The sequence below is a fragment of the Electrophorus electricus genome, chromosome 5, assembly GCF_041902795.1.
Source record: "Electrophorus electricus isolate QZ-2024a chromosome 5, ASM4190279v1, whole genome shotgun sequence".
NCBI classification, from domain to species: Eukaryota; Metazoa; Chordata; class Actinopteri; order Gymnotiformes; family Gymnotidae; genus Electrophorus; species Electrophorus electricus.
The window spans coordinates 4,823,106-4,967,284 of record NC_137501.1 but is presented as its reverse complement, the minus strand read 5'-3'; the positions used below and the strand labels follow the sequence as shown (position 1 = coordinate 4,967,284).

The 144,179-nt window shown below is 42.4% G+C and overlaps 5 protein-coding genes across 21 annotated transcripts in view; 2 read left to right on the top strand and 3 right to left on the bottom strand.

The window, feature by feature from the left end:
• Positions 1–5,947, top strand: part of nsmfb (NMDA receptor synaptonuclear signaling and neuronal migration factor b) — a 26,806-nt gene extending 20,859 nt beyond the window's left edge. For all 3 annotated transcript variants that reach the window (XM_081715154.1, XM_081715157.1, XM_081715153.1), the window contains 8 exons: positions 1,022–1,149; positions 2,016–2,099; positions 2,441–2,474; positions 2,750–2,820; positions 2,937–3,016; positions 3,123–3,225; positions 4,148–4,223; positions 4,853–5,947. In XM_081715154.1, the coding sequence (XP_081571280.1) occupies positions 1,022–1,149; positions 2,016–2,099; positions 2,441–2,474; positions 2,750–2,820; positions 2,937–3,016; positions 3,123–3,225; positions 4,148–4,223; positions 4,853–4,950 (674 nt within the window). In that variant the 3' untranslated portion in view covers positions 4,951–5,947. The remainder of the gene's footprint in view (positions 1–1,021; positions 1,150–2,015; positions 2,100–2,440; positions 2,475–2,749; positions 2,821–2,936; positions 3,017–3,122; positions 3,226–4,147; positions 4,224–4,852) is intronic.
• A 27,183-nt stretch (positions 5,948–33,130) lies between these two features.
• zgc:162952 (PKc_LIMK_like_unk domain-containing protein) lies at positions 33,131–50,706 on the bottom strand. 12 transcript variants are annotated; one of them, XM_081715152.1, is made up of 11 exons: positions 48,131–49,451; positions 47,491–47,649; positions 43,013–43,126; positions 40,561–40,754; positions 39,435–39,556; positions 38,625–38,673; positions 38,220–38,369; positions 35,984–36,151; positions 35,705–35,788; positions 35,401–35,487; positions 33,131–34,966 (listed from the first exon to the last, which is right to left on the bottom strand). In XM_081715152.1, exons 4-11 carry the CDS (start codon positions 40,738–40,740, stop codon positions 34,862–34,864), a joined length of 945 nt encoding a protein of 314 aa, XP_081571278.1. In that variant the 5' UTR covers positions 40,741–40,754; positions 43,013–43,126; positions 47,491–47,649; positions 48,131–49,451; the 3' UTR covers positions 33,131–34,861. The 12 variants fall into 12 exon arrangements, 7 of the variants coding, with proteins under 7 accessions (XP_081571278.1, XP_035386033.1, XP_026866679.2 ...); XM_035530140.2 differs by lacking the exon at positions 43,013–43,126; XM_027010878.3 differs by lacking the exon at positions 43,013–43,126 and having other exon boundaries at positions 47,491–47,596.
• A 204-nt stretch (positions 50,707–50,910) lies between these two features.
• tncb (tenascin Cb) lies at positions 50,911–84,546 on the bottom strand. 3 transcript variants are annotated; one of them, XM_027010842.3, is made up of 23 exons: positions 84,156–84,545; positions 72,568–73,126; positions 70,501–72,372; positions 70,130–70,393; positions 69,900–70,015; positions 68,662–68,815; positions 66,672–66,941; positions 66,314–66,499; positions 64,874–64,963; positions 64,436–64,699; positions 61,104–61,379; positions 58,048–58,320; positions 56,941–57,063; positions 56,180–56,323; positions 55,694–55,813; positions 55,217–55,360; positions 54,690–54,820; positions 54,302–54,434; positions 53,678–53,829; positions 53,468–53,564; positions 53,109–53,270; positions 52,611–52,774; positions 50,911–52,494 (listed from the first exon to the last, which is right to left on the bottom strand). In XM_027010842.3, the coding sequence occupies exons 2-23, from the start codon at positions 73,037–73,039 to the stop codon at positions 52,384–52,386; spliced, it is 5,718 nt and encodes a 1,905-aa protein (XP_026866643.2). In that variant the 5' UTR covers positions 73,040–73,126; positions 84,156–84,545; the 3' UTR covers positions 50,911–52,383. The 3 variants fall into 3 exon arrangements, with proteins under 3 accessions (XP_026866643.2, XP_026866644.2, XP_026866645.2); XM_027010843.3 differs by lacking the exon at positions 58,048–58,320 and having other exon boundaries at positions 84,156–84,546; XM_027010844.3 differs by lacking the exons at positions 58,048–58,320; positions 61,104–61,379.
• Positions 84,547–131,058: 46,512 nt separating this feature from the next.
• On the bottom strand, positions 131,059–138,117 carry traf2a (Tnf receptor-associated factor 2a). Of its 2 annotated transcripts, XM_027010872.3 has the most exons (11): positions 137,978–138,117; positions 137,445–137,658; positions 136,959–137,037; positions 136,654–136,752; positions 136,385–136,546; positions 136,169–136,243; positions 135,931–136,005; positions 135,360–135,854; positions 135,038–135,215; positions 134,804–134,952; positions 131,059–134,608 (listed from the first exon to the last, which is right to left on the bottom strand). In XM_027010872.3, exons 2-11 carry the CDS (start codon positions 137,630–137,632, stop codon positions 134,390–134,392), a joined length of 1,719 nt encoding a protein of 572 aa, XP_026866673.1. In that variant the 5' UTR covers positions 137,633–137,658; positions 137,978–138,117; the 3' UTR covers positions 131,059–134,389. The 2 variants fall into 2 exon arrangements, with proteins under 2 accessions (XP_026866673.1, XP_081571276.1); XM_081715150.1 differs by lacking the exon at positions 137,978–138,117 and having other exon boundaries at positions 137,445–137,677.
• A 438-nt stretch (positions 138,118–138,555) lies between these two features.
• Positions 138,556–144,179, top strand: part of trafd1 (TRAF-type zinc finger domain containing 1) — a 6,225-nt gene continuing 601 nt past the window's right edge. The window contains exons 1-10 of the mRNA XM_027010894.3: positions 138,556–139,095; positions 139,423–139,459; positions 139,598–139,733; positions 140,292–140,345; positions 140,440–140,854; positions 141,041–141,411; positions 142,452–142,688; positions 143,198–143,327; positions 143,574–143,784; positions 144,026–144,086. Coding sequence (XP_026866695.2) covers positions 139,425–139,459; positions 139,598–139,733; positions 140,292–140,345; positions 140,440–140,854; positions 141,041–141,411; positions 142,452–142,688; positions 143,198–143,327; positions 143,574–143,784; positions 144,026–144,086 — 1,650 coding nt within the window. The 5' untranslated portion in view covers positions 138,556–139,095; positions 139,423–139,424. The remainder of the gene's footprint in view (positions 139,096–139,422; positions 139,460–139,597; positions 139,734–140,291; positions 140,346–140,439; positions 140,855–141,040; positions 141,412–142,451; positions 142,689–143,197; positions 143,328–143,573; positions 143,785–144,025; positions 144,087–144,179) is intronic.

The following is a 144,179-nucleotide window of genomic DNA, read 5'->3' as shown; positions in this document are numbered from 1 at the left end:
TTCACACACACACACACAAACACACACACACACACACACGCACACACACAAATGTACAGGCAGTGGTGACAGGCTCTGTGTGGTCTGAACGGGCTCTGTGTGGTCCCACTGGCATGTGTATCACTGTGACAGCTCGTCCTCCTGTTAATGCTCACTGCTTCTGTCTTTGTGTGTGTAATTCCATGTGTCTGCTTATGCAGTTCATCTGCATACTCTGTGTCTGTCTGTGTGTGCACTAGCTATGCTTACTACCCTTATCATCATGACGGCTTCTCTGTTTCTAAAAGCTTCTCTGTTTAAACCGCAGGACCCAGCAGGCCAGAGTTCTTCATGTGCACCTCTTTCCTTTTCTTGCCTCTTTCTGGTTTCTCTCTCTCTCTCTCTCTCTCTCTCTCTCTCTCTCTCTCTCTCTCTATCTGGCTGTCTCTCTCTCTCTCTCTCTCTATCTGGCTGTCTCTCTCTCTCTCTCTCTCTCTCTCTCTCTATCTGGCTGTCTCTCTCTCTCTCTCTCTCTCTCTCTCTCTCTCTCTCTCTCTCTCTCTCTCTCTCTCTATCTGGCTGTCTCTCTCTCTCTCTCTCTCTCTCTCTCTATCTGGCTGTCTCTCTCTCTCTCTCTCTCTATCTGGCTGTCTCTCTCTCTCTCTCTCTCTCTCTCTCTCTATCTGGCTGTCTCTCTCTCTCTCTCTCTCTCTCTCTCTCTCTCTCTCTCTATCTGGCTGTCTCTCTCTCTCTCTCTCTCTCTCTATCTGGCTGTCTCTCTCTCTCTCTCTCTCTATCTGGCTGTCTCTCTCTCTCTCTCTCTCTCTCTCTCTATCTGGCTGTCTCTCTCTCTCTCTCTCTCTCTCTCTATCTGGCTGTCTCTCTTTATCTCTCACTCTCTCTCTCTCTCTCTCTCTCTCTCTATCTGGCTGTCTCTCTCTCTCTCTCTCTCTCTCTCTCTATCTGGCTGTCTCTCTCTCTCTCTCTCTCTCTCTCTATCTGGCTGTCTCTCTCTCTCTCTCTCTCTCCATCCCTCTCTCAGGTGGGGAACTGCAGGCTTCCTCGGGTACTCTAGATGAGGGAGAGTACGATGATGTGGACTGGGAGGAGCAGAAAGAACTGGAGCGTTTGGCGTGCGAGGGTGATGATTTCATCCCTCCTAAAATAATGGTGAATGAACACATCATCAGACTCCACGCACACTCTACATGACATGCCAATATATACCAGAGTTAAAGATTCAGTAAATAATTGCTAATATCAACCTATCCAAGTAAAACTGTTGAGAAGCAAAAATCGGATGTTAGACCTTGTACAATTATCTTATTAGATTTTTCCTTCTGTTCTTTCTCAAGCAATTTAAATGTCCAAATATTGTGCCGACAGCTTTGCATATCTTTTTGTAAAATGTGGCACTGCTGTCTTGCTGGTATATTGTGTATCTGTTCCACTTTGTTAACAAACCTCAGGGAAAATAAACATCCTGGATTGTGTGTTGTGAAAAAGTTTTCAAGTATTGTGATTTTTTCAATATCGCCTATCTGTACAACAGAGGTCACTTGTGGTCGGATTTCACCACAGTTATACAGATCTTCCATCTAACAAAACTAACAAAACAGTATGACAAAATAGCAATCCAGCACTGAGAGCTGTTTAGAAAGCAGCTCTAGAAAGATCTGCCCAAAGGCAATAATGCTATGACTACCAATGCTTCAGCTCTAGACTGTTAGAGCTCTAAAAAGACCTGGCCAATCACCATGCAAAGGTGTTATAAAAGTAGCTATAGAGAGATCTGGCCAGACACCATGCGAGGTTTTTATGACCACAGCTCTAGAAAGATCTCACATGGTGATCTCTGCAGTGATGTGCCGACACCGTGCGTGGGTGTTATGACGCCAGTTCTAGAAAGCGCTGGCATGATGCTACGCAAAGGCGCATTTCCCCCTGAACTGAATCCGCTTCCACCTGCACCCCGTGTCCTGGCCCACAGCCGAACTCATTAACCGGCGTCCTGTTCGCTCTGGTCCTTTGTGCAGCTGATTTCATCCAAGGTTCCGAAGGCGGAGTATGTGCCCAACATCATACGCAGGAACGACCCCTCCATTATCCCCATCCTCTACGTGAGTCTTTCAACCCACCACGTTATTCATGTGCATCAAAGAGCCTTTGTTGGGCGCTTTGCAAATGCTTCTTGGTGATGCAAATGTTCGTCTGATGCTCATCCTCCTTTCTGCAGTGCTTCGTAATGCAAATGATCTGCTTGTGCAGCTCTGGGTGACTGTGCTTGATAACTACAGGTGAACTGTGGACATTTAGGGACTTTGGTTTTTCTGCTGTTTCGAAAATGTCGTTACCGCTAACTATTCTCCAGTCTGAAAAGAAAAAGAGAAAATACCGTGTGGTGGTGCATTTCCACTGGTGAGTGTTCCTTATAAACACCTTGTTCTGTTCTTCTCTGCAGGACCATGAGCATGCTACCTTTGACGACATACTGGGTGAGTGTGACTGGCTGTGACCCACTTTTTTGGGCACACGTGACCAATATGGTCTGTTTACTATGAGAAACTCACAGTTACAAACAGTTCATCTAATGTGGGTGTTTAACATGCACTTGTCGGCTGACTCATTACCTCTGTCTCTCTCTCTCTCTCTTTCCCTCTTTTGGTTTCTTTTGGTGTTGTGTTCTCAATGTCTCTCTTTCTTTTCCTCATTCTCACTCTGCCTCTCTTCCTGTCTCGATCTGTTCTCATCTCTCTTCCTGTATACCCAGAGGAGATTGAGAAGAAACTCACCGCCTACAGAAAAGGCTGCAAAATCTGGAACATGCTCATCTACTGTCAGGTGAGAAATATCTGTGTGTGTGTGTGTGTGTGTGTGTGTGTGTGTTTGTGTATTGTGCACACTTGAAGTGTGTGTGTACTGTGCCTAACTAAATCACTCTTCTCTAAACTCCCCAGGGAGGGCCTGGACACCTCTATCTGCTAAAGAACAAAGTGGCCACATTTGCTAAAGTGGAGAAAGAGGAGGACATGATTCAGTGAGTCACAGCTGAAGTCTCCCATTCCCACTGCTCCTCTGGCAGTCTCGTCCAGCCTGGGCTGCAGTCCTGGGGCCAATTTCTAAACTCTCCTCCGTGTGTGCAGGTTCTGGAAGAAGCTGGGCCGTCTCATGAGTTTGCTCAACCCTCAACCAAATCTCATTCACATCATGGGCTGTTATGTGCTGGGCAATGCCAATGGAGAAAAGGTATCTGCCAACCAAGTCTATCACGTTGCAGCTTGTGTTTTTGGCTTCTGTGAGAGAATTTTATTTCAGCTATCACCAGCAGTACCCATAGCTGGAATAGAGACTTTGGGACAAAATTGATCTAAAATCACTGTGCTATTTCATTTGTTCCACCTTATAGGCACCCAGGCAATAGAACAACAAGCAATAAAATGCACCTGCCCCAAATCTATAATGTGAACTAGACAACACGTAGCAGCCAGCTGTCAGTGTTGCCGTTTGCCAGTCCAACAAACAGGTGTTCAGCCCTCATCCATCTAACCCTTCACTGCCAGCTTCTTCCTTTAGGTCTCTGATCCTTCTGTCCACATGGATGTCTTTCAGCCTGTGTCTCTTCATCTGCAGCCTCACTCCATTAGAGCAACTATTCACATACACATTCACACTTATTTTTTTATACCTATTTAGGACATGAACTTACACATTGCAAATGTCACATGTCTATATGTATTTAAAAGCTTTCCGGCAAAGGTCAGAAAAGGTCAGCCGTAATTTGATTAAAACAAGCGGCACTGCACGATAACTCTCAGGCCAGAGGCAACAAGGCAACCTCGGCTACCAGACAGTTCACTTCAAACTGGTTGCCAGACATTTGAGCACCTTGGCATTTGGAAATATCTGTTTGTGGTGAGATAGAAGGAAGGAGTACAGCATTTTGCAACTTACAATTATGGCTGAATTGAGGGTTAAGGACCTTGCTCACGGGCCTAACAGTGGAAACCTTACAGTGGTGTGACTTGAACAGACAATCTTCTGATTACTAGTTGAATACCTTAACCACTGAGCTACCACTGCTCTAGACTAGAACATTCTCTCTGTGCGGTGTTTTTTATGAAGTACCTTGTTTCAAAATAAGTAAATTTATTTATTTTTTGCTCTAAAGCTATTTCAGAACCTCAAGCGGCTGATGAGACCATATTCCATTGAGTTTAAGAGTCCTCTGGAGCTGTCTGCACAGGGTGAGTCCACTCACATGCACTCACATAAACACACATATTGATTATGCGCTCATGAATGCATGTTCTGGTACTCAGTCACATGTTTCCCAATATCTCTCCTGAGCTTTGGAAAAGTGGCAATATATGACGAGCATCCACCATACCGCAGCAAACAGGCAGAGGCACACACACCCCACACACACACACACACACACACACACACACACACACACACACACACACACACGGTGGCCCACCGGATAAATATGCACCTTTGACCTTAATGCACAGTTCTCTTTTCCACTATTGATTTGTTGGAAATTAAATTTCAATTATAATCTTATGTTCCCATGTCAAGTTACTGAACTGAGGAGAGCTCCTTTGCCCTCCTTTCTTCCCTCCCTCCTGCTCTTTCTCTGTCTTTTCTCTCCATATCTCCATTAAACTCCTACACAGTTTGGAGAGCTCCTTTCCTACAGAGCTGTAATTAGCTGTGTTGGAACCATGCTCAGAAATGCTAGAAACCAGTCACTACATTGCATTTCATGGCTTTCGTGAAGAGCAGCAGACATGCTTTTAGTCTAGACTTTCATTCATTAAGTCGAGCTGGAAAACCCATTTCCCTGGCCCTCCTGTTTTTTTTGGTGTAGGGAAGGAGATGATCGAGCTGTACTTCGACTTCCGTTTGTTCCGCCTGTGGAAGAGCCGGCAGCACTCCAAACTGCTGGACTACGATGACCTTTTGTGACGCCAAGTCCTCTTTTTAGGGAGCCCCGAAAGAGGCATGTGTCGATCTATTTAGGGCCTGTCTGTGCCCTCGTTCCCATCTGGAGCCTGGATCTGAGAGCTCGGAGCTACAGGAGGGGAAGAAGTCGGCGAGGAGGACGATGGCGCCTGATGTTGTGTGGCTGTTGGAATTCTCCACTGTCCCTAACTACTGAAGAGGCGAGGAGATTCAGCCAAGGTGCTGCTTACGTACCCCTGCCCCAACCTTTTGAACTCTTTGTAGCTGAGAGTGAGAGATAAAGAGGTATCATTTATCTGTGTGAAGGGAAAGCTGGAATGCAGGAACACAACTATCTATCTATCTATCTATCTATCTATCTATCTATCTATCTATCTATCTATCTATCTATCTATCTATCTATATATATATATATATATATATATATATATATGTATGTCAGAACTCTAAAAAGTTGTGGTCTAATATAAATACATTTTTGAAGGGAATCTCGTAAAAGAAGAAACCAACAGTAACGTTTTTTATGAGTAGCTGTGTTTGTAGTGAGATAAAAAGGACCATTTTTGGTCTTTCGAAGTCAGGCATCAGGTCTTCTTCAGAAATTCAATACTTACATATACTTGATCAGGAGAGACAGTACAACAACACACACCTAACTCATTAACATATCTCCCAGAAATATGTAGAGTACTGTAGTAGAGAGTGCTCTGTGCCCTTCCATGTATCTATATCGCACATTTTTTCAGTTTGTAAGTACGGACATTTTTTGGACCGTTACGGGAAAACTCAGGTTTCATATGCTTCACTGACCTCCTTCTGCACTAAGACAGACAAAAAAAGAAAGAGAGAAAGAGAGAGGGGGGTAGAAAGACAGGTAGACAAGGTGTAGAGAGGGGTAGAGAGAGGTAGAGAAGGGTAGAGAGAGGTAGAGAAGGGTAGAGAGAGGTAGAGAAGGGTAGAGAGAGGTAGAGAAGGGTAGAGAGAGGTAGAGAGAGGTAGAGAGAGGTAGAGAAGGGTAGAGAGGGGTAGAGAGAGGTAGAGAGAGGTAGAGAAGGGTAGAGAGGGGTAGAGAGAGGTAGAGAGAGGTAGAGAGAGGTAGAGAGAGGTAGAGAGAGGTAGAGAAGGGTAGAGAGGGGTAGAGAAGGGTAGAGAGAGGTAGAGAAGGGTAGAGAGAGGTAGAGAAGGGTAGAGAGAGGTAGAGAAGGGTAGAGAGAGGTAGAGAGAGGTAGAGAGAGGTAGAGAGAGGTAGAGAAGGGTAGAGAGGGGTAGAGAGAGGTAGAGAGAGGTAGAGAGAGGTAGAGAGAGGTAGAGAAGGGTAGAGAGGGGTAGAGAGAGGTAGAGAGAGGTAGAGAGGGGTAGAGAGGGGTAGAGAGAGGTAGAGAGAGGTAGAGAAGGGTAGAGAGAGGTAGAGAGAGGTAGAGAAGGGTAGAGAGGGGTAGAGAAGGGTAGAGAGGGGTAGAGAGAGGTAGAGAGAGGTAGAGAAGGGTAGAGAGGGGTAGAGAGAGGTAGAGAGAGGTAGAGAAGGGTAGAGAGGGGTAGAGAGAGGTAGAGAGAGGTAGAGAGAGGTAGAGAGAGGTAGAGAGAGGTAGAGAAGGGTAGAGAGGGGTAGAGAAGGGTAGAGAGAGGTAGAGAAGGGTAGAGAGAGGTAGAGAAGGGTAGAGAGAGGTAGAGAAGGGTAGAGAGGGGTAGAGAGAGGTAGAGAGAGGTAGAGAGAGGTAGAGAAGGGTAGAGAGAGGTAGAGAAGGGTAGAGAGGGGTAGAGAGAGGTAGAGAGAGGTAGAGAGAGGTAGAGAGAGGTAGAGAAGGGTAGAGAGAGGTAGAGAAGGGTAGAGAAGGGTAGAGAGAGGTAGAGAGGTAGAGAGAGGTAGAGAGAGGTAGAGAGGGGTAGAGAGGTAGAGAAGGGTAGAGAGAGGTAGAGAGAGGTAGAGAAGGGTAGAGAGAGGTAGAGAAGGGTAGAGAGAGGTAGAGAGAGGTAGAGAGAGGTAGAGAGAGGTAGAGAGAGGTAGAGAAGGGTAGAGAGAGGTAGAGAAGGGTAGAGAAGGGTAGAGAGAGGTAGAGAGGTAGAGAGAGGTAGAGAGAGGTAGAGAGGGGTAGAGAGGTAGAGAAGGGTAGAGAGAGGTAGAGAGAGGTAGAGAAGGGTAGAGAGAGGTAGAGAAGGGTAGAGAGAGGTAGAGAGGTAGAGAGAGGTAGAGAGAGGTAGAGAGGTATGTCACAGAGGATTAGTAGTGCTGAAATGCCTAAAGAGGACAGACAAAATAAAAGTTTTAACAGATGTATTGTGTATGTTATATTTCAAAAGAGTTAGACGTTAGTACTTCATAATGTAGAATTACAGGTCTAACATTATTGCTTGTGTAGTTAGAACTTGGTGTTATGAACTTGCTGGGCAGATGCCAAATTTAAAACTGTGGTTTCTGTCGGCTCTTAATAATAGCTGAAACTGTTTCATATTTTTTGTTATAGTTGTCATTTCAATATATTGATAATATAAAGTTGAACCAGACTGTAGAATATACATTTGGCTTCCTCAGACTGTACTGTAGATCACTGTAACACTGCTCATATATTTGTCTGCACATGGTTACTTGTTGAGGAAGTATTGATGTGAAATACCTTTTGTTATCCTGTAAGGCTGAATTTCTGTAATGTAGCTGAGAGAAAACTGAGGCCTTTCATGTTTAACATAGGTCATGTTTAACATAGGTGTTACTGTCTTTGCAGTAGTTGTTTTAAGATAATAAGCATTACCAAATGGTACTGTGATAGCTTTTAGGAGATCAACATTGCCTTTTACCTTTTTCTGTACTTTTTAAGATTTCCAAAGCATTTTTAGAACTGGAAAATATTCTGAAATGTGTGTGTGGGGTGTGTGTGTGTGTGTATGATGAACATTGAGACAAGCAGAGACATTGAACTATGAGAGTTTTTGTTGGATTACTGCATCTGCCCATATGGCATTCTGACAAACTTTCTCCTAAGTAAACACACCCCTCCCACACACACACACACACACACACACACACACACACACACACACACATACCTGAACTCTAACTTTCTCATTCTGAGAGAACCCTCCCCCCACACACACCTAAACTCAAACTCTCTCCTTCTAAGAGAACCCCACTCCCACACACAAACACACACACCCCTAAACTCAACTGAAACAATAACACAGCCTTCTCTATTTGCCTTGCCACCGAGGCCATATAGGTGGTTTTTGCTTCTTTTTATAACAGCCATGTAGAGTAAAACAGTTAATGGATTTAATAGATTGCATGTTATTTAATTTATACTTGGTTTCCACTTTGCCTTTGTAGCCGATTTACCCATGTACAGAGGTTTTTAGTGTGTCAGCACCCTATGATTCCAGCTTGAAACACCAGTATATGAATTTATGTGAGAGCTATGTCTAAGTGTACTAAGAAGAACAAAAGCACTCACCGTAATGAGCTTATATCAGTGTGTTGGTGATGTTGGAGGCTTGGGCTGGGAGCCAGTCACACAAGAGGACCGTAAGAACTCAGTGGGGGAAACAGAACCATCTTGCTGGGCACAAAGGTCTCAGGGCAGGCCTACCACGTGACTCACCGTAACCCACAGATTGCAGTATCATCAGAGCTGATGCCACATGGGCCTAATGTAATAGGATCGCTGGAACACAGGAGATGAAGAACATTGGACTGGAGTTTTGTTTATCACATCGAGCTGAATAACGTCTACCCAGTGTTCAGACTGGACTTAGAGAGACAGAAGACATCAATTTAAAATGTGTACATCTTGTATTTCATTTGGAGCAATAGACATTGTGACACTACTGTACCAAAATATTGCATACCTAAGGATGTTGTTCATTGTTTAATTGTTTAATTTTGTACTGTTATTTAATTGTTCATGCCAGCTTTGCAACAGAGTGAGAAACAAACTCATTTAGGTTCACTAGGCTCAGGGCCACAATGCTTTTCACACTGTTGCTATCATCTGGTAACTATATTAGGAAAATAGTATTCATATTTATTATGTATTGATACAGGGCCACTATTTATTGTTCTGGAAAGTCTATGTGACTGTGATAAGAGATTTATGACTTCATTATTATGTAGTTAAGGAAGTACGTCCAAAATGGTGCAGTGTTACTGAAGCCTGGCTTTACTGGTGTGATGAGTGAAGAAGAGAGTTGAAGACAGATGAAAGGACAAAAATGTCCACAGAAAGAGGTTCACACTAATAATGTTCAGACGGATCTGAAGTAGTATGGTACCAGCTGGAGTGGGAAAAAAAAATCACACTTGCAGTACTTTTGACCAGCAGATTTTGCTTCTGGAAAAAAGTACACTGTCGTGATTAATATGAAATCATTTCTCATAGCTGCTTCATATATTTTTTTATAATGATGGGTTTTAAATTGACACATTTTGCTAGAGGTCTGTTAAAGGAAGCCTTTGTATGGCCCATGGCCACCTCAGTTTCACTAAATGATACCGTGGAGATTTATCCGGGGATGCTGATTGGACTAAATTCTGTCTGATTGACATCATTGTGATTGCGCTGCTGGTTGTCCTCTCATGCAGAGAAATGCTATGTGAAGGGGTGGGGCTAGAGTCTGCAAGACTACAATGTGTGTGTGGACATTGTGCGAAAACTGGCGTGTGCAACTAGACATTTTTAGACCCATTTTCTGTAGCCCTAAAGACTTTCAGAACATATAGAGTCCTACCAGTTGAGAAGTTTATCGGCTTCTGTTAGGTAAATGTGTGATGTTTAACAAAATAGTATCTGTTGTAATGGTTGATCAAAAGCAGTTTGGCTAATTAGGTTACTCATCTGGTAATTTTAATACTTTAGAGAAATAGGAGCTAATTCATGGCTTCTGTATCTATTAGTTCAGTATATATTGCAAAAATTGTATTCAAAATAGTACTTTGCTGTAGAGCTGTACTTACAGAATCAAAATATATGTTTGATTTTGTCAAATGGTGGCACAGCACTGTGCACTGAAGTTGTTTGTATGACTGATTTTACAGTAAAAATAGTTTTAAGATTATTCCTGTCTTGTGTCTTTTCTATGACCTTTGTGTTAATCCCAAACGTAAATCAACTGGATGTGAACAGTATGTAATCATAAATAACAAAAATTGTTCTGGCTTTCATGATATATTCCAACGGCCATAATGAGATGATTAATATGAATGACATTTACCCGTTGGAATGTATGCTTTATCTCACTCCATGCCTTGTTTATCAGCAAGTGCTCAATGAGCAAACAAATACACACACACACACACACACACGCACACGCACGCGCACGCACGCGCACGCACGCGCACACACACACGCACACATACACGCACGCACGCACACACACACACACGCATACACACGCACGCACGCACGCACACACACACGCACGCACACACGCACGCACGCACACACACACGCACGCACACACGCACACACGCACGCACGCACACACGCACACACACACGCACGCGTGTCCGCATCCCTCATTCAGTCTTTTTACACCAGTAGTCCAGTAGATGTGCACAGCTCATAAACATATATGGTGTTGCTATGCGATTATTTGCAATATTTTCTAGCTTGCTGGCAGGGTTCACTAATTCTGTGCTCAGCTTTCAGCACAGATGAGAAGCTCATAGCATCTAAACCAGCATGGCCCTTGTAGTTTCAGATTTCTTGCTCTGAATCTTTTTAGCAGGTCTAATCCAAAGAACAGCAACACCAGGTAAATTTCTCTTTTTAAACATAGCAATCATGTAGCTGTGCAGTTCCAAGCTATAAGTCAAGGAGAAAGGGACATTGTGCCAGCAGGCTTGCACCAAAGAAAGAAACAAGGGCAGTAAGTGAGAATAATTGGAAGATGCTGTTGTAAAGGTTCCCAAGAGTAAACCGGACTAGGCACTAACTTTTGGGAAAGACGGCATTGTGTTGTCATTAATAACGGATGATCTGGGTCAATCTCTCTCTCTCTCTCGTTTCCTCTCTCTCTTTATCTCTCTCTCTGTCTCTTTCTCAGTCTTCCTACAGCCAGTTCAAGAACATCATTCCCAAAGGCCACCATCTCAATCTCTTGACATATTCCCGGAGTTTGCACATTTAATTGGTGTTGCAGCATTTGGGGTCCACAAAAAGTCTCTGAGGATTTCTGCCTTCATTAAAATAATGAGTCAGAGAACATTATGAACATAATGTTTTGTTGTCTAATCGGAATATGGCAGGGTCCATGTGTCAGCGTCAGCGAAAGTCTTGGTAACACTTCTGCACCAGAAAGACACTACACATGTGGCTTTGTTGTGTGAGTGAATCCAGAATTTGTGTGTGTGTGTGTGTGTATGTGCATGTATGTGCATGTGTGTGTATGTATGTGTGTGTGGAGCTGGATTATTGCACACACATCACTTTGCTGCCCACTCAGAAAAAACCTATATCGTCTGGGACCAAGTAATGTGGTTTGTGATGACAGACTCACATACAAGCGCAAGCTCTTCACACTCCATTTATCAAAAAACCCTGCAAGTGACCATTAGTCTATTAGTTCTGGTAAGGAGCAATAGTCCCTTGTGTCCTGTATTTTCCCAGAACACTTTGCACCCCTGCCTTTCAGAGGTTCCTAACAATCATAAATGTGCTAGAAAAAGCTTGTTCCTGGAATATACCTGTCAAAGTATTTCACTATATTGAGCACTACTGGAGGGTATTAGGGGTGAGCTCTGTTGTAACTCTAAAAACAGTGCAACTCTTTTTTTTTTTTTCCATCTTCTGGTAAGAAAGCATGATCAGTGAAATGTAGTCTAGGCACGACCTACACACTATTTGTAATTTCAAGTATTAATATACCTGTAAAAATGATGGGGTATTGAGGACAAGCCATACCTTTAGGGAGTCTGTAATTCTATCAGGTAAACATGCAGTGCATGTCTGGAAGCACATTTCATTGGCTTTCATGGACATTATGAGTCTCATTAAGAGCCTTATATAGCTGACTCAGTTTTTCTAATAAAGAACTGCTGTCAGGCCAATGGTTCATTGATCCCTGGTGACCTTTAGGGCTGGTTAAGTGGGGTGCTCTGAGCTCCACCTCCTAAATGTAGCTTCCCACCAGCAGCCCTGCCCCTTCCCTGGTCCTAGGGCTATCTGACACGTGTCAGGGTGCCACAAACCATGGAATAACGCAAGTTGGAATGGCAAGTCTGTCTGCTTCCCCCTGCCCACTTCCTTTTTGCTCTCAACAGGCATGATAAGGTTAATTGGACAGAGACCAGACACTCTGTGCAATGGCCCAATCACTCAGCTAGACCAGAGAGAAGTTCAAGTTCATGTGCGGGGAGAGGAGAGTATAACAGGATGGAGAGGCCCTGTACTGCTGTGTTTTAAAGTGAAATATTGCTCTACTGGGACAGTACTGTGGACTGATGGCCCTAATGCATGACTGCAATACACTCTTGCCTTTAGAGGATTGATAATATAAGGGTGATTAATATAAGGGTTCATGCTATATAGAGCAACTGCTCCAGGGCCCCACACACACACACACACATACACACACACGCACGAAAGGGAGAGAGGCTGAACCTGCTTGCTCACATTTTCTATTTCTGCTCACTTTATTAACTCTAATTGGTTTCAGCATCACGGTGTCTGATGTGATTAGAAGGAAGGTGGGTGGAGGCCTTGTCAGGAAAGTGGAGATATCAAATGTGTTTCCTCAATGCATCCATCAGTGTTATGAGGGACAGGGGAACGTGGCCACAGCTCCACACACATTAGGGCCATCATTTCACCACGATGACAGTGAAGAATAGAACATTTGTATAAGGGGATGATGGAATAATGTAGCAGGAGTGTTTGGCACACCTGTCTTTTGATCCTGTGCAAGTTATTTCTAATTACCTACTCTCAGTTTGTGAGCTCAAGGAAGTTTGTTTGCTTCCTTGATCTCACAAAGAGCTTGATTATAAATAAGGTTAAGGGAAAATACAAAATTATACAAAGCACCAAGCGCGTTGGGATTTTAGGGCAACTGGGGCATGTTTCTGCAGTACAATAAAACCCTCTGTGAACACTGACGCTCTGGAATGTGTACATGCACTCCTGCATCTTCTTTTGGTAATTGTCCAAAATAGAATCTATTCACTGCAGTACAGTACATCAGCACAACTCCTTCTGAAGTGTTAGACAAAGGTCTACAGACAGCAGAACACGAGGTGATGTGGATGTCACTCGACAGTTTTCCTCCTACTGATGCTTTACGGCACCATGCTCAGGTTCACTTTCTCGCTACTGCTGGATTGAGAGATCCTGCTTTGGCACAGAACTGTGCTTTGGAGATGTACCAGCCAAAGAGAGCAGAGTTTGTGATAACAGTAATTACCTCATATATAGATGCAAGATACAAAAGGAAAGCTGTCCAAATTGATGTGCTACACTTTGAAGTTGTATTGGCTGTGGTTTTGCAGTTTGTCAGTACCAATTAGCCCCAAATAACTGCAAATAATTATGCAATTATTTAATGATTTATGTATTTAATTATAATTTTGTCTCAATAAATGATCATTAGGTTAATTAATAGAGCAATGATTAAAAAAAAGGATAATTAGGAGTAATTATAATTAAAAATAGATGACATTCTAAGAGACATTATTGGTTAGCAGTATTGTAAATGTTAAAGTCCATAGGATGAGTAAGGACAATGCTCCTTCTGCACACCAACATACTGGCACTGGGTTGTTTACTTTGATTCAATTTTCCTGCCACATCCAAACTGATTAATTATAATTCCAAGTGTTCATCACAGCAGGTGGTTGAATTAATATGATTCCGGGAATCCTAATGTAATCAGAACAGGTTCAGGTTGTGCATGGGCATTCTTATGCATGCACTACCATCTCTAATTGCTCTCCTCATTTGGCTAATCAGCACACCCTAAGCTTTTGGGCTAAACTGGCAACCGACTTCAGATAGAAAGTTTTTTTAATGCCTCATTCAATGCACACCCAAATGTCTGACATACATACAGAGATTAAAATTGTAGTTTCCAGAGAAACAGAAGGTATCAGACAAAGGTCCTTTATCAGCTGTGCAAACAAAGCGCTTCAAAGTGATATGTAATGGTGAACGGTGAGGAGGCGAACCCAGATGAGACACAGGAGCAGGAGCGGAACATGGGGCACGATGAGGAACAGGCACTGGAAAAGAAGACATAACAGAAGCAGACACAGAAACCGGGGCAACCGGAACAGAGAACAGGACAAGAACCAGGAGCAGGAGCAGGAACTGACACAGAAACCTGAGGGACACAAGGAGTAAACAAAGAAGTAGGGACAAGGGCAGGACTACAGAGAGGCATAGAAGTTGGAGCAGACCGAAGGACAGAAGCGAAGACCGAGGTAAGCATTTTCAGCACAACAGAGACAGGCAGAGGAACAAAAGACACCACGGGCATGGGTACAGGTAACGGAACACTGTTGCCTACAAGGCAAGGTAAAAGATCTCATGATGGTAACAAAAACAGGCATAGATGTATGGACAAGAACATGTAAAAAACCAGGAACAGACAACCACGGAGGCACAGGAGGCATACGGGGAACAGGAGACACAGGCCAAGGTGGGACGGGCAGGGAACATGAAGCCTGTGAATACGTAGGCAGATCTGTGGACACAGGAGTCTGGCAAAATGGCAGTGGCAGCCTTTTGAGGCACAGGAGAGCTTTAAGGAGCGACCGCAGGGACGGGTCTGGCACAAGGCACGGGCACTCGTGGAGTGGCTTCTTCTACTCCAGGAACAGGAACTGGCGGGTCTGGGGACACGGCTGCGGCAATGAGTGGCAGCGGGTCTGCAAGCACGGCTGCGGTGTCCAGCGATGGGTCCAACCAGTCCAGATTCTGAGCCACAGGAACAGAAGTGGGAACAGGACATACAGCATCTTCCATGCCAGGAACAGGCTAGGTGGCGTCCTTCACACCCGGAACAGGAACTGGTAGGGCAATAACCTCTGCACCAGAGACAGGGACAGGCAGAACAGCTTCCTCTACACTGAGAACAGAGCCTGGCTGGGGGTCCAGCAATGCAGCAGCTATGGCCCACAGCCATGAGTTCCGGAGTGATCAGCGGAGGCAGGCCTGACAGGTCCAGATGCTTAGCCATGGGATCAAGACGGGAGGCGTCCTCCACGCCGGGAACGGGAACTGGATCGGGATGGGCGGCGTCCTCCACGCCGGGAACGGGAACTGGATCGGGATGGGCGGCGTCCTCCACGCCGGGAACGGGAACTGGATCGGGATGGGCGGCGTCCTCCACGCCGGGAACGGGAACTGGATCGGGATGGGCGGCGTCCTCCACGCCGGGAACGGGAACTGGATCGGGATGGGCGGCGTCCTCCACGCCGGGAACGGGAACTGGATCGGGATGGGCGGCGTCCTCCACGCCGGGAACGGGAACTGGATCGGGATGGGCGGCGTCCTCCACGCCGGGAACGGGAACTGGATCGGGATGGGCGGCGTCCTCCACGCCGGGAACGGGAACTGGATCGGGATGGGCGGCGTCCTCCACGCCGGGAACAGGAACTGGATCAGGAAGGGCGGCGTCCTCCACGCCGGGAACGGGAACTAGATCAGACTGCGTGGCTTTCAGGATAGCCACAGGCACTGGTGGGGTGACCCTGGAGGAGCACACAGATACAAGGCGAACTACGGAGAACTCGCATTTGTGCTTGAGTGGCCCCCGAGTGACGTTAGACAGGTTAACTGTGCATTCACTCCACCTACTCACGTCTTGCGCTGCAGGCCAATCCCCCTTGCAGCGTTGGTCAAGATGGGCAGACTCTTGGCGCTTACCTGGGATCTCGTTATCATCAAAATAAATGTGATCCTGCTTTTTCCGGGAACGATGAGATGCCCGTGTACCCGCAGTGCCAGGAGATTTGCTGTCTCTGGTTTGGTGGCGCTGAGACGTAACAAACTCGGACTGTGTAGAAACAGCCGGAGTGTCATCCCAGCGGAACAACCACCTCCCAGAGTTTCTCTCTCGCTGCGTCCTTGTTAGGCTGTTCATTCTGTAACAGTGTGCGGTGAGAAAGCAGACACGTGCAGAGAAGAGCAAGATTTATTATGGGCAAATACAAAATCTGAGTCATTATAGTAGTCCAGGGTCATATTACCAACACAAAGAGCACGGGGATACATGATCAACCAAAGCACACAAAAGCCAACAGGGGAAACAGGCTATAACAGATACAAGGAAAACTCAGGGCTAAGAAACATAAAGGCTAGGACACATGGAGTACAAACTGACGGGGATACAGAGACGGGCTTTCAAAAATATACAGACATTAAACCAATGAAACACAATGAACCTAACACACACATTCAAACAAACAACAAACAGCCAAGACTCAGGGCACACAACAGGGCTTAAATACATGAACTTAACAAGGAAGGTATAAACGAGTGTCAGGTGTAAGCAATCAAACAAGAGGCGGAGAAAACGAAATTATGGCATGGAACTAAAATACACAATACATGGAGCACGGAAGATGGGAGGGACTAATCGTGACTATATATATATATATATATATATGAAATAGCTGCATTCCTCCTGCATCCTTTGGCTGTTGACAGCATTCAACCTTACCCTCAACCACTCTCCGACTCACAAAACGGGCAATGATCTAGACATGATTGCACCCGCACCACTACAACGTCGGACATTGCAGTCACCCCCCCCCCCACCTCCTTCTCTCCCTTCCTTCTCTTTCCATCCAGTCCTCGCAACGTGTTCCTCCTCCTTCCATTGCAATCTGCAGGCCATCACTCCCTCTTCCCATACTTCTACTGCTTTGTCCACCCTTCCTCACCCTGACTCTCTGTCTTCCCTCTCTTTGGATAGAGTTACTAATTCTTTCATTTCTACACTCTCCTCATCAATGAATCTTTTGTGCCCTCTCTCCTCTAGACCTGCTGAGTCCTCGCCACCTGCCCCCTGGCTAACAGAAACACTTTGCTACCGCGGGAGAGAACTAAGGACTGCAGAGAGGCGGTGGAGGAAATCTCCCCTAGATTCAGACCTCAGCTCATACCAGTCTCTCCTTTCCAAGTTCTCAATGGAAGTAACATCCGCAAAGACATCCAACTACAGAGAAAAATTTGAATCATCAGCATCCGATCCACGCAAGCTCTTCAGTATTTTTTTCTTCTTTCCTTAATCCTCCTCCGCCCCCTCCTTCCGCATCTCTTACTCCAGAGGATTTTATCAGCTTCTTTGAGGAGAAGGTTGCAGCAATCCGCCAGTCCTTTTCCTCTGTTCCCACTCCTCCAACCAGTGTGCATTCCCCAACGTCCAACTCTTTGACTTTCTCCTCTCTCTTCAGATGAAATTCTTCAACTTCTGACTTCCAGCAATCCAACTACATGTCCGCTGGATCCAATTCCTTCCGCTCTGTTCCAGACAATTGCAGGAGATCTGCATCCTTTCATCTCTGTCATCATCAACAACTCCTTATCTTCTGTATATGTGCCTACTTCATTCAAAACCACCAGGGTGGTATCAATCCTCAAAAAGGCCACACTTGACAGCTCCAGCATTACCAACTACAGACTGGTCTCACTTCTCTCTTTCCTCTCAAAAGCCCTTGAATGAGCAATTTATAATCAATTGTCTCTTTTTCTCTCAGAACCAGCTGCATGATCCCAATCAGTCTGGCTACAAACCGGCACATTCTACAGAAACAGCCCTCATAGCAGTGACTGAGAAACTTCATGCTGCTAAAGCTGCCAAACTGTCATCTGTTTTTGATTCTTCTAGACCTTTCAGCAGCCTTTGACACAGTGAACCACAACATTCTTCTCTCTGTTCTCTCCAAGCTTTGTATGACTGGCTCTGCTTGGAGATGGTTTCAGTCCTATCTGGAGGGATGGTCCTATTAGGTGACATGGAGAGGATTCACATCCACTGGTGTTCCACAACACCACTGATGTTCCACAACACTCAGTATTGGGCCCCCTTCTCTTCTCTTTGTATACTCATTCTCTTGGTGATGTAATATCTTCTCATGGTTTTTCCTACCACTGCTATGCTGATGACACTCAATTATTTCTTTCTTTTCCACACTCTAACCCACAGGTCTCCAGACATATTTCAGCATGCTTGACTGACATCGCATCATGGATGACAGACCACCACTTGAAGCTCAACCCCAGTAAAACCGAGCTTCTGTTCATCCCAGTTACTTCCAACCCTTACCATGACCTCACTGTTTACTTTGAGAATTCCTTGGTATCACCATCCGCCCGTAGCCTGGGCATAACTTTGGACAACCAGTTGTCTTTCTCAACTCGTGTTTCTAATCTATCCTGGTCTTGTAGATTTCTCCTTTGTAACGTATGGAGGATTTGGCCCTTTCTCTCCCAGGAAGCTACCCAGGTGTTTGTGCAGTCTCTTGTGATCTCAAAGCTAGATACTGCAACTTGCTACTTGTTGGTCTTCCTCTAGGAGCCATCAAACCTCTACAACTTTTCCAGAACACAGTAGCATGACTGGTCTTCAATTTTACGATGTTTACATGTTACTCCACTGCTGTGCTCCCTTCATTGGCTGCCAGTTGCTGCATGCATCAGATTTAAAACCTTGATGCTTGCCTACATAGCCAAAAATGGACTGGTCCCTTCATACATGAGGTCAATGGTCAAAGCCTGATCCATACCTCGAGTACATCAAACCTCAAGTACGGCTCGGCTTGAAATACCTTGCTTCTGGTCTCATGGACAACAAGCATTGAGACTATTTTCTGTCCTGGCTCCAAGGACAACTGACACTGCTCCCATATTGACTGACTAAATTAATACTTACTGTAGGGTATTGTTTATGTTGTTTTAGCACACTCTAGCACTTATTGTTTATTGCACATATCATTGTTTAAGCTAGACCTTATGTATTTTGTACTTCTATGTATCAGCATTGATCCCTGTATTCTACAGTATTCTTGTCATGGAATGCTCGCCTCCCGCAAGTCATGGGGTTTGGCCCGCCACGTGATTTGGGAGGATATGTTTGTGTGTGTGCGTCCTGCTCCACGCCCTTTGGCACTTGAGCCACACATGTTACAGAATGACCGACCACCACAGGACACCAGCTCTTGACTAAAACGGACTTCCTAGCAGGAGGTGTATCAGCACCCCTGGACTGCTGCCTGGATCCCAGGATATTGGGGCGATGACCACAACTGCTGTCCGTGTCCTTTCTGGAAGCGGAGGGGAACACTTCCAGGAATTTCTTGGGATGGGGGGGAGGGGTTGAGGCTGTTGAGCCTGGGCCGAGGAGGACCGAAGGGCACCACACCGACTAGAAAGAGGGTGGTTGGGTGGAGCAATTGGGCTCTCCAGAGAGTAGAGTGGAAGCTCGAATCCCTTCCTTTCAGCGGACTCGCCAGCGAGACTGGAGCGGCCTGCCCAAGGCCCCAGAGGCAAACTGCCTCTGGGATGCTCCTAGAGCGGCGGAAAAGAGGAGGACCATTGGGGGGAATAGCACGTCTGGAACCGTTGCGGACGCGCACCCCCGTGTGTCCGTTGAGGCCACGGACACATTTGAGGCGTCTGTACGGACGGCAGACGCCACGTCACGGCGCCTTATGTTTGTGTGTGGGCACTATTGTGTTTGTGTTTACGCCTTTTGTCTTTATAGAGTGTACCGGACTGCCCTGAGAGAGGCAGGGAAGCTGCCTTTCTCCCTCTCGCTGCGAGGTCTCCCTTGCTGGTGGCACCTGGCCCACCTGGTACTGGGTGGGCACCCAGCTTGGCCATGTTATGTGTTTTGTGGTTACATGTACACGGCACCCAAAGGTTCAGGTTCATTGGACGGATGTGTTGGAAGCCGCGCCCCTTGAAAGGGGGTTCTGTCACGGAACGCTTACCTCCTGCAAGTCACAGGGGTTGGCCCACCACGTGACTTGGGAGGATATGTTTGTGGCCACGCCTGTACCTCATCTTGTTTGTGTATTTAAACCCTTGTTAGTGTGTGCAGTATCGTTGGTCATTGTTGGTGTAGTGTGTGGATGTGAAGATTAGTCTCGTTATTGTAAACTTATTGATGTTCATCGTTCGTGTTATATGTGAGTGCCGTTATGTTGTATGTAATAAATGTTCGTTCATGTTGATTGAGTCTGTGTCCTGCTCTACACCCTTCGGCACTCAGGCCACCTCGTTACAGAATGACCAACCGCCACCAACCGCAAGCTTCTGCGGCAAAAGATGGACTTCCTAGCGGGAGGTGTGTAGGCACCTCCTACACTGCTGCTGGGATCCCAGGACACTGGGGAGAGGACCGCGACCGCTGTCCATGTCCTCTCCAGAGGTGGAGGGGAACACCCCCAGGAATTTCTTGGGGGGACCTAAGGCTATTGAGCCTGGGATGAGGAGGACTGTAGGACACCACACCGACCGGAAAGAGGGATCTCTGGAGGGTAGAGCTGAAGCCCGAGTCCCTTCACTTCAGCGGACTCACCAGCGAGACTGGAGGGGTCTGCCCAAAGTCCCGGTGGCAAGACGCGTCGGGAGCCGCGCCCCGCGGTAAGGAGTTCTGTCACGGAATGCTCGCCTCCTGCGAGTCATGGGATTTGGCCCGCCACGTGACTTTGAAGGATATGTTTGTGGCCACGCCTGAACACACCTGCACCTTGTCTTGTCTGTATATTTGATCCCTTGTTAGTGTGTGCACTATCATTCGTCAATGTTAATGTAGCATATTAATGTTAAATGTTAGCGTCTTCGTTATCGCATGTATTCCTGTTTATCGTGTCTGTTTATTGTTAACCGTTTCATGTTCGTTGTTTGTAATACGTGTGAGTACCATTGTGTTTATATGTTTCAATTAAATGTTCGCCCTTGTTGAGGAAGTCTGTGCGTCCTGCTCCACGCCCTTCGGTACTCGGGCCACACGCGTTACAATTCTAGTTTATTGATATGTTGGACTCTAACAGACTGTACTGTACTAGGATATTCTATGCGTAAATGACAAAGCACTTTTGTAAGTCGCTCTGGATAAGAACGTCTGATAAATTCTGTAAATGCAAATTCCAACCTTAATTAGATTACTCCCAGCATTTAACTATATGCCCATAAACATTTGTATCCTGTTTTTTGGTTTGTTTTGCAAATTTCTTCTTGCGTCTATGTTACAAGCTTTTTTTTGTTTGACACCTGGCTACTGGACTTTGGAAAAGTATTTTCAGCTTTGTGCAAAAATGTATGAATGCATGATGTTACAATGTACGAACATTTCAAATTATAGAAAATAGAGTATTTTTAAAAATACATATGTTGGTGAAAATTATTACATGAAAGTATGGTTATGGCTATATGTATGGTTGAAGTTTCTGGTCGAAAGTCTAGTGAGTTATATAAAATTAGATATAAATTAGCAACATTATAAAATTTGAATGTTTTTATTGAATTATGTACAAACGTTTCCAAATGAGACAAAGTAGAAATGTAAAACAATGTAGAAATACAATTTACTGCAAAGATTTGCAAAAATTGTTTGTGAAAAATATTACATGAAGGTAAAGTTACAGTCATATATATGGTCAGAGTTTCTGGTCAAAAGTGCAATATGATTTTCATTGTAAAATTGGAATGTTTTGTGTAATTAAAGCATGTACATTTTCAAATGAGAGAAATTGTTTTGAAATGTGACTATCGCCTTACATATTCAGAGCTTCTGGTCAAAAGTGCAGTGTGATTTTCATTGTAAAATTAGAATGTTTTTGCTTTTACTGTAGCATGTACAAGCATTTCCAATTGAGAGGAAGTAAAACTGAACATTTTTGTGAATATTAATTTCAGTGCATGTTGTTGAAAAGTCCCACATGGATGCAAGGCTATAGCATTGTATAATGTCAGAGTTTTGGCTCAAAAGTGTAATATGATAGTTGTTGTAAAACTGGCATGTTTTTGCTTTTATTGAGTCATGTACAAACATTTCCAGATGAGGGAAAGTATAAATAAACAATTAACAAATGTTTTTATTAAGGCATGTACCACCATTTTTATCCATTTTAAAATAAGATAGTTACTTATTTTTGGAAGATTCTTTTGAAGTTATGTGTTCCTTATGAAGGCATTTTTGAAGGCAAAAATCTGACATGAACATAAGCCTTATGTATGATCATTAAGAGTCCTTAGTATTGTCAGAATTTTGGGTTAAGTTTGATTTCATTGTAAAAATGGAATTGTGCAGCAGGTGCAAACATTTCCAAATTAGAGAAAATATAAATAAACAGTTTTTTGGAATATACATGTGTTGGTGAAAAATATTTTGTGAAAGTAAGACCTTTTTTTGTGCGTCAGTTTTGGGTCTGAAGAGCAATGGATTTTTATTGGAAATACTGTAAATATGCAATGTTTTTGCTTTATTAAAGCATGTATAAACATTTCTTTTACATTTCTTTTCTATTTATATCTTCATGAAAAAAACATGGGACAAGTCCACAGTCTATAGTCTGTACAATGTATGTCATTGTAAAATTGTAAAATGAGTTTGTTTTTGCATGTACAAACATTTTAAAAATAGAAATCAACTTTTTCCAGAGTGCCCAAAATCTCAGGCTGGGGAGAAGGCTTATATTTCGACAAAGTATACTGCCAATAAAACACTGTACTGTCTTTGGGAAAGCTCTCTGCAAGTGTTGGAGGTCCTGAACTCTGGAGAGACCTGAAAGTGGTTGTACACCAACACTACACATTCAACCTGGCTGAGTTTGAATGCTTTTGCCAAGAAGATTAAAAGAAACTTCCAAAAGAAAGCTGTGCCAAACTTGTAAGACCATTTACAAGAAGACCCAAGGCTGATATTGCTGCCAAATGTGCTTTATCTAAATACTAAGTAAATGATCTGAATATTTCACTTTCTCCTTTTTAATGAATATACATAAAACCATTCTAAAAACCTATTTTATCATTTATCATTGTGGCGTATTGTGTATAGATAGAAGAGTTAAAAAAAATTGTTCAATTGATTTTAAGATGAATCTGAAGCATGCAAAAATGTAGGAAACTTGAACAGCTATCAAAACTTTTAATATTCACTGTGTATAGTCTAATAGCTATCATGATTTAACAATGATTTGCATCTTGCTTATGATACGCACATTTTTCAAAATGTTCACACATCTCTGCTATTTTTACTAGATAGAAAACAAATCTAAGAATACATATTTAGAAAAAAATCAATACATTTTTTTTTTTTTTTTTTACACTGAAGCATAGGTGTACAACATTCTTGATACTTATAAACTGCTCTGAAACTTGTCGCCATTCCAACAACTGCTGGACATAGGTCCAAAAATCAACAAAAATCAGCATCTGTTGGGTTTTTTTAGCAATCAATGTGAAAGAAATAGCTTTTTCTCCAAAAATGTGCATCTCTGTATTTTCTAGTCTAGTACACATTAATGTGTCCAAGACACTGCTAATTTTATTTAATAACATAAGCAGCATAGTTACCCCAACCCAACTATATAATATATGTTACATGTGAGACGTATTTATGTTGTAATATCGCGCTAATGTACCAATACTGCCCCCTTTTGGTTCGTTTGTTCTGTGTTTTGTTTTTGTTTTTTTTCCCCTTGTCTCTGATTTGCTGTAGGTCGTGATTGTGTACCTGCTGACATACTACGTTGCATGCCGTGATTGGCTGAGGTAAGAGTGCGCTTCGATAAAGACCGATAGCGACGGTGAGCTGCCGGCCCAGAGCATTGGGGCCATGGGGCCCGTGGGATGTCATTGAAAAATTGACATTGTTTATGTTTGTGCTGTTTTTGTTCTAGAGCTCCAAAAGCTATTACAGGGCTATGACATGATTTAGTGATTGTTCAGGACCTATGACCCTATACTTCTTTATTGTAGCTTGGGTCACACATGGAATTGTAGGGCTGAGTGCCTTTTATTATGTGTCTTTGCTTCTTCCTACATGTTTTGGATGTAGGGAATTTAGCTAAGACTTTTGTATTTTGTTTGACTTGTTTCTTTTAGGGACGGTAGTTTTGTAAGTCTGTTCTGTTGTGTGTCTGGTAGCAAGAACCTCTGTTACATATAAGAAGGCTATGGAGGTCTTATGTAAGTGGTATTTGTATTAAATGGCACAGAATTCTGATTGCCTTTGGCTGTTCTGCTGTGTGTGCTCCCCATGAACCCAACAATCTAAGGAAAGATGAGTCACATGTCATTCGGTTTGTTCCCACCATTGCTAAATCAGGCATAATTATCATTGACATCCACTTCACAGGGAGTGACAGCTTGTACGACTCACATGGCTTGGGGAGGGAGTTTGGCAGCTAGGGAAGTGATGTTTTGCCATCACAAAGCCAAGCCTCAAGGTTTGTCTTCAGTTTGTCACACTCTTGCCCCCTGGTACACCATGGTGTGTCACATGCCTGCTGGACAGGGCTGGTGGAACCTTGCCCTGAGGTGGAACATCAGCAAAACCCACTGCAAATGAACATGCTCGCTGGTATGCTCCACACGATGCTGGAGCAGGGTGGACTATAAGCGTATGCAATATGCTTGTGGAATTACCACATAAGTGTTCCAGAACAGCTGACAACAGCTGTCATGCACAGTCATCTTGGAAGAATCACTTACAGTTCCCTACGAATTCTGTTTATGTAGACCTGTTCTCCCCATCCAGTTTTGAGTTCCATATAATCAAAATCTTTCCATTGGTCACTCTTGCTCTCCACTTGTCAGCACACTGTTAGTTGGCTGTGCAGAGTATTGATTTTGGGAGAACACCCTTGGAAATGCACTGTGTAGTTCAAGGCCTCATGTTCCCACATGATGGCTTTAAGTATAGGAATGTTTGTCCCTGGTGCTGCTGGCAGACACAGGGCAGCCTCCATGGTAAGAGATACTTTATCTCAGCCACTGAACATGCAGCAGAGAGCTACTGATCCTGATAATAAGAAGTCGAAGTCCAAGTGAACTCTGCTGCGCTCAAGTTCAGTTAACTTTTTAAAAAAGCTGTAAAACAGGAGGCCTTTTACATTGACCTGATTTGGCATTTGTGATAGACCGCTTCTGGCTGCATTAGAGTGATTGCCTGTATGTGCATGAAGCTGTGAGCAGTAAGTGACAGAGGTGTGATGAGGTCCCTTCAACGTCTGCTCACGGAAGAGGCTGGGTGAGAAGCCAAGCATTCAAGCCTTTTCACAACTCAGAGTTGAAGTCCATAGCCTCATGTTATCTGAAGCAATAGATTACAGGCCTGCCTGTTTGAACTTGATGTTTTACATAAACAGTGGTAATCAATGATGAGGTAATCAAGGAAGTGACAAAATATAAGATTGCAAGATCTGGTCTCTCATGTCTTTGCACAGATTAACCGTGGAGACTAAGGCAGATGTAATGCTATAGAAATAATAGCTTTCTGAAGCTGGAGTTCTCCTGCTTTTCTTAACAGGTCTGATGCAGTGGTGCTAAGTGCATGGTATGCCTCCACTCCTCTACTCTAGGCCAGGGTTGTGTGAATCAGTCTTCATTGACATGTTGCCTCTCTCTGCTTGGAGGCCTGAATGGGATTGCTGCCTTCCTGTTTTCCATTTTAGATGCTTCGCTTTGAAGAGCCCCAGGTTACCCCCCTCCGCCCCACCCCACCACCACAATATGATTTTCAAATGACGCTTTCACCAAAGAATATGATATTAGGGCATATGCGGTAGGTGTTGGATGGTACTCTGTTTCTATGTTGCATGTGCTCTCTTGCTCTCTCTTTTATCCTTGTTTTGATGTAGCAGTGAAGATGGGATTCTACACCGTATCTTATCGCTCGACCCACACACAGGCAAGGAAACGGGACAGCTGTTATTTTATCACACTATTTCCCCAATCCTAAAGCTCGTCACTCCATTAGCACATGAGCCAAAAGTGTATTCCAGCTGTTTGGATTTATCACCCGCGCTCTCTCGCTCCCTCCACCATTCTTCTCTCCCCACCTCTCTTTTTTTTTTTTTTGCCTCCTCTAATCTCCGTCTTTCGCCCCAGGATGTGGTGCCTTCATCACCGATGTTGTCATTTGAAGTTCCTTCCTGATGTTTTTCTCTTCCATTATGTATCCCCCCCCCTTTCTGCGTGTCTGCCGCAGAAAGAAGATATGAAAACATGCTGTGATTTAGTGCACGGCGTGCCTGTGCCACAGTTTTCATTACTTTAGTGCATTGCTTTTTTACTGGATAGGTTTTCTGTGAACACTAATAGTTCTCTTATCAGCAGTTCCTGCAAAGTTGTGGTACATATCTTTACTAACCAGGACTGGCCCACTGAGAATACAAAGCAATTTGCTACTGTCCAACATTGAACTTAATGTTGGGATTCAAGGTTTAAAAATGAATGTGTAATGTTATACATACGATTTGCAGCATCTGGCTGGAAGGATTTTTTAAAATCATTTTAGTGGGAAAAAGCAAAAGATACTGGGGGATCTGCAATATAGCTAATATCTATTTCAGCTTCAGTTAAAATGAAAATTAAACTATAATCACAGAAGCAGGTCTCACAAGGTGAACTACAAGATATTTGATATGCCTTAAGCTTTATATTCTTCATCTTTCATAGACCCTTTATTAGTCTCTAATAAATAAAAATGATCAAGAGAGTGGTAACTGGCTAACTTTCCTGTTCAGTTGGTTTTCTTTTAGCTAATACTTTACAGCCGCTGTCCCAGCTGGCCTCTGCCTTTTCCTCATATTGCTGCTTGTGTAAGTCTAGTTGTGTTGTTATAGCCTGTTTCCTGTTGTGTTTTAGAGTGTATTCCCATACACTTTGTGTTGGTAAACTGACCTTGGACCGTTCTAGCCACCTCGATTTAGGATTTGCCCCTAATAAGTCTCTCTCTTCTCAGTGAATGCGTCTGCCTTGTGATCGCGCCACGTTACAGCAACTTTGAAAGAGACCTTTTCAGTAGCCTCATTTATCACAAAGAGCAGAGTTTTAGCAGCAGGGGAAAAAAAAGTGCAAAAAGGGTTTAACCCAATAACAGGGCTTAAGTGTGCCTGGAGCCCTTGCAAACATGACAGAGGATCTGGCAGAAGCCCCTGCTCACTCTGGGGGGGCTTTCGGTACCAGGGTTGCTGGGACTGCAGCGTTAGCAGCGATTATTGTCTCAGGCCCTCTTCTGCTGCCTCCTGAGCTCATTTGGCAGCCTTCAGCCACAGGATCAGCATCCTAAATCCCAGGCCCACCCATTACAGCACCAGCAAAGCACCGGGCAGGAGACAGCACCGATCCACTTCCGCATCCTTCCTGCCCCTGTCTCTGTATCCATCTGACATCAATTTGGTCCTGAAAACCAGCGCACTCATTTACAGCATGTGTGCTCTTGCTTTGAATGTTTCCATTTGTTTAGCACAGACCTAGAACACTGCTCCAGCCATTCATTTTACCTTATGCCCTGCCTAGATTATTATCCAGCACAGAGATGTACTGGTCACCACAACTAAACGACCAGAGCATCTTCATTTACTGCTGCAATTGGCAAAAAGGCACATGAACTGAATTGTAAAGAGAGTGTACTGGTTTACTGTTTGTGAGTAGAGTCTGAATAGTACATTTTGTGTGAATAACATACCTGTTTTCCAGGCTGTACAACAAATTTCACCCACATGAAAAAAGCAAAGTTCTCTCAATCAACTCCACTGATGTTTTTTTTTTTTATTGGTTCAGCCCGCTCTCTCACAGAATAATTACCTCACCTGTACCAAGTACTCTTTCATCATGGTCTCGGTACTTTTTTACTCACATTTTACTTAAAACTACAATTGAGCACAGCCTTAAAGGACTTGGCCAGTGGTCATCACGTAACAAACGGCCCTGTCATCCAGTCTGGTGCAGTCTGCCAGCTCTGATCCATCCTCAAACACCTACTATTGGCAAAATCATAAATCCTTTGTCATCTCTGCACTTCAATTACTGAAAACAATAGTAACGTATGACCCCATTTACACCTACATAAAAGTGCAGAAGAACCTTTCCAGAAGGCCAGGAATGGAAAGTTATAAACCACTAGCTGCACGTTGTCGTCTCTGTTCTGTGCAGTATCTATTATCGCTAGTGCATTGCTTGTGTTGCGGCAGTCTAAATGGTTTGGAGGTCATCTCTGAGGCATAAAATGAATAAGCCTCATTCCCCAGGGGTTTGAGGATCCGTCCACGAAACACATCGCTGACTTGCTGAATGTATTTTTTTTTTAAGTTTCCTGGAAAGCGTGTGGTGAAATCAGTGCTGTTAATGGGTGGTCAAGGTCACACCGTCCAACTCTAAAAATCCCCATGAAATGTATCACTATCAGAGGACATGAAGTGAAGATTTGTTAGGGTAATTGGCTATTGTTTTCTTGTTCACTAACCTGATCATTTAATTTAATTTCCCATCAGCTCTGTGATGGAAGAAATGTATTTTTGTGCCTCGCCTTCTAAATGGCTTAAATCTGGGAAAAACAGGTCCATGTGTTTGAGCACACTGCCTCACCTTGACATCATCTCAGAAATCCAGAGCACCTCTCCTCCTCTGGCCTTTCGGTACTGACCATGACCTACTTTTTTCAAGCCGTTCCTCACACACTCCACTGTCCACATCATCCAGCTGAGCTACCAGCATATGAGCTGCTCCTCCAGACATCACACACAACCCTGATTTCTCTCTCCTCCCTCAAGCATTTAGAGTATTTCAAGTTATTGTCGTCATGCGCCTCTCATTCCACGTGTTCCTGCAACGGGATTCGTTCGGCATTATCATGTCTCCGGGCTGATCTTTTGCATCACTGGAATATATAAAGTTTCCTCATGAGTCTCCTGTGAGCCGGCGGACCCCCACAGAGGAGCCCCCGACCTTGACCAGTGGAGGGAAGGAGGGAGGGATGGTACAGAGAAAGTGAAAGAGGGACCAGAAGTAGGAGGAGAAAACCCAGTGAAGGTCGAGTACTGCCGCAGAGCCGAATGAAGGTCGGAGCATTATCACTCCTGCCGGACATGCTAAATTAAACCTGTGCAGGCTGCACACCCCTGGCAAGCTGATGTGCTAGCAGAGCACAGCTATCAGAGTGGTAGGGAAGCGCAGTTGTAAACTCTAGTCATCGACTTTTATATTCAGTCGCCTCAACGCTTGGCCACGCCCATCCTTGCGTGCATTTAAACTGCGCTGACATCAGAGAGGGCACAATACTCTGGATAGACTGTTCTCACACCTCTTACCACTGAATACAACATCATTACTCTCTCTTTGTTGGCATGATCATGCACTTGACGTTCTAGCACCATCCATGATCCAGCCAGGTAGCAGTTTTTCTTGCAATAAGTCCTGGACAAATGGCTGTCAGTGTTCAAAATGTGCTTTCGTATTGTAGCCATTTAAAATGCTGCAGCACTTTTCCTTTTGTTAAATTTATGTTAAGTAATATAAAAACAAAAAACAAAACAGAATGTGATGCTGTAAATATCAACCTCATAAAATGGAAACTGCTTGTTTATGTACCTCTTTTAGCTTTTAAAACAAACAAAATCTTACCTCCAGCAGTTCTGAAGACCACATGGACTGTCTCATCTGACTACTATTTAACTAGCTCAGAGAGTCAGAGTTCCACAGACACAAAGCTGTTGCTAAAACACAGATATTAACTCGGACATCAGTATGCTGCATACTACATCCCATTGTTGCGCAATTGATTGGATGGATTGCATAACCTCATCCAGCAAATACCCAAACCACTAATCCTCCTGATGTTCAGTGCGCAAACATATAGCACAGCCTCAGGCCTAAATGTGTACCCAAAGACCCTGCTTCACCAAAGCCTAGACTAGAGGTAAGCAAAATCACTCGGTCACTGATGTCTTTCTCAGTAATGGCTTGCCACAACATCCCTTCTACAACATCCACAACCTTTTGAATATCCGTGATACTAATATAAGAGAGCTTGTGTTTGGAGTGGCTCTGCGTGGGAGACAGAAAGACAACAATAGCTAGAATAGAAGGTTTTGTAAGATAATGGCGTAACAGTGGGAGCTTTCTTCCCGCCTCAGCTTCCTCTAGTAAAACCCCAAAGACGTAAATAACGCAGACCAATTGCCAACCCGTACACCCTGAGGTCATGCAGCTTCTCTCATTTTTCTGTTGTTTTCATGAGCCAAATATCTAATCATGATGAATTATTTCTTGATGCAGCGTGCCACTTTTAAACAGGTATAAACCCAAGAGGGGATGACTGTCAATTATCACAAGTGAGAATCATTGTCTGTCAAAGATCTTTTTCTTTCTGCTGTTAGGACTGGATGTTTTCAATGTTCTCCTGAGAGGGTAGCTAAAGGCACCATTCCCATAAGGCACTACACTGTGTTTTGGCTTCTCCATAAATGACCTGAACGTTACTTGGAGTAAATTCAAAATGGATTACAATTGAATGGAACAGATTAAATCTAATGGAATATCAAAATGTTGGTCTAGTTGGTCTTGAAGAGCTTTTGAAAAGCAGCATAAGAAGACGGCTTGCTAACGATACTCTTAAAAAACACTGCCATCTAGTGGAAAAGTACACAACACGCTTTTAGCGACGCCATACAGTTTAAGCCTGTAAACAATGTTTACCACTACTAACACAAAGCTTATATATGTTTAACACGATCAATGCCAATTATTGCTTGTAACTGATTTAAACTGATCTAGTTGTCTCTAGTTCAGTCTGCTTTAAAGATCCTTTTTCAGTAATTTGAGTCTCAGTATACTGAACAACATCCAGATTACATCCAGATTACTACTGTGTGTGCCCACAGTTCAGATGGGCTACCACAAAGTGCTGCTAATTAAACCTGCAGGGACTGAACAGGAGGGCCCGCACAGGGGCCCTTGATGCAGCGGGCCATGTTACAAAGGTCTACACACAGGAAGCTGATGAAGAAACGTTGCACCTGATGAATTATTCACCCCGTCTATTCAGTGTTTTAATAGCGGCTGAGAGGAAAGGAGATTGTGTAATCACCAAACGGACCTGCTGATTCCTTTATGAGCCTCCGTAGCCTTTTAATGTTCATCCCTGTCAGGTGGGGAGAGGGATGAGAGGTGTGTGGGAAGAGTTATTGATAGTGCTCGTCTGATGCAGGACCTGTAGCCACTAGCCAAATCCTAAACCAAATCATTACATGAACTATATTAGCTATTTACAGCAAAACAGGTCTCGGACCATCGAATAAAGGGGCACAGCAACACAGCAAGGACCCTTGAGGTCTCTACAGAATTTCTGTGATGGGAAAAAAATTAGTCTTGATGCTCCAAACAGGAATAAAGCCAATTTTTGTCTTATAATAAAAAAATGTCTTATGAGTATTGTCTGATTTTCCTTTACAAAGTTAATGAGATTGGCTCCTTATGACGAAACCTTGAAAGAGAAATAAAAAAAAAAAACCATGGACTTTTGTTATAAATGTATTATGTAATAGTCCATTTTATCACCAAAGAGATTACACTTCTGGTAATCTATATGATGATTCCACCAATTTGCCTTGAGTGGTCCAGACACACAAGCTTCAAAGAAATACAAGCTTAGATTAGTCAGCAATTAGCATGGCCAAGAGTCCACTTGGAGAAAGAAACTATACATGAAAGCAAGCAAGACTCTGTGTGTGTCCAAACATGAAAGGCATGTTAAATAGCTGTCATACTTCAAGATCACAGAGACACACTTAGGGAGAGAGAGAGCCTTATTCATATCTGCTGTACAACATTTATTCATCTTATAAATCATCTAGTCCAGCCACACATGACAGATGGAGCTGATTAACAGAAGAGCTAAACAACTGCTCGTACGTTTTCACAGGTTTTTTTTTTTTTTTTTTTTTTAATAAAGAAATGTGGAAAATTTATACATCAAGATTGTAGGGCTTGAACATTCAGAATCACTCTGTACCTTTTCTTTCGAAATTAAAAGTTAGAAATTAGACCAATTAGACCAAAGTTAGAAATTAGAACTGTATTGTTGTAAGACAATGTTGTAGTTATGGGGTTTACATTGAAATATACAATTAACTTCATATTTGTGTACTGAACAATACAAAAGTACACTGACCTCTCAGAAAGTTCAACAGAACTGAAACATAAGACAAAGGTGTTGGGCTCTCTAAATGAATGTCTAAAAACCAATTAGGCAGTAACGATAAACTGATTATATAAACATCAGGCTCTATATATGTCACTAATATTGCACAAAATTCCAGTGAGGCATCTTATAGATTAGGCTTAGACATGCTTAGACAAAGCCTTAATCATGCATGGAAAAGATTTAGTCTGTGTGTGGTTTGTTTTAGACAGATTACACAAGTCGAGATTTGACATTTAGCTATGAAGACACTTTTGCATCCTGTATTTTGCTAGGTGGTGGGACAAAGTCATGAAATTAGGTTGGGTAAATTAGAGGTTTAATGCTCCAAACATGCTTATGCAAGAACAACGCTAGAGTTGAACCTTGTCCTTTGACCTCTATTCTTATAGGCCTTTAGTCACTCTCTAAAGCCAAGACCATCATCAAGACACGTTTTACAAAAAGTACGTTTACTAAAATATGTTGCTGTTGCTGCAGAATACTTGTAATATTGTGTCATTTTTTGTGTGTAATGTTTTCAGTACATTATTTGATTCTGAAGGATACTAGTCCTAGTTGGAGAAGAGATAAGACATTCTGTTGCTTCCACAGTTCAGATGGTACTCATTTTTTCTAGAACATTTTGTGTACGCAGATTTTCATTAAGATGGACATGACTTCTGATCAATGACAGCAATTCTGGGGCATAAAGGTGTAAGTAACTTCGTTATAGATTGCTGTAGTTTCTCCCTTGTCTAGTAGGCTGTATAGTGTGAAGCATAAACAAAGCTTGGAATGCAGTAAAGCCAGATGCACACTACACTTCTCCAATCCTCCTGTGAGTTGTGCATAAGAGTAAAGTTGATCAGGTCACTACTGTTTTGTGTTCTTTGGGAGAGTGACACCTATGTCAGGTCAATGTGAGGCATTACCTTGCATTAGTTTGTTTGTCCAAAGTGCTCCTTTGAACATGTAACATGAGCCCATGACTTCACTGATTTATGACATTTTGTAGTTCAGGACTTTCTTAGAACTGAAGAAAGTGATGACACACTTTTAAAGGTGGCAATCTTTTATTAAGATAGTATATAACAAGTGGTATGATGTGGTAAGTGGTGTGCCATTACTAATAACCAGATATATCTTTATGAATGCACAGAATTTTTTGCACCACAGCTGAATTGTATTAAACACTTTCTATAATCATGAGGTTCCAGTGCAGTTCTATACTGACTCTGGCACTGTTTGTTTACAGCATTTTTTTCCAAACTGCAATTTATTCCTTAATTTAAAGTATGTTTGCATATGGTAAATAGGAGGAAAAAAACACAGCATGAGCAGCATTGATACTGAGTGTCCATAACAGGAAGTTTCAATTAAAGTTGTTCAGTCTCAGCGCAGTGGTGTGGTAGTTCCAGTACTAAACAAATGTGGCTTTGAACACACCCTGGGCACGTTCAATCTTCCAAATCCACAGAGACAATTTTCCTGTGGCTGTACATATCTGAAATATCTGAAATTCATTTATCATAAGAACTCTATAAGCAAGCAAAGACCACAGTTAAGCCATGTGCAGTATATTTAAGCATGAACCACTTAAAACAGGAGCTCAGATGATCTTAGCAATAAGCAAAATAAGAAAAAATGGAAAAAAGTCATGGAAAACCGGCTGTGCCTGTATCCCATCCGCACCAGCACACCCAAACACTGGTGATCATGGAAACAGGCGTTGAAGGCCTTCCCCTCAGGAAACAGGAGGCTTCCTGTGCCAGGTCAGTTTTCTTGAAGCCACACCCCAGGCCACAGCAAAGGACCCATTTCCACCTTGGACATTTTTATGACTTTGTATAAGTAGTAAAAGGAAAAGTAACCCTTCTGATCACCTATTACAACTCAACAACTACACTTGAAGAAAATGCAAGGACCATCTAAAAAGCAAGATACTAAAACTACATGGAGGTTTAGTACCAAAATACTTATCATATGTACATTACGTCTTTTATGCACAAAATATACAAAAATATTATATGTATTCACCTAAGGTTTTAGCCTTAAACTACTGTTATCAGATCATCATTATTTCTCTAGATAGTCTGCAGCCCTTTATGTTTGGATTAGATTTATAAAAAAAAAAAAAAAAATCAGGATACAAATCTATTCAGTACAACTGGTGCAGCCAAGTCTCAAAAATTGCGGCTGTTCAAGGCATGGGGTAAAAACACAATAAAAACCCTGACACACTGCAAAAGAGAAAGTTAGTACATACTGTCCATGAAGTATTTGCAGTTCTGAGCTCGGTAGAATAAAGCATCAACGAAGCTTTGGCTCCGCTATATCTATTTCTGCCTAACTGCATTTCTTAAGTTCTGAAGGCCAAAGACGCTGACTCTGACAAGTCACACACACAACTTGTAAATCAAATGTCCTGTAGAAATGTTTGTGCAAACCGGGAGCAGGAAGCAGATCACAATTCTCCCTTGAACAATCGATAGGTTCGCCCTTTGGCATCCTGGCTTAACATTCTATGTTATGCAGTTCCTACTACCCAAGCCTGACGGAAAGGTCAGGGAGGTCATCCAGGAGCATCTGCACTGCAGCCCTGAAAGATCTGTGGGTCGATCTGCAACGTCCCTGCCCATCCATCCTGCCCAGTTCTGGGAGAAGACTTTCTATAAAGTGAGCTGTAGGTGCCACCCATCATCCCCCACATTGCTCTCCACCCCTCTCCTCTAGGCCTATGTACAGAACCACACCCTGGGCTGATGGAACAGTGGCGAGGGCGTGACAGCGCTCAGCCATTGGTCAGCTCTGTCTGTGGGGGCGGCTCCAGAGTCTCTGCTACTTCTGACAGCTCATCCAGGAGCTCCACAAATGACGGCCTCCGGAACGCCTCCAACTGACAGAAGAAGAGGGAAGACCACGGCTATTAACTCAACAGGCCTACAGATCTACAGAGTGTATATATACACACACAAATATAGCACATACAAAATCAATGTTATTTATTTTAAACACACTGCAGATGTAAAGTTAGAGACTGGAGCCCATGTGACACCATGCACCAATCATGTAAGCCATCCTCCAACTCTTCACCAATAATCACTATCTGACTGATATGAGATATACCTGTAAGATCCATGTATACGACAGGTCTATGTAATAAAGTGGCCAGTTAGTTGTTCTGATCTTAATAACTGTCATCACATGTTTGTCAGTAGTGTCTGTTTTTCTTTTTTTGGAGTGGCATCATTAATCCATACACCATATCTATATATTGTCTATATAATATGGTATGTCCCATGGGGCTGGGGTTTGTTTTACAGTACCTACCAAACAACAGCTCGCTGCCAGGTCCAGCACACGTGCAGGACAACCGTTAACCATCTGCCTGAAGGCAGACACATCCAAACCATAGTCCTGATACACGCGCACACACACACACACACACACACACACACACACACACACCATAGACCCGTAGTTATCAAAACAAACTACTCTTCAGCACACCGAAACCTAAAAGAGATTAATATGTCTGTACTGAGCTATTCAAATCATGTTCTGTGTTCATATCATGTGAAATTTATGGCATCCCCATGCCATACTGATTCCAGTAGTCGTGTTATCAGGTTACCTGAGTTCTTGGAAGGATTTCTGGGTCTGCTGGGATTCTGGCCAGAATTTCACACAATACGATCCCGAAGGAGAATACATCGACCTACAATACCACAGAGAGTCAATTCAGCCAGCCATGCACAGCTCCTTAAGAACACCAAGTGAACTGAGAGTCAGACAGCGATCTCATTTTTCAAGGTGGTTTGTTTATCATGTTGTAAATGTGCCATTGGATGATGTAACATCTTGCTAAATAGATTAACTGAAGGCTATGCTGATGTGCTAGTGATGTCATAACCTTGCGGTCATATGGTTCACCACGCAGCATTTCTGGGGCCATCCAGAAGGCTGATCCAACCAGTGACAGCTTCCTGTCTTTGGCAGGAAGTTCCACCACCTCCCTGGCCAAGCCAAAGTCTGTTACTAAGGCCTCCCTTCCCCTGGCAGTCACCCTTATGAGGCAGTTCTGTGGAAACAGAGCAAAATAAGAGTAAGCACTATTTGTCAATACAATCTTAGTAATATTACTTTTAATATTTAGACATCATGTGACATGAGACAATTATTTCATGATAAAAGAAACAAGATCACTTTTACATGTACCTAACTGCATAATTTCCTTCATGATGTCAAGGAATCCCAAGTAACATATTAATTTAATTGTCTTGGAAATATCATCATTGGAAACTCTCTTTTTATAACTAGTTGAACACTTTTTCCTGCCAGAAGAGGGCAGTGTAACCCAGAAAGATTACTTCACAACGCACAACACTCGTTCTCACCCACATACAACGCTTACCCGAACACGATGATGAAACAAAAGCTTGCACAACTGGGACGTTACAGAAAAAAATACATTCTGATCATTAAAAACAGATCAAACAGGGGCACAAGTACTGGGACTTATCACTGTTTCCTAAAAAAAAAAAAAAAAAAAAACCTTAGTAAACCATAGAGATGTACTGGAAAGTTGGAGAGGTCTGGATAGCAGCCACAGACCTTTCACACAGGACCTCATCTCAATCTACAAAAATGAGAAGCAGTGAAGACAGGGGAGCTGTTCTAGCACACCAAGTCATCGTTTGCCTGCATGAAGCATTAAAAGCATGTCTAGACGCATCAAAGACTTTTTGGCACCCAGATCCTGATTTTTTTTAAAAAATTTGTAGTTCCAGTGCCACACCTTCAACATCAACATTAGCGTGTGAAACGAACTGACCTTAAATCTGCTCATACAGAAGCAAAATATCATTCACCCTCATGAGGTGGCACAGACGTTGGCAAGACCTAGAGGGGAACTCCAGTCCTGCCTGAGGCCTCTTACGTAAGAGCCAGTGGACCTTTTAGGGCCAAAAGTACTGATGGATGGAGCAAACTGTGACCTCAGCATCTGGTCCACATTAGAGGCCCCACTGCAAATTGCTACCTGTCCAGCTCCACAGGCTGGGGCTACAGCTTTGAGGCGTACATGGGGGAACACTCCATCCTGATCCCGGGGGCCTCGCAGATGCTACATTTAGCAAGAGACTTCGCACCTAAGCCAAGGTTTGCAATAGCTGTTTGTGACACAGGAACGGTGGTGTTAGGAATTGAAGAAGAGAGAGCCAACAGCTCAGTCGAAAAGACAAAGAAAGAAATGGAAAGTGATGAGTCGCCATACTGACCTTTGATTTCAGTAACAGGATCAAAAAGAGACTCAATAAATTTTAACATCACGGGCCAGAAAAGGTAGAAAAAAATGTCCATGGCTATTTGTAACTACGTAAAGACCTAATAAGAAATTAGAGAAGCTCAAAAATGATCATTTAAAGCTTTGAGGACAAGTTGAGGGATTTCACCAACATTCACAGGTTTCCCCAATTCAACACAATGGTGTGTGAGCACACAGACCTCTCTGTGAGACAGCCCTATTGGTGATGATGGAGAGCAGTGTGGCGGGTATGCTGAACTCTGTGTGTGGGCTGGGGTTAGCGCCGCTTCTGGGCATTGTTCACATCCACACGGCTGACAAACAGGTCACCGGGGTCAAACCAGAGCAGAGGAATCACAAAAACAGTGGGTGGGTGCATGAACCTGGCCTGTACACTCAGTACGTGCGTACGTGTTATGCATTTGCAGATGGTGTGGGAACTGGTGTGTGTGTATGTGTGTGTGAGTGAGAGAGAGACAGAGAGAGAGATGTGTGAAAAAGAGAGTCTATATATGTGTCAGAGATGGAGTTTGTGTATTAGCATCAGAATGGACTATCCTTGCTGCTTCTGCTCTGCTCAGCATCATCAGAGGCTTGGTGTACACTTGTGTGAATCCTGGCAACCAATGACCCTCCCACTCACACAGACTGTAATGTCACGTCTAGTTCTGTGCACTCAGAACAGCCATATACAGACATGCTTCCTCTTACCCAATGACCACTGGCTGTCATTTTATTGTTGTAATAAACTAAACAGTGCAATAATCGTCCAACGCTTGGCCTTAATTTAAGGCGCATGTCAGTGGAAGACAGAGAAGAGAAGGCTGCAGTCGCCCAGGCTTGCCTTGGAGTTCAGATCTCTGTGGTAGATGTTCTTGTAGTGGAGATAGATCATTCCTCTGGTGATGTCTGAGGCCAGATCCACCTTTTCCCTCCAGCAGAGAGGAACATCTTTCCGAGCTAGCAGCTCTTCCAGACACCCTCCGCTAACATACTAGAGAGGGAGGGGGGGAGAGAGAGAACAGTGGAAAAGGGAGACATGGGAAGACAAACACAGAGGCTGTGAACATGAATGCTGCACAGAATAAAGCTATTTTAATGAGACGCTGACCTAACGGTAATGGTTTACATCCCTATAAGACATTCCAGTAACAGGCATTTTTCTTGATTATGAAGGAAAGTGTTAAATCCACCCATACGACAGAGAAAGATAACAGAATGCAAATATATAGAGAGAAATGCACCTAACCTCCAGAATTGGGTACAGTTTGTCCTCCTTCACACAGATACCCAGATACCTAAAATAATGACAAAAGAAAAGAAAAAATGCAGTGCCTATATAAGTACCTTCAGCCAGACTCTCCCATTTTAAAACCTCTCTACCATTTTAAAGAATTTATGCTGCCTACTGACTACCCTTCTCATGCTTTGACCCTCATGAGTCTCCATTTGCAAAAGGCAACTTCACTCTACTAACTCTTACACCAGGCTGAGAGCACAATGCTCTTGTTCTTAAATGGTATACCGTAACAAAACAAGCATAGCAGATGAATGCTTGTTAAAAATTAAGAATGACCGCTAAGAATTTTCTTAAGCACAGTATAAAAAAACATCACTCTCTGACAGCTTGTCTGTTTGGGATATCAGGTAACTGTAGCAGTGGGTTATCTTATCTTTATATCTTTTTGACACAGAAAGCACTCTGATAAACACTTTGTCCTTCTGTACAGCACAGGAACAGGCTACCTTGAGATAGCTTAGACAAATAACCATGATTCCATGATGCAATGCTGCATTAGACTTCATACCCCGGCTGATGTAACATGTCTTTGTTACCGTATATCAAATAAACCCAAAGGCAACTGAACCTTTGAACGAAAAGAAGTCACTGCATATTGTGTTTTGAGATCTTGACCTGCCCTTCTGGCACCACAACCTGAGGCCTCGATGAAGTCTTATTACACCAGTTCCGTTGATGACCGCACATGAAACATTTAGACAGGGAGGGCTTAGCACTTTTGAAGAATGGTCAGCAGTTCATTGACGGAGTGAGAGGTACCGGACTATATTGGGGTGTGAGAGTTTCTGTAGGAGGCTGATTTCCCTCACGATGCTGTCCTGGTCCACGTCGTTCTTATAAATCTTTACCACCATCACCTTGCATGTGCTGTTGTGCATCACCTGAAAGACACAGCACACACACACCCGAGACATCTGCACTCAACAGCCTGGAACAGCAGAAAGTGCAAAGTGAAATTTACGTATCATAAAGAAGTATCTAAAACGTGCCATATATTAAATGCTGAGTTTTCTTTTGTAGCTACCTCTGCCCCACTTGTTAAATCTTGTCATATGTCACAAATGTATTATACAACTACCTATATGTAGAATAATTTAAGCCTAACCTCAACCTTAATCAAAACACACATTTAAAAAGCACTTTGCAGGTCCTGACATATTCCTTGATTTTCCCAGGTTTTCTTGAACAGACACACACACACACACACACACACACACACACACACACACACACACACACACTTAATTAATCCCCTAGAAAATAATAGAAATTTGGGTCACACTACTTCAGTATAGGTGTGTAGAATTCTGGTTTAACAGGGTTATGCAATCTGTACATTAGAGTATCCCAGAATAGCTCGCCCCTGGGATTGCCTCACATTGATCCAAATATGTTCTAATTAATAAGAATACAAAGCATCCAATGTTATGAAGCATCATAGCACACAATGCCCACCCACCCATACACAAACTCCGACCTACCCACCAGCCCACAAGAAGCACACATGGAAACACAGAAACTGGCTTTCATACCCATGATCACCCTCAGGCTGAGTCATGCTATCACACAATAGATCCATTAAGACCTGATTGCTCTCCTTCCCTTGATAAAGTAACAGCAAGATGAAGAAAGCTACAGAGAATCACAAGCCAGAAACAAGGGTTGTGATGTGATGTAGATCCCAACCAAGGTTACGGCATATTATGCTTGCAGAGTACATAAATAGAACTCAATTTAAGAACTGTAACAAATTAAATAGAAATAGACAGCATCACGGGGAATCGCTCTAGACACCTATCAGTTCTAACCAGTTTAATGAGGATGACTTTAAAACACAAGCCAAAAGCCAAAGGGAGATTCAGGAGCATTAGAACACGGCCGGTACCTTGTAGACACTGGAGAAGAATCCACTTCCGATGAGTTCATGGCTGAAGTTCTCCCAGAACTCCAGCTTACGCACGGCCGTGCGGAGCTTCTGCCAGCGGTCCACATGGTAGTACGCATCCGATGACTCGGCGTACAGAGTAGGGCTGGTAGGCTCAGACGATACGTCTACCTCGCACATCCTGGGGATCGGAGCTAGAGCACACACACACACACACACACACACACAGAGAACTTTGTAAACACCGGCCTAAACACATAACTAGCAGGGTATTATTACATTGCACCCATCATGTTTCAAAGTAACTTTCATTGTAGGATGCAGAAATACCTTTGTATAATATAAAGCCTCCATTTCCTGAATATAAATGGGTAGCATGAAGTACTTCTGAAATTTCACTACACCACCCACTGCAACACAAATGCTTCAGAAACATTTAACCTAAGAACATGAGCTGCAAGCAACCACACATTTAAAAAGCAACACTGGGCTCAACTATTTATTATATTCAACACGCCAGCAGGTCAATCGAGTACGTACACGTGTGTGCAGATGAAAGGATACGCACACAAAAGCCTGATTTCAATCTCAGGAGATTTCAATTAGCTCAATGAGGAGCCGAAGACGTCCACTAGGCCACACACAGAGCAATCATGCAGTTCTAGAATAGTAGTGACCAATGCTCAGAGCAGGACTGAGGATGGACACCTTCTCCCAGCATGTAACATTTCCGTCAATTGAGCAAATCAAAAGCAACCTTGTTAAATCCCAAATAAACGTACCAATGTCAACGACAAAAGGTTAAAGGGATGGGCGTGGAACTTGGATGGGCGTGGAACTTGGAAAGGGATGGGTGTGGAACTTGGATGGGCGTGGAACTTGGAAAGGGATGGGTGTGGCTGATTTAGACATGGCCTGCTTCAGCACAATCTCTGCAGCCTCACAGGAAGACCCCTGTGATGATGTATGAATGCCTGTATTTAACTGCAGCTGTATACCATTAATTCACTGCAGGCCAAAATCGCAATTTCAGTTACCATTACATGTGCAGGCCTGGTTAGTTATTGGAATGGTGGTTAAAATACTGACAAAAAACAACTAGGACTGCTGTTTTGTTTGACAAACAAACAAACAAACAAACAAAAACAGTCTGCCAATGGACAAATGGCAGCAGTTCAGTGGTATGAAGAGAGGTCCCCCTCAAACTGACAGTGCCCTACGTCTCAACTGCACTAGACTCCCCAGAAAAGCACTTCATCTAAAGGGCTTCAAGGGCATCTGTGCTAACAGTCAGCCAACGTGAGCCACTCTGCTAAAAAGTGTCAGCTATATGTCATTAAATAATATTGTGTGTCCATTTGTGTAATATAGCTGTCTGTATTTCAGTGTGGCCCTTAGGAAGCTATGAATTAAATCCACAATATACATCAGTTGCTATCAGAGCGGACCAGGATGACCCTGTTTAGTTTGTAGTTTTCTTAAGGTGCTTTATGGCAAGTGGTCACTTGCCTTCATTTTCAGGTTCATCCCGACAGCACGTGAACGTGCGGCCCCAGGATAGCACAGCCTGATCTCTCGAGGGCCCGAACGTGCACGCCCAGTGGAGGAGGGCCCTGACGTGCATGCCCGCGACACACTGAGTGGAGCAGCTGTGTGGAAGAGGGCAGGTGCATACCCGTGCTCACCAGAGAGGAAAGCACAGACTGGCACTCACATGATTCGTCCGTCGCAGCCGTTTAAGGGGGAAGTGACCAATGGCATGCATTACACCAGACAAACGCACACACACATGCATTGTTTCTCCAGCCCCAGAGAAACAATTACAGCTATACAACTCAGCCAGATTCTAGAAAATACTTACAGTACTTACAGCCATCTTCTGTGTGGCTGTCTGCCTCACTTGCTCTTCTATTCTATATTCTCTTTCACACGTGTATACACACACACACACACACACACACACACACACACACACACACTCTCTCTCTCTCCCCATCTCTGTCTCTGCCTCCCCCACGTGCACTCCCCCCTGAATGCCCTGACGTATAAAGGAACAAAAACCCTAATACGCATACAAGGAAACAAGGACTTCCTCTATGACCTTTACCACAAACATATTTGACTAGTTCCAAAACAAGTTATAAACAAGTTCACTTTTGAGAATGAAAGAAGCTCTCTGTGCATACACTTGGTAATGCCATGTTTTCTAATAAATCCAATCTTTCCTGATTTAAACACACTTACTAACTTGAAACACAAAGCTTAAATATCATAGAAGAGTAACTTCCTGTCAATGGCATGTTGTCACACCAAGGTGTGACTTCACATGTCATTCTAACACAGAACCAGCGCACTTGACACACTAGTTAAAGTGAAGCCACGCCAGTGGCTTACGTTTTAGCCCCCGTTCTCAGCAAAGAAGAGAATTGACACAGGGGCGAGTAAATTCCACCTGGGAGAAAATGCAGTCCCCATCACGTCTGAAACAGCAGGACGCTATCCAAAAGTCATCTTCAGTGCGGGAAAGAGCATGTGCAGAGCTGGAGCACTTCTGCAGCTCAGAGGCCTGCAAGCATAATATTTACAGGTTGAAGTCAAGAATGCAGACGATTGGCAGACTTCACAAGTACACAAAAGGCAGGGAAGCAGCCTTCCACCCAGGTCGTCCACACAGGCCTCTGGTGTGGTCCTGACGCCATGGCCTCCCAGCATCTCAGGCCGAAGGAAGACAACAGCAGCGTCATGTCCCCACCATGCTACGCTATGAATCAGGGAACATAATGTCTTATTTGTTTGTATCAACAGCCTGCACATGTGCAGACTCTCCATGAACAACGCAGATCCATTTCCCCTCCAGTTGGTGCGTCTGGTTCTGGTTATTTGGTGAATTGAGAGGCATAGCACAATGATACAGGGCAGTACCTCAGAGGCCAGAGGCACTAATGAACTCAACCACAGGCTCATCGTGCTCCTAGCACTTTACTGAGGGTGAATGCGGTAATGTAATTTCCTTTTAAAATGGAAAAACTAATTGCCTTTCTGATGGGCTCTTTGGTCTTGAATGTCAGTGATGTTGGAGAGACATCCTGGAGATTGGCTGGACAGTGCCCACTGCTACAAGACCTCTGATGCAGTCTGAACTTCCCCACACACGCACACGCGCACACACACAAATCAGTACTATTAGAAATGTATCTATTGGCTTTGAATTGTAGTATGGATCTTATATTTATTACTAGAGAAAACTAATTTTCAAGTTGTACAAAAGAAACAAAAATTAACAAAATTAATTCAACTGTAAAGTCTGCCACCTGAACCTTCAAATGTGACACCATCATCCATCCTGTTGTTTTTAAATGTTCTTTAGAAAAAGGCCCCATCAGCTTTGTTCACTTGCCAAATTTGGACCATCTGGCAGTAGTTTTGTAATATACAACTGCAAGTGCACAGTAAAAGAGGAAAGACCAATCAAGAGCATTCAGACAGTCGCCCACAAAAACAGCTTCAATCGATAACAATCAGAGCCACTGGGAAAATTACTTGTCTAGTCTTACATCATGCAATTCTAAAACACCTTACCATTTTCAACCTTTCACCTGAACAAAAACAGCCTTCTGGAACCTTTATCAGGGCAATAATTAACGTCCAGTTAAACTTGTGTTCTCCAACTTCATCATTAACCTGATCATTGTGAGCGCTCTGACTAAACATCAACATGAGGCTCAGATGAGGCGTCTGCTGCTCCAAAATGTAACCCAGCCTCCTAACAGTCTCCCATTCTGAGATGTGTGCTTAAGATACAGGACTGATAGTCAGATAGACCTATACCATCACAAGGACATCTGAGAAACCGTCACAAGGACATCTGACAAACACAATACATGTCCATGCCAAGATGTTTCTAGAAAAGCACCCCAGAAGTAGAGATTTCAGAATTTACCTTCTTCTCTGGAAGCTTCAGGTTATAAATTTGTGGATTTGATTATTGTATCATTTGTGCATTTATCACAGGTGGCGTTTCTGTCAAAATACCAGTGAAGAACCCTCTGTCTCTGAACCGGCGCTTTGTGCCTCTAAACAGCGCCAACAGTGGAAAGATGGGTTGATGTGGCGTGGTTCGGATGAGCTCTGTTCGAGAGTGCTTTGGCCCTGTGCCCAGACAGCTCCCCCACACATTCTCTCCCACTCCTATTCTGCACACAGCACACAAACCCGTGGGTAACATGGCATTCCTGTCAGCAGTGCCAAACTTGGACTGCCCCTCGTCTCCCACTGTGTGAGTCCCTCACTCTCTCTCTCCCTGCAGGTTTGTTTACATGCTTGTTTACTGCAAAACACTGCTCCTAGTTGAAGGCTAACTTCATTCTAAAGAGCATTATGGGCATTTCGACCACGCTGCATGCCCGACTGCTTCAGATTTTGTACGTCACCCTTATAACTGTAAAGTAATTAAGGTTTAATGAGTGCTCTTTAATGATAGTACACGCATGTATGTTTATTCATGCTGATATCTGAACAGAGCCAGCCTTGCGCCATAATACCCTGAAGTGACATAAGTATATGTGATATAACGGCAATGTAGCTTCTCCCTCAGTCAGCAAACATCTGCGGGAGCAGTCGGTACAGTTAAATGTGATTTTGCTATTCAGGTACCAATAGGCCAGAGAAGAACATAGCATTCTCTGTCTGTGAATAATAACCCTTGATTATTTGGCCTTAATGAGTCTCGAACTCCATCTGCTCTGCTCTTTTTGGACTGGACCAGGACTGGTCTGAAGTCCATAAAAGAGCTAGTCGATGTCATTAAGACACTTCCGCTTCAGTTCAAAAACCTTAAATCTGCCCTGCCACATATCAGATGCTTTTGTATATCTGCATATTTGAACAGTAAAATTTCTCATGGGCTGCACCCTTTGACATGATCAACACACACACACACACACACACACACACACACACACACATATATATATACACATACACATACACATACATATACACACACACACACTTACTTCTCTCCTGCCTACACAGAAGCCAGTCCCATCACTGTAAAAGCTCTTCCTCATCAGGGATCAATTTTGCTTTCCGTACTTTCTGTTGCTGTAATGACTTTAGGGAGAGGTTTTTTTTCCGCAGTGACGTACAATTGCAGTTCGTCTGCTCTCACAAACACTATGAGCTATTAATGCATTTTCAATGTGCTGCTAAAGCAAAACAGAAAAGGTGTACTGTTAGCAGAGCAGGAACTACAGGGACCTCCATGTTCCAGTTATATGAAGAAACAGCAGATCTGAAATCTCATATTGGGAACAAAGGTAGTCTTATCAAGGCTTCTAACTGATAATGGAAAGGGCATTTACAAAGTCCCTAGAAAAGGCAGTGAAGCGGCCATGAAAAACTGGCACAAAACAGTTCTCAGGTCAGTCCTTGAGTAAAAAGGTGACTTTGTCCTGTGCTGTGGTTGGTTTTGGCCTTTTGTAATTACATAAGCATCATTAAGTTCTCTGTGTTTATTTGTGCATGTGTGTGTGTGTGTGTGTGTGTGTGAGAGAGAGAGAGAGAAGTAATGTTGGAAGGAGACCAGAGGAGAGACTGTGTGTCTGGTGGGGGGATCATTGTGTGTGTGTGTAAGGAAGATGTAATGTTGGGAGAAGATGAGAGGAGAGACAGTTTGGGCGAGGTGGGTGGATCGGTGTGTGTGTGTGTGTGTGTGTGTGAGAGAGAGAGGTGTAATGTTTGGAGAAGATGGGAGGTGAGAGTTTGAGGTGGGTGGATGGGTGTGGGTGAGAGAGATGTAATGTTGGGAGAAGCTGGAAGGTGTGTGTGTGTGTGTGTGTGTGTGTGTGTGTGTGTGTGTGTGTATGTGAGAGAGAGAGTGTGAGTGTGTGAGAGAGAGAGATGTAATGTTGGGAGTAGTTGGGAGGAGGGACAGTGTGTTTCCCTGTCTCATGCAGGAAAGAACAGGAAAGAGCTCACCAATTATGTCACCACTAGGAAATAAAAGGGAAGTAAAAGTACTTGGTCAAGTAAAAGGTATTTGGGGAATTTTCCTTCATTAAACAAGAGACAAAGAGCGAGTGAACAATAATGTGAAAAGTGAGTGTGTGTGTGAGAGAGAGAGAGAGCAGGTGTGCATAAGGACAGAGAGAATGAAAGAAGGGGTGAGTGATAGGGCTCACTGGGCAGTTGTAGGTTACAGTGTGGCTCAGTCTGATGAGCAGCATGTAAATTTGCCCAGTGTTAACGAGACAAAACCCAGAAATGTCAAACTCAGACACCACTAGTTTGATCATTTAAACCCACTGAATTTCACAAGTTTAGTTCTGTAATTAGCTTGTATACATATGTAAATAAAAATCATTGTTTTCATCCACATATTGTCCTATGACATACTGGGGTTCTTTAAAACAGTTTCTTTCTGTCTCTTATTTCATAACTTGAATAGATGTATAGGAATCAAACAAAATAGATTATGATGACTCTATCCCTCGCGATACTTCATTTTCCATGCCCATAAATATTAATCTTGGCCACGAATTACAATATTACCGACGCTCTAGCTGCTACATCTCCAGCATCAGCCTCTGAGCTGTCGCAGAAAGCTACCTGGCTCTTTAAATACGATATCGGTGACAGCCCGCACAGGATATGATAGCTGGAAACATACTGAGACGACACTTTTGAGCACGGTTAGAAGAGACCAGTGCTGACTCTGCTCTGACACATTTCACGCTAGAACGACAGCTGCCGAGCGCGCACACATGAACAGAGGCAGGGGAAAAACAGCGCAAACGCACTTCTAAGTGCAAGTGTAGCTTATTATAGAGACGTCGTATCCCTGTCAAAGATTTTTAATTTTATGAGAGGTCTAAGGTCTTGTAAACGTTGTATTAATTGTTCTGAATTAAAATGCAATTAATTACTTACTCCACTGGTTTAATAAGCTATTCATATTCATCTCGACGGTAGATGAAGGAAGGGTCCGTCAGAGCATTACAACCAGACAGACAGGAGGGAAGATGGTGAAGTCCTACTGAAAGAGAGGGGGAAAGCAGACACACACGACAATGAGAGTGCACACACATGCTGAGCAGCAGGACAGAACACACACACACACACACAATCCTATTGTTACACTAACAAAACAGTAATAAACGTACGCAAATGTACACACAATGTACAGTGAAAGGAATAGCTTGATCTGACTGAATGTGTCCATTTCCGGATGACACAAAGATGATCGGTTGAATCTAATGTGCGGATCAGACGTGGACACGCATTACAAACTTTTTGCAAACCCATGCCTTTGTTGAACTCGACATGTTCGTAGTTCTTTATGAAAATATGTTTTAAACTAATTCTAGAAGCATGAAGAATGTCCAAAATCTACGAAATTTACAAAAAGCTTCAATTTTTAAACCGATGATGGACGCCACGACATATCAGTAGTTTAGAATGAAATGATGCACATTTTCATTCAAATCGGTTAATCGATTAATGCAAATATCCTAGCGTCACAACTGGAAATTAAAGACGGAACCGATAAAGCAAAATAGTGTTTACTCACAGTAAAGTTCAGCTGCACGAGTCCTCCTACACCGAAAATAACTCTGGTGGAAATAAACGGAGCCAAATGAAGTAACATATATCCGTTTATACACGAGTCTTTTGATTAACGGTACACACTCTGCAGCAAGAGGAGGGGATCCGTAGCATCGCTTCAGCAGCACTGCATACACCAACGTTTTCTTCCTCTCACGCTCAGCGCATGAACGTGCTCGTCCTGCCACATGCGCACCAGGGGGCGCGCACGACGGCGTGGGTGAAGAAATGTTTATGAAATGTGTTTGATAGGTTTTTGTAGGAACAATTTGTAGCGACCTCAGGTTATTTCGGTTCGGTGCACTTGCCTCGGCCAGTTTATACTACCAGTCAGTTTGACTGGTTACAACCTTATGTGTGGCTTGCAAAATATTTTTATTTCAAACTGAAACAAACAAACTGTGAAATAAATACTCTAGGATATTTCAGATCAGCGATTGCGTTACCGTATGAAACTGATTAGGAGGAAATATTAAAGAGAAGATAAACCTACCTCAAGAATAAACACATTTGTTGTGCTATCCAGAATAGATTAGGAGAGCAAGTGAATTGCAACACTACTGTTATGACAAAACCCAACAGAAGTAATTGAAACATGACATTGACACGAAAAAACGGTCTCATCGGATTGCCCAGACTGAGCGTGATAGCCATCTGTTCAGACTGACGGTGAATGCGGTTTTACTAATCCACCAAGATATTTCGTAGTTTTGTATCTTTTAATCTACGTAGAAGCTTGCTTAGTAGGCTTTTTTTTAAACTGCGAACACATATGAGGACGTAATCATAAAGCAACTGTTTTACAATACAGTCGTATGTCATCAATCAACGTATACATTTGCCGTCTACTTTATCATGTATAATCTAACACCCACCTGATCTTAAGTGGTCACATAAAAACCTCTGAGTGAACAGCACCTCCACCTGTTGGATATCCACAGTTGCAAAGAAGTTTTCCCCTTTTTGAACTACTGTAGATTCTGCGGTTTGACAACCACCACATCCTCACACCAGATGTATACTATATAATTCAACATATCTTTATCTGAGGTAAAATGCTGTGCAAAACTTGTAAAACAATAAATAATTTAATAAACTATTTTATAGGCTTTCAATAGATTATTCTCTTGAGGTAAAAAGGCACACAAGTGGAAATCATTCAGTCCAATTAATTTGACAACGTGTATTACGATGACCTGAGGTTCTATGATTAAAATATGGAATATTTTAACTGAGATTAGTTTTTAATGTTGTGACAACCGGGACCTGTCCAGATAAGCAGTGTTGTTGCGTCAGCACGAGAAACCAGCCTGCTGAAAATCGTCCCAAATATTAAGAAGTTGACTGGGTCTAAAGCCCGTAACGATTATGCGTTTTGCAAAAGTACATCTGTCGTACTCCAGGCGACGGATCTCAAACAGGTTTCTGTAAGGCAACAGGGTCCATGAGAATATGGGACGGATATTTAAGACATTTAGACACAATCCCACATAAACGTCTTCCAAAGGAATCGGACGCACAAATCTGGACGCCAGTGCTATTTTCCGAGCCAGGTCAATGGAAAAGACATAGCCAGCTCCAGACACATACGGTGGAAGTTTGTTTTCGGGATACAGTTCCTCGGATAGGTACCACTTACTGTGTATATCCCTGCGAGGCCGAGCGTCAGTAATGACTGAGCCTGTGATATAATCCTGCTTCTCAGCCTGGCTGTGAAGGTACTCTACAAGATAAGGCACGTTGAGAAAAATGTCAGCGTCGATCTTCATGGCGTATCGGGCTGAAGTACAGTATGTAGCCAACCAGTTCATCATCATCATCGTTTTGATGGTTAGATTATGGTAAGTATCCAGGAAATCCATTTGGATGATGTCACCATATTCCCGGCTCTCCTCGAGAAGATCCCGCTGCAGACTTTTGTTGGGCTCCCGTGGTTCCCCGATGAAAAACAACCTGGCAATGTTCACGTGTCGAACTACATTTTCTTGACCCCATGTGCCCCTGATAGCTAGCCGCGACTGACGGTCTTCCTGTGTCACTGGAATCATGAGCACAAGAAAAGGCTGTGTCACTTTGCATAGCTCGGGCTGGTTGAGCATATGTTTGTAAGTTGACGGCGAGATGACCTCGTATAGCTCTTTTCTTATAGGAGTCAGCCGCTTCGAAGGGCCAGGTGCTTCTTTCAAAAACAGATAAATTAAAACGGCAGTTATACTAGCAAACATCAAGTACTTAAGCAGCTCACACTTCAAAATCTTTAGCATCGTTAGAACGAACGATGATAAAGTCTTTGAAACGAAACTTCCAAGTCACTAGCGCGCCAAACCTATAACGTATACAAACGTTAGACACTGACTGCAAATCTTTAGGTTTAGGATTCGAGTTGAGTGCCAGACCATTGTTGCATAAAGCCAACGGAGTAAGTTTTCAGTCGTTTCCGACCTTACAAAGCCTGTTAACCTTCATATTGTCTCTTTGCAACTAGTAACAGGCCACTCCCAAAGCTTCCGTAAATACACATGTTCGGTGTCGTCGCGCCGGGCAGAGCATACCAACTCGCAGGCTCGGACTGACGAACAGCGCCCTACGCCGAACGACAGTTCCCGGGCAAACGCCAGATGAAAAAGCGGTTGTGTGTAGTAATTCCTGTGGGATTCAGCACAGTCATCTCTTAATTCATTCTGCATTCTCACGTAATATAGCATTTTCTCTGTTGTAAAATTTAAGGTAATAAAACGTTCCATATAAAACAGGCGAAGTTTATTAAATGATCACTATAACGTGTTTTTTTTTTTTAAAAACGGAATCAATTTTATTGTAATGGGGTTACAGAGAAACACCTGTTTTTCACCCAGTTTAAAACAGACAGATAAACATACAAACAAACAAAAATATTCAAATAGCAAACAAGTGACTTAATTTACACAGGTAATCCATAGGGATCAGTGGTTTAGTCTATAGCAGGGAAGATGTTGGGGGGGGAACACAAAGACTCACTCTGTATATTAATTCATTTTGTGTACAATACTTTTATATAAATGTACAATGTTGATTTAAACAATGAAAATGGCCTTTTAAAGTAATCATCTGTTGAACAATATTACCTTATGACTCTGAATCGTTATATGTTCTTATAACTGGCCAACATGAGCTTGCTTACTTCAGTCATATACTGATATAGGTCCTGCCTTTACTTTTGCGCCTGTTGTCAATTTACCTTTGAACAATTGACAAAAATAAAAATAAAACTTATAATCAGTTCAGTTACAGTACCGCAGAATCACCAGCACAGAATGAACCCCTGTACTCTCGTAAGCGAATCCAATGTACATTGTGCGGGAATCCACTGGGCGCTATTACGTTACTGCTGTGTGCACTAGGCTAAACATTTACCAAACAAAAGTGGATGATGGTGGAGCAGTCCATTGTGAAATCCAAGCTGTGTCATCACTGTAGTTCTCAGCTATGTTTACAATGGGCCGCACATGCCACCAGGCAGGGCAGGGGTGGGTGAAAGGGGAAGATGGGAGTAGTTATGATACATCACACAGAATAATACAGATTTTAAAAAATGCTCTGGACCTTCCTGCTGGATGACTGAAACATGAAAGGCTGTTCGTTTGTAATGCAAACCACTGTAGAGTTCCCAGACAGTGGACAAGACCACATGCATACAATCAGCCCTCTTTTATCAAACCAAACAGGAAACACCATGGCCAGACGGACTACGGAGAAAGATGTCATATTTTGTTCTCAGAGTTGACAGTGACAAGCGAGACTCAGGGCCACGCCTCCCACCACTGTCGCTTCAGATGTGTGGCACGGAGAGTCTGACGGCAGTCTTTGGTGCATGTTATTAGGACACATTGGCACGGCACTGGAGTGTCTAAGAGTTGATTGGTTAAGCACTGAGTGGGGATAGGGGGAACTGGTACTGCACACAGGACCAGGGAACAAGGGATTGGAGACGCTATTTTAAACTGGGTTACTACAAGCAAAAAGCAAAGGGGCAGAGAGAGAGAGAGAGAGAGAGAGAGAACGTGGTCCATCCTTCTGCCAAGAGCTTTGGTAACTGAAGGAGTTGAGCTGATGCAATAGGGGCAGGATGACAGAGTGTGTGTGTGCGCGCGCGTGTGTGTGTGTGTGTGTGTGTGTGTGTGTGTGTGTGTGTGTGTGTGTGTGTGTGTGTGTGCGCGCACGTGTGTGCACGCAGTTGCTTTACGACCGCTTTCTCCTGCCCTCAAAATTCCTGAAGTTGGCCGGCCTGATCTTCATCTCAGCAAACTCGATGGAGTGCTCATGACCCTTCCAGTGAAACCAATTCACGCCCTGCAGAAAAAGACAAGCATAAGTGCTAATATGGGTGGGCTCGAGGATTCTACCTCATCCCTGTGCCATCTGGGCTGCTCCGATGATGAGCACTTGCAATGTCTCACATGTCATACCTTGCTGTGGCTGTTGTCCCCATATCTTCCCATGATATTGACCCGGTGACAGTTCTTATACCAGAAGGCTCCCTTGTATGAGAGGGCACAGTTTGTGACCGCAATGTCATTATCGTGATCATAAGTTGAGAAGGGACGGCCATTGTGGTAGGTCATTGAATCACCTGGGAAAGAGGATCACCAAAGTATAATTATTATAATGGAAACTGATCATCATTACACACAGAAAAGGGCTAATCCCTCAGTATACTTATACTCCTTTGACTACGATTCCATTCAGGAGGCAAATAAATACAGATTTTGCTGTGGAATTTCTTTATTTTGTATTTAATTGAATGGCATTCTACTTAAAAAAAATATAACAGAACCTACAGTCCACGGTGAAACTGAGTCTTTATATATTTTCAGGTACTGTGGTGCCCATTACTGCTCACATGTAAAAACAAAACTTCTGCGCATGTGTGTTAAACGGAATGCATGTTTATAATGGAGGCTTACCCGCAGTACCGCTGTAGCCACCAACATGGACCTTGTACCGACTGCGCGGCTCTGAGACAGAGAACTTGTCATAGTGCGCATAGGCAGATTCGCCCTTGTCTCTCAGATCCACCCTGAGCTCATACTGGCCATGAGACGTGATCTTATGCAGGTTTGAGAGACCTGGCCGGAACAAGGAGAACAACATGAATCTAAACCCTTGAGGTAAGAGTTTCATCTCAATATCACCGTGTTATATTGTGTCCACCAACATGCAGTGCATTATATTATGGCTCATGCCATGGTTTTGACAGAAAATAAACATTCAGTAATTCAGTGCTGCTGATTTTCCTGTGCAGGCATTTTTATATGGTCCATACCAAGCCAGAATTCATCATTCATGTCCCCAAAGCCTGCAGTGTAATTCCTCCAGTTGCGGAAGAAGTCCAGTTTACCACTTTGCCTTCTGACAAATACCTGCAGCCAAATACCAGGTTAATTCCACCTGATCACAACCCCCTGAGTGTGTCTTACATTCCTCATAAAATGGACCAATATGATCAATCAGTGCTAGCAAACGGTGTGCTCACCATCCAGCCGCCTCCATCTGTGCTCATGTCACAGTACACCTGCAGGGGCTGGCTTTCATCACCACGCAGATAAATAGTGTACAGACCAGAGGTGGTGTCTCCGTTCAGCAGAGCCTGCGAGCAGTCCTTGGGGTGTCTGTACAGCACTCCGACTGTGTGTGTGTGTGTGTGTGTGTGTGTGTGTGTGTGGGTGAGAGAGAGAGAGAGAGAGAGTTAATTATGTGTCATCAAGCAATATGAACAACATTTCATGATGTCAACAAAGGTATATTATCTTTAGTCCACAGCTTTCTACTGCAGAGTTCAGAGGGCAAATAGACATTTGGATCTGATGACGTGCCATAACAGTTAGCATGTAGTAATCAGCGATGTGGTAATCCATCAGTTAATTTAAATGGCTTCAGAACCAGCCATGTACTGACTGGAGTGGTCTTACTGTTCCAACAGCATGGCATGAATTGAGCTTGCACAGGTCTTTCTGAGCAATGCATATCTAAGACCTCAAAGAACGCTCTAACAACTGAAAGCTTTCAGCGTAACCAATAGGGATGGATGCATCAAGTGGCCATTAACAAGCGTGTTCACTGTTTCGTCTCTGAGGAAGGCACGTGGGGGTTGACTCACTGGTGGTGAAGAGGGTGGAGATGATACGGCTCCTCATGGGCCCAGAGATGGCCTGCAGGCGAACAGCATATTGGGTGGAGGCGCTGAGCTGGCCCATGCTGTAAGACGTTGACGCAGGGCTGAGCACCACCTCCTGTAACAGGACACCACAGTCAACTACAGCATGGCACTTTCCAACCCAACCATCTGGGTATCGCTGGGTGACTTATAAAAATCCGATTTTTAAAAACTTAAACAGGTTAAACATTTAGGTTTGTCAAAGTGAAACTGGGAAACAACATCGGAGAACAATTTTCTGAAATATTAGGTACATATTGTAATCTCTCTGGACTAGAACACCCCTGAATCTCAGACATCACCAGATGGGCTGCTGTTGTGTTCCACTGACCCGGACTGTACCATCTGCAGATTCATAGGTGAGGATGTAGCCATTAATCTCTGCCCGTGGTGCCCTCCATGTTAGCATGGCACTCTCTGTCTGGATGTTGCTGGCTGCCAGGTCCTGAGGTGCATCCACAGCTACAGGAGAAGACACACATTTGGGACTGGCATCATACCTGATCTTCATCTTGGCATAAGATAGAGTAACACTTTCCTCAACGCAGGGGAAACGAAGGCAGCAAAGTGTGTCATAATTTAGCCTGAATTAACATGGGGCTCAATGAGATCTAGAAGTAAACTGAAAATGAAAAAGGCATGGCAAAATACATTCCAAATGTTGGCATTCCATTCCAGGGATTAGCCATGTGGATAAATTCATTTATAAGTGAATCTGAATGGCTATATAACTTACAAATGTAGCACGTGTTTTCAAAGATTATCTTTCTTCTTTGCACTACCCTGAGTTCTCACAGGTGCTTGTGCTTGTGTGTGTGTGTGTGTGTGTGTGTGTGTGTGTGTGTGTGTGTGTTTTACCCGTGGTGAACTCTGTGGTGGTGGCGGCACTCTTAGCGGCTTCTCTCACTGCATAGACTTTAACGGTGTAGTCCATGGCAGGGTTGAGAGAGGTCATCTCAAACTCCACAATGTTTCCAGACACCCTTTCCATAACTGGGGGAACTACAAAAGCAAAACACACAAGTGCCGTGATCAAAGAGAGGATTTAACTGAGCTTGAAATTTAACTCCCACTACAGAATTCCCAGAGGAATTACATTTTCCATTTATATAAACTCAGGGGCTTGCCGGTTATATACTGCACAGTTTAGCATTTACCTTCACAATAAAGGACTTGGTAATTAGCCAATGGTTCTCAGGTGTGGTAAACTCAAACACTAAACAGTGCTGTAGTGATCCTGCATGCCTGGCAAGCTTGCATTCTATCTATTAGAATGGAATTCCATGTATTACAATGGGAATGCCAACGCAGGTGTGAACTATAGTATAACATTACCAGTATCTGCACTGTAGGTAATCACGTATCCATCCACCGTGGCAATGGTAGGCTGCCAGAGAAGCAGCGCCTCAGTATCTGTGACATTGACGGCAATGAGACCCCGAGGCTTGTCCAGAGCTGATAGGAAACACACACACACACACACACAAACAAACATACATCAGTTCCCAGAACTGCACATCTAAAAATGGCAAAGCAGTAAAACAAGTTCTAAGATGATATATCTGCTGCTGGCACAACCTCTATAGTGCAAGGTATTGTGTAACACTTAGAAATGTAAGATTGGACTTCTTAGTCCCATTTGTTAATTTTTGTAATTAAAGTTTGTAACTCTTTTAGCTGATTGTTTTATTGATTTAGGATTTTATTATTTTTATTTTCAGATTGATCTTTTCATTTATCACCTTTATGACTTTGATATACTCCAATATATTACTGTAGTGAGACAAATCAAACCCACGTGTGGGTGTGTGAATATTGTACCTGTTGTAACATTATCAGAGCCTGGCTCACTCTCCTCCAGGCCCTTCACAGCCGTGATGGTCACCTGGTAGGTCACCCCAGGGGTCAAGTTGGACAGTACAGTTTGGGACTCTCCACCATCCACTGTAATTGTCATCGGACTGCCTGGAGGGGGCGACAGATATCCAGCTTTTTTTATTTTTTGCGATGGAGGGTGTTTAATTCATGCATTTGATGCAAACTGTCACAAGAGGGCAGCACTATGTAAGGACTTTAGGCTGCAAACAGAGAAAGAAATTGATGAGGAAAACAGGCTGATTTTATGGATTAAGGCTCACAACAGAGGATGCGCTTGTGTCCTCTTATGATCCGAAACGTTGAGCAGATAATATCTTGGCCAAAAAGGACACTCTGTAACTGTGTGGGAGTTTAAGGACCTAACATTTTTGCACACATCATGCCAGTTTCTTATATAAGAAACTGAACTTCATAAATCCCACACAAACAAATTAAACCCTGAAATTCCACATTAACAGAAGTCAAGTGGATAAAACTAGTTTGTCTAATATTGTAAGCTTCTTGTGTTAAATTGCAACAGCTGCAGAGAAAAAGGCTGATCCGAGATGAGTTTGCAGATCTGAATCTAGCACTTCTATTAGCCCAGCTTATACCAAACCTCACGTGGAGAAGCGCTTATGCTTTAGAAAATACGATTCTCTGTGGAAGGCCAAATAGCACAAGGCAGTGAGGCAGAACACTTATGCTGTGTAGTGAACACTTACCTCCCTGGAGGGGCACGTAGGTGACCTGGTAACTGTCCACACGGGCACGGGGCACAGTCCAGTGAACAGTAGCTGAGGTGTCGGTAACATCAGAGAAGCGAATGCCCTTTGGTGTTCCAAGGCCTTGCAGGTGATGCCATATCATAAGACAAAACAAGCAGGGCAAAAAACAAAGCGTTAGAGTCTGTATCGACACATGCTGGACAGCTGTGTTTGGAGCAAGTCCAAGCAGCCTGTACAGTAATGCACAAAAGTGAGATGTTAGTGCTAAGCAGGGTATGACACTTCTTAAAATAATCACAACTGATAAGAGGATTGAGGTTAACATCGAGAGGGTAAGACAGGAAAAAACATCGTCGGGAGACAAGCACACACAAAAAAAATACAGACCTTGTAGCCATTTGTCAGTGCCATACCACAGAATCTTGTGTGACAGACACAGGGAGATTAACTTGCCCCCATTACGGCGGCACAATGGTGAGACATGCCAGCGTGAGACTGGAGAGGAAAGAGAGGCCCCCCAGGGACAGAGCCGGAGAAGCAGAGACAGGCACACATTCAGGACGAACACGGAGCAGTTTAATCTGGCCAACAGGACAGCCGGCGAAAGGCATACAGGGCAGGAAGACTGAGAGAGCAACAGAGAGCGTGACGAGAAAAAAGCAACAGGATGCCAGGCGGAAAAAGATTTTAGTATGTTTGAGTCTCATCAACAACTCTGTGGATTCAAACCCCATTTCGATTCTAAACTGTGGTTAGGATTGGCCATTTTATCCACTAGCCTGCGGGCCTGTGGTCATTAGTGTAACCCAGGACTAGGAAAAGAAATGACATGAAGACAGATACGACACACAAACAGATGTGCACCTGACGCAAGGCTCATTTTGGTTTGGTATGCGAAAAATACAATGTATGCAACAGCTGTTGGTGATGTGAAGAAACCACTACAGAAACAAGGTTAGGTTTTGGACAAAACCTCTAAAGTGTTGACAACGTTCTGTGAGAAGCATAGAACACTGTGAAGAGATACCGAACAAGGACTGATTAGGTCAAGGTGTTGCCATTGCTGGCTTGCAGCGACTGCTTGTACAAAATATGTCCAAATACCTGTTTGAGCCATGCCCAAAATAGGCTGGAAGTTCCGTCCTGCAATTATCCCAGAGAGCTCAATTTCATACTCGGTGTCCTCAGTGAGACCAGAGACTTCTTCCAATCTCTTTTCGCCAGACACACTCAAAAGTTTTGACTGGCCTAATCCGCTCGAATCAGTGATTTTGATATTAAATGCTTCGAAGATGTCTTTTGGGGCTGTCCACTCCAGCGTAAAACCGTCCGGCTTGGCATTGGAGATAAAGAGATGTTCCACCTCGGGTTCTGCTTCTAGGTGGATAAAGCAATACAGATGTTCTCCCTTCTGTGGGCTCCAAACATATTCTCAACTGGTTATAGCAGCAGCAGGAGCAGATTAGATTTTTTCAAGGCCCAGACCACACTTAATCACTGTGCATGCTTAATTGGGTGAATTGTTATTTGGTGTAAATTTCTGTGAGTGCAGACATCAACACTGTTATGCCACTGAACAACTTTGTAATTAGAAGAACATGCAAAGAGAAAAGCTTCAAAAGCATGAATGTATTGAACAATTTTCAGAAAAGCATCCTCAGAGACAATGTGATACACATGCTGTAATAAATGTGATATACAAGTACATAACATTAAGAATATTTTTAGACCCTTCCGGCTGATCTGATCAAAAAACGATCATGTTTTCTAAAACATGTCATGTCATTACCACCACGTAAATGTGGTTAGCCATAGACACAGACAAAGTCTGTACAATTGCTGTTTTCCAAGTCATCTAAGGTCATGACCACATGAAGTTTGATCTGTGGAACAACTTTTTTTTCCAGCTTACCATAAGCTTTCTTCTATGCATGAATGGACAAAGAAAAAGTGTGTGTAACAAAATATCCTTTGAAGTAATCCATAATTCATCTCTATGTATTGTTTGGTACGGATTACTAGACTCACCATCATCCTCAAGAGAAGCCTGGCAGGTTAATCTCCCATGTCAGACAAATATAGAGTGCTATAACAGTACCGCCACCTGACCCACAAACATTTCACTGTCTCACGAACCATATCACCTCTCGATATAAGCATGGTCTTTCTGAGAGCAGCAATGTTTGGAAAGCAAAAACACCATCCCCCACTGGACCAATATATAAGCAAATGCTTGAAAGCACTAATATATGCTGATGTTTGTCTGTACTATGCCTCTTATTAATTGAGGGAAAAATCTTGTGGAAGAAGGCAAGGGTAAGAAGACCAGCTATGGCTGGATGACACCAACAGAGTACCATCCAACCGAGTCAACACAGCGCTTAGCAAAACCACTGGTCTCCTAAACCAGACCCATTATTCAGAAGCTGCTTTAACTTATCCGCTCAGTTCAGCAAAGATGGGGCCTCAACATACTTGACCGGACTGAACCTCTTCTTCCTCTCGGGTCACAGATGACGTGAGACTCGCAAGCTATTTGTTGTGAGGAGGAGAAGTGGTTGGAAATGAGAGCGTAATTCCTGTGGAGCTGTCACTCTTCATTAGCATAGAGCGCTAGCTTGTGAGACTGTTAGGAGGAGTGTCGGGGAGGGGGGTTGTGTGTGGGTGTTTTAGGAGTGCTAACTTGGTAACTGCAGATCGCGTTCATCGAACTGGTCTCTGTAAAGTGTCTCCGCTCAGACAAAGAGTTGTCTGTTTGTGGGGGAGGAACCAGGCTCGCCAGCTAACCTGCAGAACTGAGGTCCGCAGGCGCTAATGCTGGATCAGAAATCGCTCAGCTCACTAACCTGATGGGCTGTGTAGAGCATCTTATTTCTCTGCCTGTTCTTATAGCCTGGCTGGTGTAGTTAAATATCAGCAGACACTTCCACTAAGAACATGGCCATTGATTCTCTAACTCACTCTTGCACATTTACAGGAATGAGTTAAAAGGGCGTGCTTTGGGGTGAATAATGCTTAGCAGCTAGACTAATTTCAGTCTAATCAGTTTGCCTTTTTCATTTCACCTATTAGCATGCATACTTGAGAGTCTTGCCGCCACTGCTTCCCCTGCAGCAGCCGCTTAATAAATGCCAAGAAAATGTGTGAAAGTGAGGCTTGGGAATGAAGGCAGTGGCGGAGTTAGAAAACTGGGTCTGCATACTGACGAGATCTTTCACAACAAATGACAAAAACTCCTTGGGATCACGTCCCTGGCAGGCCTTTGCTACCCAGTAGGCAGTATTATTCGCTGAGTAACCAGTCAAAAGGCGAAACTACGACTGGAAGCTAACGGCCAGCGTCAACACATAATGTGGTGGGCAGTGGCGCCATCACAGCTGTGTTGCTGGAAATATATTCATCTTCCATCCTTGGAAAGTCAAGCTTTGTCCGCCATATTGTTAGTACTTAAATGCAAAACACCGTGCACTGGCATGCTTACAACATGCATTGTAGACTGCAGCCCATTATAAATAAAAGGCTTTTATTAGCTTGACTTGACTTTGGCTGATATGTGTAAATATGTGTAAAGGCTGTGATCATAGAGAGGGTTTGTCCTGTGCACCTGCAGGCTTTGACTGTGTTAAGACACGTCAGAATGTGGAGGGTCCATTAGCCTATGCTTCTGCAGGTGTGCGTCGAGTGTGAGCATGCTCCAGCACGTATGTGGCTATAGAAGTGTGCGTTGGAACCTTAAAACATTAGGATTAGAGCTGGAAAAAGCTCTGCTCACCTAGGCTGCATTGTTCGTGTAGCTGCAGATACATCAAAAATCTGGGTGGGTTTCCACTTTTCAGTGAAAACCCCATTAATAGCCAAAAAAAGTGGTAATACAATTTTTGAGGACAATCATTTGAATAAGCGCTTTTGCATCTTATTTTAGTGTGACTGGATATAGGTCTATTTTATGCATGCTTTTTTTAGTTCACATTGCTAGGTTAATTGCTGTAGCATGAAATATTAAATGGTAAAATATTAGATTGTATCCAGTATGTTATACACAGGTAAAAGGAATTAGACTGAGTGGCTTCCTGAGAATATGTTAATTTGTAGGGAAGATGGATCAAGGAAACGGTGCTAGAAGGAGACCAGACGCTCCAGCATCTAGTGAACGACGGTACCTGTAATGGCCTCTGCAAACACTGGCTCTAAGAGATCCCCCCTGTACAGCCCATACAGAGAGACCCTGTAGAAGGTGCTGGGAGAGAGGCCATAGACTGCCAAGTTGAATTCCTGTCCACTCAGGGTGTGGTTCTGGCCTTCAGAGAGGCCGTCAGGGTCCACCAACTCCACCAGGAAGCCTTCAAGCTCCCCTCTCTCCAGTTCCCAGGAAATATTGAAGCTGTCCCAGGATACCTCTGAGATGGTGACGTTGCCCACCAGGGGCTTTTCATCGTCTGGGTGATAAACAGCAGAGATTAAGCAGGTGGGAATTTGAGCAGAGGTTAAGCGAATGAGCCTGGGCAACTGATGATCAGGAAAATATCTGCAGAGATGGTAGGAGAGGAAGTCACTGGAAGAAGTCAGGTCCATTCTGTCACTTAATTCTTCAACTTTAGTGTTCTGTTTTTATTGCTCGTGTGGTACCACACTCATAAAATATTACAGACATTCTTGAACAAGTAAAAAACCTATGTGAATAAAAACTGGGTGAACACTTACCACTGATACCATGAAGACACTGTTCCTTAATGCTCTACCATTTTTATTTTACATCAGCAGAAAAGAAAAAAAAAAATCTCTTTTTTGCCCTTTAGATATTTTAGATCTCTGGTAGCTAAAAAAAAAAACCTCTTACCACATGGACATTCCGATTAGGCAAAAGCAGTGGGAAAGATTCGATCAACTGTTAACTTTTTTTAAGTCCACTTCTGTAAGCCAACTATTTCAAATTATCCTGGAGTACCTTGTCCCTTCTGTGAGCAAGGTGTAATAAATGTCTGCTGATATCCAATTCAGCTCCATCTGTTCCATGCAGAGTGAACATCTGCCCATGCAACGAAGCAGTGGCACATAACGTTACTGAAGTCTGCAGTGATAAAACAGACCCATTCGCAAACTTGCCCTTTGGTCTACACCCATTAACGACAGCCATGCACCCGACTAAGGCAGCTCTGGTATTAATGGCTCCAATAGAAGCCATTAATTTCTGAAGTTTCTGCGTAGTCCGCAGGAGCAGAAGTACGCTGAACACTTCAAATGCAGGAGGCAGCCATGCAGGGTGGACAAGTTGGAGCTGAATATCACCTCACTCCTTTAGCATGCAGGAGAGAGTGGAGCACATAGCTCGGGAGGAGACACCCAAGAGCCTGCTATTATCCCCTCAGTGCACAATAAAGTGGGCACAAACATGATGGTCAAATGGAATGAAAGACAAAGAATGGCATGAATGGTCTTCCCAGGCATCAGATGAGAATTTGCTTATGAAAGCTAAGTTCATAGGGGAGACTTTCAATTAGAGGAATTATCGCATTAATCACTGTCCATGGTAGTCCTTGGGATGTTTTTGAATGAATGAATCACTATGAATTTAGCTCCTTTTTGCCTTTTCGTCGTTGTAAACGCAAGACTCAGCTCCGTATGCCTGAAGATAAGGCCTTCACTCCACATGCAGGTATAGATAAATAGAGATGGAATGAAGTGGCTTTTTATGACAAGCCAGAATTATCTAAAAAACACTGTGACCAAGGCCCTCTTCTGTTCATGCAAGGGGTTTTGCTCTGTTATTTGCAGTCTTCACCACAATACATGGTGTAAGCATTTACTGACATATTTTAAAATCACTATTCTCAAAAGCTGGGTTTTCTACCTGGAAAGAATAATTGTATTTTATATTACACACACACACACACACACACACACACACACACACACACACACATATACATATATATATATATATATATATATATATATATACATACATACATATATATATATATATATATATACACATATACACACACATACATACATATATACATACATACATACATACACACACATATATGTGTGTATGTATATATACACACACACACACACACACACACACACACACACATACATATATATATATATATATATATATATATATTATATACACACACACTCATATACATACACATACATATATTCATATATACACGCACAAACACACACACACACACACACAAGTATATATATATATATATATATATATATATATATATATATATATATATATATATATATATATATATATATATATATATATATATAGACCCAGTTATGTGATTCTCTGATAAATGCACTCTGCTGAATGTCCCTTGCTGACCACAAAGAGCAGGTGTCTCAACATTTGAGCTGAGGTTTTCCATACTAGACATTTGAGCTAAGGTTCATGATACTAGACATTTGAGCTGAGGTTCATGATACTAGACATTTGAGCTGAGGTTCATGATTCTTGATCTTGATTCTTGAGGCCCCAAGTGAGTGTCCATGGGGAGAAAAGGCCCAGATCGAAAGGAATCCTGCACTCACCTCCCCCCATCGTACAGTGTACGATCCATGCTTGTACTCCGTGTCCGGGGCCAATAATGGCAGCAGAAATGAATCCGTGGGATTATGGTGCTGCTGATTTTGGAGACAATGTTTTACCAGGCGCCTCACCATGGGGCCTATTTATTACCCCGGCCCTCCATTCATTCTGGTTAAATCACACAAAACCAGAGGGGAGTGGCCTCGTTTCGACAATCATCACATGAATGAGCTTTGTGTGCGTGTGGCACAGTCCATATCTATCCCCCTACAACAGCCAGTTCTCAAAAAGTGAATGTATTTGTTCTTTTCCATTTTCCATTTGAGATTCCCAAGTTGCATAACAAGGGTAATTTTTTTGCAAAAAAAAATTTGGTTTGGATGTTCAAGCAAAACTTCAACTGCAGAATCTTAAAAATGTCAATCATTTGTATTTGTCTTTCCCTTGGTGCTCTAAGACATAAAATAATTCCACATGTTGTGAATGAAGGACTGTGGGGGCACTGGAGATGTATTTGAACAAAGAATTCAATTCATTCTTCAGCCTGGCTTTGGTGCATGGCGACAAACTGATTATATGGATGAAAAGATCTCCCTGGCGAAGGGGTTCAGAGACAGAGAAGCTAAAATTCAATTGACATAGCTCTGTGTAGGCTACCTGCACCCTCCATAAGATGATAATTTTGGTGGAGAATTAATTTCTTCATCTGCAGTTGTTGGTGACCAGATGAACAAAGTAGCCCATGCAACACCCTTTATGGTCAAGATCTTAGGCCAGAGATCAAAGCCTGTTCTACACAAACATAACTGTACACAGAAAGTACACACACATTTCTCTAAGTCACAACTATCCAAGGGAAAAACATTTAGCACTACATATAGGTTCAGCAGTGGAGAAGTGGTCATATTAGTGAGCTGTAAAGTGTAAAGGACTGACCCGTGGATGCTCTGAGGCTGGCTGAAGCGCTTTTCTTCCGCCCTCGTTCCGATGTAAGGTTGATGATGTAGAGCATGCCAGGGCTCAAGTTCATCAGGGTGTAGGTGCTGGTAGCCCCTGGGACCTCCATCTCGGCCCTGTGGCCATCGGCAGACACCAACACCAGTCTGTAGATGTCGATCTTGGCCACTGGCCTCTTCCACTTCAGCACCAGCATGGTTTCTGAGCTCTCGGTCACCTCTAGATCCTTAGGGGCATCAAGATCTGAGAAGGAACGTTCAGTTTCATTCAGGTAAGCTTACTAGCTACATTCAGAACTAAATATGATTGTGATCTGCTGGGGTCTAATGAAGTTTGGCCAATTTGCATTCAATTGTGATTCAACGTGAAAAATATGAAGAATGTGGCTTATTAAAGTATGTGGGAGCCATATATCACCAGTCACAGCATTGGTGGTTGTAGGCAAACTTTCCCTCTCATCCTTGATCGCTGTCACTCCCATTCCATACTCTGTTCCAGGATGGAGTCCTGCAGAAGAGATTTAACTAAAGTTTACTTTAATTAATTAACTATCAAATACTCTTTGATACTCTCAAATACTCTTAATACTCTTCAGTCATTCACTAACAAAAGCGAACAGGATTAGCATAAAGATCCTAGGGATGAAAGAATTTACGTTTCCTTGTGGATTTCTTTGGTATTTGGAGCATCTCCAATTTTATTAACCACCATTAATCAGTTTTAAATTTTAGCTGCACACCATTGCAATCATATCGTCTTTAGTGGTGCATCAAAATGTCTCTTTCCACAGGGCACAAACAATATTTACTGTCTTACAAGAGGCTCTTAGATCACCCGCTGATAAGGGCCCTCAGCCAAAATCCCAACATTTTCTCCTCTTAATGCCTCTATTGGCTTCTACAGAGGTCACTGCACAGGTGTTTTCCAGCATGAAATTACACCTAACGCAGAGGAAACTTATTATCAATAAAATCGCAAGCGTGACGGCAATTACAGATAATAGCTACGTGATAAAGATGAGTAGTGAAATGTGTATGTGTGTTTGTGTGCGTATGTGTTATAAAAGACTCGGTTATTAGAATAGACTCACTATTTTATGTATGGAAAGGGCCTCCCAAGGACAAAGGAACAAACCAGACAAAGAATCTATTACACCTTCTGAATATATATATATTTTCCCTTCAGTCTGGTTAATCCCTGCTTGCAGCAGCACATGGCACATGGACTTAGTGAATGAAATTGCCTCAAAGCAGCATGTACAATAGCAGCAGTGCCAAGCAGAGAAAAATACCCTACATTCCTTGTTTGACCAGGATTTTCGCACCAAAACAAGTACCAGTATTATTTTGGTTAAGGGTTGAATGCAGAGTCCTTCTGGCCATTTGAACATAATGCAGGGTTTATCTGTGTAGCACATGTTTCATGACATAGAATTAATGGGGCCTATGTAGAATAATTGCACTTGATTAAATATTGAAAATCTAGCAGTAACTAGCAGTGTTACTTGCCAAAAAAAAACAACAGAAAAAACAGCTATTGTCTCAATGGCAATATAATTACTCATGTATATGTGAAATCTCTGCACTTTAAAATGCTGTTAGGATGTAAAAGTATCCATCATCCAAAGCAGTTTTAAATTACTTTTATAAAGTAAAAAGCTTTTTAAAAAATTTCTGTAGAAAGTATAGGCTCATCTTACATAACTAACAAAGTGGCAGTCACAGATTTTCTGCATACATATGCCTTTTAAATTAAAAATTAAAAGAAATTCCCAAAGCTTTGAAAAGCTTTTTAACATTTTTGTCTATCAAGTTTGTTTAGGAGATCTGAGTGCCTTCATGGAAAGGTAACCCGTACCGGTGATCTTGGCTTGCGTGGTGTCCTCTGGGCCTGTGGGGAAGGTCATTTCTCCGTGCTCCCCTCCCGCTAGGGGCCCGTATTTGATGCGGTAGCTGGGCACATTGGCTTGGCTGTTCCTCCACTCAAGGGTGATGCTTTCATCTGAGTGGTCTATTGCCCTCAGGTTCTTAGGAGCATCCAGGTCTGGAACACATGAACACTGGTCACAGGTGAGTTTAAAAGATAACATTAGTGATAACAGTACGTCAAATAGGAACTCTGGTAAAACACTGGAAGCGTCATAGGAAATGATTGACTTTGCTGTCAAATTTTCTGATCTAGGCTCCTATCTGGAAATGTCACTGCCATGTCTGACCTGTCATAAAGGTCTCATGAACAGGCATGCTGGTCGTCTCCCCACGGTGGGCCATAAGAGAGACCCTGTACTCAGTGTCTGGGTACAACTCGGCCAGGTGGTACTGCATGTCCACCGTTGACAGCTGCACCATGCTCATGTCTGAGGAGTCTGTAATCGGGCCATAGGAGATTGAAACCCCATCCACCTGGGCCACAGGCTGGAACCAGGTGATTAGTGCAGTTGAGTCTGTCACATCCTGCACGTGCACATGGCTGGGAGCGTCAATCACTGAAGTGAGGGAGAAAACAGTTAAGTGATATTCAAACGCATAAGAAATTACAAATACGTAAGTTGCATTTGCAGAGAAATGGGTACTTCCTCTGCAATGAGAAAGTTAACCAAGATGCTGCTGAGAGAAATAAAAAAAACTTGCTTTGGGAGTGAAGCGCTTTCCCTGTTTGGGAATTATGGTGTGTGTATTTAAGGTCATTGAATTGGATTATTTGTAATTTGCTTAGATCATGTATTCCTAGGGAATGAGAAGAGACTCCTGGGGCGGAAACTGGTTTGCCACTTGGGACACTGTGGTGAGAGGTCATCTTCCTGTGAGCAGCAGATAAAACCCCTCACAAAAATCAGCTTTTTAGCTTGGAGCAAATTTGTGTGCGAGGGAGGCTCCAGTGCTCTTGAGGGAAGAGTGCTTCTTCAACAACTGAAGAGTGGAGAGAGGCTGAGCTCACTTTCAGCAATTGGTGTCCCCTCCCCAAGCAATTCTTGACTCACTCATGTCTCAGAAACATAGTCAGAACCATGCTGTGAGACTTCCGCAAGTCTCCTCAGACAGCGGAGCCTATGACAGCCCACTACTGGATGCAACGTATGCTGCAAATACTATATGAGGAGGCACTGGCCTTCGATGTTATAGACTATGAAATGCACGTGTTCTTGCTGACTTTCTTTTTTGTGTCTTCCTGTGGTATTTAATGTGCTTCCCTGCAACTGAATTTTATCCTGAAATAAGAAATTAAGGGGAACACTTCCAGGCAAACCCACTGTTTTACAAGCTAAGTATAAATCTCAAGAAGACAAGGTTCATTTAAAAATGTTGCAAATTCACAGGGCTAATAGTTTTTCCAGTTATGCTTTTTGTTTATGCTGGCAGACCATTAGTGATTTTTAAACTCTACATTTTGAAGGAGTGAGCCAGTTGCTTAAACTGAAGGACATGTGAAAACACATTTCTTACTTTATTGAGCATTTTGCTGGAGCACAAATATGGAACAACAGCTAGGCAACACCATCAATTAAATTGACCTCATTTCTAATCTCAGAAAAAAAATTTTTTTATCTTTCTGTGTGGAGAATTAACAGTCTGTCCCAAACCTAAAGCATACAAATGTTTTTTGCAAGTTTTAGCCTAACATTCACATATTTTATAAGAAGTCAAAAAGTCAAAGTCAAAAAAGATACAGACTTCCTTAAACTAGCAATCTGACTGAAAAATGTGGCAAGATATATTATATTATTTCCCATTACTCAAAATAATTTCTGTTCAACCTATGAAAATAATTTAAATTTATGCTGGCACTTACAATTAGCTAAAAGAATCTAAAGAAACTGATGAAAAAGTTAAAGATGATCTTGCGGTGAATTTGCAATTATTTGAAAAACCAAGCTGCTAATAAGATGTTCAGACATGTAAAATGTAATGCTGGAATCAAGGAAGTGTTCATAAATTAATACTATTATTTGTGTAAAAAAGGACTAGACAAAATATATTATAGAATATTCTATATTATTATTATTATAGACCAGTTAGTGGCACACTAACAAGTGTTGCATAGTGAAACAAGTGAACCCTAGTTAGTCCTGTAAACCAGTGGCTGCATTAGATACATTTTTAGTGTAAACCAGTCCCACTTCTCTCCCAAAAAAAAGAAGTTTGAAAAAACTCAAACAAACCCAAATGGCCGTTCATTCAAGTTAATAGTTGTTGACAGTTTCTTACTTGTAACCACATTCTTGCTGGCTGGGGGTCCGCGGGTGTTGTTCTTCAGAACCTCAAGTTTGACCTCGTACTCTTGGCCTGGGCCCAGGCCAGACTGCTCAAAGGTGGTCTCGGGTGGAGAGAGTGAATTCAAAATCTCTCCATTGTTCTCTTTCTGGTATTTCACAGCAACAGAGATGTAAAATGTTATTTAGCCTGCAGTTCCAACACATTTTGAGTATACAATATTATTATTATGATCATCATCACCATTATTATCATTATTATTAGTAGTAGCAGCAGTAGTAGTAGTAGTAGAGTCAAAAAGATACATGAGCAACAATAACATGTCCAAGAAATGATGTCCATTGACAAGATAACATCAAATTAGCAAGTGAAAAAGTGAAAATCAAAACCAATGCAACATTTTAGAGCACTTATACCTAATGATAAGAAGTTATAGATTGTATTTTAAATTGAAGATAATATTTGCTGTCCTTGGCATGCACCACTATGCAACATAATTTGTATGAAAATTCTACAGAAAATATTGGCAAAACAATAACAAAACAATAAGTCTTTATGAATGTAGGCCTACAGAGTAATTGTTCAATTATATTTGTGTTTTACAAACTAACTAAATAAATAAAAATGTCCATGGATATGATTCCAATCTCTGTGTACTCAAGAGTCCCATGAACTACAGAAAACATTTGAGTGATCCTGAAGAGTAAACACTTAGGACTTTCAGTTGTATCCACTTGGATGTGAATGATTTGTTTCAAAGTGAAGGGTTTATTTGGCATGGACAACCTAAAACTTGATGTATAAACGAAGCTGCCAAGTTGTTTTTGAAAAGGGTGTGGGGGGGGGAATAGGGAGACATGGTTTTCAGAAGCTAGTTTTTTGAATTTGCTTAAAGCCTGTGAAAAAGAAAAAGCATTGTGAAAACCGTAGCAGTCCTGTTGCACATGGTCACAGGAGCTGCAGCCAGAAGCTTCTTAGAAGGTTTTGTGCAGCAAAACCCCAGACATTCAGCCAGCACCCTTTGCATATTGGCACCACTCAACTATTTTCCACAGGATACTCATACAGCTTCCCAGACGGAACAATTACTGGCAAACAGAAGGGCCCTTTCATATTACATATGCTATTGCTGCCACAGCAGATTTTAGTGTAATGCTAGGTTTTGACTACAGAATATAACCACCATTACTTTGATATGGTTTGTACCCTGCAATAAGAAGCAGTTCACTCACTGTGTTTCTGAAGATGAGGTTCCAGCCATCGAAGGGAATGTTCAGAGGATCCCACTGAACTTCTACAGAAGTCTCTCTCACAGATTTGAACTTAAGGCCTTCAGGCTCTGGGAGATCTGATAAAGTTATCCAAAGACAAAACTTAACATTCCTTAGCACTATTCAAAACTAAATAACAACTACCAAATAATTTCTGAACTTTTGAAGGAAGATAACAAACAATGACTCACGTGTCGCTACTCTGGCACTGACAGGAACACTCATCTTGTTGTTTAGAATAGCATAAACACTGATCAGGTACTCAACACCAGGTTCCAACTCCCTGATAGTAGCAGATCTTTGTTCTCCAGGTACTCGAATATCCAACTCCAGACCACCAGGGGCAGTAGGCACATAGGTGATTAGGTACTCTGTCACCTGCACCTCATTGACCCAGGTTAGGTCTACGGTCTCTGGGGTAACTTCGGTAACAGTGAGATCCCTTGGCGGGGAGACTGGGGGAAGAGGTGACATTATGGTATTTACCTAATTTCCGCATTCAACATTCAACATATTGTAATTTGTACCAAATAACTTTAAAACATCATAACATCTGACTTACTTTCAGAGCAGTCTTCACCAGTAAAACCCAAATCACAGATACACATGCCATTCAGACACTGGCCTAGGTCATTACAGTTTCCTGGGCAGGTCAGTTCTGAGCAGTCAGCTCCAGTGTAGCCCTCAAAGCAGATGCACTTTCCATCATCACAGAAGCCTCGGTCCAGGCAGTTGTTGAGACATGTCTTTTCACCACAGTCCTCTCCAGTGAATCCCATGTTGCACACACATTGACCATTCACACAGCTACCTTGGTTGTGACAGTTGTTAGGACAAGTAAGCTCAGTGCAGTCCTTGCCTGTAAAACCAGCATGACAGACACACTTTCCATCCACACACACACCATGGTCATGGCAGTCATTAGGGCAGGTCTTGATGGAGCAGTCTTCACTTGTAAATCCCTGCTTGCAAATGCACTTGCCATCCACACACTCACCGTGCCCATAGCAGTCATTAGGGCAGGTCTTGATGCTGCAGTCTACACCGGCATAGCCTTCCCTGCAAATGCAATTCCCATCCACACATTTACCATGTCCATGGCAGTCATTAGGGCAGGTCTTGATGCTGCAGTCTACACCGGCATAGCCTTCCCTGCAAATGCAATTCCCATCCACACATTTACCATGTCCATGGCAGTCATTAGGGCAGGTCTTGATGCTGCAGTCTACACCGGCATAGCCTTCCCTGCAAATGCATTTCCCATCCACACATTTACCATGTCCATGGCAGTCATTAGGGCAGGTCTTGATGCTGCAGTCTACACCGGCATAGCCTTCCCTGCAAATGCATTTCCCATCCACACATTTACCATGTCCATGGCAGTCATTAGGGCAGGTCTTGATGGAGCAGTCTACACCGGCATAGCCTTCCCTGCAAATGCATTTTCCATCCACACATTTACCATGTCCATGGCAGTCATTAGGGCAGGTCTTGATGCTGCAGTCTACACCGGCATAGCCTTCCCTGCAAATGCATTTTCCATCCACACACTCACCATGGTCATGGCAGTTATTAGGACATGTCTTGTTAGAGCAGTCTTCCCCTGCAAAGCCCTCCCTGCAAATGCACTTTCCATCAATGCAGCGTCCATTGTTATGGCAGCCATTGGAGCAGGAGAGCTCAGAGCAATTATCACCCTGGTATCCAGTGTCACAAATACACTCTCCATTCACACATTTACCCCTGTTGTTGCAGTTGTCAGGGCAGGATGGGATACTACAGTCCTCACCTTCAAAGCCAGGGTCACAGATGCATCTCCCATTGAAGCAGTGGCCCCTCCGACTGCAATCATTGGGGCATGTCAGCTTGGAGCAATCTTCACCACTGTAGCCCAAATTGCACACACACTGACCGTTAACACAGAGGCCTTTGTTGTTACAGTTGTCTGGGCAGGTGAGCTCACCACAGTCCTCCCCAGTGAAGCCTTCATCGCAGTAGCAGGTCCCGTTGTCACAGCGGCCGCGGTCGAAGCAGTCATTGGGGCAGATGAGCTCGGAGCAATCGAAGCCTGTCCAGGGCTCATCGCACATGCACTCACTGTCTACACAGCGCCCCCTGCCCAAGCAATTGTTCAGGCAGTTGGTCATGGAGCAATCCTCGCCTGTGAAGCCTTCTTCACAGATGCAGGAGCCATCGATGCAATCTCCATTCTCTCCGCAGTCCACCGGGCATATCTCAATTCCACAGTCCTCTCCTCCGAAGCCCTCAAAGCATACACACTTGCCGTCCACGCAGTGCCCTTGGTCCTGGCAGAAATTGGGGCACTCCGATTCTGAGCAGTTGGACCCCTTCCAGCCAAGCTCACACACACAACTACAAGTTTCAGTGCTGTAGTTGCCATGACCGCTGCAATATGGCTTTGTTGCAACCTCGCCTGAAAAACACAGGGGTCATAAAATCACAACCACAGGCTCTACAAATTAGCCTTACTACAAACAGAAAGTTCAGACAGGATGATATAGAGTGAGAGGTCAAGATCAAAGAGTGTAAGTGTAAAACCCTGGCTCCTCTGTCAGGATCAAAGGGAATGCCAGTACGACTGCAAAATCTGCTTCACATTCCTACTCACCTGTAACTTGGGCCCCACAACAGCCAGCCCCACTAATGCACTGCTCCCTAAGGCTGGACACCTCAGCCTCCAGCATCTCCAGCCTGTTCAGGAGATCCTTCAGATCTGGCAGATTCTTGTCACATCCACAGGCCTGCTTGGGGATATTGATCCTGTGGGTGAAGACAATTTGGTTTTCCCCATCTACAGTGTGCTCAGTGTGCTGATCTAATGGGACAGGCTTGGGCTTTAGTTGAGACCCTCTGGGTGAGTCTAGGTCCACTGAACACAGGGATCCAGATGGGACATTGATGTTGTAGACGTGGTTGAAGACGACTGGCTGGTCTGGATTAGGGAGCGTCAGGTTCTCAGCCTTTGGCGGTGTCAAGGATTCCCGTCGGTGTCTGATTATTTTCTTTACCAGGCCAGCGCTGGTGAGATCCAGCAAAATTGCCAAAGCCACACAGGCCAATAGCAGGCCTTGCATCCCCATGGTGACACGTGTTCAATAAGCCTTCGGGCTTACACTGGCGCCGAGCAGGAGAATTTACTTTTCTATTGTATTGTATCAGCTTTAATCCTGTAAAGAAAGATAAGAGAGAACATAAGTCCTCAGGTACCAAAGACATGCTTCTGTGCGTAAGCACACATTTCATGATTCAAGGCTGAACATACTGGTACTGAAATGCAAAGATTTAAAAAAAAATGTTTTTGCTGTTGTCAATATCTAGAGTTCAAACTCCAACAAAGACAACTAAGCTAATCAGGCAACATGCCCACCAGAACAATAGCAAAACATCAAAACAGCCAACAAAAGCAATTAACCTTAAAAACTGCCTATAAGAAGAGGATAGCTCTATAAATTATCAGGTTGCCAAAAGCCTCATCAGCCACAAGGTTCACAGTAGGAGAGACGGATTCTCTGCAGACAACCTTGGACTTTCTCATACATATATTTCCCCAAGGAATGACTCTGGTAATTAATTAATAACAGAGCAGGAACCTGTGACCTTGTGCTTGAGTGATAATTCTGTGACAGTGTCCCCTCTGACAGTCTGCCATTATCACAAAGCAGGCAACACCTGCATCTGGGAAATTTACTGCACCCTTTAACATGGCAGCTCATAACCCAAGCTGACAGATTCATATCTGGTATAGGGGCCACATCTGTAATCAGCCCCTTCTCGCCCATATCATGACCAGTTAGGCTTAACGCAACTCTGAAGAACCATCATTCTCTACGTGCTCTCTCAGTCTGATTTCATGCAGTAATTCTTTCTTCATTAAAGAAAGAGAAACACCAGAGTTGTGTATTTCTGTAAGGCTGGGGAAGCATGATGTTTTTTAAGAGCAATGGTGTGGTAGAAACAAACGTATAGAAATAGGGATGGTTGTAAAAGGTTGATTTTTTAATGCTTATGCTCTACACAATGTGTGGGTCTGGGACACTATAGATGTCTGGGTTTTAATGCTCATGCTCCACACAATGTGTGGGTCTGGGACACTATAGATGTCTGGGTTTTAATGCACATGCTCCACACAATGTGTGGGTCTGGGACACTATAGATGTCTGGGTTTTAATGCTCATGCTCCACACAATGTGTGGGTCTGGGACACTATAGATGTCTGGGTTTTAATGCTCATGCTCCACACAATGTGTGGGTCTGGGACACTATAGATGTCTGGGTTTTAATGCTCATGCTCCACACAATGTGTGGGTCTGGGACACTATAGATGTCTGGGTTTTAATGCTCATGCTCCACACAATGTGTGGGTCTGGGACACTATAGATGTCTGGGTTTTAATGCTCATGCTCCACACAATGTGTGGGTCTGGGACACTATAGATGTCTGGGTTTTAATGCTCATGCTCCACACAATGTGTGGGTCTGGGACACTATAGATGTCTGGGGTTTAATGGTCATGCTCCACACAATGTGTGGGTCTGGGACATTATAGATGTCTGGGTTTTAAGGCACATGCTCCACACAATGTGTGGGTCTGGGACATTATAGATGTCTGGGTTTTAATGCTCATGCTCCACACAATGTGTGGGTCTGGGACATTATAGATGTCTGGGTTTTAATGCTCATGCTCCACACAATGTGTGGGTCTGGGACATTATAGATGTCTGGGTTTTAATGCACATGCTCCACACAATGTGTGGGTCTGGGACACTATAGATGTCTGGGGTTTAATGCTCATGCTCCACACAATGTGTGGGTCTGGGACACTATAGATGTCTGGGTTTTAATGCTCATGCTCCACACAATGTGTGGGTCTGGGACATTATAGATGTCTGGGTTTTAATGCTCATGCTCTACACAATGTGTGGGTCTGGGACATTATAGATGTCTGGGTTTTAATGCTCATGCTCTACACAATGTGTGGGTCTGGGACATTATAGATGTCTGGGGTTTAATGCTCATGCTCCACACAATGTGTGGGTCTGGGACACTATAGATGTCTGGGGTTTAATGCTCATGCTCCACACAATGTGTGGGTCTGGGACACTATAGATGTCTGGGGTTTAATGCTCATGCTCCACACAATGTGTGGGTCTGGGACACTATAGATGTCTGGGGTTTAATGGTCATGTCTGGGGTTTTTTATTTGTTTTTTTTGCAAATTTTATAAAAGAGAACATGAACCAGAATTTTTATTATATCTCCATATGGTTGGCTTCAGTCTTGCCCCCAGCAAGGCTGCAGGAATCTATTTTTCTATGGAAATGTTCTCAGAGGCTTGAGTCCCATGAACACAATTAGATCCATATTTTAACTACATTCTAAAATGTCTGTTATTATGCTCTTACACTATCCTATAAAACTAATTTTTTAGCATGTGCCTAATTTCTAGTTATTACAAATGTCTCTATCGTAAAGAAATCATAAAGAAACTACATACAATATGTAGTCTTCACATCCCTTAAAAGTCCTATTTCTTGTAGCGCATCTTACTAACTATACTTTCACATAGTTGTATGACTAAAACCATCCCTGTAGCACATGTCCTTCAATGACAAAAGTGTGATATAGTGCGGTCTAACAGAATATCATTTTTCAAAGGTCACCAAGTGAGAGCAAAGGGCTGACAGTCTACATTTAGTGAAGTCACATGCAAGTAATGTGTTCTGAGAGGCAGAGCGGTGAGCAGAGACCTGTCTCAGTGTGTGATAAGCAGGCCTGACAGATGCACCGGAGTGAGAGGAATCCCGCAGTTGGAGCCGCCCATACCCTGATTAGACAGACAGGGATGAGTGATCATGTGATGGAGAGGTAAAGTGTCCTATTGGTCTGGACCTCCCAGTCTGGACGCTCAGGGATGGTAGTATCTCCCTCCCCATCTCCACACACCCCCATCAATCCAAGGATTAAATCAACAAAATAGCCAGAAAATTGCTTTGAGTTGCCACGAGGGTTTTAGTTCTGGGTGGATAGCTGGCTTTTTCACTTTGATGCCTGGCTTGTTGCCACAAGAATCAGAAAGAAAAAACACACTTTGAAGGACCCAGGAACTCTTTGTGAGCACATTAGGCAATGTTACCCGAAACCTCTGCCCAAGGTTGACCTGTATTGACAGATGAATAGCACAAAAGCAAAATGGCTGTGAGAACAAAGACATCTAGCACACAGGTAGAAGGGGGCCAATAAGTCATTCCACTGAGCCAGAAAGGAGTTAGAATATGGAAAGCAGTCCAGTGGTTATACATGAAAATTTTCAGATGACCAATAGTAGTGTCATGCCCCTCCCCCAACCCACTCCCCTCAACAACAACAACAACAATCCCAGAGACGTGGACAAAGATAGTCATTTTGGATCCCAATCAACCCTGAAGTGGGTCCAGGGTTCTATGCTAATGTCAATGGTTAGTGGCACTTCCAGATAGATGCAAAACAATATACAGGCATCTTTCCAAACCACCTCTTTTTACACACTGCTGCTTTGACTTAACTGAGCCAGTTGGCTGCCGTGTGTCTAATGTGAGGGCAAGCAGACTGTGAGGGTGGGGTGACGAGGTAGTGAACCTGCTGGCAAATATATTTAGCACAAGCGATCTGAATTAGCCTGGTGCTGTGCCTTATTCATGAATGTTGACGACAGCAGCTGAATGAAAGGAGAGGCTACCTCACACAGAGACTAAATACATACTTTAATAAGTCATTAGGTCTGTGCCAAACCATTAAAGTTAATTAGATGCAAGTCTGTTGACCACCTCCATGTGTAATAAAAAGATTTGCTTAACTTGCAGTTTGTTGAATTTTTGGAAACTAATTTTGTGGAAAACATGGTGATAAACTTTTCTATTGAAGTAATAACTGAACACTTGACATGCCAGCAGTTTAGTATTTGTAGCCTTTGGATGGAGAAATGATTCATAGTTTAAAACTTTAAATGGAGTTTTCTAAGAACAAGATAATGGAGTAATTTTCACTCAAGCTCAATAATGCATGGATAAAATAAAATCAGTCTCACTTGCAGTTTTATTATCGTTGACCCTATAGCTATTCTAAATTTGATTGGAAATGCCTCAGCAGCTTGTGAAAAGGACAGACGGAAACTTCCTCAGATGCTAAGCGTGTGTGCTGACTCGCTGATGAGAAATGAAAGGCTGGTGTCATTTTGGTTCAGTAAATTCACTTCAGGTCCAGCTGGCATTCTGTTCCTTCCTCAAGTTTTACCATTAACTGATACTGACCATGTCCTACCCAGACTTCGGTCTGCCTCCTAAGTGTATATCATCCTTCAAATGTTAGTTTCTTTCATATCATACTACAAAAGTTCCACATTTTCAGTAATGTCCTTGTATGATGAAAAAGATTTATGAAAAAAGTTAGGTAGTAAAGATACAATATTATTTTCACCATAACATATTTCAAGTCAATATCCAACAGAAATGAAAAAAAAAAAAAAAATTCCCACAGTGACTGTTCTACCAGTGCCTTTGTTTCAGAGCACTCTGTTTTGCACAGTACACATTATGAATTTGCTCCACTTTCACATACCTCAGACAAGAACTAGAAATTCAGAGGTCTCAGAGGTCTCCCTCTTTCTGTATCTATGAAAACTATTTCCTTATACAACATATAAATTAATAAATGAACAAATAAATAATAATAAGATATAAGCATTAATTGGAGGCAATATTTCATGCATTTTGTGCATGTTATTCTAGTGACTATGGTGCTGTGATGTTCTCTGTGAGCTCTACAAGTGTTGCAGGGTTGTCTTCAAAAGTGACACATTTGGATACTTACAAAGTACATACTGACACGCAACAAAAATAATCATACGTAATGTTACTACTCTACCGTACAAAACATTATAAACATTCCAATATGTGTAACACTGGCCATAAGCTACGAGGCGGATGAACAGCAGGACACATTCACACTCCCCCTCTTTGAGTTTATTTCTATAAAATCATCAAGCTTGCTCAGTTTTGTAGGTCACCCATGACAGAAAGGCTGCTGCATTCTCTGGGACACAGACTTAATGTGGGTTACAGATTGTTGAATGAGCTGGTATTGCCTAGAGACTCGATTCACCTTCAGAGATGCCTTACAAATGTACTGACAGCTACTGTAATAGTAGGGAAAAAATATTCTATGAAAAAAAAAAGCTTTTCATAAAGCTAGTGTATATGCCAAAGACATACCCACTAGGAGATGAACATCAATAAGACTGAGAGAAATAAAGTCTGCACTGGCTGTATTATTGCTGTATTAATCTATTGGCTAAAACATTATCTGTATTAGCCAAGGTGAACTTTTGGAGGTAAAACCAATCAATAGATTGGTGACTGAAATGTTTAGAAAAAAGGACAAATCATAATTAAATGCCCTTGAAGATATGAAAGATCTATTTATCTCCCTAGGCTAAGCCAGTCTTTATTGATCAACTGCACTCCAAGTTCACTGTCAGACAGCCAAGGTGTTGCTAAGGCCAGCGCTATGACTGCGTCTTCCAATCAAACAAAGAGACACATTTCCAGTATAGACCAGAAGCTGTAAGTGGCTGGATTGATGGCCTAACATGCAGTTCTCACTCTTGTTATTGGTTCATAAATGAATTGTGATGTTATCACCTCTCTGAGTGATGGATGCATTGATGCTATGGCTGGCTTGACTTTTACAGTTTTCTTTCTGGGATTTTCTGTGCCCTCCCTTACTTTACATAGTTTGAATTCATCACTATGAAAAATGGTAAATATTGATGAATTAACTCTAAATGGATGACAGAAGCAGAGAGAAGACCACTGACTGCAGAATGGTCTGTGTGTGCTCCAGCCCACTGGCTCCCCACAAGCCTTTTCCAGAGCAAGTAGTAATTCCACCTTGGCTCCTTCTTTTACTTGGCCGGTGTACACTACAAAAGCCTGTTATTTGAGGCATCGACTTGGTCCAACATCCAGATTCAAACAAATTAATATCTCTACAGATGATAAACACACTGAGAAGCTCACAGAGCTCTTAAATGCTACAGAACCAGGGACCTGGTTTAAATATTGTCAGTGAAAATGCAGTGAAAACTGACACCAAACAGAGCTTAAGCAAACATATTTGTCCATCATATTAATTTTCTATATAATACAATTCTAAAATAATTACTGAAAAGAGAACATGTTTCAACTGTGATTACAATCACAGTTATAATGCTGTGGTTGACAAGTCTCTTTTACTAATTAGTAAAACACACAAACCTAGGGAACAAGATACAAATACATTTCAAAAATATATTTTCATACTTGATAGATGATTCCAGAACTCTGGATTGTATTTTCCTTTTTCATACTCAAAACAAAATTACAAATGGACACATAATTGAAAGTCAGAAGAGGCTATATTTTGGCATGGGAATGCTGGCCTTCCTTTAAGCCAGGACCCATTTATACAGCTTTAATGATACTGGGGGCTCAGATGGCACTGATAGAAGGGTTTGTGTGTGAAAGGGTGATAAATGGGCAAATGCGCAGAGATAGCAGCATTCACACAGCTCCGAGAGGCCCGCCGGCTTGCTGACATCGCCGCACCTTACAATAGCAGCATCCAGAGTAGGCTAAATGGAGCCAGATTAGATTGACATTGCCGAGGAAGTGGAGTTTAGAGGCACGTTTCTCTGGCATGGATAGCACAGATGCGGACTTGATGTGGACCAATTTTCACTATGGTACTTATTCAAGACCTTTTCCAAACTGATTCCAGATACCTTGAGTTTCATCGAAATATCTGGGGCTGATGCAGTTTTGGCAGGAATGAAATCTGGTTGGTTGTTTTCACCAGCATTCTGTAACCACGGCAATAAAATGCTGCTCAGTTCTCATCTGAATATTCTGACCAAAGTGATATGGGGGATATATTTGAGTCTGGCACAGCTGAAGCAGTGCAATTTTTTAACTCAGGGAATGTGACTGCAAACACTCCATCATCACTGGACATTAGTCATCACTAGACATTAGGTTAAATGTATCTATGCAACACCAGCTGTGACTCTGAAATCAATGCTAACCTTTTTCTGACTTGAGATTCATGCACCTCTATGCATGATTTTTCCATATGGGACAATTAAGGAAGAACATTTTGAGGCACCAGGAGTCTGGTTTTACACTGTCAGCACCAGTGACCTGATGTTTATTAGCCTAACGTCTGGAGGAGTGAGAATATCAGCCTCAGATGTTTTCTTTACAACACGACTTACCCCCTGTTCCTGCCCTCGCTCCTAACAACACAACCCATATAGTACTCATTCCCCAGCCTCATCCTTGCTTTTACAACCTGGAGAGCATATAAAAACTATGGTTCTCTGTAATTTTTTTTCTTTACAAGGAGATCAGCAGTTGGAGTTTAGAATGGCTGTCCTGGAGAGCAATGAACACCTGGAGGGAAAGATTCCAGATGCGTTCTTTGTGAATCAGTATGACCCCACAGCTGGGCCAACTCTAAAATGTCTTTTAAATTTTGCATGGTGGTGTTCTATCTGTCACGCATAATGTAGATGTGCAGTTCCAGACACAAGAGAATTGCTGGAAATACAAATAACTGGATATCAGAAGTAATTCTCCCTCTGCATCGCACTTGGCCTCCACTCTCACCAAAATGGTGAAGAGCTATTGATCGTTCCCTCCTGATGCAAGGGCAGATGGACATGGATGAATTAGTTCTCGTTTGTGAAACAACTGTTCGACAGCTAAAGATAATGGTGCATTTCTGCTCCGCCTGGGAGTGATGGGGATGTGGTCAGGGGGAAGGACATCATGGCATGTCCTACTGATCTGGGGCCAGACCTGTGGGCTGTGTATTTCTGAGCTGTAGGACTTTCCCTGTCCTTGGTCCTGGTTCTACTCATTCTAGCTGCACTGCAGTAAAAGCGAGCTGCCTCCACCGTGGGTGGAAACCTACTGAATACAGAACAATGGAGCATACATTCTGTGTCAAAAGTGGCAAGAAAATAAGAAGAAACTGGACCTCCTGAATGACACTGAACTCAAAAAAGGTTACAGCTTGAAAAAGTGATGGAAAACACATGCTGCTGTATAGTCTTGAATTAGCTTTTTTTAAAGATTCAGTTATCACATATCTTGCATGCCTATGCTAATCAGGTTCATTACAATATGATAATTTCGAGGTTGCTCAAGGACATCTTAAGACATCCTTCTTTCATCAACTGAGATATGAAATACAGTTCTGTAAAAAGCAGTGGTCCAAAATCAGCACTATTGCCTTCATTTATGGCAGGATAAAGGCCCATTTTCCTGCAGCAGGAATGTTGGCCGTGATATAAGGACATCTGTTTTGGCTTTTTACAGCAGAGGCCTGATGAGCATGGCGTGAGTCACTGCGGAGGGTGCCATCCACCGAAACCCTTGAACCATACACTTCAGGACCGTGCTTTATGGTTCTGATTTAGACTTTTCACCCAGTCTAAACTGTCTGCTGGACTCAACAGGCCCTCCTCGTCTCTGGTCAGGTGACCATGCACGCTGTAGCTCACGGGGACGCTGATGCGGCTGATCTGATCACTGCAGATTCAGTCTCATGCGCTCATGTCTTGGATGCCACAGCCATAGACACTGTCAGTATTAAGAATGGCTCCCTGAATCCTGCAACTCTCGTCGGACGTCTTACATTAGCATCAAATAGACATTAAAACCATCTGGAGTTATGAGACATTCACACAGTGAAGTTTTAGGGGAAAACTTTGTTCATTGTTTCACACAAAACCTTTGGAATGCCTCTGTGCACAATGCTGTAGGAAAAAAAGAGCATCTTTATAGAGCATATTAATGTCCAGCTGCATGTCTGTCCATCTGATCAGACACAGAATGACAGGACAGCAAGCAAAGTGCACAAGAGGAAAAGGACTGATCTCACTGTACTAAATATCCCTAAAGAACTAGGAAAGAAAAATAGATAAGAAGTTAATTATAGTTAAATATAATTTACGGTTATTAATTTTCAAATTCTGTTGTTCATCCATTTGCTTTCTTCATTTTTAATTCTGTGATTGTGTGAGATCAGATTTATTTGAGCTATAATTATTTAGCAGGTAATGTATTTTATATTGCTTTTCTCCTTTTTATGTGTGTGTGTGTGTGTGTGTGTGTGTGTGTGTGTGTGTGTGTGTGTGTGTGTGTGTGTGTGTGTGTGTATGCGTGTGTGTGTGTGTGTGTGTGTGTGTGTGTGTGTGTGTGTGTGTGGTGTATGCGTGTGTGTGTGTGTGTGTGTGTGTGTGTGTGTGTGTGTGTGTGTGTGTGTCGTGTCTGGGTGAGTGTGTGGGTTTGTGTGGGTGTGGGTGTGTGGGTGTGTGTGGGTGGTTGTGTGTGTGTTTTTACTCTCTGTTTGTGGCTACCCATTGTCTCCATGATAAATGCAAGAAATCCAAAGTTTTGAAATCATGAACACATTGCTGGAGCCTATAAGGATAAAAGAAAATAACAACAGATCAAAGTTCTTCGTTTACTAACTACAGATTATGGCTACATTTATCTATAGCAGTACATAGCTTTAATAAAAACAAGTGAGCTGAAATCCCTATAAAGGCATGTGTGTGTGTGTGTGTAAGTGTGATTATGTGGGTGGGTAGGGAGTAGGGGGCTTTTCCTCTTTTACCGGCATGGGCCAGGTGCTTTCCAGGGGCTCCTGGATAAACGTACATGCTTGGAGACGACAGGAATCTCCACGCCACCTCAACCGCCCACTCTGAGGCGGACAGCTGCTCCAAGTGAATCACTAATCCAGGAGCAGCTAAGGCTAACAGCTGTTCAAACAAAGGCGGCTTTCCCGCTCATCTTTATTCTGAATGGCACTGTCAGTGAGGACGAGCCGCACCACAAAACATTTACACTATTTACACCATGTGCTTCGGCAATGCCATCGTACCACAGTGTACCACTGATCGTTCAAGCAGAATGAATGACAGTAAAAACAGTGAAGGTAGCACTCACTAAATGATGGCAAATTAATAGAGATGTATTAATATGTAATTCAGCAGTTGGCATCTGTCATTACAATTGCTATTCTGCAACGCAGTGCAGAAATAAGTGACTAAATTAATTTTAATGTATATGTGAGACTGACATTAAAAACAAAATAGTTTTTAATGTTAATCTCATGTCAAGGGACTCCAAATATACCCTTTAGAAGAAATCTCCCTTCAACTCCAGGAAACTGGAGATCCTGGGGGTGTCTGTCAGAGAAAGCCGCATCCATCCCAAAATCTATTTCTCTATTTCTCTTTCTCTTTCTCTCTCTCTCTCTCTCTCTCTCTCTCTCTCTCTCTCTCTCACACACACACACACGCACACACCCACGCATGCTCTTTGTGGGAGCTAGTGCGTGAGGTGAGGTGACAGAGCTGACACGCAGCAGTGCCTGTTCCCCTGGAGCCAGAGGAAGCGTGAGGAGCAGTGCGAGTGTGGCTGAGCCAAGAGCAGGCGCTTTGGAGGACAGCGCACCCGGGTGAGCCCAGAGCCGGCAGAGCGCACTGGCCGGAGCTGCCTGGGGTGTGCATGACCCTGAGCAGAGGGACTGCCAGGGACCCAGAGGGAAACACATACACATGTACACACACACTTATATATATGCACATGCATGCATGCACATACACACACATGCACGCACTCATGTTCACACACAGACACACTCCCACACATACACACACACATACAGCTTCCCTCATAAACTATAATGGGCAGCCTTTAGTAAGGCATAATGAAGATCATCAGGAGCAGCGCTGAAAGTCTCTCACTGTGAGACAGCCAGCAAAAGACAGCGAGAGAGAGAGAGAGAGAGAGAGAGAGAGAGAGAGAGAGAGAGAGAGAGAGTGCTCTCTGAGCACTCATCATTTAGAAAAGCTGATTAGCAAAGTCTAGATCACCCACTCCGCCACGAAAAAAAACCTGTAAAATACAGTGTGCTCAGTCAGAAAAAAAAGCTTAATTTAATTTAGGATTTTTGCAAGGAATGTAATTAAACACAGAATGCTAATTTGCTTGAGACTGTCAAACAGTCAGGCAACCACAGAGAGACAAATGAATGTGACTGCAATAGTGGATGCGAGCATGCAAACTCTCACAGGTAGATGGAAATGGCTAAGTAACTCTGATCTTACCTTTAGAGGAGCAGCCTAATCTCTCCCGTAGCACAGCCTGAGAGAATGAGGTTTTCTTTCTCTAGGATCAAAACGGGACACTCAGCAAATGGTCGGAAACTTCACCAAGTTATCTCTTGAAGGTCTGTGTCTCCTTTCCTGTGAGTGTTGGCTGCTTGTTTGTTTGTTTGTTTGTTTGTTTCCGTCAGACAGATGCCAGTTGTGTCATTTCTCTGTCTCTCTCCTCTCGGCAGCAACGCTCCACGGAGGCAGGATGCCTGCTGGTGCTGCAGCCGGAGAGAGAGGGAGCGAGTGAAAGAGAGAGGGAGCGAGTGAAAGAGAGAGAGGGAGCGAGTGAAAGAGAGAGGGAGGGTGAAGTTTGCGGTCAGACCCCACTTCCACCTACCATTCTTATATACACCCCCTCCTTCTCTCCTTCTCTCCTCCTCCTCCTCCTTCTTGTCTCCCTCCCCTCCCCCCCCCCCTCTCTCTCTCTCTCTCTCACCCTCTCACTATCTTGCTCTTTCTCTGACTGGAAGCTAAAGAACTGAAGCTAGGAGAAAGAAAGGGGGAGCATCCGAGACAGATAAAGAGCGTGTATGTGTAAGTGAAAATGTGAGACAGAATGATAGAGTGACCATGAGACAGAAAGAGTGTGTGTGTGAGAGAGAGAGAGCCTGAGCGTGAGACATTGTGTGTCTGTCTGTGTGAGAATGTCTGTGTTCTGTGTGCGTTTGCGTTTGAGTGAAAGAGTAGGATAGAGTGTGCGTGTGAGACAGACGTATGTGTGTGTGTGTGTGTGTGTGTGTGTGTGTGTGTGTGTGTGTAAGAGAGTTGAATGTGAGACAGATAAAAATTTAAAGAAGAGTGAGAAAAAGAATGAGTGTGGTGTGTGTGCGTGTGCACGCTTAAGCGACAGAGATGTGTGAGTGTGTGTGAGTGAAAATAGAGAGAGAGGGCATGTGTGAGAGTATTCTGTGTGGGTGAGGGTGTGTTGGTGTGTGTGTGTGTGTGATTGTAAGAGAGAGTGAGAGAATAGAGAGAGGGAAAGAGAGGGAGAGAAAGGGAGAGAGAGAGCATTAAGCCACAAAGTGGAGCAACCAATGGTGGGAGAAACTCTCGCCTGCATTAACATACATTTCAAGATTAGAATAAACGGATGGTGAACAGAGCAACGAGCTCGTCTGTGTGTCCAATGATAGGCACGACACTTCTTCTGACAGGATTTGCACGGTGATCAGCATAATCAACACATAATCCTGCTTTCAACTGTGCAAAAGGGAAAAAAGTCCCCCAGAAAGGTCATTTTAGTCAAGGTAGATGCCCCCATTTTAGAGTTTCAGGTTCCACCCCTGGCTGCTCTGTGGCTGCTGTCCCAGGTGAACATTTGCTTGGGCCCAGCCCTGCCATAAGCACCAAGCTCTTAATCAGTGTTTGAATAGTCCCCAACCTCTTCAACATCCCTTCCACTCTCCACACACACACACACACACACACGCACGCACGCACACACACACACACCCTCTGCAGGTAGAACGGAACTCCAAACCATGCTGGCTTCAATTACCAGCCTGTGCTACGCTCAGCCTGTCACGTAAACACCAGCCCAATGACAAATAAACACAGGAGCGGAGGCTGGGACCTGGCGTCCGGCCCTGGCCATGTGCCCCCGGGGCTCTCGCTCTCCTTCCCAGACCTCCTCTGTTACACAGCAGAGGTGCTCTTCAGAGATACTGCCTAAGTGTTCGCCGTGATGACCCACATCAAGAGGAGGTCTGACCCCAGCAGTTTTTCCTCCCCAGACAGTGAAAGGTATAAGAGGGAGTGGGAGGGTCTCAACAGGGGGGGTGGGGCACTGGGCTTCCTGTCTTCCCCATGGGAAGAACTGGGAATTCTTTCTCTATTGGAGGACATGAAGCCTGCTCAAACCAGGCTCAATAAGTCATGACTAGGTGATGATATTCCAGGTTGCCATGGAAGTATAATATGACACCTTTCGTGGGGAAGATGAGGGTTGTTGAACCTTGCCACTAATCAAATTCCTAGCTAACCTTTACCATAGGGCACAAAATCATGAAAACAATTTATATTCTTGTTCCCTTGCACAAAAGAGCAGACAGGAAGAGAGGTGATAGTAACAAAGAAAAGCGACTGCTTGTGTGTACATGTGAAAGTGTGTGTTATTCCTAGTTAGTTTCTAGTCCTATATGAAACTGATAATATATTTCAGTCTCAGAACATGGCGTGGAATATGTCAGATGGTTTGTTTCTATGATCAATCCCAAGTCATTATATATACATTATCCACAAAAGCAATACAAGTCTATTCTTATCATCCCTCCACACAACATTAAAGCAGCTTGGGCCATCTGCATGAGTGGTTGTGATGGATGTGTATATGTGTGTAAGTGTGTGTGTGTCACTGTCTCTTGATGGGAAGGTAGACAGGTTTCCTGCCTTTATAAGAACACAAAGCAACGTTTTCCATCTGTTCCACATCTCACCTTTCTCTCCCACTCGCTCTCTCACTCTACTCCTGTGCTTCGTGGGGAATTGTGTTGGGAGGGACACATGGCTCGCTACATCAGCCTCATCCTGCGCCTCTGACACTCCGAGGAAAGAGCGTCCCACGGTTCTGATTTCCCAAATGACAGCGTTGCTCATGTCCTCCCCTGTCATCCAATTTCTCCGATCCGGAACCAGACGCTTGCAAGCGGGAACTGGGTTTATTTCCAGCAGCACAGGGAGACGCAGAGATTATAGTGCTTTTAAACCGAGGCTACATGCGAGTTTCTGAACTACCAAGCCAAACACAGCAGTGCGATTTCCAGTGTGCGCCTTAATGGCTTTTTGCTAGAGCAAAATACATCATCCCAAAGCAACGGGCTATTACGGAACTATAGTTTGGTGATGTGCAACAGCACAACAATTACTGAGTGGATGTGAAAGGTCCACTTTCCTCCACATTTACTGGTCATAACGAAATCTGTCCTCAGCTAGGAGTGCTGGGAGCCTAGGCAAAAAGGTCACCGGGTGCACATCTTGCAGGGAGCGGGTTTTTTTCCTTTTTTCTCCCCACCGCCCCCACCCACCATAATTGGTGGTGGTCCATTGGAAGAAAAGGACAAGTGCTCGACGGGTAGTAAGACACTTTCTGTCAGAGCTGCTGAGATCTAATTATAAGAGGAAGAGGTTCCTGCCTACGGCTTGGTCAAGTGTCAGAGCCATGGAGACTGCAATAAGACAGAGGAGGGGTGGAGGGACATGGCCAAGCCCCCCAGCCCCCAGCCCTATCTGCATCCCCTGGGTAGCCCTGGTGACCTGTGCAGATCTGTTTACCTCATTAAAAATGAATTCCCAGGTAATATTGGCACTTCCCCAATGCCCCGCCTGCTTTCCTCAGCCTCCCCCGTCATCCATTATGGAAGAGGGAGGTTGGGTGGGATGGGTTAACTAGGGGAAGGTCAATCAGCCAGGTTGCATACAGAACCAGTCAAGCCCCTCATACAACTTCACTGCTGTCTCTGGCACAGAGATATTAACACTAGTGCTCTGATTAAAGTGGCAAGTGCAGAAACTGAAAGAAAAAAAAAAAACTAAACTAAACCTCATTGCTATGGGGATGTGCCTTCAGATAGCAATAAAAGACCAAACTACCTATTAGGAACAATTTATAATTTGTAAAACAAAGTCAGGGACAAGCGTGAAAAAAGGAGAGCCACAGACAAAAGCGAAAAGCCGTTTCCCGGATCTAGACATATTATTAGAAAAGTAGACAGTACATTTTAATCACGTGCTTGATCAAGAAAATGAAATATAGGCTAATGGGGAAAGGTTGTAGACCCATGGTTATTTTCAATGGCAGAGTGAAACTGAGAGAATGATGTTTCAGACCACACACAGGTCAGCAACCTCTGTGGGCGTGTGTATAAAAAGCCTGTAAATTTTTGCAAAGAGTGACAGGAGATTAAGACTTTACTGCATCCCATGTGGCCTCCCTGGTCTAGAGGAGTGTTATCTGCTTCCATGGTGCTCGTGCACTTTCCTTAAACAACAGCTGATGGTCATTTCAGCCACTAAGACCTTTTATGAAAGCTGGAATTTTGTGAAACCTAGTCCTGGAAATCCATAAATATCCCAGGATAATGGCTACAGTCAAGTGGTGCTCAGAGAGAGCATGCTGATTCATGGTCCATAACACAAACTTTTTTCCATATCATGAAGGATGTTTCATTGTTTTCCATGAGAGAGGGTTGGGGGTTATAAAACCACCAAGAACATCTCCACCCATAGATCACGGTGATCACACCAGGAACATCTCCACCCATATCCACCTATAGCTCACGGTGATCACACCAAGAACATCACCCAAAGCTGAGTGTGACGGTTCTGAACTAGTCAGATGCTTGCAAATGTAAAACGAATTGGTTTTCTTCACAGTACGGTAATTCAGAATCGGTCATACTGAGAACAAACAGATTGCCAAACTAAGTTAACATCAAGACATGAAGCCAATGAACAGTCCAGGTCACCAGCAAAGCAAACGGATCAGGCAAACAAACCCAAAAGGGCAAAAGGCTTAGAGAAATGTCTGGAAACATGAATGAGGTTGGTACCATAAGCAACAGTAATAACAAGAAAAACATTAATTAGACACAATGGAAATACTTCGCAAGGAAGAACCCAAACATGTATAAATAAGCAAAATATAATTGGATACAGGTGCACTTAATAGTATAGTGATGAGGATTGCGTGAGTCCATGCTTGGAATTCTGGGGATTGTAGTTAGATTCATGGTCACAGGGATTAGGAGAGATGGGCCGTGTGACACTTATGCTGATTACCAAAAGTCGTGAATATACTAAAGCTAAAATGTGTAGCTTTCAAGCTTTCTTACTGAGTTCTGAATATCTACACAAAGCCAAGATGTGGTGAATTTTTTGTGGGTGAGATAGAGGCCCACACACTTTTAAAACAAACAGGGCTGAGCTGAACATACAAAGACAAAGAAATGATTTCCGCTTGAGCAGCTCACAACAATGTGGGCTTAGTGAATGGGGAGTCTGTGAGCCAAAGACAACGTGCTGAAAGGGACTTTATTGGGGGGAGGGGGATGAGAGAAAAGAGTAGTTACCCTGATCACTGCTTTTCACTGTTGCTTTTAACAATCCTGTGACATACCTGACCCCCACCCCCCACCCCCAAAAGTAGATCCTTTATTCAAGAACTCTATTAATAGATTCAAGGATATTTGACAGGTTTAAGGGAGATGCATCATCAACATTGCCAGCTGTGGTTAACGGGGGAAAGGTCAGACTGCTGTAATTTGATCAAATTAGGCGACCTTTGAGTAATAATTATTTCAAAGATATTAAATCATTTGTCAGCACTTGTCCCAAATGGGGTACAACGCTCCAAAGGCAGAGAGCTCTGGAGGATGGAGTAAGGGAAGAATGCAGGGAGAGGATGACCCACATGACCCCAAGCCTGACCTCTCCCCCGTAGCCAGCCTCGCTGCAATCCTAGACCTATCAGTACTTTAGTCAGCTGTGGAACTTCCCACATAGCTTTGGCGAAAGTAGACACTGCTGTTGATGCATGTACAAAAGAGTCGCAATGAGTGTGAATCACAGATTTGAGTGTGCAGCTCAAATGGAGAGTGGTCCAAAGTAAGGGTCTTTTCCATAGCCACACGGTTTCTTTAGGTGACGATTAAGTCCAGTGATAAATTAGGTCCTTCTGCGCTGCTGCAGTGACCAAGGAGCCAAAGGACCTCCCTGCTTGCATGATATTTCACTCCTCTATTCTGCCTCATTTCTTTCCTTTCAAAACATCCCATCGCAGACTCCGTCTGTCTGCCTCCATCTGTCTGCCTCCATCTGCCCTGCCACGCACTTCTTCGGCAACATCACGGCACGGCTGGTACCTTGCCAGATAACCTGTAACACACACCACATTGCTGCGAGTGGCAGGGCCCAAGACTCACGCCTGTCAGCCAGTGTGAGGGACTATTCTCCATGAAATAAGCAGAGTTACAATGAGCTCGGGCATGGTGTGGTACTTCTATCATGCCTCGCAGTCATCACTGTCACATCTGGATCTGGTAAGGTCATGTCTGCTTTGTGGGAGCCCACCGGAGATAAAGCCCCCGCGGGCATTGAGAACGAAACCCTCCTTCTGAGCAAGTGGAGCGGGCAGGCAGGCATTGCAACTGAACGGTTGTGGGGCTCAGTTTCTGGAGAGATTAGGACTAGCTGAAGGTTTACGTCCACTGGCCCACAAACTGAGGGCTTTTTTTTCACTCGACACCTCAAGTGCTGACGGCATGCATTGTTACACAGCTGAGACGTAGCTGAGACTGAGTTTACTTAAACCAGCTCAAATACTACTCAAATACTGGTTGATAGAGTGAGGGGTCGCTGTGTTCATAGTGGGCCCAGAAGACTCCCAGTTCTCACTGAGGAAGTAGCTTTTGTGCATCTGCTTTTCGCCCCACTCTGTCTGGGATGAGAGTCGTGCCCTCTGTACCCTTTGTGTGCTCAAGGCGGTGCATCTCTCCCCACATGAATGGGGCATCCGCAAGCAGAACAAAGACCAGATCAGGGCTCCTTACCACGACACGCCAGCTTAGACGCAGATGCGGCCACCATTGCTATGGAGCACAACAGAGAATGCTGATTCCTTGTCATGCTGATCCACAACCTGATCCCTTCACCCACACTTCCATCTACACTGCTACACAAATCAAACCTCAGACTGACTTTGGATCAGTGGTAGTGCGGGCAGCACAGTGGATTGGCTCTCGGCTGTCCACCAAACAGAGGCAGGCAATCAGACAAGTGTCGGTTGTGATTGCGGCCACACTGGGCCCGCTGTCCGCTTCACATGCGCCCCTCATCTATTTCTGCCTCGTGGTACCTGTGTGTTCGCACAGCCGGCTCCCAGGAGGCGAGATAAGGCCAAGGCCACATGGCCAAGGAGAAAGTGCCTGAGACACAGGCTATTGAAATGCTGATGAGATCATGCACTGCTTTCATTCCAACAGAATTAAGACTAAAAAAAAAGATGTGCTTTATATCAAACACAAATGTGTATTACTGAATAATAATGGGAATACCCACTATAATAGATTACATGCTAAACCAATATCTAATCAAACAGCTTCTAAATTTGTACATTCAAGTGTTTTTGAAGTGACTGCAACCATATGAATGCAAAAACGAAATCCACGAATGTAATTGTGAGACACAGTGCCCACCCTGACGGAGCTGACACCTGCTGAAATGTCAGGGTTTCAATATGGTGCCTTGCCATTTAAAAAAGCATTCGTCTTTCTTGAGCGCTCTCTCGCCGCTCCTCTGAAATGTAATTCCCTGGCAAAGCCACTTCTGTGTACCAACGTTCTCCCTCTCTTTTTCTCTCTCTTTTTCTGTCTTTCTCAATCATCCTCTCCTCCCCCTCTCCATTCCTCTCTCGTTTGGCTTATCACCACTTCCTTTCATCTGCACATCACCATCCCTCATGTCAGTAATCCTGCAGGGTGTTAAATAGAGGACAAGTCACGCCTCAACACCACCAGCTAGCTCTGTCAACTCTCTCTACACACACATTCACATACACACATACACACGTGCATGCACACAAGCACACACACACACAAACACAGCATATGTATTCACACATACATGCACACATTAGAGTATGCCTGTACGCATAACAAATGTACAGGCAAATGTACCTAATCTTCCAGAGCCTGGAACTTGGAGAGATTTGGTTAGGCAAAAATGCAGTGCTTGATGCTCTGTGTTTCTAGACATTTTCCAATTCTGGAAGCATCAAATGCATTTTATTGGTTGCTTCATACAGATATGTTTATTCAATTTTGTCTCAACTATATATATTAAGAGAACACTTTAAAGCGCTTTAAAAAGTAACTCGCGTAACCCCATTAAAAATGTTTCTGAAGGAAAGTTAAAGATGCGTTTTTCTAAAGAACAACACTGCAAGATTAATCTGAGTGCTATAAATTATGTGGGCAAACATCATCCCATTTAGAATGCACACACGCACACGCATGCACAGATAGTTTCTCATGAAAGATTGCCATGTATCTCTGCAGTGTTAGCTGTTTAATGGCATGAAATTCATCATCAGAGGGGTGTTCATGCATAAAAAATGAGGAGGTAAATAGGAAGATGAACAACTATTCTGAAGCCCTCTGCAGGATAAATGCTTATTGCCCATTTTCATCCCATGTCCTTCTACCCATAATGATTTCTTTCCTCTCTGGGAAGGCAGTCAGTGTAAAGCTTTCTAAGCCATGGCAGGGGCAAATGGCACTGCTCTGCTCTGTGCTTTATTGCTACAAATATACATCCGCTAATATTCTAACCCACGTCAAGAGATGAAAGCACTATCAAGGTAAAAAAATGATGTCCTCTTCACCTTCACAACACAGTGTGGTGGTAATGTTATCACATCAAAGTGATAGAACAAAGTATTTCAGCGCTATAAAGTATTGAACTAAGCCGAGGTCACTGAGTGTAAAGCAATGAAAGATGAAGAAAGTGTGCTGGCCAGTCTATTAATCTGATCCAAATGTCTGTGTGGGAAAGCGAGCACAGGGCCCAACCTGAGCTGTGATGGATGGGGGGTATTTCTGCATTATGTTCTCGACCCTTTTCACAGTACACGTGTGCTTCCAGTTATTTTGCCTTGCACAACCTCTGCCATGTGAATTACATGCAGTAGGGTTGTCAGTAGTGACATTTTGTGACATTTTGTGACAATATTATTCAAAAGATCTCACTGCGTATAGCTCTTTGTTAGGCTTCCTCTGTATTCCTCTGTATTCTTTACGAGAGCAGGTATCTTCTTCACAGCCTATGCATCTGTCATTGATCTCTGACAGCATGGTTATCTATGACAGCAGACGATGAATGACTGGCTTTCAGTTGCAGTTGTTTGCTCTGATAGAATGACTGTAAGATTAATTCTACCAAAAGTGGGAACACCTTGCATAACATGAATGAAACATTGTAATTGTTCTAATTTGCACATGAAACATTTTTAGGCTGTATGTTTGATGGATGTTTTATGCTTGTCTGCACTATGACACTATAATTACATGCTGTTAAATTACATTTCGGGTTATTACGAGGTTGATGTGATAATACATAAATATTTAAAATCTCTTCACCATTTACAGCAACTAATTATGGTGACTGTACAGGTAATCATTAGCTGGCTGTCTAAACAGTTAACATTTAATTATGTTGTTCAGCAAAAAATTAATACGGACAAGCGACATTTTCTAATATTCAGTTAGAATGATAAAATGACGCTCTGAAAAGTCTCTCCTTGCCTACAGATGTGTGGACACACATGCCTAAGGTCAAGAGATACCACAGAATGCTTCGTGTGGAGGAAAAACCTTCAGGGAGAGACTTGTCTCCTCAGCTGAGCTGTAGCCATAACTCTCCATATTACATCGCTCTATGCCACAGTCTCCATACAGCAGCTTATAGGCACCATGTTGTTTCAAAGTGGCCATAGGTCACAGTAAACTCAGTCAGAGTGGGAAGAGAGAGGAACTATGAACATGGCTGCTTCGAGAGATCAGCCAGTAGGCAGCAGGCAGCCGTTACCGTGGGTAACGAGGTGAGAGGGTGTGAGCGGGGAGCCGGGGTGCTCCTTAAAGCTGTGGCCAAACGAAGCCATGGCTCTAGATGATCCGTCAGGATTCTTTCCAAAGAAGCTGCTGCAAGTGTCCATTAGAGAAGGACAGAGAAAAAGGATGGATGCACCATTAAGCAGCTGCGTGAGAGGGTCGAGGAACACAGCACGCAGTACCAGTTTGAATGCCAGCATTTGCATGGCAGAGCAAAGCAGATGCAATGACCAGATCCAACATGACCAGACACACACAAACCCATGTAAAGTGTCAAAAGTCCTTTTGCAAAAATCACCACACATGACCACATAAAACAAAGACATATGGACTTTTTTTTTTTTCTCAGATATTTTCTTTTTCATTTATGGGTTGAAGTATACTATCTTGGAGGTGTGCTGCCTTACAAAGTAGTTTGTTTTGTGGGCTGTCATCAAAACGATATTTCTTGCTAACAAAGCGTTTATAAAGATGTGCGTGAACAGCACCAGTACCGTGCCTCCATTGTTCCCTTCACTCGTCCTTCACTTCCATCATGAAGGCAGTTCATTTTATTATCCTCATTGCTTTCCTCCTTCCTTACCCAGAGTGCAAAATGGCTCCAGGCACCTCCAAGTGCCAATCACTTCAACTGTGTATACTTACATTTCCTCTAGAGAAACAGCAACTGCAATTACTGCTGGAAGACTTTCTAGCAGAAATGCTTCAGATGTCGCCATGAAATCCCTCACTACCCACTTGTTTTCGAACAATGTTGGATTGCATGTACTTAAACATGCGTTTGTGTGGTTTCTGGGACTCTAAAACTGCTCATGGAGCCTTTCATGGAGCCTTACTGTGTAGAATTACACAGTAAGACCTACATCTGTTTTGGCCTATATAACCATGCGACTTCTTCACAGAGGGGGTTGGTAATAGTAGAAGCCCTGATACTGTTCCCTCGCCATAAACTACCAGTTCAGATTCCTGAGAGGCTTGCAACCTCCTGGAGTGTCAGGTCTGTTCTTTATTTTCATAACCTACACATGTTCCCTAAAGTTCCAGTCCAGCACCATGGCTCAAAGCTTTGTATGCAATGAATTTGCTTTGCCATGCCAGCCATTGTTCTGTGCAGTTCCTTTGCTGCATGCAACCATATGTTGTACAACTGAGTTGCAAAATTGCATGCATGTTTTGAATTTACTACATGCCATGCAGATACATGCATTTCCTGAGATATTTGGGAGCAAGGCTCTACAGTTTCTTCAAGAGAACATCTTTGAGATGACATTTTAAAACAGGCCTAGTATACAAGTACATTTAAAACAGGCCTAGCATACAAGTACATTCTTTGTCATCCTGGTACAGGGTAGGATTATGTAACACTTGCATTTTCTTGGCTATTCTTGGTTATTCTTAGACGTTTCTTTTATTTAACGATTAAAATAAAGGTTACAACAAATAACTTTGAGCCTATTTTTGCTTGTTAATTTGTTGTTTTGTGATTTAACAAAAACACAAGATTGAGTGAACTAAAAGGGAATTGTTATTGTGGAGAAGTAACAGACATTTATTATTATTTATTATTATTACATTTAAATGAAAATACTAAATCCTGGTCTTCCTGCTTTGCTGTAGCTCTGGTGAAACCTTGAGCACATTTTTAAAGAACAGTCAAGCTGTGCAGAAGGAGCTCTTGCTGATCCAGCACTGGCACTAATGACTTCTACCCTTCTCACATGGCTTTTTAGCATGCTTTCAGAGCTCAGCTACTGCCTGAAACCAGACATGCTGAATCATAGTCCCTGCTTTTCCACTGGACCTACAGCAAATGTTCCACGAGCCTTAACACCAGGCTTCTGGCTGCCTAGCAACACTCATGTAAATATAATTTGTAATCTGTTCCATTCCAAATATGCTGTGTGAAAAATCTCAAATTAAAGTACCCATATTCTTAAACTGTAGAACTTTAAATAAATGGCTGGGGGTAGAAGCCTAAAAGGATTTGAGGTAGAACCATTTGGGGGTTCTTTTGGACAAATTTCAAATTTGCCCATGTGTAAGAAAACCCCTCAAAGAATCTTTGATCTTACTGCACAACAAAACATATTGATGATCATTTATGAATGCTACATGCTGCGTGAATTAATGTTCAAAAGGTCTCTCGAATCTGTAGTTGTGTCTTTCGACGTCTTGCCTGACTGTGTCCCTGAACTTGTCTTGCAAATTAAAGGCATACATAGAGCTCTGAACAGGATGCTGTATATACAGAAGTGACTTCTCTGCAGCCATAGAAAGCCAAGTTAATTCCCTCCACAAGGGCCTTGCTTATCCACATACATTAAAGACAGGGGTCCAAACTTCCACAAAAGCAAGGCTAAGACTACAATCCCTTGAGTGATTTGCTATGCTATCCTATGAGAACAAATAATTCTGAACCTGAGATTTTACATAAAATATATAAACATAAAAATCTATTTACATATTTGGAGAAATCATTTCTCCATGGTGATTTGTGTGTTTTAGAGCCATTCACCACATGCAGAGCCATCTAAATTTTGTAAATGAAAGTAGATTGTGTCACTGGAAGCCATTCTTTTTTTAAAGACTTGACATCATGATTCCCTGGCAGCAATGATCCCCATCACACACTAACCAGATAGCTGCGTTGCTGAAAGCCAGAGATGTTATGGCTTTGTCTGAGGATTTCAACAATTTAGAACAGCTGACATCTACACGCAAGGTAATGTATGGCTATTCTTCAGATCAGAGGTGTTTTTTATGTCAAATATTCAGGCCCATTTGATGGAAACAAAATCCCATATTGGCCATTCAAATAATTTGCAATACATTACTGACTAAATTCTTTTGTAGAGCATGACATAATTTTTTTAAAGATAATTCCTCTCACTGACTGTGGCTGGCAAATAGAGTTAACTCAGACACACGCGGCAGGATTTTATCAGCAACAAAATGCAAAAGCTGTAAGCTGGTTTGAAGGTGTAGAAGGTATTTTTGGTCTTCAACATTTCCATGTCAAGAAAGAAGAGGAGAAAGAAAATGCTGAAGGGGATGTCTTTTGTATCAGATCAAACTCGGTTGCTTCAGATGTGCCAAAATGAGCAGCAATTTTCCTATGCGCACACAGGTATGATAATACAATTCAAATTCCATTTTATACATTGTCTCTAAGGTGAAGAGCAAATGAGAATTTATTGCAGAAAAACATCACTAAGTTATTCAATCCTAGAAAATACACTGTCACTAATGCAATTACAGAGCCATATATCACCTCCCTTAGTTACCATGACAACACATTATTACTTTTGTGCTTGGCTTATTGGAGGCCATGGGTTCAGACAGCAAATCTTTTCTGTTTGAAAATGACACCATGCTGGTCTGTCAAGTCTAAGGCTGTGTATTTTAAAGTACTCATATTCCTAACGCGTGCACCAAAAAGAATCCCAGATCCTATGAAGTTCCTAGTGACTGATGCTCGCTCTATCACTCTCTCTTTCTCTCTCTCTCTCTCTCTCTCTCTCTCTCTCTTTCTCTCTTTCTCTCTCTCTCTCTCCCCCCTGTCTTTCTCAGCATCTCTCTCTATATATATTTGAATACCATTGCTCTGCCCATAAAATAATTAAATTTTATTTATTTATTTATTTGTTTTTAATTAGTCTGTTTGTATTTATGAAAGGAATAAATGCGCAGTAACAGCAAACTGCTGGACAGAAAAAGTGCTGTTGGGTGTAATCAGAGCTGGACAATTACAGGAGCAAATGACCTTAGAGCAGAATTCCCACAGCACAGGCATCAAATAACAAAAAAATCCAAACAAAGCTTAACAGTGTCCAAAGACAGGGCTGCTCCAGACTGATTATCCAACAGGCTAGTCATAACAATAAGGCTGGATGCATTTGTATCATGATACTAGTGGATCTGTCAGCACACCCATACAGTCTGCAGAGATTCTCTGAGTCCTGTTTCATGGCAACAAGCTGGCACAGGATGGAATCTGTACCCTTCAAAATGCCAAGTGCTTAAGGCTCTTTTGTAATTGAGCAATTGGCTTCAAAAGCTGAGGTTTGCTAAGGGATGAAGGAAACTGCAGTGGTGGCTCAAAACCATAAAATACAGCCCAAATGTATAATGGCACAAGCTCACTCTCTGTCAGTCCATAACACCTCATTCTCACAGACTCCTGCAGCTATAACAAAGAAATTATACCAGACTGATTTCCCTGTCTCTGCTCCAACACACATAAAAAGACCAATTGAAAACTCACTCAAACTATTAGCTGTAAATGCAGGAATATAACATGGGTATATTTGTGAGCACCAGCAATGTACTGCTACTATTGCTGTGTCCATGATTGTATATATGTATAATATGTCAAATATCTGAATTTGACGCCTAAAACATGCAAATATCAGCATTATATTCAAGCCAAAACCCCTTTAAAAACATTCTCTTCAGACATATTTATTCCAAGCTGTCTGACAAACACAGAAGCCCAATAAAACCAGCCCCCGGCATTTATGCTAAAGAAGTGCAATGGCTGGTCACATTTAACACACCACACACAAACTTCGCCAAAATCCACTACTCATTTGCCAAACAAAAGTAGGCAGCATCTGTAAATGTTGCTTTGCCCTGAGGAAGAGAGTTCAATGAGAGAAGACACCATTTTCAACAGGCACAATAACACAAACTTAAGAGCTTGTTGATGATCCCTGGAAAGCAAGGGAAGATATGATCAGCCAATCCCTGGCCACATTTAAGGCCTTGCCACTGTGCTAACCCTGTTGTTCTGGATGCAAACCTCAGTAAGCAGACCGGCCAATCAGCAAGCACCAAGACGAGCTCCTTTAATGCCGGGCCACATCCTTTGCCCTTTCACCCTGCCACAATCAGAACCTTTTCTGAGGAGCCCTCAGGGGACATTAGCAGAGACAGAAGTGAGGAGCAAGAGTGGTTATGCAGCTCACCCTCTGGAATCGTGGTGGTGTTTTGTGGAGCTGAAGCTCTCAGAGGTGCTGGCCGTCCTAAGACAGCATTGTAGAATTTCTCTAAACCTTAAATGCATTATCCACAGCACTGAGATGTATGAGGGGTGCACACCCTGCTGGGTTTGCCCCCACTGTCAGAAGACTGCCATATCTGTTCCCTGCCCTTCATTTGTCTCAATATTCCCTCTATAGCATAAAGGCATTCTGAAGGGGCTAGGCTTACAGGGCTCATTCATGTGTGACTGACATTTGCAGCAGACCCCAATCCCATTGTGGGCTGAGCTGGAGACGCCTGCAAAGTCCATTAGAGAGAAGGGGGCTGTGCATTAAAATGCTAGAGGAGTATCATGAAGGGGTGAATGGGCACGGTGGTCCTCCTGTTTTTGTTTCTGCCCGTAACCTCCGATGTGTGTGCCACTGCGCAGGATCAGAAACAAAGAACGCACTGTTTCAGTCTCAAGGTGTAAGGCAGCGCAAGGGAACAAGAACACACCCCAGCACATACACATTCCAGCAAGGGCTCCAGAAGCCCCTTACCAGATCTGACCCTGGCCGGGCTAAAACAGGATGCCTGCATGATTTTACATGCCAGCGTTGTCGCGTTAACTCGAATTAAATGGGAATTTTGCAGGGTTATTCGGTGACACTAAGATTGTGTCACTGTGAGAGCTGAGCCAAGTAGCACTCAAGCTTCCATAAAAATTGTTGGCATGCCATGCCTCTAACGAAGCTGCTGTCATCCTGTGCGGCGAGAGCCTGCACACCCACAGCATAAACCTGCATCTTGTCTCTATGACTCATCTGTGCCTCGGAGGAAAAAGGTGAGACACGGATATATATAGCGGCCCACACGCTCAATCAGCTGCACGAGGCAGCTCAGGATCCATGTTTCCCACTGCGTCCAGGCGCTCCAATCGGAGCATGGTCTCTTGCACTACCGAAGCGTGCTCCCTGGGGAGAAGTACCAGGTCACCTGCATGGGCTCCTCCCGCTCTGGTATGACATGTAATTCAGCTCAGACGACTAGCTCCATGTCTTCCCAGCATCCTGTGTCTAATAAGGCAGTGTGTGAACTCAGTTTACCCCAACCCCCATCCCCCTTCAAAAACAATCACCTGCATTGTGAAAGCATTTATAGGAGTTGGAGATCGGCAGTAAATCACTAAGCCCTGAAACATTATCCATGTCTATACCCCGATGCTGCCACCCCCAAGAACCCTGCCCCCTCTTCTTTCTCTTGATCCCACCCTCTATTGCACATAGATGGGCAGAGGGGTGTTGACAAAGAGTGTGTCTACCCACAATCACCCTGGCTGCCTGGGAGTCCTCGAGACATTTATAACAAGAGGCGTGCTGCAGAGACAGACCCACTCTAGTTGTTCTGGGATATGTTCTGTTATTGAATATACATGTTATGGCCTCCTCTAGGGGTGTTTCTCCATTAGTTTTCCACAAATGTGTTTTTATAGACTGTTTTTCTTATTTCTTTATCTGAATTTAATTGTTCTTTTGCCCCTTCAGGGGATATGGGGAAGTCTGTTTCAGCCTGTGACTATGTTATAAAACACGAACGCATGATAACATGAAAAACACCAGCTTAAAAGATCAGTTCTGCATCCAGTGCAACTATAATCAAAAGATTAGCATTTTCCATGAAAATTAAGGAATCTTGCGCCACCTGACAGTCCACAAGACTGTCAACAATCCTGGTGACAGTCATCTTTGATTTTGAAATTCAAAGGATATACATTCATGTCCTCCAGAGGGAAACCACAAAGAAATTCTAAGGAATGTAAATAAATTTATTCAATCTGTTTGATACATTTTAATCTCAAAAAAGACCACTACAACTGCATTTTTAAAAGGGCACAAACATGACACTGCAGTGGTAGATCTCCACTGCCGATAATTAAGAAGCTTGTGTTACTACTCTGATAGATTTGGGATGTGGTCAAATTGCCTACTGTTCTCAGGTCCCTGCATTCAGCTCTCTGAGACGCCACATAACCTAAATGCAAAGAGAAGTGCAGAGACAAACAGGATAGTTCAATAAGGTGATAATGAGCTTTTGCTTATCTTGGAACTTTCATTTCCTGACCTGCATTATGTTCACAACACCTTGAGATTTTTAAACCAAGTGGGAGCCATTTGGCAACATCCACTTGTGTAGACAGATTTACAACAGGCCCAAAGCCTAATAAAATGGTATACATCTCCCCCTTATTCTTACTATCTTCACCATAGTGCAAGTAATGTGTCGCTAATGTGAAGCAAATAAAAAAACAAGTTACAACTCTCTAATAGTATTGTTTGACAATGATATTCCACCTCGGTGGGGACTATTGGATGTCCCTTTAGGCAAATCATTAAAATGGGACACTTGTTGCTTTTTATGACCACAAAAACTTGGATATTTAAACTCTCTGGTGGTTTGGACGATCAATTCCAATTACTAGGATGAGCTGACAGCATAACTGTTTAGAGTCATGAATTAATATGTCCGTTGACTGAGCCGTGTAAAGGGATTAGTCTGAGAAGAGCACTGAATGCCAGCAAACCTCTAAACCCATAAACATATTGATGCTCCTCTGACCCAGTGAGTAGGTACCCACTGTGCTGCCGGGACCATGCCTAATCTCTGTGGCTTTTGAAGGCAGGGTGGAATCTCTCCCAAGTTCTATTATTCTATATGCAGTCTCTTTTCCTCAAATAGTATTTAAAAAATTATATGGAAGTAAATATAATACTCAAACAAAACATAATCAGGAAGGTTTACTTCATTATAGTATGTAAAAAGGAGAATTATATTATATTAATCTTAGAAACACACTTGCTTATTTGACTGAAAAAATGTTATCTTTAAAATGAGCCAATTTAAGTAAATTTACCATGCACCCAATAATGCATTATTCACATCCAGTGAGAAATGCAATATTGGTTCAGATCAGATGAGATAACAGATACATTTTCCATTTCAGAAGAAACAGCATGAATGCGATACAGGAATCGGCCTACTTGGAAAATAACCTCAGCACCTGAGGTTGCCAAAAGAAAGCCAAGGAGATTTGGCTCCTTCTCTTTTTGGGAAGAGGGCAAAAATCCATGTCACGGTAAATCCTATTTGGCCCTGTAGTGCAGACTGCCCTCTTTGCTTACTGCCGGATGCAGCCAGGTTCTGGCCATTTGCATAGCTGTGGACCAGACTGATTGGTAGATTGTGAAAGTGGGCTCCTACTGAATGAACCTGAACAGACACCAAACACAGGACCTTGGAGCCAAGAACATGGGGACATGGTTGTACTGCAGTGGGACCTGGCTCCTCTTATGCTCCCTTGGTCGTCCAGACAAAGTCGCAATGAAGGCAAGAGTTTCAATCCAGCGTAAGGATATGGCACGTTAACTGAATTCATATTTATTGTCATGTCTGAGGGTATGAAACAGGCATAAGTGTTAGTGATATCTGCCTCAGTCTACCACAAAGACTTATGTCTTGGACTGATGTGATTTTCATTGGGTACCAGGTGTGAGCCAGGACTCATTTATGGAAGTTAAGTTTCTCTTTTGAGAATGTGTTTCTTTAAGGGGTAAGCTTTCTAATTCATGCTTTTTTAATTATAGCACTTCCACCATCAAAGTGTCTCACTGTGGGTATGATGTCATGATATCAGAATTCTTAACAACAGTCCAATGAGAGACTCTGTGGAAGAATCTAGAAGTCTGCCTGTTTTAACTATATAGCAAGTTAAATAACACAAACCGTTGACTCCAAAAGGATGAACAAGAGCTGGCACCCAAGCCTTCAGCTGGCAGTGAGTCTTGTGGCAGAGTGCCTCAGTCTCTCAGAGAGTAAAAGGGGTCTCAAGCAAACTTCGCTGAAAGCATCTCCTTCAAAAGAAGTGAGCAAAACACTGCAGAGCCTGAAAAGTACCAATCATTTGAAAAATGGGGATCTAATTGTGCCCCAAGGAGCACAAAAGGCTACCTGTTCATGGCTGACGTGTCCTTTAGCTCATCTGTTGAGGAAAGTAAAAGACACAGCAAAATATGCCATGCGGAATGTGATTCCTCATCTTTTGGCCAGTAATTGTCTGCCAAATGCACTTGATTGTGGAATGATGAAGGTCTCCTTCCACAGACACTGTGCTTGATTCAGGGAAGCTGGAGCCAAATGAGTTCTGTTTGTGCCAGCACCCAGTGGGGTGCAAGTGGACAGCTGGGGTGTGTGTATTCAGTGGCTTTACACAGCCGTTATGTGTCACACAAGCTCAGCCCAGAGCCCCTCTTTCCACTTTGGGAGCCAAATTTGGGGGTGTCACCAAAGTGTAGATATTTGATTGAAGAGGTTCTTGAAATGTGGACACCATGACCAATCAAACAAAAACAAAACAATATACACATACAGATTGTTTAATATTTCATAGCACTAGAGGAACAACCTGAGTTAAGTGTTTTGCTCAGGGGTCCAGCAGCATGGTCAGGGCAGGGTAAATGCATTAGATGCTTTTACTACCCCACTTGAGGTTTATCTAGAACAAGTCTCCACTTTCTATGCTCCTCCATGCTGCCTCATGGACGTCAGGTAGGTCTCTGTTACACACAAGCCTCAGTGTAGCTTAACCTCTCTTCTTTGTTCCATTTGCATGACTGGGGCTCAAGTGACCCCCATAACCTTGATCTGTCTTCTCAGTAAGACGTGGAACTGCAGTCCGCAATATTAACCTTCACTGACTTAGTCATGCACCCGCTCAATTCTCTTACTTGTTGAAAACTTCTCATGAGGAATAGTCTGTCTATGTAGTCATGTGTCACTTCATGGCTTTTAAGGGCAATTATCTTCCTTCCTCTGACAGCCATATTCATTCCATTAGTATCATCTTACAGACTTTAAGTCTATGTCTGATAGAAAATGGGGCCTGGACATTGAGAAACTGAAGAAAGCAATTCATAGCACCAAAGGCCATCACTTTTCACAGATCACTGTTACTCTTGTCTAGGTTACAAGTATCTTGCAAGTACACATGATCGATATTTCAGGCTCTTCACTGTGCTTTGGAAAGAGGAAAATTGGGTCCAAATAGCATGGGTGTGCAATGGTGTCAAGAAATCACCCCTTAGCATATGCAACTTTCAGATTTTCCCTCCTTTTTCTAGCAGCTCCATTAACAAAAGTGGTGGAAGCATGACCAGCTATGTTTTGGCAAAATGGGTAGGCCTATTACTACCATATCACCATTTGAAATACAGTTAAAATTCATCCTAGCTTTAGGATTCACTAAATGCTTTTTTACCTTTATGTGTTTGTGATCACTTAGGTGGATTTAAAATACAGTTTCATTTTTAGTATAGATAATAAGTGAAAATACACATTCATCATTGCTTTCCCATGATTTTGTGAGATTATATAAAGCAGAGAGATTGCCACTACTCACATTAACCTGCCTCTACTTTGCACTACCCTAATGGATGAGCATTATGGTTAATCTTTCTTCTTCTGGCTCATTGCAACATATAATTACATCATTCTTTCATGAAATAATTTCCATGGAAATTTCCTTATAAAGCAATTCTACAATTCTCTTCAACTTGTAATGAAGCTGATTATTTAATATGTACTTACTTTTAAAACACCTAACAAATGCCGGAGGAGCTGTAGACTCTGAGAATGAAAGCTCGGAATCAAGGGTATACTAAAACCCCAAAAAAGCAATGCTATTACAGTACATTGTAAGTTAAAGTGTTGTCAATGAAAATGTTGCATGATGTTCAGATAGCTGTTCAGATTGCTAAAGTTGATTTATTAAGACTCTTTCCAAAACACAACCTGATATTCCTTCAATCGCAATATCTCACTCTATGAAACTTGCCACAGTGTTTGCATGTGATCACAGTGACTAAAACCTAGCCTTGTTGAGGAGTGTTCTCTGTCAGCGAATGAAAGTGAATTATTTGGCCATAATGATCAGGGTTGTTTATGAAGCTTTTAATCCAAAGAAAATTAGTCAACTGTGCAGCATGGGGGTGACAGCATCACATTTAGCTGGAATTGGGACTAGTGCACTTCAGAAAACAGGTAGTATGATGAGAAGGAGGATTAGTTAGAAATGATGAGCAACACCTGAAGACATGAGAGAGAAAGTGGTGAATAGGTCCTTCAGCAGGACAATGCATTCCTCCAAAGTTGTGCCAAAATGTTTCAAAGACAGCAAAGTGTGAATATTGGCCAATATAAAGGCTGACCTAAATCACATACATTTGTAGACTAAACAGAGGAGTGGGAAAAAGGTCTGGCAATTAGTGCGAGAAGCTTGTGGAAGGCCAATTCTTTGCTCCAAGGTAAGCAATTAAAAAGCAATGCCACTAAATAAAAACATAATGTGTATGTAAATGTTTGACCCACTGAAAATGTTTCTGATACAGAAAATCTGATAGAGTAAGAAAAAAACTAAAATCTGTCTCTTGGCTATTACTTTGAAATCTCTTATATAGAATAATTGATTTAATACAGGAAATATATGGTAACATGAAATGTGAAAAATTGGCTTTATATGTCTTTAGCTTAAGTGTATGTAAATATTTGGCCATAACTTCATGTAGTTTATTTAGCTTTTGGCAGGGGAACTTTTATCAGTTCTATCTACTTATTATTTACACTTGAACTTCACGCTCTAATCCACAGAACATCATAAGGTTTAAGACAAAATTGGTGCATGTATTAATGTTAGGAAAAAATGACAGGCATGGGGAAAAAGAAGAGAGGCAAGATAATTGAATTTGGCTGTTTGTTGTATGATGCTGGCTGTTGTAACATGATACCATAGGAATATTACCAATTTCTTCACTGAAAAAAACCCCACAGTCCTCTGCCTGTACCTCAGAAATATATCTTAGGATGCCTGTCTCTGGTGAGCAGATTCAGAGAAGCAGCTGTCTCTCAGGCATTATGCCTGTTATCTTTGGGAGACCATAAGCTGCACGGCTGTCTCGAGGTCCCCTTGGTGAATTTTAGCCGCCGTCTCATCCTCTATGTGCGTGTTAAGCTCATTAACTATTAAAAAGAGAACTAAATTCTCCATCATATCTGGTTGCATAGAGAAGCGGAATATGCTGAGCTTTTCTACCGCCCCATTTCCTTTGCGTTTCATACGGTCGCTTAACAGACACCCTCTCCCTTACTTGTAACCTTTACTCTTCCACAGGCCTGCAAGCACACATATGCATTCACACATATACATACACAGATACACACAGAGAGAGAGAGAGAGAGAGAGAGAGAGAGAGAGAGAGAGAGAGAGAGTGAGTGAGTGAGTGAAACGAGGTTTTGCAGACAGTCAATTCAAAGCTTAACCTGTACCAGAGTAACTAACTAAGAAAAGTGTTAATTAAAAAAACAGAACTGCTCATGACTCAAAGCATAACACGTCATCTGTGAAACATGGTATTGCTGCCAGTGGATCTGGCTCATTTGTCTTTATTGATGCTATGGGTGCCAACGGAAACAGCATGATGAAATCTTAAGTGTACAAAAGTACTCTAGCTTCTCAGAGCCAGCCAAATGCCTCAAACTAACTGAATGATGCTTCACCTTACATTAGGACTATGACTTGAAATAAAGTTGGGTTTTTCAGGGCCAAAAAAATGAAAGGTTCCTGTGTGACTAAGACAATCACAAAACCAGAATCCCACTGAGTGTGCGCTTGAGTGTGCGCCTGAAAAAAAAACAGAAGATCAAAATGGCTGCATTATCAGACTGGCAGCCTCACAACAGTGAAGACACCTGGGGTGTGACGATGTGTCTTGATTGTAGACTTCAGAACAACTTTTAAGCAAGTACAAAATATTCTTGATGATAAATAAATACTAAACATTTTAAGATAATCTTAATTTGTTCAAGATACCCTCTACTGCCAGTTTAAAAAACATTTTTATCTTGGCATTTAATTAGCATTTATTATCTTGTTATTTATAATAATTATTTAAACACTGATTTTAATTAACATTTTAAAAACTTTTTGTTTTCAGTCATGTCATTCATTTCCTACCTTTTTATTTATTGTATTTTAAATTTTTATTATTATTTAATTTAATCTAATTCATTTTATTCTGTTTTATCTCGTTTATTTGTTTCAGAATGATTTTCATTTGCTATAACTTGTTTGGATAGTCTATAAATCACTTTTAGCTGCACAGTAAATAAAAATGGCTATATTAATTTTCTAATTATATAAATTACAGATTGTAAATACCCCTGAAAAATTCTGCACTGTAACATCATAGTGGCGGTTTCCAGTGTGTTGGTCTATTAACTTAAAACAGCAAAGATTCTGTCACTGTCCCAATAGCTACAAACTGCACTATACCTTATCTTCTCCACTTTCAAGATGATGTCAGGGCTACTTAGCCAAATAGCAATATAGCCCTTGCGCAAGCGAGAAGAAAGCAGAAAGCCCTGAGACCATGTTCACTAACTTAGGCTAGAGAAAACTCATACTGATGAGGGTCAAAATGGAAGACTGGATCTACAGCTATAACTGGAGTTGACACTGTCCTTTTTGTATTTCTGAGTTCAGACATTCAGACATTCAGAATGCCACCCAATCACCATGACAACATACACAAACTACTGAAATGAAGCTAATGAGTCAGAATAAACATAAAAGGGAGTTCTATATTTTTCAACTGTTATGAGATCATGCTCTAGTTTCTGGTGAGTGGGTCTCAAAATCTTCAACTTATGAATGTGCCATGAGCCTAGTGCCATGAATTTGCCATGTTTTCACAATATGCTTTACAAATGGAGTACAAGCCTCAGATGGAATTCATCTTTACAGGCCATCCATCATAGAAAATCTATAGCACACCATCCCACTGACACACTGACATTTGTGTCACACTAGGAGTTGATGGCATGATCAACTGTGGGGGTGTCTAATCACAAATGCTCCACCCCTGTGTGCAAGGAGCTCTAAGTAACCGAGCTGTGTAAACGTCCTCTTTTCCTACTCAACTGCTTAATCCCATGCCCAGACACACTCAGCCTCAGTCAGAGGGTCTGGAAGCTTCCGCAGCAGGTCTTTGCTCAGAGTGACGAGTTTCATGTCTCATAACAACTGCATTCTCTAGTGGTCATTCCCTCACTAAGACGTTCCACCTCTAACTGGTGTTCATACATTAATGGTGCCCATTAATCAAAGACAAGCTATAGGGCTAATAGTTTCATCAGATGCTATGAGATAAAAACCACTGCACCCTGGGAGATAAAAGAACTGATTGTATACAAGCAGAATAAAATTCCTTGCAGCCCAAAAGCAGAGCATTCAATAGCCTGCACCAGATCAGTACCGACTAAAGTCATTAATATGGCTGCTGTGTGCAATGGTCTCATTAAAAGCTGTTCACAGTTAAGAGAACATCTGGATGGAGTGTGCTTCCAGTGACCTTTCAGAGAAAGGCTTCTCAAAAATCCAACCACCATCTCCTTAGCCTCATTGTTCACACTGAATACCAAAGCAGATCCCTTTCCTATTTCGTTCTCTCCACCAATCTTTTTATCTCTCTTTCTAAACTCTCTAGACCAAAATAAGCCAATCTCAAGCTACGAGGAAGCCATTTTCTTTGTTTGCTGTAGATGTTTATTTATAGGACATACATGAGACTCAATAGATTCAATATCACACATGTACATGCCTTGAATTCTAATGTGTAGCTGTTCCATTGTCCCTGTGTCTCCAGTCTGTTATCTTTGATATTCACCTGTCTTCACCTTACATACTGCTTGGACAGGGCTTAGCAGAACACTTTACTTTGACACTGTGCCATCAACAACTCTACACACACCGGTCATTCCAATCATGTGCAGTCATGCCTTGCTGATCAGTGGACTTTTTTAATCTTATGATCCAGGTCATGAAGGGGTGGTGCAGAACCAACTGCTTCATAATGACTAAAATGCATGACGGTAGTTTTGTGCTTAATTTTAGACCGGAAGGAATCGATATTCCATATGGATTAGTAGGGTTGTGGTTGATTTTGTTTTTTGCTTGGTTACATTTCAGAAAAAAGGGGTTAAAGAAGTCAATGAATATTTGATGATGAGGCTTATTGCTTTGTTGTGAAAATGGTTAATTCAACAGTTACATGCACTAAGCAAATATGTTTCCCAGTTCTACGTTCAGAGCAAGCATAACAAGTTGGCCTCAATATAATTTGAACAAAGAATCAGCAAACCACAGTCATATTAACAAGTACAAATAAAATTGAGAAATTAAAGTTCCCTCACGAAAATGTATAAAATTGCCTCCACACCAAAATGTCTATTCCTCACCAGAAAACAGGATTTCCTTATAAACCAATGAAAATGTACCTTTTTATATGCAGATGGAGTTCATCAAAGCTTGTCCTCTATTGTCAGGGTCTTGCTGCTAGCTGCTGGTGGATCCCCAGAGAATTGAGGCAGATGTCAGTAGGGACACCTGCTTAGATTCTGACCCAACCTCCTCCTCCTCAGCTTTGGGTCCACATGCTCAGCCTCCTGCCTGCCCCTATAAACAAATAAATAAATAAATAGAAATAGAAAAATGGTACACACACACATATATATATATATAAGCATGTATTCATGTGTAAAGTATTATGTCATGTGGCATGTTTATTACGTTTTCTAAATGGAAAATAAGCAGACTGCTATGTATTATAATAGTGAAAACTTACCAGATATGTGCCATTCTTAAGTATCTCTGAACAGATTAAAAATGTGAGCATAAAATGAGCTGTGGTGAATTTGGCCACATTCGGGGAGAGGAGTTTAAATAAATCTAAGGGGCTTAGAGCATCTAGCCATTATTTTATTCTGGGGGATTGGAGTTGGGGGAGGGCATGGGGGCTTCATTCTCAAGACACCATGGCAAGCCATCTGTTTGAAGGTTTAATTGTGGGCCTATATCTACATTTCCATCCTACAGTGATTGACAGTTTTATAACCCAGTCCCTGGTTCTCCTTCTCTGGGGTCCAGGCATCCTGTTGGTGGATGAAAATGTTGGCCAGAGGTCTTTTTTTTTTTTTTTTTTTTTTTTTTTTTAAAAACAAAGATAAAATGGGTCCTTCGATTTCTGATATAACACTGGTCAAAAGAGCATTTTGAGTGTATTTCCAGGACTGCCTAGATCTCATCAATCTCAATACCAATCTCTCAGATACTGGAAAAAAAATGTACTATTCAACTGAACTCTAGAAAACCATAAAAAAGTAAAACACAATAAGCATCTTTTGATAAGCAGGCTTTCAGTATGCATTGCTGTTGCATTCTTCCTGGAGCTTATGGAATATATTTGGAAGAGTTCAAAAGACTATAAAAACTGGAAAGTACATCACTGTTAGAGCACAGTTTCTGGCTTCAAAGGTTACTTCAGACACTTTGCAGTAAACAATGACAACACATAGATTAATGTGGAATGGTGTATTTGCAGATATGATTGCAGAGAACAGCAGCAATATGTAAGGAGATGTAAAAGGTATTCTCTGTTGGCTGAGCTGACCTGAGTTCTACTTGGAGGTGAGAAATGGAGACCCAAATAGTTTCGAATGTTGATTCATTAAAGACAGGGAATTGTCTCTTCCTGGTAGAATTATATCAGAGCAGACATCCTGCCTCAGTATGAATTGAAAAGGAAACCACTGAATCCACAATCACCAACTAAAAAAAAGTACTGTTTAAAACTATTCCCAGTTTTCTAAAAAAATATTTCCACAATGAACTGTACATTGTACTGACAAATGCATTCATCTCACCACTGTGAGAGAAATAATATTCTATCATATTGAAGCAAAATACATCTTAACTGGATTTTACAGTGAGTTGAAGAAAATTGTCCTGCTTTCTTGATGTTAATTTCTTGATGAAAATAGGTTTCAATGCAGTAACACATCCTTCTACAAACAGCACCATTTTTTTTTTTTTTTTGCAGTTCCATTTTTATTAAATTTTTATTATTACTGGTCCAAATGTTAAGTATGTGTAGACAAATTTCTGCTAGTTTTTGTAGACTAGCTAGAAAGTTGGTGAAAACACCAAAGACTTTGCTAAAAAATCATGGTCCTCCATGGTTAGGGTGACTAATAAACTCCTCGGGTCCTTAAAACCACTGCTGTACAGATGCCATTGATGTCAAGTATTTTCCTCAAGAGGAAACCCTAAATATAAACTTCAGCTGTTGCCCATTGAGTGTGGGATATCAGGCATCCCTCAAGGGCCTCCTCTTCACTCAAAGATGACATGGTAGTTGTGGCGAACATTCTGTAGAACATGTAGACATAGGCCCAAATCATTTTTCCCTTTTCAGCAGTTAGATTGAAATATGTAAGAATACTCTTCTACTCAGGTTCAATCCACTCCCTGTATCGTGGCACACAACACATTTTCATGGTGGATTTTTAAAACCATTCACATGCTCTGAATACACTTCATCTTGCCATGATTCACAACATACTTCTTAGGGCCAATTTTTAAAAATGTATTTATTTGTAACTTGTATACATACGCACATACACAGACACACATACATGCATGGTTGAAAGCAGGCAAGGTGTTTCATTTGCTGCAGGGGACCCAGTGCACTCCTACACACCTGTGGCTCCTCTCACCTAGCAAAGGTCATGGCTAATTCACTAGCCCCTGCTGCTAACTGCCTACAATACAAGGGTCACTCCTTCTGAACTTAACATGCAAATGGGTACTCTGGGAGTTTGCTTGGTCATCAAAGGCATTCACCCAATAATATGGGCTGGAAACAATTCACCATAGCTGTGAGTCAGAGAATCCTTCAAGGATGTACTCAGAAGAAGGTGAACTGAATTACTTATTTTTTGTTTTTCTTTTTTATGAGTGTAGCTCATGTCTGAATGAGCTGAGTACAGTTAGACAATAAACAGAATGTTTGTGCCCTTAGTTCATGATGTGGCCAAATAGCTACCGTAGTGTGCTGCCATCTCAGTGCATGGCTCTCTGGAGTGGGGTCTGCACTGGATTCAGGTCAGGTGTGTTATTTTGAGAGCCACCATCTTAAAATCTACCACAGCAGATGGTGATCTGTAAAACCGAACAACCTGCTGCACCCCTCCCTGAGCTGGGGGCGGGGGTGTAAAGTGGGAGGAAGTGGTCACATCAGAGAATTATGCGATTTCCAACTTGGCCTCCAAAAGCTGGTGATGATTCGATTTGCGCGGCCTCGTATACGTTCCCTGGCATGTTTGTCTGTGCTCACACAGTGTGACGGATGAGCCTTCTCTTATCTCATACCCACACTTGCTCTGTGAGCAGGGGATGCAGGGATGCCTGTTCATAAAGCATTGCACTACATATCTGAGAAACCTGCTACTGACTAATGGTGATAGTCTCTATATATTTTAGGTATACATATAAAGGGGATGCACATATATAATTTGAAGTAGATTCTAAGGAATCTGTTTTCTGCTCCTAGAGCTTCAGAAGCACTTGCTTGCAAGTCCTTATGAAGGACTTCTGTCCAAAATGTTCTGTTTCTCTAGAAACCTTACTACCTATATACATAAAAAATTGTAGTGTAGTAGACAAGATTTACAGTGAAACAGAACATATATATATATATATATATATATATATATATCTCAGAAAGCCAAACAACCAAAAATCCAATCATGGCTACTCTTCATCACAACTTGTTTTCAAAGCCTTTTGCTAGCCATAGAGCACTATAATGTCATAGTACAGTCTTGTTTTTCCTCCTGCACTTTAATCACCAGAAATTACATGACAATAATGTTTCATTATGTATTTGTTTCCCATCTTCTGCTATCAATGATCCAATCACATCTGTCTATTTACCCAAAGCCCATGGGCAACTCTTGACTCTGAGGGATATGGCTGAAATCTAATAAAGTGTTATCAGTAAGCCACAGGGGGAACTTCCTATCTGAAGCAGCTTTGGATTACTGCCGGGACCTCTTTTTTCTACATTAAAATAAATAAATAAATAGACAGACAGATAGAGAGACAGACAGACAGACAGACAGACAGACAGACAGACAGATAGATAGATAGATAGATAGATAGATAGATAGATAGATAGATAGATAGATAGATAGATAGATAGATAGATAGATAGATAGATAGATAGATAGATAGATAGATAGATAGATAGATAGATGACTTGTTTCTTTTTCCAACGTGTTCACCTCTCCAAAACTCATAAAGCAGTCCTTTTAATGTCTGTTCAATGATTTTAGATTTGGTTGCCAAATGAGCATGTGACAAACAGCCAATAGGTTCACTGGTTCACTAACGGAGAATACATTCAGCTTGGTGTGGTTATTCATGATTGTGTGGCCAGTGGAAAAGAGATTTGGAAAAGCTGTTGAATGAAATCGAATACTTTATATTGAATTGATCACAAATTGGCTTGAATTGAAATGCATGCTATGCGTATTGTTCAGTAGAGTGTGAGTGTATGCTGGAGGAATCAAGAGTGACAATTGCAATGAGCCAGACCACGCTCATGAAAATGAATGAGCTCCTTCAATGTGTTTATCTGCAGTCTATTGGATCTGTAAATTGATAGAGAATCATTAAGGGTTGAGAGCTGACAGACAGAAAAATAGAGAGTGACAATGAGTATGTCACTCTGTTGTCCTCTATGAAGCATATTTGCCCTTTTTTCTCTTTTTCTGATTTTTAACTGTAATGGAGAGGAGGGAGAATTCAGTTATGTTCAATTTGAGGTTTTCATTTTGATTGCATTCAATCGGGCAGGGGTTGGGCAGGGTTAGTGCAGAACTTGTTTCATTGTTCCACTTTCAATTTATGATTTTTTTTGCCTGAGGTGAAGGATATCATAGTCCACCACAAAACCAGAGCAAGAATCTGATTGTTTTATGCAGCATTTCACATTTACTGGGCCTCCTGCAAGCCTTTCCTTCCTTTTCTTGCTACCACTCATTTATTTCTTAATCACAAACCACAGTGTGGTCATATTTCATCTGCATCCGCATCCATAACTTACATTCCAGTGTTATGTGGCCCACCTGCAAATACAGGAATAGGCTATTAAAGCATATTGAAGTTCTTTTAATTCAAGTCTAATGCTTTGTTGCAACAGTTTGAATTCCATCTTGTCCATTTTTATGTCTTTTTCAAGTATTCAAAGTCCCTTGTGTACAATGAAAATCAAATAAACTTTACAAGTGATTGTAAACTGTATAATTGAATTTGTCACCATTTCAAGGTTCGCAAGGCTTGCTCTAGAAGGTTTATTTTGCTGTTACGGTGGCTCTGCAATGGTGATTGCATTTGTCTCACACATCCTTTTTAATGTCCTCGTTCAACAAATAATCCACTGTATCTTCTGCAGTGAGAGCAGAAAAGAGGGAAGAGACAGAGAGGATGAGAAGGGAGGGAAATCATGGTGACTGAATTGGTTCTGTCTGTGTGTCAGAGAATCTCTTCCATATGGAAGACAGCCACGTTCAATGGAATGACACTGTCCAGGTGTTGGAACACACATGTAAATGCTGTCTTGCCATCAGTGTTCGAGATTTCACAGGATATGCAGAAACAGACTGTCATTGTTCATGAGACGCCATCTATTATATTAGCCTATTACCTTATGTATACTAATAAGAACATCTTCTCAGAATAATGTAAGATCAGAAGATCTCTGTAGAGCTAACTTTAATGTCATAAGGCACTTTTATATATGGCTTTATAGTATTTGATGGTTTCATAAGGGTTGTGTTATACTCAAAGTGAATCTTTTATAAAAGATGATTTTATCATACAAACAAGAATGTGAATGAATATAATCTATAATTTTTCTTCATTCATAACAGACATATGTCACACTGTAAAACTGACATTTCTTCCCCTGGTCAGCGCTCTCTCTCTCTCTCTCTCTCTCTCTCTCTCTCTCTCTCTCTCTCTCTCTCTCTCTCTCTCTCTCTCTCTCTCTCCCTCATCAGCTGGTTTCTTCATCAGTAGACAAACTGAGACAACCACAGGGAGAGCAAACAAAGAACACTTCACCCACGGAACTCAGAGCTGAACTGCTGGAGGAAGCTCTCTCTCTCCCCAGGGAGGCCCTTCGTCAAGAATTTCCTCTACCAGCACAAGCCGCCCCCTCTCCCTCCTGAAGAGGAAGATACCACATGCTCCTTCCTCAGCTTGGTCACATATACCATGTGCAGCTGAAATTCACATTGTGCGTGTTTTCTTCAATGTGACCAAATATCACTCTTTCCCTGGATTCCTAGAGGACACCAACAGGTGTATAAGTGAATGCCTGAAGAAAATCCCTAAAAGATCACTATACATATCCAAAATCTAGAATCAAAGGTTTCCCCAAAAGAAAAATGTGTTATGAACTAGAGTCCAACAGCCATTGGTTACATAACAGCAACCAATATTTATTATATAATATCACCAAGAAATGTTAATTATGTGAAACCACTGCTAGTGTTGGAAAAAAATGAAACAATTATTTAGAAACATTAAAGATTTAAATAGGAGGCATTTTCATTTGTAGCTCTAAAGGACTAAAGCCTCTTCATAAGTAAGGTTCTCAGGAGGGTTTGCAATTCCCAAAAAGATGCTGAATTAACTTCAGAATGCCTCAAAATGCTTTCAGTGATACATATGGTCATTTGGAAGGCAGAAAGCCTTGATCCTTTTCTCTGTAATTGGGCTACTCCTGTAACTACAGCCTACTGTCAGGAGTCTGTGGTATGAGGTGAGTCAGGATGGTGGGGCTCAATAGAGGCACTGTGCTCGAACTCGCATTGTGCACACGTGTGGAAATTGGAGCTCCCGGCAGACCCCTCTACTCTCATTTCCAGAATACCTTCAGGACTCTACAGAGAGGGCATGCTAACTTCCACACCTCGCAGTCCACAAAGATCTTATCGCAGGTCGACTTTCAGTCGGCCACCTTAGAAAGGCTGTGACACATTACAAAACAGCCTTTAACTATCACTAACTGACACACTTCCTCTTAGAAGTGAACATATATCTTACCTTGGGTCCCCACATTGTAGAATGAGCCTGTGGAAACAGATAAACTTGGCATACTGATGGTCAAACAGTAACTGAGCAATTTCTGCCCTCAATTAAGTGATCTTTAACTCATCAGATAAACATTTAGAGGAATTTGTGCCCAAGATGTCTTTTTGTTGGGGATTCCTGATCATCTACAATTCTAGAATTCTAGTGTTTGTATGGATGACATATTAAAAAGTAAACTTGTTACTGGATCACTTTACATATGCATGGAAATACTTCATTTAAGTATATGCATAGGATGAAGAATTACAGTTACATGTAACGCGAGGTGGCCCGAGTGCCGCAAGGTGAGGAGCAGGACGCAGAGACTCCATTTATTTACATAAACAACACAACAGCACTCACACTTATCACAAACAAGGAACATGAAATAGTTAACGTTAAACAAACACGATACACAAGAATACATCTAACATTGACACGTTACATTCACACGTTACGCCAACAATAACCATCACCCTGCACACTATGACACGGGTTTGTATACATTTAGACAAACAAGGTGCAGGTGTGTGCAGGTGTGGTTACAAACCAAACAGCCCTCCCACTGCATGTGGCGGGCCAAACCACGTGACTCGGGGGGAGGCAAGCGTTCCATGACATTACAAGGCTCTGGTCTGTCACCTATAATAGCAAGGACAGTAGTTTGTATATATATATGATTGTATTATGTGATGATTAAAAGTTAAAAAAGATACTAATCTAATTGATGAAGATTTTTTTTTTCCTTTAAAGTACATAATGCAAAATGCAATTTAGGTTTATTTATAATGTAGTTCTTTGGAGTTACATTTATAAGCCTGCTTTGTTCATGTCTCAGTGGATGCAAGATGGGTACAGCAATAAAAGTATACTCTCAGAGGTGCCTCGCTCTGCAGGGGAACATATCACATTACTGTGCATCATGTGAAATGCCCTTGGAGGCACACGTGTCTGATAAATATTTGCAGCATCTGATGTTAGCTGAATAAACGACTAATTTGAAAACGGCAGGAGGCCGATTTATGAACAACAGAAAGTGCTACCCAACCTATAGAGCTCATTTTTTACATTTACATTTATGGCATTTGGCAGACACTCTTATCCAGAGCTATTACAAAAATGCTTTGTCATTTACTCATAGAATACGTCTTAACCAGTACAGTAGGTTAGAGATCAAGACACCATTGAACTAGAATGCTGTTGAAATACAGAGATCAATGCTGATGCGTAGAAGTGCAAAATAAATAAGATCTTTCTTAGACAACAATCAGTGCAATAAACAGTAAGTACTAGAGTTTGTTAGTCAACAAAGGAGCAGTGAACATCAGTGCAATAAACAATACCCTACAATAAGTACTACAGTTTCAATTAGTCAACTTAAGAGCAGGGTCAGAGGTCATTTAAATATTCCACAAATTTTTCTTCTTGTTTGTCTGTAGAGCTGAGGAGAAAACACATGTTAAATGCTTTAATCCATGGTAATCTCATTCTTCCAAACCACAGTAAAGGTTAAAGTACAAACAAACCCAACCCTCAAACCAGATGGAACAGTGTGTCTCCCAAGTGGGAAACATCTCCAGCATGTCTGCCTGTGTCACAGGGCCAAGGACTGGCTGCTGCAAATTGTCCTTTTCCTTCACACTCATAGGGGACATCTATAACATCTAGAAAATATTTGACCAAGCAACATCAAAACTCAGGTTTTGGCCAAATAGAAACATTATTATAGAGCTCTTCATTTTTATCTTAGATTCTAGACAAGATTTGCAAAACATCATAAACACCTTGGCAGTTGTCTGACTTTTCCAGTAACAGAACATCTGCTGGCATCTTAAAGCCATTACTTAAACAGCAATAAGTGTGAAACGTGAAAGTTCCAAAAGACCTCCTGAGTCTGTGGAATCTTGCTCAAGGTCAGAGCCAGCAAGTATTGCATTAATGTCCAGAAGTTTAAGCCAGTGGCAGGGCCCACACTGTTACTGCTCCTGTTTCCAGTTCTGGAGCGTCCCCTGCCTGCTCGGAAAGCGTGTGCCTGACAAATCAGGGACTGTGGAGCTCCCGTATAATTAAACTCTGAACGAGCCTGCACCCTCTCCCCCAGGGAATGGCTACATCCACTGTGTCCCGCACTTCTGCGCCCGCCCTCGGCTCTGTGTGCTCTTCAAGGTGCTCTGTGTCTAACAGCTCGACGGAGGACACGGGCTCAAGCTCAGAGGCACGGTTCCGAACATCGTGTTCCACAACTGGAGTACAGGTGTGGCCATGCCACTGAGAATTCTCCTGGCTGAGGTGCATTGTTAAAGCTTTTCCATTGTGAGGAGGGGTTAAGATGGATGAATGTAGTCCTGTAGATGGCAAGCATGACCTGGTTGGGGGGGGGGGGGGGGGTATTTTTGAGTTTCTGAGATAATGTTGTTCGCAGTTAATCTACATTTCAGTACAATGAGTTAAATGTTCATATTTCATGTGTATTTTTGGCACAAAATTGAAAATGTAGTGCCTTAATATGCTGAATCAAGGAGAAGAAGTGATCATTTATTCGTGTTGAAGGACCAGAACAGGGACTTTGGTCTAATTAGTCATCCTTCCCAGTCTGTTTCCAGCTTCACTCTATTGCAATGGAGCACAGGTGGAGTTCATGCATTGACTGCTTCTCAGCCTGGAAATACAGACAGAGATGAATAGGACAGAACAAAGAGAGCAGAAGGAAGTTCGATTCATTTTCACCCGTGAAACTCCTGACCTAACTCACCTGTCCACATCTGGTGACTCTATTAGCAGCCGGCTCCTTTCTGGCAATAAATAAAGAGTCAAGCGTCCCCCGAACTGCCAAGACGAGGGTTAATGGCCATTGTTAATATGACACGATACATATTCATTACGAAAATCAATTGGCAATCAACAGGCCCCAGCGAAAACATACATCTCTGGTTCCATTTACTAGGAGAGTTCCTGCGGAAAATATAGGAAACAACGCAAATGGAGAGGGTCTACGAGGGCTCATTAGCGAAGGTAATAACACAGGCAAGAGGCAGCAGCAGCCGGAGGTTTTATAGTGTGTGGGACATATGGGAAGCTTCAGACTTTCATCGAAATGAATTAATCGCACGGATTTATTTGGTGTGGGAGGGGGCAGAGCATAAGGAGCTGTGCAGAGCTGTGCAGGGGAAACACAGTCATTCACTGTCTCCTCACAGCCAGGGCCAAGCAGTTCATTACAGCTCCCTCCATGAGCACCTAGAGTAGGAAGAGCACTGCTTAGGCCAGCACCCGACATCGTTTAAGGCAATTAATCAGTGTCAATCGACAATGCATCGAACCGGATAATGAAGCACGTAAAAAGAATTACTGCACGCTGACAATATGAAAGTGTGTAAACTGTACTGCATGTAGTTATATACTGTGTTTCTTGTTTCTGTAGCCAACATATGAATCACTCCGTGGTACATCTCTCACTATATGACACTTTATAACGTCTGCAGCAGTTCAGATAGTGTGTAAAGGAGTACTAAAATGGACAAAGGCAGAAATTACATTCATTTCTCATTATAAAAAAGCAAATGGGAGAGGTTCATAATGAGCATCTTGGACAGTCCAAAACCTAGTACACATAGTTCAATACACTTACACTTATACACACATGTTCTTCTCTCTCCTGTCTAATGGGGTGAGCATCTGTCACCGCTGTTGTTCTCCAAATGTTACTGCCCTCTGCTGCACTGACTACGACAACATCCACCTCAAGCATGCAGATGGAGTATTGAAATCATACAGATAAGTACAAGGCACGGTTTTATTCTGGACCAAAATAGCTGACTGTCTGCTGCAGCATCAAAACTAAAATTAGAGAAGGCGCTCGGCTATGCCAATTGGCTTCTCTGCAGGTTCCTATCTGATGGTTGCCAGGTTTCACAAAGATCATCTTTACACACTGTTCCGGGCTTCTCGGAATGGCTCCTTTCACAGACCATGCTGCCAGTTTAAACTCCTGAGATACAGAATGGTAGCAAACGCCATGAAACCTGAAAGAGCACTCCAACATTCCATTGGAGGTGCGTGTGCTCACTTTCAGTGAACATTACTCGGCAACTGGCCATGACTGCAGTGTGATGAGAGAGTGCTGCCTGTTTTCTACATTCACGTAGGAAAAGGTGAGCCCTGCCATAACGTTCACCGTGCAGACATAATCCGGACACGCGGTAAGCAAAGGCTGTGGAAATAACAGCGAGGTCCGGTATGCCTGAGACTCAGCAGGACAGCAGATGATTTATACAGAGCTGAACTTCCTGCTTTGGACATCCTGCTCTGATCACAGTAGCAGAACCCTAGAGGGAGGTAACAAAGCCACCAAAAGGCAGGATATAGGCAGGTATATTCAAAGCCCTCTAACACACACACTCACTTTCTAACACACACAATCTCTATCTCTCTTGCTCACTGTTGTTTCTCTCTTTTTCACCCTCTTTCTGTCGTGCAGGGTTTTTTTTGTTTGTTTGTTTCCTCTTGCAGCAGATTTGGACAAGCGTGAGAATTCAGGATTTCTAAAAATACAAAACAGAGCTGCATGAAAGTGAGTAATTTCCTAAGAGCGGCAAACTCCAAAACTCCTCTTCTAACCCATGATAAATTACATGTCTGTGTGTGAGGGAGTTGGGGGTCAACATCTCAGACATCTTATTAATATAAACAAGGGATGCATTGAAACTGGACTAATTCTACACAGGAAGTTTTAGAAGTTCTTAGAAAGTTTTCAGAACAGTGGCAATGGGACAGTTGATCTCAGTTCCCAGCAGTTGGGTTCCCTCTTGTCTGTCCTTGTTCAGCATGTCTGAGGTAAGGGTTTCCCTGATGATAACACCACCCAGCTTCCCATGATTTCAAAGCACAGACAAAGGAATTCCCCTCTCCTCTAGCCTCCCATTCTAGATTTGGACATGGTGTTGTGTGGGGCTGCGACTGGTATCCATTTTTTACCAAATAAGTAAAAATAAATGTGTAGAGGCTCAACTCTGTGTTTAGATCTCTCTGTGAGATTAGAGGCCTGTACCTATGTTTTGTTGTAATATGCATTTTGACAAATAGTATTTAACAATTTTTGTGTTAACTCCTTTCGTGTCTTTCTTCCAGTAACAATCAATAGATGTGAAATCCCTGCGTTCAATAATAGTAGATCAGCAGTACATCATGATTTCTTCTGCTCTTTGATAGAGCAAAATATAAGGAAAAATGGCCGCAGCATCAGCAGAAATATTGAAAAGACTATTGCACAGCGCTCCCAAAACATTAATAACATTATAGGAAATGTTAAAGTATGGCATGCCATGGATCACACTAAAGATCTGCAACGAGTTTAATTTGAACCTATTGGAAGGTGAATGTTGTTGAAGTTTAAAGAGAAGTTTGTTATATACTTTTCTGTAGCTCTCCCCCTTACACTTACATAGGCTCATCAGTCATCTGTGGGGAAAGAATGTTATGAATATCAGAATATCTGTTTAGGATCAGAAAATGAGCAAAGATGGAACCTTGCTCTGAAATCTAATGTCTCCAAGTAAACAGCTATGGAAAACCACTTACCAGCCCTGAACATGACGTAACATGGACCATAGCCAGTGGCTACTGTGCAACTATTACTCCGCCGTTAAGGAGTAGCGTGATTGCTAAAGTGGAACAGCAACAGTATAGTGACCCAGGTGGTAGAATCTTGCTCTAAATCTGAGAGCTTTTAAAAGTAAAAGCCTGGAGCCATGGACTGCTCTCCAAACGAGAGGGCGGGGGGGGGGGGGGGGGTGTCTGTGAATGTGAAGGTATGATCCAGTTCAGTTATGCAATGTGGTGAAGGAACTGTGTGAAGGTAAGTCAATAGTGCCGCTCTGCTGGGTATTTACATTCAGCTTTCTGAAGGTAAATGCACATGGTACACAGAGTCCACAGATATTTTGAGTGGATTTGCAACAACTCCATACCATATCACATTATGTCTCTAAAATAGGCTATGGTAGGATATTGATGTCATGCTTTAATTCCTAATGAGATTAAGTAAAACAGTTTTGTAGAATTCACATATTCTACTGACTACTTTGACAGTATAACACATCAGTATAGTATATCAAGTGGCAGTCTAAGTTGCGTGATTTCTATGTAAATAAGGGTATTACGAATACCACCATTTGATTGGGTTATTTTACTTTGTATAAGCAGTTGACAAAAAAATGTTTCCTCTGAATGAGGCCCTGTGGTCTTCACTGACAGCAAATGTAGAGTCTGAGTGCCGAGGTACTGCATGCAGCATCTGGTAGTAATCAAAAAGAATTTCAAGCTTAGGATGTTGCGGGCTAAGAGGGTACTATTTCCATAGACTACGGTAATGGGACCCTCTTGTAAGGTAATAGGACTCAGGTGTGCATAGGAGACAGGCAGAAAATAAGGTAATTCCATATAAATGACCCAGTCGGTGTTAAAAGAAATGGTGTAATCTGAAAATTCATTTTCAGTCCAAAAAGCAACAGTATGCAGGAACCTATATTTAAATGGCTAAATTCTGAAGATGTTTATACCACTGCAATGCTGAATACAATCATATTCATTATTACAATTCATGTTTCACAATCAATTTTATGTTTGATTCTGTTATATCATGCATGGGTTGCCACTCCTGCAATAGTGTATATTATATTATAGTGTAGGTCAGGGTTCATATTTCACACTGAAACTCCAAATAGAAACAAGGCTTGCACGACTGTAGACTTATAGGCAGGAGAAACCTCCAACATCGTCCCGGACCAAACATTCCCTCACACTGTTGAAACACTCATACTGTGCACCTTCATAAAACCTCCAATAGGAATGAGGGGGTGGCTCCATATAAAAATCATCACCTTACAGAAGGCCAGGACAATGAGATGAAGAACGGTTCCAACCATGGTTGTTTCACATGACAAGTTAGCCTTACTGATACAAAGGTCTCAGATCCAGGGTGCAGGAGTCATTTTAATCAAGTTTAATCTAAGTTAAGGGAGTGCCATGAATATCAAGCATCAGTTTCCGTAGCTTGGTAAAGACACTTTTGACCATTCATAAACACTGTCTGTTCCTTTAGATATAATTTGACAGATAATCTCATGAGTTTACATGTGCTTCTGAGTATTTATTCAGCCATATCATTTCCATCATGCACAATTTCAAAATAGGATACAAGATGTGCACACATATTGCTTGTGATTATGTCCAAATTTGGAAAGGAAATTCTTCAGGTACATGTGGTTAGCAATTTGGCTGCAACACACTTTCTGACTGTGTATGAATCAGGAAACTGGGAACCATTACCTGAGATATTTTCAGACAAAAGTGAAGTCATTCCTTTCCTTTCCCCAGGAGAATGAGATACCTTCCTCCCCTGTGGGGTTCTTTGGCTACTCATTGAAACTCGGGGGTTGAAACACTGACTTCAGAGAGGAAGATCTATCACACCACGTTCTGTTTGCCTTTTTGCTGAGTGTCACTCGTGCCTAGCCAAAAAAAGCAGCACTGCTAGCCTTGGTCAGTACACATGGCCTCATTTGTAAGTTCAGTAGCAGGACTACAAGTGTCAGTTCAGGCTTTGTGTTCAAATAGCACAAAAGGGCTGAGGTTAAGATGAGAGAAAGAGAAAAGAACCAAAAGAAGTGGCAAGTTAATTATAACCAGTATCGCTGTAAGTCTTAGATTTAAAATGAAACTTTAAATGAAACTGTAGTGTCTAATCTTATCATTAGAAAGTTGCTCATTCAAGGCCAGTTAACTTCTGCAATTTCCCTTTTTAGAGAACTAATAATTTGCCCTAACAATTTAGCTCTTAATGGATAGATCCTGGGAGTGCTCAGTGCTTTTTATGTCCTTTAAAAAGGTAGACTTTAAATTGAGAGTGTATCCTGTGAAGCAGTTCATCTTTGATCTCATCCATGGCCCTCTCATGTCCAGGAGATGTGGAGACATGAAGCATGTATGTTTGTACAAAGCAACCTTCCATACCATTGGGAGGAATGAGACTTTAAGCCATGAGGCATTTTTCCTTCTTCTAGGTGCCCTAAAATTAGCACTGGGTTCCAGTTTAGAAACAGAACAATCATAAACTGAGGTACAAATTCACAGTTTCATGTCTTAGGGAGGGCATCACTTATTGTGAAAAATCACAAGTTTCGATTTGCATTTGCTCTATTGAGAATATTTAGCATTTAATATTTATATACTACGGTTGAAATATTTTAACAAAATAAAAGTAAAATATGGAAAACAGTACTGTCATTCAAGTCCCCCAAAGCTAAAAACACTGAGAGACATGTCCTGGAGATATTTTTCTTCAGAGCAGCATAACTGAATAGGGAATCGAGACATAATTAGCCCTGGAGCACTCACGGCTTTGGGCCTGTTACAGACAGGCAGATCAAGTTCACTACATGATAGAAATGTCCAGTCCTCCACCTCTCTCTCTCTCTCTCTCTCTCTCTCTCTCTCTCTCTCTCTCTCTCTCTCTCTCTCAGTTTTCTTTAGGATCATAAAGAGAGCACTACAATATCTTCTCTAATGTCTTCTGCATCCATCTGTTATTATACAGTGGGATTGTCCAAACGCATCTGCATCCACATCTGACCAGAAGCACATTCTGCCAATAACTATCATTATCACTGGAAAAAAAAGGGGAAAAAAATAAATAAAGAAGGTCTTTTATGCAAAAGTACAGAGGGAATCCAGATGGCTGCTTTACACTTTTCAACGACGTTAATGGCATGAGTGAGCAGTGCTGTCAAAAGCGTAAATCTCTGTGCCGGTGCTTAAACAGTTCCTCTAGAAAGTAATGAAGCAAAACCATTCAATAGTCTGATCACTACTGCATAAAGAGGTCGCGGGTCTCAAAACTATGACTTTCAAGTAAAAAGACTGAAAATGTCTTGCTGGGTCCTACATTGCTTTGTCCATAGTGTATAGAAGCTTATTGACTGAAGACCTAGAAGCTCATACTGTTTAGCATTTCATCCCATCAGTTCCCCAAACTCTCATCCTTACACTGCCTGCTAGGGCTTCCCTGGGAGAACAAAAATCACACATCTGCACATCTTGTTCCATGTATTATGAGGTATCTTCAAATTTAATCTGACAGAAAGCATACTTTCCGCTTCCTTAAAAAAATGGTGTGCTTTTTAATCTCTGTTGACCCACTTTGCTACTTTGTCATGTTTTTCATTACCTTGTCAACAGTCTTCGATCCAGAGACATGTGGGGTTTTCCCTTACCCGAAGCCTTTTTCACTGGAGGATAGTTGCCATGACGGCATATGCTACTCCATGATTCCATCCATAAAACATCATGAACACAGCACTACGTCTTAGTCAACTGGCGGTGATTCGCAACAAAGCACCAACATCTGTGTAGCAGTCTGCTCCTCACAGCGCAAACCAGACATGTCATAAACTGATGGTTAATACATTGTTTTAATGAGAGCCAAACTCGCTTTTGGGGAATAGTTTCCCCCAGCTCACAGCATGTTTCAGGTTGCAAATGTGAAGGCAAAATGTTAATTTTTACGCTACAATTTTAGCGTTAGTGGTGCTCGACCGGCGAGGACATAGAACCCTGAATGAAAACAGTAGCCACGGACAAGAAAAACACTGCTGGTGTTCATGCATCACAGGACCACAGCCTCCTGAAAGAAAAATAAAGTCTGCGTATCCAGGGGACTGAAGGACACAGATTCCGCTACACGTACAGAAACAAGCCTCAAAAAGAGACTAATGGCCTTGAGGTTACAAACCCACTGAAGAGGAAAAAAAGTGGAAAATGGGCTCATGCTAGACAAAGTGGTATGCAAGGTCAACTTTCATACAGGATCAGATGTGAGTTGATTTCTGATCTTTAAGAACTACTAAAGAAGGCTCAAGGACTGAAATTAGTGCATGACCTAGGGATGACTAAGTTATTGAGTTAAAAACTTCCAGTTCTGGAAATACTCTTTTTAGAGTGAAATGGATTTTATAGGTGAAGATTTTGAAAGACTCTAGCTCAGGGTGACCTCTCCATAGTGACATGTAGTTACTTTCTAAAAATGCTGCTTGAGAATTTGTTTAAAGTAATAACAGGTGAATATGTAGGTGAACACTAGGCAGAATGTTCTCAGGTCAACAAAAGGGTCTTGGAATAATATAATCTTACCAGCCTTACTGAAACACTCAATGTGATTGAACCTAAACCATGTACTTTAAAAATGATTTCAATGGCAATTACGATTCTCAACTTGGTGTTGTTACACAAATGTCAGCCCTTCAACACAAGTCCCCCTTCCATGATTCATAGGTGTACAACATGGAAAATCCCAATATGGAAAAAGTCTAAAAAACAACAATTATAACATTGTAGACAGATTGCAGCAGTACATAACCCTGCATAGTAACACATTTCAGCACGACTATATATCCTTCGTGACACTTTTACTACTACACAAAGCAAATTGCATGTTATTCTTTCTTTTAGGAATGTCTGAATTAGACCACATGGTTTGTAAATGAAACATAACCATTCAAAATGTAAAATACTCTATAAGTGTATATTCTACTTTCTGTTTTTTAAGTTCTATTGGATAAGCATGTGACTCAATCTTTTCTTATATGGTGTCCTGACTTGACGTATATCATTTTGCATATTTTCATAGAGCCATCATTCTTTACTCCTTAGTTAATCTTCTTATAACCCTGGACTATGTTCACACAATATAAATGAAATTAAAATACAGAGACAAGCACATTTGTACAGCAGATATGCATAGTACACACAGTAAAAAGCACTGGTCCAAACAGAAGACAGAGGAGCATTCTTTCTTGTCTAAAGGGTTTTCCAACCAAAACAATTCTCTATTTTCCACAATGTAAATGCACGTATACATTTTTTCTCTCTCTCTCTGAAATTATACCTTTCCAGGTACAAATCATATTTGATTTGTTGTGGCATCTGGCACCAGATGATATAACCAGATGCAAGTATGAGAGTTGAAAGTGAGCTACCATTTCACTCACTTTGGGATAACAATACATAACAGGTACATACAAATAGTACAATAAATACATTAAAAGTTGATTATTAACTACATCCTGGACACATTATTTCATCCATGCCATCCATGGAAGCGGAAAAGTCTCTTTAAGCAGTCACACTGCTGTGTACTGTATTAAGTCCACGGTGTGCTTAGTGAAGACATAGCCATGGAATCATGGATACATCTGAGAAGCCTTGTTCTCTCTAAGGGGTCCATACCAGCGTACAATACTGCCGGGGTGCTGCAGAAAAGGTGGACAAGTTCTGGTTCTAAAAGTTCAAGTCCTGTGATGATCAACCCTGTTGAATTCACCAATTACTCTCTTAAACACTTTCTGCTGTCTTGAAAACAAATGCAGCTGGAACAAAATCCTAGGGAGGAGTTTTTCTTTAAGAACCTGAAACGTCCATCTTGGGTCATTGGATATCACAGACCTCATGGGAGTAACTGGAATTTTTAAGATATGATGCCATTTCTTTTCTGCTTCAGAGTTCAGGATTTTACAGCTGGAAAGGAATTTCTGCTAACTTCTTCCCCACCACCTTTACCCGGCATGCCATAGAAACTACAGCTCATTGTAACACTTAGTTAGAAACTGCTTTAAATCAGAAAGACGATGGAGCTGTGGGAGGCTGAGTGTGCAGTTCGCTCATTTCGGTGACTCAGTGAAAGCTTTATGCCACACTACTGGCTCCTGCATTTAATGCTTTTTCCATCCTTTACCGTTAAGTTCATTCAGTAGGTCCTAGTAAAATGGAACATGTGGATCCATAAAACTGGATGCATGTGAGCCAGCAAAAATGCAGCCAGACGTTTTGAGTCTTTAAGAGAATCTGCAGCATGCTTGCTAAAGATTCTTACAGTAACAGATGTAATATAATACTCTAAAAGCCACTGCACACGGCCTGACGTATATGGCATAACAGAGATGCCTAAGTGCTAGAATGTACTGTAGCAATCTGCTATTACAGGCATATTTACTGTCCAAAACAAAACAAAGATATTTTAATAGATTACTGTCACTAGGAAAAAAGCGTATTAGCCATTTTAAAACAATTTTATTGGTGAGATTTCTAGCATTTAAACTTTCTGCATTAAGAAATAATAATATGCTTCTCTCAAGCAAATGAGGGACTACTTTAAGAATCCTTCCAGTTATCTCTGACCTTCCACCACTAAACCAGACCACCATGATGCATCTGATTTACATGCGGAGGCAGAGCGTGGTCATTCACCAGGGTCTGCGGACTGTGCTATGAGTGCGAGTGCCCTTGCACCTCTCTAACAAAATGAACTAAGGAGAGGAGGCCATCAATTCTGCAAGTTGACCACAGGACAGCACAGTGGACCTGTGGTGACTATGGAAGTGAACTCAGTTGAGTGGAATGTGAGTGAATGTAAGGGCTGCCACATGAAAGACAGGGGGAGGCAGCGGTTGGGGGGGGAGGACTTCTTTCCTCTACGGTCAGCCTCTCACCCTAATTACAGTTTCATGGATGCTGATGCAAGGGTAACCAACAAACCATGACGTCTGTAAAAACCCTGCTAACTGGAAACTAGACCTAATTCCTGTCTAATAGGCACAGCACACACACACACACACACACACACACACACACACCTTTGTTTAAATACATACATTCAGAGAGATGTTATCTACCTGTGACCTTAACAAAGTAGATTTAAACTATGCTAGTAGACGCACATATAAGTCAGAAAAAAGTCCACTTTTTTTTTTTTTTGCTTCCTCTGAGCTTTCTCAAGGTCCTTTGTGTCTTAGAGTAGCAAGGCCACCTTTTAAAATGGTCCTTAATAATAGCACATGTATCTTTCTGCTTTTCATGGTCAACTCTAGCCTGTCACACCATTTCACTGTAGAAGAACATACATTCTAACAACATCTTCAGTTTATATAAAGTTATTTAATGCCACTGTAGTCATCTTTAAAAGATTCTGCAATTAGATTTGAAATGAAAAACAAGTTATGATTAGATCTGTACAAATATACCAAATGTGAGTTTCAATGAACCAGAATAGCAGTATGAAATGGATGAGAAGCTACTTTAGCCTCACATTACTCGACAGCACGCGATTTACAAAAGACACAGATTTTCCACCCCCACAACACTAGCTGTTAGTCAAAGACACATTAAAACTGTGATCAAAGGCATGGGGGGGAAAAAAAAATAAAAAAAGAGCAAGAAGGTTTAAAATGGCCCAGTGTTTCTCAGCATGGCTAGTTTAGGTAGAAGCTCTCAGCAGGTAGACCCATCCGGTCCACAATGAATTACCCTAATGTAACACTCAAACTCCCCTCACCACATAAGCCATCAACTAGACATGCTTACCATCAGGCCTCTGATTTGTGATGCAAGGGAGAGGAGCACACAAAACAACAAACAAGAAGCCATTATATAGGGGTTTTTTGCCAACATGCTGTTTGGGTATAAAAATGCTTGTAGAGCAACAAGTACCCTCTGACTGGTGAGATAAATAACCAGGGTTCCAGAGGGACCTTGCATTGTTTACTTTATTCAGCGAGAGCATGTGCTTGTGTGCACCAAGCGGGAACCTTACCTGGGGTGTGGCAGACGTGCTCTCAACCAGCAGGCTGAGGGGAAACGAGTGCATGACAGCAAATGCAACCTCCGGGAGACGGCTAGCTCAAAGAGATCAGACAGCAGAACAAAGCGAGAAAGAGACTTCAGAAGCGACGGTTAGCCACAAAGGGGACACAGAGCGATAGATAGGAAATGTCCGCTGCAATGGGAGAAATTTTGCATTAACATCTTGTAGCTTCGATGTGTTCGACGGTTTGTGAGCTGCATGAGCCAACCCTTACCTGCCGGCCTTTGGGGCCAGCTGTGTGATCCTGTGCTGTAGCAGAAGCTCAGACCTGTCTACTCACACAATTTGGGGCACACAATGCAACTTCAGTGGAGGGAGTTTCCCTGTATTAACCTATAGATGAGATGCTGTGTGATACAGCACTGCAGCTTCAGCCTGAGGAGGGAAAGCTGTGCACCAGGCTAATAATACCGAAGGCCTCTTATTGATGGGATTAGCAACCTTCTAACTCTACAATACAGCCCGCTGTAAGCATGAGTCAACTGAAGCAGCACAGGGGTCAATATGGCACCCATTTATGATTCAGTCCCAGTTCAGTAAGAAGTTGAATCTTTCAGTCCACATCCCAGTGAAGTTGTTGCCTGTTGCTTTTAAGCCTTTAATTGTTATATTTTACAAATAACTGCTGGTAACCAAATTCTGCAGCAGTCTTACAACTGAGGGTTTCAGAGAAGAGGTCATATTTCAATGAGTTTAAACTGCTACCTGAGCTTCTCAAACCTTGTCCCTGGTCATTTCCTGAAAAGCATCTGGTGTATTCCCACACGATCAATGCCAAGGTCCCATAAGTTTGACATAACGACGAGCTTTATTTTTACTTCTTGAAAACTCATCGTTGCTGTATGGTTTTCCCTTAAAGTCAAAAGAGAGCACATTACCAAATGTATGTCCAGTACAATTAAGGGAATGTTATAACTGCTCCACTTTGGAGAACATCTTAACACTGCTTAATATTTTTCTATTTCATATCCGTTAAAATCAAATCAAAGTTTATTTGTCACATACAGTCATACACTATAACTGGCAGTGAAGGGGCTTTGGTGACTGCTCTGCCCGTTGCTGAGGAAAGATGCATAAAAAAAATACAGATCAGGGTAATGTGATTTTAAACTGGAATAGATCCTAATGGATCTGTTATGTGGCTAGGAAATTTGTAAGCCTTTTAAGAGGAATAAAAACAAGAAACTGGCTTGTCATCATGTGATACTTTGTCCTACCAACACCCTAGATGGCAATCCACTTTTTACCCCCCACTCAAGAGAGGAGTAATCCCCATGCTAGTTTGAGTGCACCGAGCATACCGTATGGGAAAGCCAATTCCCCAGAAACCTTTTCACTGCTTGATTTGTGCTGTTCGCTAAAAGTGTGCAGCATCAAGTAGATCGGACACCAGGCCTACGTGTGTCACAGGAGTGCCATCATGTGTTGAGTTGAAGAATGGGCAGGTGGTACTGAACTAAAACAGGCGCCCCCAAAAAACAAACCCACATAACAGTAAACTTAGACTCAACAGTGAGGCCAGGAAAGCATTTATTGAAGATGTTATAGAGGATTAAACCATGACAAAGGGAAAAAAGAATCATGGTTCCTTCCTTGGCATGTCATTTGCCATTGCTTATGGCAGCAACCCACAATTTTTTGCCATCAAAGTAACACTTCTAGCTCTGTAAAACAGCATTAGAAAGGCTATGGGACTGCGAAACTATGAAGTCTTACAAAGTTAGAAACTTCAATTGCCAACACAATTTATTAAATACCACCTAAGAAATAAAAAAAGTACACAAATATTAAGTTGAAGAAGAGAGATCATTCCAGGATAAATAAATAATTTCCTTGAGTTTTAATTCAAATGTAAAAACTTAAGAAAATACTGTTACTTTAGTATAGTGTATGTTTATTCAAAGTCATCAGCAATGTCTTAGTATTTTAAACAGCTGTAGACGAAATCCTGCAAATGTAGTGTATCTAGCAATGCTTAGCCACCTCTTAGAAAACCTAACCCCGTTCAGAGTGAACACAAAATAGATTTCACACTCAAAATAGGAAGGACACTTGTATAATTGCACAAGCTAAATCGTAATGTACTATATGCATTACAATGAACAATTATGTAATGTAATGCCAAGTCAAAAGGCAAAGAAAACAAAAGTGTTATCTGTATAAGCTAATCGAGTAACTTGGAAAGCTTTATATAAATGGCTCACGAAACACCACATCAGTGTCATGCAAGGGATGCTGAAGCTAGCCTGTCTAGAGTACGCATCTAATGAGCTACACTACAGAAACACATCCCATCTGTAGGCCTATTCACAAAAGCATTGAAATCTCACTGGGGGAAAAAAGAGCAAGCTATGGAAAACTTCAACAGCCAAATGAACCACACAGCTCCTTGAGGGAGGGGAGGAGGGGGAAAGAACCCCAGCAGATCTTTCTGGATCTTTTCGAGACATGTTTCCTCAAAAGGATGTCGCCAAGTGGAGGAGAACTTGCTAAAGCCCAGAGTAGTGCCCGAACACATTTTTAAACCATCCCAACAGGAAATAGTACATATATTACTTAATAGAATCTATATTAGATATATAATTAATATCCGTCATATGCACAGTGTACATCAGTCATAAACAACTCTGTGCACTGTATAATAGTATATCTATTTATACTTAAATAAGCAATATAACACACACATTTATAACCATCATATACTGTTTTCAATCAACAGATAAAAAGTAAAAGCAATACAAATAAAATGCTGGTCTACAAAGTAAACCAATACTTTACAATATGCGCGTTTTTCACTTTATTGAAACATCTCGTGCACAGAGAGATTTCAATGTCTGTCGGAACTGGTTTGAAAATAGGCTGGGTCTAGGTGCTTTGTTAGCATGAAGGCATCTTAAAGTATCTCAGACTCCATCTAAGAAAACAATCAGACCATAAACCTCGTATGGAAGACATACTGTATACTGTAAGCCCTTAGGATGGAAGAGTCATGCACTGAATAAGTGTATTAATGCTCTCTGCGGTTCACAAAAAGACTCCTGTTTCTCTTGAGGTGTTCACGTGTAGAAAAAGAAGTTGGGCAAACTTTCTGGAACCTATCCAATTTTGAGATGGCTTAAAGGTGCTACAGGTTGGTCCTTTGCTTCCAGAGTCTGGTCCTGCTGCCCATTATAGCACAAGCTAAACTGTTGATGTGTCAATATTTGATCAGGCTCAGTCACCCATTATGTTGTTGGTGCACCATGGCACTTGCAATGGTATATATAAAAATCTTTAAAAAAACAAAACAAAAAACAAAAAAAAACCCCACATGTTTTGTAGTAAACTTCTGAATTTTGCAATGAGCTGCTGTCACCTGGGACAACAGGAGCTATGGTAAATTAGGGATTTTTGATGAATGTTTCTATAGTGATCTGTTAACGATTTAGGATGATCATTTACACAAAAATTCAACACATAGCTCCTTTAACAACCACACGTTTCTAGCATGTTTACAGAGTGCAGAACCCATGAAGAATCTTTATAGGATAAAGACAAAACAGCAGTGACTAAAAATGATCAAAGCCTCATTTGGCAAATTCTAGTTCACAGAGTACGTTATATTTTGAGTGCCAATAGTCATTTTAGCCCAAAACAGCACAACATCAATAGAACACTCTAAACGAGAAAACACCAAAAGTACAATTCAACACCAGCCCCTCCACACCACAAAAAAAAACACAGGGTCTACTGTCCCAGTCTACTTCTCCACTCAGATCAATCTAAATGCTGCCAATTGAGGTGTTTGTGTGAACCGCGGATGCCTTGCTGTCGGGATGGCCGTACAGTGGGATGACAGGCTGTGCCGAGGCATGCGAGGCAGAAATCAAGCATTTTTTAACACACCAGCGCGTCGTGATTTTCTCTGACAGGGATTTCTGATGAAACTCCTTCGCTTCTCAGGTTCGTGATGCAAACCTGGTCATTTTGCTAACTTGAATGTATCTTCCACAGATCCAACATGCGAACTAATACAGCAAAGGACACCAAAATGGAATGGAAAGGAAAAAAAAGGGGGGGGGGGGGTAACCCTCTACAGACACACAGCTCAACACACAAAGCAGGGTTCAAAAACCCAAATTCTGCGCTTTGGACTTCATGAGATTCAAGCAATGTCCACCACTACAGATAAGTACCAATGAACACAGGACTTGAGAGATCAGAGGCACACAATGCAAAGAGGGAATGTCAGAAGACTGTCGATGCATACGCTTAGAGCAAAGGTTAGACAGTATATGAAGCAAGGTAACTATATAGATGCAAAAGAATTTACCAGCATCGTTTGTTGTTATTTTGAAACTCCACGTCTGTCTATGCAAAACATTTTAAAAAATACTCACTCGCAAGTAGCTCAAGCACCGAAAGAAAAATAAAGGAAAGCCTCAAATACTGGCCACAGCACAAGCAAAGCACTTGAAAATGAAATGACTTCTATTCCTGTGAGTAAAGTCTTCTCTCAATCTCTATAAAAGGCAGAGTGCCACATTTTTGGCACCAGGCATCAATAGTTACATTACAATCACTGCTGACAGCTATCCCACTATAGGGGAGTAAAGAGACAGCTCCCTAAGGGCAATTATATTACAGTAAAAACTGTACAAACTCCAGGTACCATTTTGGTTGGCAACATAATGTAGAACAATGGAAATCCCAGAGAAACTGCCCTGGGAGTCAGATTTGTGTCGATGGTAAGGGGAGGGCGCATTGCCCCAGCGACAGAGCTCTCTTAGAGGGCACCAGGCCTCGGAGCAGCACTGCGAAAACGAACGAGCTCTGCAGGGCTCGCAGAGACATGCCTTACACCCTAAAGGCCAGTGAGGTCGACGATGGCCTTGATAAAGATGGTGTCATCGCGGATGTAGGAGTTCTTGGAGTCAAGCTTGGAGAGCGGGCAGAAGAGCGGACAGCCACTGGCGATGTTCATGTCACTGACGGGCCTCTGGAAGGAGGAGGAGGAGATGTCCGGCCGGAAGGCATCGATGATGTGCTCCCTGTTGTTCTGGTCCAGCAGCATGAGGGTGACCTGTGGGCGTGGCCAAAAATAACACACCAAACCCAAACACACACACACACACACACACACACACACACAGACAGAGCTCTGAAAGGCATGAAGCTAGTCCAGTGGCTTTTCTTCCAACATTTTTTAAAAAGAAAAATAATCCATACACTTATACTGCTGCCAACACTGGGCTCATTTTTGATGAGAGGTACTAACCTTTTGGTTAAAAGGCCATTTAAGCAAGGCATCACTGTGTCCCCTCATCACCACGAAGAACAGAGACAGGTGGCTGCCACGCCCCGTGCCGTCCCCGTTCAGGTAGATGCGCAAGCACATCTTGTAGCCATATTTACTGGTATAAAAAGCTGCAGAGCAGGAGGAGGTGCCTTAGCTTTGTTTGCATTTCTTTTAATTGGATGAAAGAGGAGGAAAAAGAAAGTGTCCACCTACCGGGAGAGAACATGGCTGGGGCCCGCCCTGCCACTGCGTCCTGCCTCTTCTTGGAGAAGTCTGAGATCTTCCACACAAAAACTCCGTCATAGGTGGCGGCGGACATTTCCCTCATCTTCCCTTCCATCTCCACGATGGAGAGATCCCGCAGGCCCACCGTCCTCTCCAGCTGACGAACCTTCATAGGGATGAGAGGCAGCCATACATCCAGCCAAGCATTGCATACTGTACATGGAGTAGAATATGTCTGAACACACAGAGCCACATCTACATGCACATAAACATACACAAGTGAGGTACAACACTATTTTTGTCAGCGGACCTTGTTGTTGAGTATCTCGATCTTGTCCTGGTCGAGCCTGTGCTGACGGTTGTAGGCCTCCATGGTGGTGGCGGCGCGCTCCATCTCGCGGTTCAGCACGCAGACAATGTTCTCGAAGGTGCCCACCTTCAGCTCCAGGTCCTGGCAGCGGCGGCTCAGCTCCGCCACCTTGGCCTTCTCGCTGTGGAGCTGCAGCTCGAGCGCAGCACCCACCGTGGTGGGCAGCGGCGTGAAGGACGTGGCCAGAGTGGGCGGCGGGGGCGGAGGAGGTGCGCAGGCCCCCTGCACGGGAGACCCCGCATTCAGCTGGCCCATCTTCAGCTCCAGCTCGCGCAGAGACTGATGCAGCTCCTGGATCTTGTGGCTGGCCAGCTCCAGGCTCTGTGGCTGCAGGCTCTCCAGGTTCACCTTGATGCCCATGATAAAATGCAGAAGCAGGTTCAGGTGCTCGTAGGAGCATGTCCGCTCGTGGTCATGGATCTTCTCTTTCTCCACCTAAGGGCGAGAGTGTGTCATTTGGGCGATTGTCCAGTGGCTTGAGACCGCCATAACCAAGAAACAATTCACTCACGGACATATCACAGCCGACGACATGGAATCTGCAGGGAGTTCGGAATTTGGTACACAGCTTAATATGGTCCACGTACTGTAGAGATACGCAAGGCAAAAACAAAACACCGGAACTAAGATGAGCACAAAGAACAGCCAACTCAGCTCACTGAATAAAAAGAGAATTTACTGAATATACTTATGTAAATGTAATATAACAACCACAACAGCAGCAGCAGCAACAAATATCCTAAATTCACCTTTTCTCTGGGAATTTTTTTCTTCGCACAGCCTTCACAAATCATTGGATATTTAGGGCAAATTTCATCATGAGCCTAAAGATAAAAGGTATTAAGTTGATAAACTTAAGAAAAATCAAACTAGAGTCCACAACCATAAAGATAATTTCAAACTCAAGCAGCATGCCTCTGAAATCTACGCATCAGACTGGGACCACAATAAAAAAAATGGCTCACCTTAATGTTTTTAAAATGAAAAGGTTCTTTGCAGTATTTGCAGTTCAGTGTCCTCTCAGGACACTCTCTTTCATTGTGCCGTTCAAGTTCATTGGCTCTTAGGAGCTCTTTGCAGGAGGGACAAGGAACGATCATAAAACCACACTGTCCCTCATGAGTGGCCTGGGAAATATGACAACACATTTAGATGAAGCCACTTCACTGTTAAAGGGCTAAAATGTATGAATTTGACTTGCAACAAACACTTATTGTGGGGAAATGCCGTCAACCTCATATTCTTTGATGGTGCCTGTCCAACTGCAACCTTCATTTATACACACAGCTTCAAGGGCTTCAACTTCTCTTTTGGCAGCATTATCAGGAAAAGCCTGGTAATATTGAGATTAACACTTTATACTTCAAGTTACTTACCGAATTTATATTTTGCATGTAAAAATTAAGTATTTTTGTGATATTTTACATTAACATTAAGTTTTTATATCTGAAATCAGTACAAATTTATTTAATGTCTTTTTTTCCAGTTATATCGCGCTTTCGATTTCTCCTTCATGACTTATTTGCAATAACAACTCACGCAGCCCTGTTTCAAAATTGATGTTGGCTCCTCAAAGATATCTTCTTTTATACAGGCACTGCATTTTTGTGGACCAGAGCTGAAAAGCAAAAACAGACCTTTTTTTTTCTTCAAAAAAGGTATAAATACCATATCGTAAATGTGGATGAAGATTATCTCGTCTCACCAGAACAATTGATTAGTCACAACACCATGCTACCAGAAAATCTAATCTGGCTGGCAACAGAGCACAATATAGACCAGCTAGCTTCCAAGCTACACCCCAACAGATCCTATTGTTTGAGTTGCCTAACAGACACTAGCTTTACTACTATATACTACCACAAGAACATGACAAAAATGCCCCCAAAGGAACTATCAGGTCATATTCATCTTTTGTTATGTCAGGTGGGCCAGCTAGAGATTACAGGCTTAATAGCTGTCTTGTTGTTAAATCTAGACGGTTCTGCTGTCTATCTCGTATATTGCTCAATGAGTGGCGCTTACCTCACGGTTTTGTTAAAACAATATGAACAAAAACGATGTCCGCATTGCGCTTGAAAAGGCCTCCGGAGGATTTTCTGACAAATGTTACACAAATGTTTGTCCTCAAGCTTGTTGGCCAGAATTTTCCTAGGGAAGCCAGGTTTGTTGCCTTCTAATGACGACGGTGGCGACGGCTCCTGTGCAGCCATTATTCCCGATCGAGCATGTGACCTGGCTATAACCGAGAAGTGAAAGGAAAGTCATCTCCTAGCCTTTCATTGGTTTTGTAGAAAACAAATATTTTTGCATTACCTAACCATCAGTCACGCAACAGTGAGGTCACTGACTCACGATGACACGGTTAACTGGGGTTATCTTTATCTGAAACATGTTTTTAAAAACAGTAAAAAAAATAATAATAATTTTTTTTTTTAAATCGCGGTTTACCCGGGTCTTTGCAAAAGATGTGGCATATGTAATACTGTAACGTTAAATACATATCTAGCTTATTATTAAGACATTTCACACATTTTCTCAATGTTTAAAAGTCCTACCATAATATGTTCCAGGAAACTATCGATGAAGACTGAACGCTCTGTAACCATCATCGCTATATTACATTTATCAAACACTTAAAATACCGTTATGTTATTATTTTCCAGGTTGTAAATAACAGTAGATAAACACCGTGCAGTTTCCGTTATGTGTATTAAAATATAAGGTAGATAATATCCAATAGGGGGCGTTGTTCGCTTTCCTATTTATAAAATAGTGGCCACTGTTGCAACACAGAGAAATTAAGTCATATTTAATGTTATATAAACTGGGTATTTATTTTTATTCTTTAGTGTGTATTGTTTTACCTTTTAAAAATGGCCCAAAGAAATGTAAGGAATTTAGGTCTCATGAAAAACAGTGCATATATGTTATCTATGCCCGATGCTAACATCTGGGTAAATAGGAAATTCTATTTACATTTATTTAAAAAGAAAAACATATATCCACCAAAACATTTATTTACACGGGTTTCATTGCGGTTTAAAATTGCATTTTGCTGCTTGTCCCCTCCTCAACAGGACACTGAAACCTTTATTTTGAAAATGTGTAAAAAAAAAAAAAGGGGGAAAAAAAAGAAAGAAAAAAAAAGTCATTCTCATACAACAGGGCTGCTTCCTTCACAGCTTTGCTTAGCGACCCCGTTAACGAAACAAAAATGATGGCTAGGATAGCTAGATAGCTACCTTTGTTAGTTGATTTAGAGTTAGAGGAAGTTTGCATGTACTTTTTTTGTACTGTCATGACGTGGTGTGGAATTTTTCGACATTAGCTTCCCACCTTAGTTAGCTATCTGCTAGCCTACCTAAGATAGCTATCCAGTCGTGAATGGTTGCCCTTTGGAGTTTAACGTCGGAAGCGGCTTCTATATAACGTTAACTAGCTAGTGGGCTAGTCTCTCGAGTCTCCATCGGCAAAAACTAATCGTGTATCGAACATAGACAGCTACAGCTAGCTCACGACCCATCTGCTTTCCACAGTCAAGATTATCAAGATAACATTTCAGGAAACTCAGTTCTTGCTATCATACTTGACTATTGACCATTCTTTCTGTTGCTTAAACTCTCGAGTTTAAGGAATCGACTGTTGCTTGTTAATAAGATCACTCAAAGACGAGGTAAGCCTTAAGATAAAATGAGGTTTAAATTGCGGTTAATTTAAGATATTAAATAGCTAGTTAGCTGGTTCGGATAATTACTCGGGAATGTAATACCACTGAGTGATGATGTCTTTCCGAAGTGTCTACTGCCAACTGTCTAAGAAGTTGGTTAACGCTAGGTAGTTAAATTACATTTGCTGTAGTTCTTGTTCTGTGGCTAACGCTAGCTAGTGAAAAGATTTTTGGTGATCCTGAACGCTCAAGCTCAAATGTCTTAATATATCTAAAGTTGGTGTGTTATTTTCATATCTAATTAGCCATTTGTTTTGTCTCTTTCTACATAAGTTATGGCAGAGGAAAGCACCCAGTTTTGCACCAATTGGTAAGGACTAAGTTTACTCGCGTCCTCTCTTAACCTAAATTGTTATGCCTTGATGTTCTTTAATGCTGATGATATTAAATCGGGAATTAAAAAAACAACTTCTCACCACCCCCGCCCCACCTCACCTCACCTCACCAGCAAGCATGACATTCCAGAGGCTAACTTTACCACTCATGAGATTCACTGTCGACGGAATATTGCCCTGTGCGATGTGTGCCAAGAACCTGTTCCCCGTGCTGAACTTTCGGAACACAAAGAGCAGGAGCACTCACAGGTAGGCTATGGCTAATACTGCTACTATCTGTCTGATAATGGTAAGGGTGATATATAAATTTAGACTATGTGGATGATGATAATCTTACATTTAAAGCTTGTGTTTCTGGTGTAGACTTTCAAAAGCACACTTTAATGTTTAAAGTTCTTTTGGATACACAAACTATGAAGCATGTTATAAACCAATGAATTGGCATACATATTACATGTTAGCAAGAGACTATGTCCAGACACAGTGTTCATAGTCATTTAAACAAATATAACATGCTTTGTATAGGAGGAACTTTGGTTGAGAGTTATTATGCAATTATGTAATAATATTTTATTAGGTTGTCAATTACATTTATGTCGAATGGGATTTTGTTTTGAAAATACCAAAAATAAACTGACGCTTTCATTCTACAGCTCATGACTGTTCAAGACATGTAGAATAGTTTTCCAAGATATGATACTTTGCAAACGGTGTGAATTAAAGAATGTTACCTCTAGTTGCATTAACTTAAACCAGTTGTCTTGTGTGGTGGTGGTGGGTTTTTTTTACCCTTCTCTCCACTCTCAGGAACAATGCAAATGTGGTCTGAAGATTGAAAAAAGGCTCATGGAGACCCATCAGGTATTGAGCTGGAGAACTGCATCACCTTTGCGTGAGTTTCACAAGAAAACAATAACCTAATTGGTCGTGACCTCATTCTGACTTCTGTTTGTAGAGTTCAGAGTGCAGCCTGCGTATGGTGCCGTGTCAGTACTGCGACCTGGAGTTGGCTTTCTCTCAGGCCCGCGACCATGAGGATTACTGCGGTACACGTACGGAACCCTGCCCCATCTGCAAGTGCAATGTCATGCTGAGAGAGAAAGCCATCCACCCAGCCTTATGCGGTAGCCTCACCCCTCCCCAGGAACGGAGGACAGGCTCCCAGCCTCCTGGAGCTTGGTTTGAGACCCAACCCATCCACAGCCTGCTTAGGCTCCAGGAGCGGAGCAATAACAGCGGCAGTCCTGGGTTGGCAGATCACAGGGGCCCACCTCGGCCATTAGAGGGCAGATTGCACAACAGCACTAGGGGACCAGTAGGGGCAGGGGTGAGGAGAAACCCAGCACCAAGGAACAACGAATTTGCTCACTGTAAGTTATTGTCTGGTTTAGCTGGAAAATCTTTTGTAAAAATAAATCACTTCTCAGCAATACTTTGTCTAACTACCTTAAGAGTTCCTAAGATCATCTGTTCTCTAGTTTTGAGATTACGAGAGGCGTTTGCTGTTTCATGGTGAATGGAAACATGAGTGTGCCTGAATGTGCTCATTTCCTTAGTGCTCGATCAGGAAGCCGAGCTGGAAAACAACAACAACAGCCTGCTGTGGCCCCTGGACCAGCTCCCAGAGTACGACTCTTCCGGCCTGGACTACCTGCTGGCCCTGAGTCTGCAGAGCGATGGCGATCTGGAGGATCTGGGGACTCGGGAGGGCGTGTGGACTGATGTGTGGGAGCACCGTCTGGGGGGGGCGCCTGCCCGAAGCTCTGTGGCGTCCCAGTTCACCTCCACCACCAACAGCAACATATACTGCAGCACAGCTCTCCCAAGCGCTAACACAGCCCAGACTCAGAGCCCTGCCTTTGACATCATGCTTCCCTGCGAGTTCTGTGAAGAGCTCTTTCCAGAAGAGGACCTCATCTTACACCAGGTCTGTGCCAAGTCTTTAGTTATCTAGTCTCAGCACATTGATGCTATATTGCCTCATGCCAATTTTGTTTTGTTTTTTTGTTTTTTTTTTTGTTGCTTTATTTTAATTTAAGTGTCCTACAAGTGTCCTTGTAGCTCATAGATCTAGATGACTGTGGGCTAGTTACACTAAAATTTAACTTGGTAACTCAATCCAGTCATTTGGTGAAAGAGACCTGTCTGCTTGAATATATGAATAGGATAAAGCAGCAGCCAAGTAGATACTTGTTTATGACTTTGTCAAATCACTATATTTGCTTTGAAGTCATTTAATTCCAGCTATTCAACTGTCCACTAATCAGGACAGAAAAGGATGAGTATTGACAAATCCTTGAGGTGCTCAGAATGAGTACACATGAACAGTTTCAGAACTGGAGAGAACCTTCAAAGGAGATGAAGGTTAAGATATGTATGGGATATTATACAATTATATTTCCTTATTTTTGCTTGTTTTTTGGGAACTGTTATTCTCAGTGTGGATGTGGAATCTCACCTCCTCTCCCTTCTGAGACACTAGTGCGTTTGTTATCCGTGTGTGTTGTGTCTGGTTACTTTCAGTGGTAGCCTCAAATGTCAAGCTCCTCTTGCACCTGTCCTTAGATCATATTTCCTTGTAGATTTATTCTTTAAATAAAGGTTTTAAGTATGTTTCCATGCACAACATAAGCACATGTATTGTCTTCAACTAGGCTTTAAAAAAATAACAAAAACACTTCCAGAAAATGACAAAGTTTATGATGTATGTATTTTCTTAAACATCTAGGAATTGAAAATGCACTTTCATGTGACAACAAGTGTAACAGAAAATATTTTCTTCCTTTAATGCAAATGACTGATGTGGTATCACTACTAATAACAGACCATGCCTCCACCCTATTACAAATGATCAGAGCTAATGTACAGTACCAAAGCATTATCAAGGGTTGAGGGTGGAGAAATAACCTGGCTTCTCTAGTGAATTCTTTATTAATTGCTGTTTTATGTGCTTACTTTATTTCCCAGACTGGTTGCAACCCAGCTTCTGCCATTGCCTCCTTCAGTAAGCAGCCTCCGTCTCTGCAGTATGAAGATGGCGCAGGTCACGAAATCCTGCCTCACACTCCCAGCCCCCCCAACCTCCCCCACTCTGTCTCCCCATTGTCCGACAGCCCCCCTTCCAGCCCACTAGAGGGCGACGTGGTCATACCCTGTGAGTTCTGTGGCATTGCTCTGGAGGAGAATGTTGTATTTCACCACCAGGTATCACAGCTGTGCAAATCTTGTCATTTACAAAGCATAAATATAAACAGCATTTCTCCTGATCTGTAATGTAGCCTCTTAACAGAAGACAGCGATAACACACAAGTCCTGCTTATCATAGCATGTCATTGCAATTTCTGGAAGGATTTTGATCAAGATGGGACAGCAAAAATATAAGTTCATTATTTTAAATTGTGATATTAATTTAAATTGGCAAAATCTGTATCTGCTGTAGTAATAACTGTGAAATAACTGCATTGGTTTACTGTAAGAAGAAACAGCCAAACATAACCTGTGTTTTTGACCAAATTCTAATATAAAAAGAATTTTGACTGTGCACTGAAGCCTTCAGTCTGTTTTGTTTTGGTTTTTTTGGCACTTTGGTAATGTCTTCCGTTCAGGTCAGTCAGCGGGTGAGCTCTTTGAGGTGTACAGAAAATATTATGGTAGAAGGATGGAGGCTTTTTGTTCTTACTCTACGCTTATACTGACATTACACTGATGTTCAGGATAAGTGTGACCTCCGTCCTGTGACTGCTTACCAAGCAGATGGAGGGTCCCCACAGACACCCCTCCACGCTCCGAGTGAGAGATGTGGGAGGGGCTCTCCGGAGAAGCAGAGGAGAGTGAGACACCAGGGTGAGATTTCAGTATTTCAACCCATGAGTGCACACACACACCGTCACTGCACCCTCCTTTTACTAATCTGCAGTGTTATTACTGAAAGAAAACACTACCAAAACTGAGCACACTGACACAATTTTTTATGTAGGCTGTGTGCCCGATTGTATTATATTTCTAATTAGTGGCATGCTTGATCTTGCATCCAAATGTTCATTCTTTTTTGGGGTGTGCGTGCGCGTGCGTGCGTGTGCACTTACGCAGTGGATCCTAGCGAGGATTTCCTGGCACCCGGCTGGCAGAGTGGCAGGGCCAGTGGCAGTCTGTGGAAGACCTCTCCCTTTGTGAGCATCTCTTCTTCCGGGAAGAACACCAACGCAGAGCAGCAGGGGAGGAGCAGGAATCAGTGGGGGACAGCCCTGGAGAGTAGCTCCTCCCACACAGCTCCGCTTGGCGACAGCTTCGGAGCTTTGGGGTAAGCATGTGGCTGGGGAGTTTGGCTAGCATGTGAGTCAGCAATCTCCCTGCCATCCAGTCATGGTCAGCTTGTTAGCTTGCTTAACAAGACTTAGGCAATACACAGCCATTTCCAGTTAGCTGTGTCCCACACCTTTCAGTGCCCAGGCACGTCTTCTGCCATAATTTGTTTAGTTACTGACATTTTCCTGACAGCTTAAGAATACCGATGACTTTAACACTCTCTGCCTACCCCCCAGGCCTGTTTGCAAAGAGAGAACAGAAGGTAGACACACCCATAAGAATACTGGGACATCAAAGGTATGACATTTGGTTTGACATATCATTATAATAGAAGTTTGGATTAAAAATAGTAACGTTACTGTTTTAGGCAAGTCCTTTTTTCCAACTTTA

What these genes read in the sequence shown, in the direction of transcription:
- zgc:162952 (XM_081715151.1), bottom strand. Translation starts at nt 40,996, where the DNA reads ATGTTTCTGAAGCATTTGTGTTGCAGTGGGTGGTGTAGTGAAATTTCA. An exon ending in AGGCTTTATATTATACAAAG is followed by an intron (nt 40,755 to 40,890) that starts GTATTTCTGCAT and finishes TGTGTGCTCTAG; the next exon opens with CTCCGATCCCCAGGATGTGC. An exon ending in TCTTCTCCAGTGTCTACAAG is followed by an intron (nt 39,557 to 40,560) that starts GTACCGGCCGTG and finishes TGTGTCTTTCAG; the next exon opens with GTGATGCACAACAGCACATG.
- tncb (XM_027010842.3), bottom strand. Translation starts at nt 73,039, where the DNA reads ATGGGGATGCAAGGCCTGCTATTGGCCTGTGTGGCTTTGGCAATTTTG. An exon ending in CACGCAAGCCAAGATCACCG is followed by an intron (nt 64,964 to 66,313) that starts GTACGGGTTACC and finishes TCTCTTCTGCAG; the next exon opens with GACTCCATCCTGGAACAGAG. An exon ending in TACCTACAGTGCAGATACTG is followed by an intron (nt 55,361 to 55,693) that starts GTAATGTTATAC and finishes TTGCTTTTGTAG; the next exon opens with TTCCCCCAGTTATGGAAAGG.
- traf2a (XM_027010872.3), bottom strand. Translation starts at nt 137,632, where the DNA reads ATGGCTGCACAGGAGCCGTCGCCACCGTCGTCATTAGAAGGCAACAAA. An exon ending in TCGTCGGCTGTGATATGTCC is followed by an intron (nt 135,855 to 135,930) that starts GTGAGTGAATTG and finishes TCTCGCCCTTAG; the next exon opens with GTGGAGAAAGAGAAGATCCA. An exon ending in CCCAGCCATGTTCTCTCCCG is followed by an intron (nt 134,953 to 135,037) that starts GTAGGTGGACAC and finishes CCTGCTCTGCAG; the next exon opens with CTTTTTATACCAGTAAATAT.